Raw genomic sequence first — 108,893 nt, forward strand, 5'->3', positions numbered from 1 at the left:
TCCTCTGCCATCCCCTAACGCTATTCTCTACCTAGAAACCAGAAAGGTCTCTAAACAAACATCAAAACCAAATGGCTTTACTGGGTTGTCATTTACATGCCATAAAATCCACCCACTTCAAAGATGGACAATTCATGTTTTTTAGTATATTTACAGCGTTGTGCGAGCATCATTATAACCTAATTTTAGAACATTCTGTCACTCCAAATGAAACCCTGCACCCATTAGCAGTCACTCCTCAGCCTCCTCCTCCCCCTCTCCCACAATAGTCCCAGGCAACTGCTAATCTAGTTTCTGTCTCTCTGGATCTGTGGGTTCTGGACATTTCACTGAATGAATCACACAATCCGCAGTCTTTGTGTTTGGCATTTTCCACTCAGCCTAAGGTTTCTGAGGTTTATTATTGCCAATCGTACCTACTGAATGGATACACTGCATTGTTTATCCATTCATTGGTGGAAATGTGGGTTGTTTCTGCATCTGGGCTATCAGAAAGGTCTTTTAAAAAGTCACCAGGCCAGGCGCGGTGGCTCACGCCTGTAATCCCAGCACTTTGGGAGGCCGAGGTGGGTGGATCACGAGGTCAAGAGATCGAGACCATCCTGGTCAACAAGGTGAAACCCTGTCTCTACTAAAAATACAAAAATTAGCTGGGCATGGTGGTGTGCACCTACAGTCCCAGCTACTCGGGAGGCTGAGGCAGGAGAATTGCTTGAACCCATGAGCCGGAGGTTGCGATGAGCTGAGATTGTGCCATTGCACTCCAGTCTGGGTAACAACAGCGAAACTCCGTCTCAAAAAAAAAAAAAAAGTCACCAGGCAGGCACAGTGGCTCATGCCTGTAATCCCAGCACTTTGGGAAGCCAAGGTGGGCAGATCACCTGAGGTCAGGGGTTCCAGACCAGCCTGACGAACATGGAGAAACCCCATCTCTACTAAAAATAAAAAATTAGCCAGGCATGTAACCAGGCATGGTGGCTCATGCCTATAATCCTGGCACTTTGGGAGGCTGAGGCAGGCAGATCAAAATATCAGGAGATCGAGACCATCCTAGCCAACATGGTGAAAACACGTCTCTACTAAAATACAAAAAATTAGCCTGGCATGGTGGCAGGTGCCTGTAGTCTCAGCTATTCGGGAGGCTGAGGAAGGGGACTCACCTGAACCTGGGCGGCAGAGGTTGCAGTGAGCCGAGCGCCACTGCAGTCCAGCTGGGTGACAGAGCAAGACTCTGTCTCAAAAAAAAAAAAAAAAAAAAAATTAGCCAGGGTGTGGTGCATGCCTGTAATCCCAGCTACCGGGAAGGTTGAGGCAGGAGAATCACTTGAACCTGGGAGGCAGAGGTTGCTGTGAGCCAAGATTGCGCCATGGCACTTCAGCCTGGGCAACAAGAGCAAAACTCCATCAAAAACAAAACAAAACAACAAATCAAACCAACAAACAAAAGAAAAACTCCCTCTCAAAACAATAACAACAACAAGTCACACATTGTCACTGCTGCTTAAAGTCTTATAATGGTTTCACGTATAGCTACAATGAAGTTTGGCCAAGTGCCGTGGCTCGCACCTGTGGTCCCAGCTATTTGAGAGGCTGAGGTGGGAGGATGGCTTGAGCCCAGGAGTTCAAGGTTGCAGTAAGCTGAGATGGTGCCAATGGGCTCCAGTTTGGGTGACAGAGCGAGACCCTGTCTCAATAAATAAATAAATTGAATGAAGTTTGTTGCTATGGCCTGCAAGATTCTGAGGTCCTGCCCCAGCCCGTCACCAAGCTTTTCTCTCCCCATAGCTCACTCTGCCTTCTGTGTCTCCTGGACATGCCAAGTTTGTTCCACCCCAGGCCTTTGCACTGGCTCTCCCCTCTGCTCCGTGCCCAGGACACTCCTTCTTCCATGCCTCACATAGCTGGCTGCTTCTTCCCATTCCCGGAGCAGTGGAAATGTCACCTCCCAGTTACGCTGCTCATTCCTGCCACGGCACTGTGCCCTGTCTCACTCCCTCACACTTAACCTTTCTCTGAAATTACTTTGTGTGTCTGTCATTTCCTTCCTCCCAGTGGGATATTCAGTCCCAGTGAGGAAGTACCATGCCGTCTTCCACACTACTGTGTTCCCAGGGCTGAGAACAGTCCCTGGCACACAGAAGGTACTTAGTTTGCTGAGAGGCCCACGTGGTCTAGGCATGCTTAAGCAACTCCTGCAGTGGCATCAGAAGCCTCAGTTTCCCCCAGTTTCACCCTTTGTTCTCAAATGCTGGTCCTATTATTGGCTGCCAAGATATTAGGGTTGGGTTTGGGGAAAATTACCTGCCTCTCTAGGGTCCCAGATGAAGAGGAGAAACACAGAAAAACAGAGCCAAATGGCCCTCTCCCTGGCTCGCTGTCCCTGGTGAAACTGGAGTGGAAAATCCTAATTCGATTTGATTCCCTGGAGGGCAGCAGCGCCCCCTGGAGGAAGAAGGCCTTTCCCTGGTCTTACCAGAGAGACAGGAAGCAGAAGAGAGGATACTACTAGGAGGCAGGCAGGGGTGTGTGAGTGTGTGAGTGTGTGGGTGTGTGGGTGTGTGGGTGTGTGGGTGTGTGGGTGTAGAGAGAAGAACCATGGTTTGAGGCAGTGACCCTGCCCCTGTTTAATGTGGCTGCAAGCAGGTCAGGCTCTCTCCTCTTCCTGTGGGTGGATGGAGTGACCTGGTGTGCTTATGCCAACACCCTCTGTGCAGGTGTGGAAATCAGAGCTCTGGCGCAGGCAGAAGCGGGGACCCAGTAGGGAGTCTAAAGGGTGCTGCAACGGCTAAATGTTTGTCCCTCTCTTATGATGCCTCCACTTGGTCTCAATGGTAAAGTCCAGGCTTTGCACAAGCTGGTCAGAGCTCCAGCCCAACTTCCCTGGCTCCTCCTCCCTCTTCACACTCCCCGCCAGGTCCCTCTGCTTGAATCCACTGGCTACGTTCTTGAGACACTAGGGATACTCCATGGAGTTTCATAGCACCGAGCCTTCGCCTCTGCTCTTCCCACCCTCTGAATGCTCTTCCTGGGTGCTATGCCTGGTGATCTCCCGAAGTCAAGGTCTGCCCAGACCTCTGCTCTGGAAGCCTAATCTAAGCCATCCTGACAATCGGGGGCCCCTCGTCTGTGCACACCCCTCTCAGAGCACTTACTCCTTGACAGGAGGGTTGCAGTATCCATTGACTCGTCTGGAAGAGCAGAGACTGTTTTGTTTTCTGATGGACACCCCATCCCCAGGACACAGCATAGTGGCCCTTCAATTAAAGTGTTAGAAGGATGAATGAATGAGTGCCCTGCTAACCTCCGAGACCTTTGAGGACAGTGAGTCATTCACCTTGCTGTGGTTCCCATTGGCTGCCAGTTCCCAAATGCCACCCTCGCCCACTGGGAGGCAAAAGCAAGGTGCCAAAGAGATCCTGTAGGGCTGACCCCCAGAACCGAACACTAGGCCCCATCTCTCAAGGCCTTGCCCTGCCTGGTCTTGGTTTGGGACAAGCCTTCCTGGGAAGGGCGCCCTCCAGTGGCAAACCAGCCCCACTCCACTGCCAGTGCCCAGCGCTGACATCTCTCAGAGCTGGGCCCAAGTGATCCTTTTCCCAACGGCACTGATCTGAGCTGAGTGTCATAAACCCACCCCTCTGTGTGCCTTCCCGAGCTTCTAGAATCATCCCCCAAGTCCTGAAAGCACATTGCTTCAGCACTCGGCAGCAGAGACCAGTGGGGTATCTGTAATCTTTAAGAAAAAGCAAGTGTAATAAATAAAAGTTATCTGGGAAAGAAAACTTCCTTTGTTTATTTTCCAGAAGCCTTAGCTCATCAATCTTCCCCTCCTAACCTGCTTTGTGCTCTGCTAACTTTGCTTCCAATAGAAAGGAATTTGGTTTCTAATAGCATCTGTCGTATGCAGGGTGTCCCCAAACAGTAGCAATAATGAGTTGAACGTGGCACAGTTGGAAGCCTTCAGAAGCCAATGCCAGATGTCAGGCCCTCAGTGGGTCCCTCTAAGGACATTGGGGCCAGAGCACAGGGCAGGGTTTGGGGCAGGCTCAAATTCTGGAAGATCCCTGAAAGTCATTCTTCATTCAGCAGACACTGAGGAGAGCCCATCATGTGCCTGCCAGGCCCTGTGTGGGCACTGGGAAGGCCCCACCTGGCACTGCCATGGCTGGCTACCAAAGAAGAACAATGGGCAGTGGAGGCAGGACCCCACCCCCAACTCAGTCAGCTGGGCCATCCCCTGGGAAGCCTGGGAGGCGGGATGGCAGGAGATTTGGACCCAGGTAGACCTGCCAGAACTCAGGCTTCTTAATCTGAAAAGCAGGCAAGCGGTCTTTACTTCACTAGGCGGCTTGAGAACAGAATGAGAGAATGTGTAAATCATCCCGTCCAAGTCCAGCACATGGGCGGAGCTCAGCATCCTTTGGATCCCTCAGGCCTCTGCGGCGTGACAGGTGCCCGGGCGCTGGGGGTGGGTGGGGCTCTGCGAGGGCGGGCACTGCTCGCTTCTGGGCTCAGAGTTCTTGCCTAGAGGCTTCTGCAGCTGCCGCCCTCTCCTGAGAAAATGCAGGCAGAGCCACCCGGGGCAACTGGTGGCCTTGAAAGAATGGAAGAGAGCCCTAAGGAACCAAGGCTGCTGGAAATTGACAGGGAATTGACATCTGTCCTCAGCCCCACCCACCTCCCTTCCCAGGGCCCGCCTCCAAGCACGCCGCTTGCTGTTCTCCGGCAAAGCCAGGGCCTCTGGAAGCCCCAGCAGCTGAGGGGCTAGAGCCTCGCTTTCCCCTCACCATAACAGCCCTGTGGGGAGGGTGGGGGGCTCTTTTAACTCCCTGGTGGAGATGAGGAAATTTGGGCCCAGGAAGGTGCAGATTTCAGAGCTGCCCCGCCTGTGCCTGGAACAAGGTCATTCCCCATAACCCATGCATCTGCACCAGAGGGGATCGGAGGCTGGACTTCCCTTTTTAATTAATTTGTCTTGCTCTAGATGACAGAGGAACGTTTAGAGAACTAGTGGGATAAGGATGGACGGATGGCCCTCAGCAGCGTCTGGCCTCGTGCACGGCTGTTAGCAGAGGTGGACACAAGGCCCCGGTGGCCCCCGACGCCCCTTCTCCAGGAGAGCACGGGGTGTGTGGCTTCTCCCCAGCCTCCGGCCCCAGACCCTTTTTTGTGCCAGTCACCAGCCTGGAATCGCTCTCCGGGCTCGGCCAGGCAAGTGGGCCGCAGAGGCCTGGCTCAGCTTTGGAAAGCACAGGAAGGGACGCCGAGAGGCAGGAAGCGGCCTGGGGAAGCCGGGGTGGCCGGGACTGTGGACCCGACCGCGTAGACGCACTTAGCCCCTTTTGGCGCTCTGGGGTAGCCGACCCCGCCTTGGGCGCGGGACAGGTCCGGAAGCCCGGACTAGACGACCCCCGCCCGGCCGCCCCGCCCCCGGCCCCGCCCCGGCTGCCCCGCCCCCGGCCCGGCTCCATCGCGTAGGGGTCCGCCTGGAGCCGCTGCCAGCCGCCGCCATGGGCCGGGCCCGGCTGGGCCAGCGCGGGCCGCCCCGCCCCGGCCCCGCCGCGCCGCCTCCCGAGCCGCCGCCCCGCCGCCGCACCCGCGCCCTGGCGCTGCTAGGAGCCCTGCTGGCCGCAGCTACCGCCGCCGCCATCCGGGTCTGCGCCCGCCACGCCGAGGCCCAGGCAACCGCGCGGCAGGTCCGGGCCCTAGCGGGCCGGGGCGGGGGCGGGGGCGCGGGCGCGGGGACGGAAGGGCCGAGTCTCGAGCACGGGGGACGCGTGGGCAGGGGCGAGTCGGGAGGGGGCGAGGGGCGGAGGGGAATGAGTAGAAAGGGGGCGCGGGAGCCGGGTTGGGGGGTGCCTGGGGCCGGGCTGATGGGGAGGAGGCGAACGGAGGCCCGTATGGAGCGGGGACAAACTGGAGGGTCCCGTCCAGAGGGGTGACCTGGGCGCAGTGAAGCTGGGACCCGCAGAATCTGAAAGGGGCACTGGGGAGCCCTGGAGCAGTGAGGAGGGGACTCGGGAGAGGACAGAGGGTGCAGGAGGAACAGGGCCAGGCAGAAGGCGGGCTGGGGACAGACTGGGAGGGGCACGCAGAGGGACCAGAGGGACTGGAGGCTCTGGGGCAGTGCAGAGGTGACATTTGCACAGATGGACCAGGAGGCATTGGGAGAACTCAGGAAGATGATGGCAGGATGGGCTCCATCCGGAAGCAACGGCCTGTTGGGGACCAGGAGACCCGGCCTCCAACTGGTGATCAGACTCGTCTCTTCTCCCAATTAGGAATCAGCGCTGAAGACCTTGGGGACAGATGGCCTTTTTCTCTTTTCCTCCTTGGACACTGACGGGGACATGTACATCAGCCCCGAGGAGTTCAAGCCCATTGCTGAGAAGCTAACAGGTACCAGGAGATACTGGCGGCTGGGGAGGAGGGTGCCTTGGCCACTGTGTCTTCGCTGAGCAGGAGTGGCTGTCTGGAGTGGAGGGAAGCTCCTGGGGTCCCAGAGGCCCTGGACTTCTCCCAGTTCTGACACTCTAGCTGGTGGCTTGCTCGAGCTTCTTCAGCAACCCCTGAGCCTGTTTTTCTCAGACTGTGAACAATAATACCAGTTAACATTCTTGGGTCAGTGAGGTGGCTCACGCCTGGAATACCAACATTTTGGGAGATGGGAGGATTGCTTGAGTCCAGGAGTTCGAGACCAGCCTGGCCAACATGGCAAATCCCCATCCCTACAAAAATTAGCCAGGTGTGCTGGCACACACCTGTAGTCCCAGCTACTTGGGGAGCTGAGGTGGGAGGATCACTTGAGGCCACCAGACAAAGGTTGCAGTGAGTCAAGATCACACCACTAGACTCCAGCCTCAGTGACAGAGTGAGACCTTGTCTCAAAACAAATAAAGCAAAACCAAAAACAAACAAACAAAAAAAAACATTCCTTGGCCACCTCCTCCATGCCAGACATTTAATTACTTCATGTCCGTTCTCTCTTTAAACATCACCTGGAAGATGGACACTGCCTTGATCCCTGTGTTTGATAGTTTGAGAGACTAAGGCACAGGTAGGCAGTATCCCCAAGTAGAAAGGTGGGGAGCCAGGGCTAGAACTGGGGCTGTCTGGCTCCAGGGTCCTGCACCAACTCAGGTCTGAGGAGTAGAGAAAAGAAATGCAACGTGACAAATATGTAGTGGATTTCCAATAGACAGCAGCTATAACTTTTTTTTTTTTTTGAGACAGGGTCTTATTGTGTCACCCAGGCTGGAGGGCAGTGGTGTAATCACGGCTCACTGCAGTCTCAATTTCCCTGGCTCAATTGATCATCCTGCCTCAGTCTCCTGAGTAACAGGACTACAGGCATATGCCACCATGCCCAGCTAATTTTTCTATTTTTTTGTAGAGTGGGGTCTCACTATGTTGCCTAGGCTGGTCTCAAACTCCTGGGCTCAAATAATCCTCCTACCTTGGCCTCCCAAAATGCTGAGATTACAGGTGTGAACCACCCCACCCAGCCAGGAGCTATTATTACTAAATCTGAAACTCTGCTTAGGTGCTTTCAGATTCCTATTCCCTCCCTCCCTCCTTCTCTTCCTTTTTTCCTTCCTTCCCTCCCTCCCTCCCTCCTACCTTCCTTCCTTTCTCTTTTTTTGAGACAGAGTCTCACTCTCAGGCTGGAGTGCATAGCACGATCTCGGCTCACTGCAACCTCCGCCTCCCTGGTTCAAGCAATTCTCTTGCCTCAGCCTCCCCAAGAGCTGGAATTACAGGCACCTGCCAGCATGCCCAGCTAATTTTGTATTTTTAGTAGAGATGGGGTTTTACCATGTTAGTCAGGCTGGTCTTGAACTCCTGACCTCAAGTGATCCTCTGGTCTTGGCCTCCCAAAGTGCTGGGATTACAGGTGTCAGCCACCTCCTCTGGCCTCCTATTCCATTCTTGCTATCATTTTTGCCTAGTTGTAATCAGTGATTATTTATTTATTTTTCGGTTAAAGATGAGGGACTGAAACGGTCTAATGAATTATAAAATGCTTCTTTCGCTGCCCCTACCAACCTGTGTCCATTTTCTTCCAAATTCTTGTGACATTTCTTGAACCTAGGATGTTGGGCACATACAGCTTGCTTGGTGTACGTCAGCCATTGATGGGAAAGGTGAGAGAGACATGCTGGTGGTTTTGGTGTGTAAGCACCAAAGCCCTGTCACAGGCCTGCTGGTTTTCACGGGTGGATTGGGTAGGTTGGCTCTGTGCTGGCCTGGTGACCTGCAGTTGCTGCTAGAGGAGGAAGGTCAGATGAAAATTGCTGATGAGCTGGAGAGGGTGTGTGTCAGTGTCTCTCGGCGGCAGGCAGTTCTGTCATGAAAGCAGATGGCAGATAAACAGGTCCCCTTGTGGCCCTGCCTGTACCTCTTATTTCGCATACACTTCTGAGCATCTGTACAGCCACCTCTTTGTCCTTTTTTGTGGCCCGAGTGAGAGTTCTCTCGTAATGGCACTTTAGCAAAGCTTGCTGGGCTTGAGGGGCACTTTTAATTTGCTTGCTCAGAAATCTTTTTCTACAGGCCGGGCGCAGTGGCTCACACCTATAATCCCAGCACTTTGGGAGGCTGAGGCGGGTGGATCACGAGGTCAAGAGATCGAGACCATCCTGGTCAACAAGGTGAAACCCTGTCTCTACTAAAAATACAAAAATTAGCTGGGCATGGTGGCGCGTGCCTGTAATCCCAGCTACTCGGGAGGCTGAGGCAGGAGAATTGCTTGAACCCAGAAGGCGGAGGTTGCGGTGAGCCGAGATCGTGCCATTGCACTCCAGTCTGGGTAACAACAGCGAAACTCTGTCTCAAAAAAAAAAAAAAAAGAAATCTTTTTCTGCATCAGAGTAAAAGAATCCCTCCATTACCTCTAAACTGTGAATGTAAAAATGGACCACGTTTGGAGAAATCAAAGGGGGAAAAAAATCAAATCAAGCAGGAAGTAGAGCCAGCTAGTGCTGTTGGTGGAGTTATGCGTGTTTAACTTTCTGCCTTATCCCTCACAACTTTTGCAAATGGCCTATAATGGGCAAATGTTACTCATAAGTCAGGAAAGAAAAACTTTTTATTAGAAAGCCAAAGGGGCTGTAAAATGCTGAGTTTTATTATTATAATTAATAACGTCATTAGCAACTCCCATTTAACAAATGAGAAAGAAAAGGCTCAGAGAGGTGAAGTTGCTTCTCCAGTTCATACAGCTAGGTGGTGGAGGAGTCATTATTATTATTATTATTATTATTATTTATTTATTTATTTTTGAGACAGTCTTGCCCTGTTGCCCAGGCTGAAGTGCTTGGCTCACTACAACCTCCGCCTCCCAGGTTCAAGCAATTCTCCTATCTCAGCCTCCTGAGTAGCTGGGATTACAGGTGTGCTGCCACACCCAGCTAGTTTTGGTATTTTTAGTAGAGATGGGGTTTCATGTTGGCCAAGCTGTTCTCAAACTCCTAACCTCAGGTGATCCACCCACCTCAGCCTCCCAAAGTGCCAGGATTACAGGCGTGAGCCGCCTTGCCCAGCTGGGAATCATTATTACTAATATTTACCTGTGATATCAGTAAAAGAATTGAATAAGCAAGGCTGACTAATAACCGTGCCTCTTCCTGTTGCTCCCTTCCTCTGGGGTTTCTAGGTTGCGTTTTGGAAGGTTTCATTGCATTGACTTACAAATACGGAAATCACAGTGATTCTTCAGAATAGGCATTTGCATCCGGAGCAGCAGGGAGTGCTCGTTAAAAGCGCAGTTTCCGGACTCTCACCCTTGCAGATTCTGATTCAGTAGGTCTGAGGTGGCTGTGAGCATCTATAGCTTAAAGGCGTCCTCGGTGCTTTTGAGGACTTCTGGGTGAGAACTGCTTCTAACGCATCATTCAGCCTGCTAGCCAGTCAGCCAGCAAATGCCAGGCATCATCTCTGTACCGTGACCCTGCCCTGAGAGAGCAGACAGGGCAAGACCCCTACCCAGCTCCATTTTGTTATTGGTGTCTGTTTGTCACCCCTTTTGAAACAGGCGTCATTTCTCCCTTAGCGCTTCAAAATGACTCCTTCCACACTGGGAAGGTTACACACTTGCCAGATCTCTGAACAGGAAAAGATCCAAGAAATCAAGTCCAGCCACTGCCAGTCCAGCCCCTCCTACATCTGGGGAATGCCCCCCCGACCAAAAAAAAAAAAGCAGGGGAAAATGGGTCTCTTGGCTCCCAAACCAGTGCTCTCCCTATGACACCAAAGATAACCTGATTCTGTTTCTTCCTTTCATTCATAACTCTGGTTCCCTTGACTGAGTTCCTCTCAGTCTCAGAAGACCCAGAAAAGGGTGGTGTTTGGTCATGGGTTTAGAGTAAACAGGCCTGGGTTTCCACCCTGATTCCCCCACCATCTAACTATGTGACCTGGGGAAGTGGCTTCACCTTTCTTAGTCTCTCATTTGTCGAATGGAGTTGATCATGTTATTATCTGCCTCCGTGGGCTCTCCTGAAACTAAACTGTGATACACTGGTTGTTACTTTGGTGATTGTTAACTATTAACACCCCAGCTACCCCCGCACTCCTCACCCCTGCCTGGCTCCATTAATAACCAGCTAGTGTGGATGTCCAGGGAGAGGTGAGCCCTGCAGCATGAGGCCAGTGCCTCCAATGATCTGTGTCTCATAGGGTCAACTCCTGAGGCCAGCTACGAGGAGGAGGAGCTGCCCCCTGACCCTAGCGAGGAGACACTCACCATAGAAGCCCGATTCCAGCCTCTGCTCCCGGAGACCATGACCAAGAGTAAAGATGGCTTCCTAGGGGTGAGCTGGGGACCACAGATAGTGGGGTCATCCATGCACATCCGCCTCCTGAGGACGAGGTTCTGCTCCTTTCATCTTTCCTCCCTCTGCCCTCTGTCTGCCCACTGGAGCCAGGCCCTATGCCAGGCCCTGGGGGTCTGCATGGCTGTGATGTTGTCCCTGCTGTCCAGGCATACAGCCTGCTGGGGGAGCAGGAGAGAGAAGCATTAGCCTCCACCCCACATGGGGGAATCTGGGATAGCTTCCTAGAGGAAGTGACATCTGGTAGACTGCAGGATGGGGAGGACTCAGCACGGTGACTGAGCAAGGTGGGCGGGGTCTCGGAGGAAGCAGCAAGTGTAGTAGAGACCCTGTTAATGCGGCTGCCCCACGTATTATGATTACTTCCCGCACGTCCATCTCTTCCCCACAGGCTGTAGCACGATGCCTGGCACCTGATAGGGCCTCTGTTGAACTCTGATGATCTAGACCTGAGGTTTGGTCCCCAGCAGAGGGCTTTCCGGGGGAGGACACCTGAGAAGGTGGACAGATGCTGTCCTTGCCAGCCCCTCCCTCACCCAAGGCCCTTTGGATGGCTCTTGAGCGCATTCTAGGATGAAGCTGCCTCAGCCCCTGCCTGCCCTTCTGCTCGCTCTCCCACTCCCTCCTCCCCTCTCTGGGCTTCCTCTATTCCAACCACACCAGACATGCTTCCTTCCTTCCAAATCCTCAGGCTTTCTTCCAGTTGGGAGCCTTCTCACATGTGGTTCCCGCTGCTGGGAACATTGCCTTTCTGTGCCCAACCAACAGCAACCCAGCCCTTTCATCTCAGCCAGTGCCATTTCAGCACAGAGGCCTGAAGGCAGGAAGTGCCAGGCTGGTCACCGAGGCCAGACGGCTGGTGTGGCTGGGCCCATGGCATACAGGACCCACGAAGGGCCTCCTGGTCAGTGGGGCCTGGAGAGAAGTTGCCAGACCCCACCAAGGGCCTTGTGGCCTGACCTTAGCCTTCATTCTGTGGTGACAGAATAGCAAGCAGATTTTAAATAAGAGCTTCCACATCAGACCTGGGCTTTCCAGGCTGGGGACAGGGCCCGGGGGGCATAGGGAGAATAGGGAGAAATGGGAGGCAGACGACCAGTTCTGGACGGGAGAGGCAGAGGTGATGGAGGGTTAGGGAAGCCTGTGGGTGCTGGGGAAGGAAGAAAGGGCAGGGCGTGGCTCCTCATGGACAATGGTGGGCAGGAGTTGGATGACTCAGGCTTCTGGCTGGGGACCAGGGGCATGGTGGGCTGCTTGCCAAGACGGGGACTGGAGCGGGGCAGGGAGTGAGGAGAGAATGAGGTCAGTCTGCACATGTTGAAGTTGAGGTCCCAGCGGGTGCTGGGTGTCCACCGCCCAGCAGCAGCCGCCCCATGGCAGTGCCCAGCTCTAGAGCCTGGTGGCCACGTGGCAGAAAAAACTGGAATGACCATGAGGCTGGCACCTACAGTGGAATTACTACCTCGCCCAGCCCAGGGAAGCAGTGCTGAGAAGCCCCCCCCTTTTTTTTTTGAGATGGAGTCTTGCTCTGTCACCAGGCTGGAGTGCAGTGGCTCGATCCCGACTCACTGCAACCTATGCCTCCCGGGTTCAAGCGATTCTCCCGCCTCAGACTCCCAAGTAACTAGGACTACAGGCATGAGCCACCACGCCCAGCTAATTTTTTTGTATTTTTAGTAGAGATATGTTGGCCAGGATGGTCTTGATTTCTTGACGTCGTGATTCACCTGCCTCAGTCTTCCAGAGAGTGCTGGGATTACAGGCGTGAGCCACCGCACCTGGCTGGGAGCCCCTTTCTTAACCTCATTGCTGCAGGTTCAGGGAGGGGTGGGAATTCCAAGGAGGAGCTCAGGAAAGGGCAGTCCCCATTTTTGTTCCTGTTCACCTGCTGTCTCTTACTGTGGACTCCAGGAAGACAGGGTACGCAGTGTACCCTGATGTAAACTGTGTATATAGTAGTGCATAACATTTTGTTGAATGAACAAATGAATCAACGTGTTCTTCTCAGCCAAGGAGAGAGAGCCCAGCAGACAGACAGAGGTCTAGGCAGTGGTTAACCTCAGGTCTGCCCTTCCACAGAAGCAGCTGGGGAGCCCGTCTCTGGGTTTAGCAGTGATGGACTGGTCCGAGCGGAAGAGTTCCCCACAGATAGCAAGAACTAGGGTGGGGCAGGAGCAGCACCCCCAGCCCTGGCCCCCAAGCCGAGCTGCACCAAGCCCAGCACCCATCTCTGACACGTCCCCTGCAGGGGGTGGCCAGCCCATAAGCAGGACCCAGCAGTGTGGGCTCAGCCTGGCCCCCATGCAGAGCTGCACCAAGCCCAGCACCCATCTCTGACAGGTCCCCTGCAGGGGGTGGCCAGCCCATAAGCAGGACCCAGCAGTGTGGGCTCAGCCTGGCCCCACACAGCCGCTCTGCCTTGAGAACCGCCTGTTCAATCTCTGTCCATGGGAGCTCCGCACTGCTTTCCTTCCACCTCCCGCCAAGCCTGAGCTCCTGCTGCTATGTAGGTGGGGACAGGAAAGGGAACCCGCTGCTCCTCGAAGACTGGCCGACATGTAGGCAGCTCTGTGGCCTCTGAGTCTCCTCTCCAGGCCATCAGCCTGTCAGACAGGCAAGGCAGGTCACTGATGAGGACTCGGGCTTAGGAGAGGCCTTTGCCCAGGCTGCCCAGCCAGGGTGGGGCAGGCTGTACTTAGGGCAGGGGGCTTCTGGGGTGTCCCTCCTTCCCCTTCCCTGTGGTCTCGTTCTGCTCTTGACCCTAGAGATTTCACCTCGAACATGATTGCCCACCACCCTCATCGGACTTAGCTCCAAACCGAAACCCTGAGCTGGCCAGTGGGACATTAGTCCCTGGGAGGAGACTTGGAGAGGAGGTGGGGGACGGAGAGCAGGGCTGCTGGAGGCCCAGGAAGCCTGGGCAGGGCAGGGCACCCCAGGCTGGCCCTCGGGCTTATGCAGAGGCTGGAGGCAGGACCATGTGAGGCACAGAGCCCTACCACCCCATTCCGACCCTGCCCTTGAGTGAGCTGCTCTGGCCTGTTCTCCCCCTCGGTGTTCTGCAGAGGCGCTGGAGAGGGCAGAGGAGCCTCTCTTGGGTGGGGTATTGCCAAGCTTGTGGCCATCACTGGGGCAGGAACCTCCCTGGGGTCCATCTGCTCCCTCGGTGTGGGCTGGCTGTGGGCTTGGGGGAACCTCCACCCACATGGGACAGGAGGCCCCAGAGTCATGGTTCTCAGATTCCTAGAGCTTCGCTTTCCCCTGCGGCAGGTCTCCCGTCTCACCCTGTCTGGCCTCCGAAACTGGACGACTGCAGCCTCACCGAGGGCAGTGTTTGCCGCCCGCCACTTCCAGCCCTTCCTTCCCCCCCCAGGCCAGGAGCTGGGCAAGCCCTGGTGGATCATCCCTAGTGAGCTGAGCATCTTCACTGGCTACCTGTCCAACAACCGCTTCTATCCGCCACCGCCCAAGGGCAAGGAGGTGAGAACAGCCGGTGCCACCTGGGGCCCCGCTGCCCCAGCCCAGGAATGGGGTGCAGGCACAGGTCACCCCTCCATCTGTGCCTGCACCGCAGTGCCAGGCCTGCCCCACCTGCTCTCCTGCCTCCCTCTGGACCTGCCCCTTCCCCATGGGGCTCCTGGGCCTTTGAGTCTGGGCTGACCCCCACCCCAGCGGATCTAAGCCCAGCGGGGCCCAGCAAGCCAGAGCTCACCTTCCTCCACCCCAGGTCATCATCCACCGGCTCCTGAGCATGTTCCACCCTCGGCCCTTCGTGAAGACCCGCTTTGCCCCTCAGGGGGCCGTGGCCTGCCTGACTGCCGTCAGCGACTTCTACTACACTGTGATGTTCCGGTGAGTGGGCGACACGGGAGCTTCGGGGAGGCGAGGACAGTACAGCGCCCAGAGGGGAGGGCCCGGCTCGAGGCCCCCAGCTCTAGCTCTCCTCCCCCTGCTGTCTCAGGCTAGCAGCTTTGGCTCCCTGAGCCTCAGTTTCCTCATCTGTGGATCTGGGTGCTGATGACTTCCTCATGGGGCACATGAGGGTTCAGAAAGAAAAGCTGTGGAACTTGCTTGGCACGAGGCTGGCAGCCATGGGTGTGCCATCCACACAGAAGTAGGCAGGACACCCAGTCACGCATGCCCTCTAGAAGCTGTGGGAGTTTGGGGAGGGGATCCAGGCAGGGCTTCCAGAGGAGGGGCACGTGACCTATGAGCGGCATTTGGAGGGCCTCACTGTGGCTCCCCAGCCCACCCACCTCCACCCCCACACTCAGCCTCCTCTCCCTGATGAGTCTGGCCAAGGCTTCCCGGGCTCCTGGGGAGAAGGTGGGCAGCTCTGGCGCAGCAGGTCCCCTCCCCACAGGATCCACGCCGAGTTCCAGCTCAGTGAGCCGCCCGACTTCCCCTTCTGGTTCTCCCCTGCTCAGTTCACCGGCCACATCATCCTCTCCAAAGATGCCACCCACATCCGCGACTTCCGGCTCTTCGTGCCCAACCACAGGTGGGAGCTTGACCCTGGCCCAGCCTCAGCTCCCTCCTACAGCCTGTCCTGTTCCTCAGCTCCAGGAGCCTAGGGGCTCCTTCTGTCTCTGCCCTTCCTTGGCTCCCCAGAGCCCATCTCCTGGGCTGACGTGGGAGAAGGTGGCATGAGGCGGGCAAGGGGATGAGCCGACCGGCTCTTCCCAGGCACCCTGTGGCCTGGCCCTCCACCTCTGTGCCTGGGACCCAGCGCAGCAGCCCGCAGACCCTTCCTGAAGTTGGGCCTCCCCGCCGCACATTGTAACCACAGCCTGTGCATGCTGCCAAGGAGAAGGCCAGCAGCTAGCCAGGAAGGCTGTGGGGTGTAGGAAGGCTTCCCGGAAGAAGAAGGTCATCTCAGCAGACACCAAGAGCTCCAGGGATTTCACCAGGCAGAGGAACAGCACATGCAAAGGCCACGGGCAGGCCTTCCACTGCTGCAGAGCCCTGGAGGGGCTTCTGGGATGGGGCTGCACCAGCCACCCCCTGCCTACCTCACCTGCTCAGGGCTGGCCACCTGTCAGCAGAACAGGGGACCCAGGAGGCCTTGGCTTCAAGTTTTTCCAGATTCCTGATAGCAAGTGGCCACCTAGTGGGCCTGAGTGACCACTTTACAGGGACAAGACCTGGGCTGGGAGCCAGAAGGTCTGCAGTTGAGTCTTGGCTGTGGCACCCTTGGGCTGTGTGGCTGTGGGCAAGGCCCTGGCCCTCCGTAGGGTTAGGTGAGAGACTGATTCCTGGCCTGTTTCACCCACGGGGCAGGCGTGAGAGGACAGTTGGGTAACATGAGAAGAGAAAGTTGCCCCTAGGAGTGGGGGGTGGAATCCCTCCCTCCCCAGAGTGGGCAGGGCAGGGGCTTCCCAGTCAAAGGGAAAAGGAAGAGGAGGGCACAAACCCCCCATCTGCAGGCCTAAGGCTGGGCACACCTGCCTCCAACCCAGGGTTGTTGAGGAGGGGGACTGTGTGGGACAGAAGGAGAGAGGCAGTGACCAGCTCCAGGACCAGCTGCTCCTGGGCTCATGTCTGAGGACCAGGTGTTAGGGACTGCTGACCCCTGGGGGAGTGCCTAGCTCTGCCCCGCTGTGCCACCTGCCTGCTGCGGAGGTGGTGGTTTGTCAGTGCTGGGGCTCCCCCGTGTGGCGGATCTGGGGCAGCCTGGTGGGGAGAAGGCCTGGGCTCTGCAGCCAGAATCCCAGTGGCTCTGAGAGCAGGCGTTCACATTGAGAAGCCTCAGTGTCCTCATCTGGAAAATGGAGACAGTTGCATGTGTTATGTGAGATAAAGTCTGACACAGATAATGGGCTTTGATGATGGTGTCACTCTGCCCTGGCCATCCTCAGGTCTCTGAATGTGGACATGGAGTGGCTTTATGGGGCCAGTGAAAGCAGCAACATGGAGGTGGACATCGGCTACATACCCCAGGTGAGTGCACAGGAGGCTCCCATCCAGGTGGGCTCGGCTGCAGGAGCCTGTCCTTCCTCTGCAATGAGTGGAGCATCTTGGAGGGTCTCTCAGGGACCCCCTGAGGATTCTTGCCCATCTCTGAGCCTTCCCCCAACCACTGACCTCTGGCCCAGATGGAGCTAGAGGCCACGGGCCCCTCAGTGCCATCCATGATCCTGGATGAGGATGGCAGCGTGATCAACAGCCACCTGCCCTCGGGGGAGCCCCTGCAGTTTGTGTTTGAGGAGATCAAGTGGCAGCAGGAGCTGAGCTGGGAGGAGGCCACCCGCCGCCTGGAGGTGGCCATGTACCCCTTCAAGAAGGTGAGGCTGGGCAGGGGTGAAGGCCAGGTCAGGCTACATGGGCAGAGGCTGGGAGCTGCGGAGCAGCAGCTGGGCACACGCACTGGCGTGTGTGCAGGGCTTGCTGCTGAAGCCCTCTCACTGTCAGCCCAGCGTGTGCCAGTGGGGCCTCCCTGCTGTCATTCAGAACTTGGAGGAAGAGTCCAGGTGCAATGGCTCATGCCTGTAATTCCAAAACTTTGGGAGGCTGAGGCAGGAGAATCATTTGTGGCCAAGAGTTCAAGGCCAGTCTGGGCAACACAGCGAGACCCCATATGTACAAAAAATCTTTTTAATCACCTGGCATCTGTAATAGCAAAGCACTGGGGAGGCTGAGGCAGGAAGACTGCTTGAGCCCAGGAGTTCAAGGCGACAGTGAGCTACGATTGTTCTGCTGCACTCCAGTCTGGGCAAGAGAGTGAGACCATCTCAAAAAAAAAAAATAATAATAATAAATAAATAGAACTTGGAGGAGACATCCATCCTGACTCAGCAGCACCCCCTTCACACACACATACAGACACACACACTAACATATACACACACAAACAGATACATATACATACAAATGTACATACAGACATGTACACACACACACACATGCACACACTAAACTCACAGTGGGACCCTGGCCACTTTGATGATGGCTTCGCTCTGTCTCCTGTGACCCCAGGTCTCCTACTTGCCGTTCACTGAGGCCTTCGACCGAGCCAAGGCTGAGAACAAGCTGGTGCACTCAATCCTGCTGTGGGGGGCCCTGGACGACCAGTCCTGCTGAGGTGAGAGGAACAGTGGGAAAGGTCCATACCTTGTGGGGTACTGTAAGCTCAGAGACAATGGGACTCTCCTATTGGGTCATGAGGGGCTCAGGGACTGCCCACGGTAGGGGTGTGGGGTGAGAGCCTGGGGTTTCTGTGCTGAGTCCAGAGGGAGCGACCAGATGCTGAAGAAAGGGCCCAGGCAGACTGGCTTCAAACTCGGCCATTGCCAGCCTGGTAACCTTGACCAAGTGACCTCCCCTCCCCGAGCCTCATTTTCTCAGCAGTAAGAGGGGGTAACACACTCACCTCTCAGAGCTATGGACATGGAGGTGAAAGTGCCTTATACGCTGGGAAGTATTAAACATGTGTAAGACAGAGAATCAGGCCACAGGCTGGGCTTGCGTTCATTTATTCAGAAAATTTACCAAAGACCTCCTAGATGCAATGTTCTTTGGGTGCCTGGCAGCGGGCACAAAGATGAATAAAACAGTGCCCCACCCTCACCCCATCAACTATCAGTGTAGCAGTGGGCGGGGTGCTGGCATCCCACAGAGAGGAAGTCAGAGAGGGTCCCTGCCCTCAAAGGGGGTGAAACAGTGCAAAGGCAGACACTGAATGAATCAGTACAAGCAGGGTGAGTGTTCTACAGGGGACAGTCCAGAGTGGCACCAGAGTGTAGAACTGGGGGTCAGGGAAGGCTTTGTGAAGACAGTGTTATTTACGTGGAGACTTCGAAGTGTGAGTAGGAGTTCGTCAGGTGACCAGATGGAGTGTGCCAGGTAGAGGAACAGCCTGTGCGAAGGCCCCGGGGCACACCCTTCATTGGATTTGAGAAGCTGTTGCTGTCTGCAAGTCCCCGGGGCCAGGTAGAACCCCTCCCCCTAATCTCAGCCCAGGAGGCTGGCATGTTATTGATGTAAATTCCAATTACCATTTATTCAGCACCTATTCTGTGTCAGGCTCTTTCAATCTGTCATTTCACCTGGGTGCAGAGACTGTTCTGTAACCCGTGATGTTTCCCCAAAGCAAGATTGCACCCCAGCAAGACGTGGGAGCGCCTCACCCTTCTGTCTTCCAGCTTTTTCCTCTTTCTGAACAGGTTCGGGGCGGACTCTCCGGGAGACCGTCCTGGAAAGTTCGCCCATCCTCACCCTGCTCAACGAGAGCTTCATCAGCACCTGGTCCCTGGTGAAGGAGCTGGAAGAGCTGCAGGTGAGTGGGCAGGCAGGCAGGAGCGGGAGCCTCGGAGCAGTGGAGGGGCCGCGGCATCAGGGGTGTACAACTGTCTCCACAGAGCAACCAGGAGAACCCAGCCCACCAGAAGCTGGCTGGCCTGCACCTGGAGAAGTACAGCTTCCCCGTGGAGATGATGGTCTGCCTGCCCAATGGCACCGTGGTAGGCACTCCCACCCAGACCCCACGGGGCCCAGGGAGCAACCCGCAGGCGACATGGATGTGCACCTTCCTGGGCTTTGGGTCTGGCTCTGCCACTTCTTGGCTGCAAAGCCTCAAGCTGATCTCTTACCCAGTCTGAGCCTCTACTGTCCCCATATAGAAACAGGAACGCTGATGCAGGTGGTGCTCAATGGGGACTGCACAGCAGCGAGCACAGTCCCAGAGCAGAGTCAGCGCCCCCCAGAAACGGGCTGGAAGGGAAGGCTTGCCTTGGGGCATGGCAACCAGTCCTGGGACAGAAGGGGAGGGAAGAGCCAGGCCTTTTGACAGAGAAGACCAGGAGAGGGCCCTGAGCCAGGATTCAAGACCCCACCTCTCGCTAAGGGCCCTTACCCAGCACTCGGCACATCTCCTCACTGAGGCCTCTCAGCAGCTTTGGGAGATGAATGATCATGTATACCCATTGTACAAACAAGGAAAGAGGCCCAGAAAGGTTCAGAGACTTGACACATGCTGCAGACAGTGAAGCGCAGCTGGCCTTGAACTTGGGCCTGCCCTTAAGCCTCAGAGCTCCGGCTCTTCTGATCGAAGTGATTCCTTATCCTTTAAGTCCCAAGGCATGGCTAGTGTGGGACCCAGGCTGTAGGAGGGGGCCAGGGTTTTAGGGGAGCAGCGGCTGGCACAGGAGCAGTGTCCAGTGGGGGCTTGGTGCAGAGGAAAGGGCACCGGGCAGGTGGTGTCTGCTGTCCCAGGCACAGGGTGATGAGATGGTGTCAGGAACGGGAGGACGATAGGCTGGCCACTCATCTGCTGATTCATTCGTTTGTTCATCTACTGGGCACCTACTATGTGCCAGGCACAAAGACAAAGTCACGGCCCTGTGCTAAGGAGCTCACTTTCTGGAGCGAGAGGCCGATGGGGACGCTGGCAAGTGTGAGGGTACTGTGAGAGAAGTGGATACGGAGTTCAGGATGGAGTCTGGGGTCACAGGAACAAGGAGGGAGGTCCTTTTGGGGGGTGGGACAGAGGGCTAGTGGAAGAGGCACTGTTGGAAGGTGTTGGGTTTTCACCTGGTGGGTAAGGCAGGGAGGAGCCCCCTCGTCAGAGGGCCCCACATGTGCAGAGTGGGGCGCAGGGTCGGCAGTGGCCAGGGCTTACTGCGTCACTGCCTGCCTGCCCACCATCTGCCTCAGACAGGGACTGCCAATGCTCGAGAGTCCCTGCTTCTCCCCAAAGAGCAGAAGGTACAAGGAGCCTGGGGCCCCCTTTCCCCACTCTCCTCACCCAGCCCTCCTCCCAGGTCCACCACATCAACGCCAACTACTTCTTGGACATCACCTCCATGAAGCCTGAGGAAATTGAGAACAATCTCTTCAGCTTCTCACCCACCTTTGAAGACCCGTCCACAGCCACCTACATGCAGTTCCTGAAGGAGGGGCTCCGGCGTGGCCTGCCCCTGCTCCAGCCCTAGAGTACCTGCGGGGCGGATGGGATCTGATGCACAGGCCCCCACTCCCCAGAGCCAGAGTGGTCCTCAGCCCACTGCAGATGCCGCCCACGCCCACCCACACCTAGGCTGCCTTGGGGTACAAGATCCACTGGGGGTGCCCGTCACAGCCTTGGCTCCATGGTGGTGGGTACACAAGGGGTGCCTGGGCTGACTGGGTGGAGGAACCTCTAGCTCCGTCACCCTCTCCCTACCCACTTGGCTCTGGAAGCTGCTTGGGCCCCCCCAGATCAGGGCCTGAGGGGACTCCCTGGACCTCTCCCAGCCAGCCACACAGTCTAGGCCCTTGTGGGGTGAAGAAGAGGAGGGAGGAACAGGCTAGGAGGACAGGGCCACCATCCTCTCCTTGCTTCCTTCCCCAAGGAAATATCCAGAAGCCCCTGGCAGGAGAAGCCAGGCTGCCAAGTGGCTCTTCTGTTCATCTAGCGCCTTGGTTCCTGTCCATAACCCAGGCTGCCCTCCTGTGCCTGATGTCCCCAGCTGGGGTCGGTCTCAGTAGGACACAGCCGTCTGGAGCCTCTGGGCAGAACCCTCCATCAGAAGTGGAAACCAGACTGGACCCCCTGCAGCTCGCTCCCCCAGCTGTCTGGGGAAGCTTACTGTGAAGAGGCTTCTGCCTTTAGCAATGGGGTTCACTAAGGGGGTTCCTGAGGCCCAGGGCCAAGGCTCCCCCACTGCCCACCCCAGCACAGGGTCTCCATGGGACTGCTGGAGCCAGTGCTCCTGCCATCCCTCCCGCCCCTCAGACCTTGCATCCACGGAAGCATAGCCCAGCCAAAGAACAGCCTTCTCCAGAGCCAGCACTGTCCCAGCCGCAGGGGTGCCCCAGGCTACCTCTTCTACCATTGGGGTGCCATGGACTCCCCTTGGCCACTCTTGGGACTTTGGTCCACGTCCTGAGCCACTGACCACGGCCAGTTTCTTTTTTTAATACATGCAGAAAAGTGTTTTTACACAAACTTTATCATGGTTTGTAGGTATTTTTTTATAACCCCAGTGCTGAGGAGAAAGGAGGGGCACTGGCATCCCCGGCAGCAGCCCCATGATGGCTGGATCCGAAATCCTCGATGGGTCCAGCTTGATGTCTTTGCAGCTGCACCTATGGGAAGAAATAGTCCTCTCTTCCTTCTCTTCAGCTTTTTAAAAACAGCCCTCAGAGGATCCCTGTTCTTCCCACGCTGTCCCATCCTCCACGCAGCCCATGGGCACCCGTGCATTCTCATTCAGGCCTTGATGTCAGGCTGCCCCCTCCCGGGACCCTAATATTCTCCCCACTTGGGGCTCACTGCGGGTGAGCTAAACGTGAAGAAAGCTACGTTGCAGCCACTCCCAGGCCTTCTGTCCACCAACTTCCCCCGCTTGCCTTGAGCGTTTCCGCTGAGCCTTCCCCAGCCAGTTGTCTTCTCAATTTTGTTTTGTTTTGTTTTGAGACAGAGCCTTGTCCTGTTGCCCAGGCTGGAGTGTATTGGCACCATATCAGCTCACTGCAACCTCCGCCTCCTGGATTCAAGTGATTCTCCTGCCTCAGCCCCACTAGTAGCTGGGCTACAGGCACATACCATCATGCCTGGCTAATTTTTGTATTTTTAGTAGAGACAGGGTTTCACTATGTTAGTCAGGCTGGTCTCGAACTCCTGACCCCGTGATCCACCCACCTCAGCCTCCCAAAGTGTTGGGATTACAGGCGTGAGCCACCGCGCCCAGCCTTGTTTTCAATTTCGTATCATCCAGTCATCAGTAATATTACACACACTTTCTCACTTAATCCTCTGGACAAACCTGTGAGGCGATGCTCATTGTTCCCATCTTGAAAGTTGAGTCTCCAGGAAGTGAAGTGACTTACCCAGGGTCACTCAGCCAGGTGGAGTTTTGGGGGCGTTTTTTTGGCACTGCACCCTCACCTCCCTGCCTGTTTTCCCCGAAGTAGAAAGGAAGGCCTTTCAAACCAGAGTATCTCACTCTCCTCTGATCTCCAGACCAGAAGGAGCATGAGCCAGCCAGCTCAGCCAGGCTCTCTGTGTCCTTGGAGGAAGTGCTCCCATGCCCCATGCCCCTTAATGGGAAGGGAGGGCAACTGATGCTCTCTCCGGGTCTCCCCTATCCTGTCAGGTATAGGTGGCGGGGGTAGCTCATGCAAGCCTTTCTCCTGCTGTTCCTGGAGAGCCAACTCCACATTCCTGGTCCCATGGAAGGTGCTGATGGCCTGGGCTTTCTGAGGCTTCATCTGATGCCTCTGCAGTTCCTGCCCCCCACCAGGCCTCAAGACTCAGGGTGAGAGAGGGCCTAGGCTGCCCTCCTGCCACTCCTTTGCCACTTCCCTCCCCTGTCCCCAACATGCCCTGTAATAAAATCAGAGAAGACTGACTAGGGTGGTTCTAAGTGCTTTTCCTTTGAGTGGGATGTTGTCAGTTCTGCCGTTCCATGGGGTGGCTCCCTCCTGGGGCCGACTTGAGCTGGAATGCTCTCGAGGACTATCTTATCACCAGAGAGAGGGCTTGCGTGACTTCCCCAGAATAAGTTTGTGATAGAACAAATGGTAGGACTTACTGTTTTGAGAATCTGGTGCTTTCTGTTGAGAAAGATCCTGAAGTTAAACTCATTGTCTTAAAAACAGCCTGAGACAGGCATGAGGTGATTGATTTATTTTTTTGAGGAAGTGAACTTCCAGAAAAACCTGTAAAAGAAGGAGGGAAACAAGAGGGAAAGGAAAAATGCTGAGTAGGAACAGTCTCAGCCCAGCCTTGGCCTGACCCACACTGCAGAGTTGAACCAACCTTTTGGACCTTGTATCAGTCATTGGTTTGGGAGATGAAGGCAATTCCCAGTTTAAGGGGCTCCATCATTCCTGCAAGGGGATCTGAGTGGAGCACCAAATCAGCATCTACGCCCAGGAAAGAGCTATCGTGGACTTCCATGATCTGCCATTGCACTGGAGGGGAAGGTAATGATTAAAACACAATGTGCCATCCTGGAAGGGGAAGGCTGGTCAATCTTCAGGAAATCAGTATTTAGCATTTGAAATATGGTGGAGATCAGAATGGATGACCTCTGAGGTCTCTTGCTAGGACCAGTAACATCATTTTCTAACACTGCAGAGCACAGTTAGAAAATTAATCATTACAAGAGGACAACAGCAGAGTACTAAACCAAGTACAGAGTTCTGAGCATGGGGCTGGTTACCCATGAAACCAGCTGTCTCTGTCAGAGAGGATAGCAGGCTTTGGGACCAAGAAACTGCAGCGTGGGAGCCAGGCACAGCCTGGCGCTGTGGAAGGCAGAGGAGGAAATGTGACCCAGGAACTGAATGCCACAGACCACGACAGTGAGGGCAGGAGCACAAAGAGAGTGGGTTAGTGAGCCTGGAAGGAATGTGGCTCTTCCTACAGCGCCGCTGGGGTCTTTGAGCATGAACGTACCCATCTAATGAGCAAACTCACTGAATGTACCGTGTGGGGGTGGGGGCGGGGGGAGGCTAAAATAGAAGAAAGCTGCAAAGTGCTGGAGAGCAGGAGTCAGAGGAGAAAGAGGCCCATTCTGCCCATTCTTGCTGGAGAGGGGCTTTGCAGAGGGCCTTGCCTGGGAACGGTGAACTGGGAAGGGGCCCAGGGCTTGAACGCCAGGGTGGGGATTCTGGTTTGCCCTGGGGGTAGGAGCAGCATACACCACATATTTTAGGGGTTGAGCAACATAGCCCTCGGCTTCCAGATGTCAAGTCGGATGGGGGCTAAACGTGGGGGACGCGACGAATCGGGCCCTGGGATCTGCAAAGGCCACCAATTCTTCCCGGGGGCACAAACCTCTGCGGGGGCGTGGCCTCGAGGGAGGGGCGTGGCCTCGGGATCCGAGCGTGCGGCCTCCAGCGCCCCGCCCACTCAGGGGCTGCGCTCGCTTCGTCCCCGGGCTGGACCCGCCTCCCGAGGGTGCGCGGAGGCGCGGCTCGGTGCGCAGATGCGGAGGGAGGATCGCTTCCGGGGGGCGGATCAGCGGAAGTGAGGGTGGTTGAGGCTGGGCGGCCCACGGTGGAAGGAGGGACCGTGAGGTGAGAGTCCCGGAGCTGGAGCCTGAGGTAGGAAAGGTTCTAGGGTGGCGCGGAGGCGGGAGCGCGGCCTTCCAGCCCGTTAGTAGTCTACGTGCCAGGTGCTGTGTGGAGCCCGCGTCTCCTGTTCCCGCGCGAGTTCTCGCGGGAACCGTTGCTGTCCCCCTCACTTGGCCCCGGGGAAACTGAGTCCCTGAAGGGCAGTTGCTCGTCGGAGTCTCGCACCAAATAGTGACCGAGCCAGATCTGAGGCTTCTAGTTTCGGCCTCCCTGCTTGACGGGCCGGGCTGCCCTGCTGCTTGTTTTGAGACCTGGCCGCAGCTCAGAGGCTTCCGTGCACTCGGGTTCCGGGCCTCTGGGTCCAAGGGCCTCTGGGCAGGCGGCGAGGACTTGGCCGACCTTGGCCCAGGTCCGCGCAGCTGCCGCGGGGAGGTGGGGGAGCGGCGCGCCCTGGGCCGGGCCGCGTGGGAAGAGGGTCCGCGCCGACTCTGGCCGCTGCCGTGCGCGGCAAAGTTTCACTGAGCACGGAGGCTTCCGTGGGGACGCCCGGGACCAGGAGTGCTGAGCGGGGCCCTGCGCTGGGGGAGCTCCGGCTCTCCTGAGGGGGGCGTCTGTCCTCAGACAGCAACGGCAGCCTCAGGCGGGCTGCGGGGCACGGAGATGGCAAGACCCACCGGTGCCGGCGAACCGGGGGAAGATCTAGCCAGTGACACTTGGGGGCGGGAGTGACATCTGAGTTGGTGTTCCCCTTGATTCGTTTATTTCAGCGTGTTGAAGCGCTTGCTGTGTCCTAGGCAGACACCATGCTGTGCGCGGGGATCACAGTTATCCAGTTCCTCTTGCGAGCACTCCGAGGGACAGGCAGGGTGCTCGGGGCGCACAGGAAAGGACCTGACCCTGTCGTAGGAAAGGGACGTGATGCTTGAGCTGAGCTCTGAGGCATGATGAAGAATGAGCTCGGCGAAGCGGGGCTGGTATTTGATGCAGGGCTCAGAGGTGGGGTGTTGGGGGCTGAGCGTCATTGTGGCTGGAGAGCAAGGGGAGAGCAGGAAGGCTGGTTGCGAAGTGTGCAGGCCTTGGTGCTCAGTGAGTGTGGTCTAGAGAGGGCAGAGAAAGATGGGTTTGGGCCTGACTGTGGATTTTATCCTGTTGGCTCTAGTAAGCCAGTTTTAAACGGACTAGCCATGTGATTAACAGCGTGTTTGGGAAGGATTCCTCTGGCTGTGTGTGAGATTTAGGCCCAGCTAGGTCTTTGGAGATAAGGTCAGAGAGGAAAGTGAAAAACACAGAGACATACTGTTAGTGCAGTTTGTGGCTGGCACTGACATTCAGCACAGAGCCTGGCACACAGAGACACTCTAAAAAATTGAACTGAGCCGAGATGGAGCCCACGCAGGAGATGGCAGGACTTGGACGAGGTTTTGGGTGCTTTCCACTGGCATGACCAGAGTGACCTGAGAGAAGTGCCTTTTCCTCTCCAACTTTCTTTCCCCATATGTATCGTAAAGCGAGTGATACCTCCTCTCCCAAGGGTAGAAGACCCTCCACGGGAGGTCTCCAGAAAGAGCTGCTTTGTCAGTCTAGTCTGTCCCCCGTTCAGAGCCTGTCCAGGGTTCCCCAGTGACTTCTCCTCCAGGCCTCATGACTTGACCCCTACTTTGTAGCTTTATCATACTCTGCTCCTCTTCACATATCCTTCGCTTTCCTGTGCTGGGCCTGTGCTCTTGCTGTTTTGTCTTCTTTTCCTACTCCCTGGAAGCTCATTACAGAGCACTAGGGCGGGAGCTCTGACCTCATCTGGCTACCTGCCTAGTGATATTTAGCTTTTGCTAGAAGTATGTATTCATGTCCTATCACTCTGCTGGACAGCGAGTTCCTTGAGAGTATGACTGTGTCTTACTCCTTCCATAGTCCCTATGGTGCCCAGCACAGGGCCTGGCACAAGTGGGTACTGTTGGTGTTTGATGAACAAGTGAATGAACAAGCACACTGATTGCATCTGCTCACCATGCAAGGACTGCTGTGAAGAGCAGTCAGATGTCACCTCACCTATCTGTGAGGTGACCCCTCAGATAGGGTGTCACCCCACCGATCTGTGTTATAACAGTTCATTAAGTACTCAGAAACACCCATTTCACTCATTGACCCTTAAGGTAGCCTCCAGTGGCAGCTTTTCTTGTCCCCTTTTCCAGATAGAAAAGCCAGCGTTCAGAAAAGTTAAATAATTTGCCTGTAGCTACAAAGCCAGAATGTGGCTGAGCTAGGATAAACCTTTTTGGCTCTTTTTGTCTGTAGCTCAAGAGACTGAGATTGGCATGAGCTGCTGTTTGTTCTCCTGTTCTCTCTGATCTCTCCCCTTGCAAGGAAGGGCCCAGCAGTGCTTTTACATCTCATCTTCCAAAATGAATTGTGGGCGTGGATAGGACCTACATTTCGGCTCTATAAGCTTTGTAGCCACCAAAGGGTTCCATTTACATCTTTAGAAGTTTTGCCTCAGGAAACCTTAGATCCTAGGAAGGCTCCTGGGTTTGCCAAGCTCACTAGACAAATCTTGAACAGAACCTTTAAGAGTCTGGACTTAGAGTAAGTGTTGGGTGAGGGCAGCCTCTTGGGCTGGTTTTCTCCCCTGTGAAACATCAGAGAAGCCTTGGTGGTAGTCATGGCTCTGCAGGGCCTGGTTTTGTGGGGCTGGTGTGGTGACCATTGAGTTCCCACTGTGAGGGTTGTTTCACAAGAGGGAAATCTGGTGTTCCTCCAGATGGCCTGATATGAAGGAGTCACGCCTCCTGCCTTCCGGAGCTGCCCTGTGGCTGCCTTGTCTTTCAAGTGTAGGAGCTGCTCCAAATGTCGGGAATGGAAGCCACTGTGGTAAGGGGCATTCCTAGGGCAGGGGTATGGTGGGGAAGGTTGGGTGCTGGGCCTGCTGAAGTACTCTATAAGGTTCTGATACTCTCCAGTTAAGTCCTCCTTTCTCCAGAAGCCTGGAATTGGAACAAGGCTACCCTTTCACTCCCTCACCGTAAGAACCAGTTATGATTCTGGGGCACTTCAGGAGTCAGTGTATGTCTGCCTTTCTGTACAGAGGAAGGGAAGGAAAGCCTGGATTATCTCTACACCCAGCTATTTCCTCTCCCCTTCACTGGCCCTCCCAACATTGCCTGAGCAGCAGCAGGTATCCCCTTGGGTGGCTAGCCAGGGTTAGGCTGGCAACTGGGGAACCTGCCCTCACTATAGTTAAGAGTTGATTTACCCCCCGAGTCTGCCCTGTACCTAGGATTGTGGAATTCAGTCTCCCTGCTAGAGAGGAGAGGACAGGGACAGTAGATGGACTCAGTCTCTGAGGTTGTGGCTGTCTTTCTCTCTTTGGTCCAGACCATCCCAATCTGGCAAAACAAGCCACATGGGGCTGCTCGAAGTGTAGTGAGAAGAATTGGGACCAACCTACCCTTGAAGCCATGTCCCCGGGCATCCTTTGAGGTGAGTATGTTGGAAGGGCAGGAGAGTAGAGGCTCAGAGAGTGCTGCTTCTGTGCCCCAAACCCCTTGGTACTGCCAAAGTAGGTTGTTTCCTGGTCACTTTTCATTTTGTTATGAAATATTTAGTAAGTGCTTATAATAGATCCTGGTCACTGTGCCGTCCTGATTGCATACAAACCGGTGATCACAAGGAACCTGGCAGGTCCCCACATGGGACACTGAGTGTTATGATGTTTGAGTGAACTCTGCTTTTCTTCACCAGCCCTAATGGCTATGTAGCCAGTATTTTTATTTATTATTTTTTGAGATGAGGTCTCGCTATGTTGCCTGGGCTAGGCCTTAAACTCCTGGGCTCAAGCAGTTCTCCTGCCTCAGCCTCCCTAGTAGCAGGGATTACGGGCACAAGCCACCATGCCCAGCTCCACTATTTTTAGTGTTTCTCTGAGGCCATAATTCCTCAGCCTGCTCTTTCTGGCCAATCTGGGCATCCTTTACTGGGGTACTTCGGTCTTACCTCTGTGTCTAGAGATCCTTTAGCACCCACGCTGCAGCAGAGATTCCAGAGATTCCTGCCTAGTCTAGGAATGAGCTCCCTTCTGTGGTAGAAAGCTAAGTAGTATTTATTAGTCCCAGCTGGCTCCCTCTAGGAGGTAATGGCTAAGCACCAGCTCCAGACTGTATGGTTCAGATGTGTACATTTGGGGAGCTGGGACACAAAAGAAATACTTCTGCTTTCTACCCACACAGAGAAGATAGAAATATGTGCATAAAAGGATGTGGGGCCAGGTAGAAATAGAAATGAAGGAGCCAAATCTGTATAAAAGATGCTAAACAGCAAAGTTTTTGTAGGAACTGGATCTGGAATTAGAAGAGGTATCAGGGTTGGTATTAGGGTTAGTAATGGACGTGTGTTGGGGTTAGGGGGCAGGAAAAGCTGTCCCATTATTCAGATTGCTAGCTATCCGTAATTGCCTAAAGGTCCTGGGCAGGAAGTGTTCCTAGCTGCCTCAGAATCATTTAAAAAAAAAAAAAAAAAAAAAAAAAGCCGGGGGAGTGTGGCTGACTCCATGGAGGCTGCTCCTCCCATACTTGGCTATACCCTCATTAGTTCTTTGGCCAGATGCTGGGCAGAGACAATCAAGGGCACAGGCTCTCATAGAGCAGGAATATATGTGAGTAGTATTGGTAATACTAACATTTACTGAGCACACTGCTATGTGTCAGGCACTGGCTGAGTACTTTATATGTATTTACTCATTTAATTGCCAGGAGCAAAGGAGCATTCAGCACTAATCAGGAAAACAAATGGAGACTTCCCCTATTTTAGCACTAGTTCCTGGGTCAGTGGAAGTCCATCTCTGTGTGTGACCTTGGAGTATCACTTAACTCCTGTGAGTCCCAGGTTTCCTATCTAAATGCAGGAGCTATCAATCCTGGATCCATCTATCATACCAAATAATTTGTGGCAGAAACAGTTGAATTTTACTTGTGTGTAGATATGCATTTATTTATTTTTTATTTTTTTTGAGACGGAGTTTCACTCTTGTTACTCAGGCTGGAGTGCAATGGTGTGATCTCGGCTCACCGCAACCTCCGCCTCCTGGGTTCAGGCTATTCTCCTGCCTCAGCCTCCTGAGTAGCTGAGATTACAGGCATGCGCCACCACACCCAGCTAATTTTTTTTTGCATTTTTATAGAGACGGGGTTTTACCATGTTGACCAGGATGGTCTCGATCTCTTGACCTCATGAGCCACCACGCCCAGCCTGATATACATTTATTATTATATTACCTTAAGTATTATTTAAGGAACTCTTACCATTTTTTAAATTTAAGCATATGAAAATATTGAATTATGAAAAGGAAAATAACCTATAATTATACAGTAATAATACAATAACTATTAATGTCTTAGTGTAGTCCTCTCTTTTCCTAGATGAATGTTTTTTATTTTGTTGTAATTACAGTCAACATGATTGAATTGTAATTTTTCACTTTACACAACATCTTTATTCTCTCTTTGGTTGTTGCTCATTTGGGTTGAGGAGCTATTTTAAGAAATCCTATTATGGTTCCTTTTGTATAATTATTTCTTTGTATTTAAATCTAAATATATTCAAATTATCAGGTTTGTTTAAAACAGCATTGCTGTAACAATGTAGATCTCAATTAGCTATACAGGATTATAAAGAGCTAGTCAGGAAAAATTTTCTGTTGATATAACAGGTTGTTGATGACCTTGTATTTTCACCAGAGGGCACAATGGTTTTCGACAATAGCCATCTCTATTAAAAGGTGACTCAGGCCTATCCCATTGAAGACACAGAACTGTTTGCAATCCCACAGACTCTCCTCTCATGCATCTTACCTCTTGTTTTGAGACAGAGTCTGGTTCTGTCATCCAGGCTAGAGTGCAGTGGTAGAATCTCAGCTCAGTGTAACCTCTGCCTCCCAGGTTCAAGCCATCCTCCCACCTCAGCCTCCTGAGTAGCTGGGACTACAAGTGTACACCAACATACCCAGCCAATTTTTGTATTTTTTGGGTAGAGGTTGGGTTTTGCCATGTTGCCCAGGCTGATCTCAAACTCTTGGTCTCAAGCATTCTGCCTGCCTCAGCCTCCCAAAGTGCTGGGATTACAGGTGTGACCCATGCCTGACCAGCATCTGGCCTCTATTAAGTGCTTCTTTCTGTTCCCTCTAGGAAGCATTCTTGACACCCAGTGTTGGATTAGGTACCCCTTCTGTGTGTTGTGCAGTTTTTGATGGGCTTATGGCATCAGTAAATGTTGATAAAATTTGTTTCTCCATAGACCCTGCCCAACATCTCTGACCTGTGTTTGAGAGATGTGCCTCCAGTCCCTACCCTGGCCGACATCGCCTGGATTGCTGCGGATGAAGAGGAGACATATGCCCGGGTCAGGTAGTTGAGGCAGTAGCTGGTCTGCTGAGGAATGGGGAACGTCTTAGGAGAGGTGGCAGGCAGCAAGGAGAGAGGAATGAGAACTGTGGGCCCAGACGGGAGCAGAACCTTACTGTACTACTCTTATAGGATTGGGGGAAGGAATTTTAGGAGCACACTGGCTAGCTGTCTCTAACTGACCTACTTGGTTTTTCCTCGTCCAGGAGTGATACGCGCCCCCTGAGGCACACCTGGAAACCCAGCCCTCTGATTGTCATGCAGCGCAATGCCTCAGTGCCCAACCTGCGTGGGTCCGAGGAGAGGCTTCTGGCCCTGAAGAAGCCAGCTCTGCCAGCCCTAAGCCGTACCACTGAGCTGCAGGATGAGCTGAGCCACTTACGCAGCCAGATTGCAAAGATAGTGGCAGCTGATACAGGTAGGAACCTCTGTGCCAGGGCCAAAATATAGGCTGTTCATTTCCCCTGGCTCTTGGGCAGGATCTGGGTAAAGAAAATGGTAGTCCTTGGTTTGGCGGTACTTAGGTTCCAGGCTGTGGGGTTGTACTGACAACTGGCTAGCCTATAGTGCCTCTTAGATGGTTCTACCAGCCATTTTGGGCTGAATGGTTTGATTAGGAATAAAATCTTCACTTAATTTGTGACCCCAGGCAGAGTCCTTCCCTTAGCCACAAAAACTGACACTCTCTTCCAGGTGTCTTTAAGATCACATCTTACATAAGCCCACAGTTGCCTTTTTTTTTTTTTTTGAGACAGAGTCTTGCTTTGTTGCCAGGCTGGAGTACAGTGGCAGGATTTTGGCTCGCTACAACCTCTGCCTCCCAGGTTCAAGCAATTGTCCTGCCTCAGCCTCCTGAGTAGCTGGGACTACAGGCGCACACCACCACGCCCAGCTAATTTTTGTATTTTTAGTAGAGATGGTGTTTCCCCATGTTGGCCAGGATGGTCTTGATCTCTTGATGTCGTGATCTGCCCGCCTTGGCCTTCCAAAGTGCTGGGATTACAGGCGTGAGTCACCGTGCCCAGCCTTTTTTTTTTTTTTTTAATGTCTTGCTGTGTCACCCAGGCTGGAGTGCAGTGGCACAATCTCGGGTCACTGCAACCTTCACCTCCTGGGTTAAAGGGGTTCTCCTACCTCAGCCTCCTAAGTAGCTGGGACTATAGGGGTACACCACCAGGCCTGGCTAATTTTTGTATTTTTAGTAGAGACGGGTTTCACCATGTTGGCCAGGCTGGTCTTGTACTCCTGACCTCAGATGATCCACCCGCCTTGGCCTCTCAGAATGCTGGGATTATAGGCATGAGTCACTGAGCCCAGCCAGCTTTCCTTTTTTTGGGGACAGGATCTTGGGCCTTGCTCTGTCACCCAGGCTGGAGCAGTGTTGGCTCACTGCAACCTGTGCCTCCGAGGCTCAAGCAATTCTTGTGCCTCAGCCTCCTGAGTAGCTGGAATTACAGGCGTGCACCACCACACCTGGCCAATTTTTGTATTTTTAGTAGAGATGGGGTTTCACCATATTGGTCAGGCTGGTCTTGAACTCCTGGCCTCAAGCAATCCACCCGCCTTGGCCTTCCAAACTGCTAGGATTATAGGCATGAGCCACTGCTTCCAGCCGACTTTGTTTTTTGAAACAGAGTCTCATTCTGTCATCCAGGTTGGAGTACAGTGGTGCGATCTTGGCTCACTGCAACCCTCACCTCCTGGGTTCAAGTAATTCTCATGCCTCAGCCTCCTGAGTAGCTGGGATTACAGGCACACGCCACCACACACAGCTAATTTTTTGTATTTTTAGTAGAGATAGGGTTTCGTCATTGCCCAGGCTGGTGTCGAACTCCTGAGCTCAGGCAATCCACCTGCTTCAGCCTTCCAAAATGCTAGGATTACAAGCATAAGCCACCATGCCTGGCCTTCATTTTCAATACAAGAAATAAACATTCCTGCCACCACCACTGAGACTTACCCTTTTTAAGCACCTATCTTTCCTTTCCTTGTTTCTACCAGGGATCACAAGTGGCTTTACCACTTCAGTTCTCATACTGCTAGTGACAGTGTCCCCAAGGCCCACCCTGCAGAGTGGGGAGTTGCATGACATTATGTTTTGTTGTTATGTTTTCTTATCTCAAACTGTTGGACTTTTCTGGTGGGAGGAAAGCTTCATAAAGTTGGAGATTTCGACCTTAAAACACAGTGGTGGGGCATAGTGCCTCACGCCTGTAATCCCAACACTTTAAATGGGTGAGGCAGGTGGATCACCTGAGGTTAGGAGTCTGAAACCAGCCTGGCCAACATGGTGAAACCCTGTCTCTACAAAAAAATTAAAAAATTAGTCCCAGCTAATTGGGAGGCTGAGGCACAAGACTCACTTGAACCTGAGAGGCGGAGGTTGCAGTGAGCTGAGGTTGCACCACTGCACTCCAGCCTGGGCGAGAGTAAGACTCTGTCTCCAAAAAAAAATGGGTCCATTATGCAGACAAGCCCTGTAACCCACCCCTCCAGCTTTCTATCTGCAGTTAAGGCAGAACCACTGGAAATGAATGGGAAGCCTGCCTTGACCAGAGGCATGGACAGCCAACAGGTCAATATGTCCCAAGATGCTCAGGGCTTATCCTCATGTTCCTCCCATCCTCATTTTTTCACTCTGCATTGACTCAAAGTCATAGTTCCGAAACTTACCAATTGGTAGAACACATGAAAATCATGGTACTCTTTGAAATCTTCATTTATTTAGAAGAATTGCACTGAAACTTTCCATTTATATTTCTTGGCTACTTCTGTCATACGAGAGACAAGCAGAAGTAACTTTTTTTAGAAACAGTTTTTAGTATATTTAGTGGTTTTAAAATATTTTTAGTTTTGTAGAAATGTAGAAATTGGGAAATTCTCTTCACTGAAATTTGGGAATGTTGGGAGGTCTGTCACCATTCTAGTTTTGCTGAGAACATGTCTTCTAGTTCATAGTAAGATTCAAAGGAGCATAGTCAAAAGCACTAGCCTAGTTAGAGAAAAGGACAAATTCAGGCCTTAGCGCTGTCACTGCTGCTTTGGCCTGTAACAAGGCTACCACTCCACACCTATTGTGGAATGGGAGCTTTTAAAAGCCAAGGCCTTTAGGGCTGGGTTTTCTTGCCCTTTTGGAACACTGGAAAAGCCCAGTGCTTCTACATATTTCTGAGCCCCTGAGTGAGCAGCATAGTGGACTGACCCTCCACTGGCTACAGAGATACCATCCTGGCTCTCCCAGAATGTCATGGTGTCAGCCCAGGAAATGAATGTTCAGTAGGCAGGGCTGTGGGGAGAAGATGTTGCTACTGTGTTCTGGCCCCAATGTCCATCCATGCCTATTGTTTTCTCTTTCAGCTTCGGCTTCATTAACGCCAGATTTCTTATCTCCAGGAAGTTCAAATGTCTCTTCTCCCTTACCTTGTTTTGGATCCTCATTCCACTCTACAACTTCCTTTGTCATTAGTGACATCACCGAGGAGACAGAGGTGGAGGTTCCTGAGCTTCCATCAGTCCCCCTGCTTTGTTCTGCCAGCCCTGAATGTTGCAAACCAGAACACAAAGCTACCTGCAGTTCGTCTGAAGAGGATGACTGCATCTCTTTGTCCAAGGCCAGCAGCTTTGCAGACATGATGGGTATCCTGAAGGACTTTCACCGGATGAAACAGAGCCAAGATCTGTAAGTATCTGATGAGGAACTCTGGTGATCTATTTACTCTGAGTTACCCATGGCCAATGATCTAATGCAACATACTTAAATAGTAAGTTCTTAGTAGTACCGTATGTTATGTCATTCATAAAGCTTCCTGACTACCTGCTTGCTAGTGTCTTAGGCCCCAGTTTGAGGAAAGAGCAACACTTTACATTTATTGGGTTAGGTCACCCAAACCAAATATTTGGCTAGTAAGGATCTTACAAGAAGGCTCATCTAATCCAACTTCTGTTCTCGGTGGCTTTACCACTTCATTTCTTATACTGCTAGTGACAGTGTCTCCATGCCCCACCTTTCAAAGTGATGGGTTGCATGACATTATGTTTTGTTTTCTTATCTCAAATTAGTAGACTTTTTTGGTGGGAGGAGAATTTCATAAGTTGGAGATTTCTGCTTTAAAATACAGTGGTCCATTATGCAAGCAAATCCTGCAAATTCAATGATTTGAGAACAAGGCTTTTGAGACTCACCAGGAGTTCCTAAACCTGTCTGTGTATCAGAATTGCTTGGATTTGTTAAAAATACATCTTTAACTTACTAAAGTAGAACCCCAAGGAGTGGAGCTCTAGGTTTTTCCGATGGCGCATGAGGGACTTTGGGGAAAAGCTTCATCTGGCAGAGAAGCCTCAGGGAGTCATCCCATTGCATAGTGGGGTGCATACAATCCACAACTGAATTGTAGTTTCAACAGCTGCACAGGACCACCAGATACCAGAGGAACTTGGTTTGAATGTAAGCTCCTGAGCATTTGAGATTTAGACCTTGATAGCCAGCACCGAGCTTGTGCAGATGTATTTGACTTTTTTTTTTTTTTTTTGAGATGGAGTGCACTCTGTTGCCCAGCTGGAGTGCAGTGGCATGATTTCAGCTCACTGCAACCTCCACCTCCAGGGTTCAAGCAATTCTCCTATCTCAGCCTCCCGAGTAGCTGGGACTACACCACCATGCCTAATTTTTGTATTTTTACTAGAGATGAGGTTTCATCATGTTGGCCAGGCTGGTCTCAATCTTTTGACTTTGTGATATGCCCACTTCAGCCTCCCAAAGTGCTGGGATTACAGGTGTGAGCCACTGCACCCAGCCAGCTCTATTTGTTAATGCAGATGAAAAATTGTTTTAGGGACTGGAAGTGAGGTCTCCTGAGTTGATAAAGTTCCTGTTAAAGGGAAAGTTACTTGCCTTGGTTCCCTTTTTGTTTCCTAGGACGCATTTTCTTCTGAAAACTAGATCAGGCTAAATGACTTTCTCATTGCTTCCTGGCAGTTGACCCATTTGGGAAATCACCATTAACATTCCTTCACTGGCCCTAGTCAGGTTGGTCATACTCACCTGCTCTTTGGTCTTCTATATTCCCAAATTCAGTTGCTGCTGCTTTTGGTCTTTTCTGAGCTGTTTTCTTCTGAACACAATGCTTTATAGTTGTTGACTCTCAAAACTGTCTCTTATTTGCCTTTTGGACCAAATTAGATTCAAGACCTTTACTGCCAGCCCCCTCCTCCCACTTATGTCCTTGCATCAGGAGCTGGGTCAGTGAATAAGAATGGGAAAGTACCGAAATCAGCAAGGTTCAGAAATGTCACCAACCAAATGCAGTCTTGTTTTTGCTTTGAATGTTGAATAGTCAGTCTTGGCCTTTATATTTAGCTTAATCACCAATCAAACACCTTCATGAGGATACACGTATATAAGTTCACTAGGATTTCAAGCAACTATTTTCCAGGTATCTAGGACCCTGTTATATAATGTATCTGATAATTTGGACTTCAGTTTGGAGTTGGTTTTGTTCCCATGAGTTTCTTAAGTGAATGTTTTGCTCTAATTCTGGCTCTTATAAAAACATCATCTCCCCTGAAAGGGAGACAGGGTAGTAGGAAATCCCAAACACACCTTTTCTCCAGAACTATTAAGGGTCAGAATAGCCAAGAGTCATCAGTCACTTCCCTTGCTGACCTGGGGAAATGCTACTATGAAAACATAGGGCCAGAAGGCAGAAGCAGAAGCTTATTAGCCACCAGAGGCCAGCTCTTACAGATTGATGGTCCTTTACTTTACCCACACTTTATAGCTATTTCAGGAACTAGTAAAGCATTCTAGTTAAGAGAAGAGATCTGGAACCAGCTAGTTTGGTTTTGAACTCTGGATTCACCACTTACTTGCTGAGTGACTACTGACCTTGGGCAACTTGTATAACTTTCCTATGCTTCAATTTCTGTATCTGTGAAAGGGAATTGTAGTAGCACCTACCTCTTAAGATTGTGTGAGGATTCAATGAGATAATGTATTCAAAGATAGACAGCACTACCCAGGAAGAAGTACTCAAGCTGTTATTGTGCCTCTAGGAACCGGAGTTTATTGAAGGAGGAAGACCCTGCTGTGCTTATCTCTGAGGTCCTACGGAGGAAATTTGCTCTAAAGGAAGAAGATATCAGTAGAAAAGGAAACTGAACCCTCAGCTCTGCAAACTCAGTCTCATGCTCCTGGAATACCTTCAATAGCTGCCTTCCTCACTGCAGATTTTTCTGCCTCTCAAGGAGAAATTGTCAGCAATCTTGCTGACAAGCTAGAGCTTGGACTGAAAGAGAAGAACTGGATTGTATGTTTCCCAGACTTCAAACCCTAGCAGAAGCTAAGGCCTATGATTTGACCTGAGACATTTGTTACAGGTAATTGTGCAGAATGAAGTGTCTCAGTTTAAAGGGTAGGAGAGAAGTTGTTTCTGGTTTTTCCTTGCCCCTGTGTGAAAATAGGTCCTAAATGACTGATTTACTTCACTGCATTAGACCCTATAATTGGTCTCACAAGACACTGTGCCCAGCTGTCACTCACTCTCAGCAGCTTCCTTGCAGCAGAGCAGGGCTGAGGGTAAGGGGCTCTGTTTGTATACATTTCACAGGGCACGGAAAATCTTATGCTGCTCCATCATAAACCTACACCAATGCCCAGCAATCACCCTCCTCACTTCCTTGTCTAGATGTAGAGGTCAGGCTGCTGAACCAGCTGATACATGGTCTATTGCTGGGAAGCCTGGGCTGTTTTTTTCCTTAAAGATATTTTATATTACTGAACAACCAAGTCTACCCTCCAGGGCCCTGAGGCCTTATCAGTTCCACCGATTAAAAGCGTTCTTTTCCACTGACTTTAAGCCCAGTAGGAAAGAGAAAGGAGGGGGAACGAGCATACCATTGTCTTTCTTCGAGGCCCTTGACTGCTCCTTTGGGTTGAGCCAAGGTTTGTACCTACCACGCCATGCATGACTCAGATGCCCTCAGGTCCCTTTCTCTATGGTATGTATACTTTGTGTGTTTGGGTTGAAGTACTACCTGACATTAAAGGAAGGATTTGGAGAGAGAATGCATTTCTTGTGTCCATCTTTTGAGTTGTGGTTACCCAGTATCCTCCAGGGATATAGGATTATTGTTAATTTTAAGGTGTATGAAGTTAAACAGGCTACTGGCTTCTTCTCTTTCCTGCCCTTCTAGGGGGTTTCTTCCCCCTTTCTGTAGAGATTTTGCCCTACACTCTTTTTTTTAGAAACTGGATCTAGCTCTGTCATGCTTAGGCCAGAGTGTAGTGGTGAGATCATTAGCTAACTGCAGCCTCTAAACTCCTGGGCTCAAGCTAGCCCCCCACCTTCTGGGACTACAGGTGTGTACCTCCACACCCAGGACATTTTTAAATTTTTTTGTAGAGATGGAGTCTTGCTGTGTGGCCCAGGATGGTCTCGAACTCCTGGCCTCAAGCAAACCTCCCACCTCAGTCTCCCAGAGCATTGAGATTACAGACATGAGCCACTGCACTCAGTCCCATACAATCTTAAAAGCAGTTCTTTCAGGAAAATGACCCGAAAGATGACATACAAGATAAAAGTAGAATTCAACATTTAAATTAGGCCAGCCACAGTGGCTCATACCTCTAATCACAGCACTTTGGGAGTTCAAGATCAGCCTGGGCAACAAGACCTCAAAGTAATTTAAAATTTAGCTGGGCATGGTGACGTGTGCCTATAGTTCCAGCTGCTTGGGAGGCTGAGGTGGGACAATCACTTGCGCCTAAGAGGTTCAAGATGCAGTGAACCGTGTTCATGCCACTACACTCCAGCCTGGGCAACAGAGCGAGACCATGTCTCAAACAAACTAAAAAATTTAAGTTAAAAAAAAAAAAAAAAAGCAGGCCGGGCATGGTGGCTCACGCCTGTAATCCCAGCACTTTGGGAGGCTGAGGTGGGTGGATCATGAGGTCAAGAGATCGAGACCATCCTGGTCAACATGGTGAAGCCCTGTCTCTACTAAAAATACAAAAAATTAGCTGGGCATGGTGGCGTGTCCCTGTAATCCCAGCTACTCAGGAGGCTGAGGCAGGAGAATTGCCTGAACCCAGGAGGTGGAGGGTTGTGGTGAGCCGAGATTGCGCCGTTGCACTACAGCCTGGGTAACGAGCGAAACTCCGTCTCAAAAAAAAAGAAAAAGCAGTTCCATCTTATAACCTGCAAATTTGTCCCCTAGAGGTTGTTTAAGCCCCTTAGGTACCACATTAACAACAAAGGACAATGCCTTGGGTAGAAGACAGGTCAAACTAGACACTGGTTCAGATCAGACTCGGCAATGACAGCATATACTATTACAACACTACATTTTCAAAAATAAAATTTGTAACGGTTTCATTATCTTAAGAACCACTTTGTAAACATTTATTTGGATTCATAGTTTTACAAAGGGGATTCTGTCCCATCTTGTGGGAAAAGGATAACATTAGTCACATATAGATTGTTATATAACTGAGGCTTTTTTTTGAGACAGTCTCTTTCTGTCACCAGGCTGGAGTGCAGTAGTGCAATCTTGGCTCACAGCAACCTCCACCTCCTGGGTTCAAGCGATTCTCTTGCTTCACCTAGTAGCTGGGATAACAGGCATGTGCCACCACGCTGAGCTAATTTTTTTATTTTTAACAGAGATGGGGTTTTAACCATGTTGTCCAGGATGGTCTCTATCTCGTAACCTCATGATCCGCCCACCTCGGCCTCCCAAAGTGCTGGGATTATAGGCGTGAGCCACTGCGCCTGGCCAGCTCAGGCTTAAGAGGGATATTTAAACATAAAGTATGTAACTTTAAAGTGCTGTACAGTTACCACAAAAATAAAATAAGAAACTAGCACCCCATTCTGCCTCTCTTCTCCCCACACCTGGGTCGTGGGGAGATTTGCCTAATCACTCAAAAAAAAAAAAAAGGGTCAAGAGGTTGAAGTGGGTAAGATTACAGCCAGAGATTGAAAGCTTACAAATCCATAAGCAGGGTCCCAGTCAGGGATCTGGAAGGGCAAAGAGATGGCTCTGTGCAGGCTGAGTAAAAGGTGCTTTCATGGAGGGATAAATACACAATGTGCTGCCTCAGTGTTCATCATAGACTCATTCAGGGAATTTACCAGCTACTTTCTTCCTGAGGGAAAGCCATGATGCCAGTCCCACTGTCTTAACAATGGTACTGCCTGCTTTACTTACACAGAAGATGCTCAGTAATGACAACTTTATCCCATGCCACCTTCCCAACTAAACAAACTCACTCCTCTCTCCACCCACAACTATAGTTTCCTACATCTCTGTCATTTCAGGGTACTTTTAGAAACAAAGCTTCATAAAAACATTTAGAATTGGTGCCTGATAACTTGATTACCTTCAGAGTCCTGGGTAAAGAGCAAATCAGGCTTCAGATTTTGAGTTGGCCCATCCTCCTGGCACTGAGCCCAAGGACTGTTAGGAAATGGCCCTAAGTCCTGATTCCAGTTATTGGTTACATCTTGAAAAGGAGCTCTAGTGTTGTGGGCAATGACCCGCTGGCCTTGAGAATCTTCAGTGAAAAGTTGACTCCAGGAGTCCTTGTCATTCGTTTCATTATCCCAGGAAAACAGAGAAATAGGACAAGGGCTTTGTTTCACTAATTCTATGTTTTCTCCATTCCAGGATTCCCTGTAGGTTTGAAGGAGGACAGGGGCCTGCCTGTTTTCTGTGGCAGACACCTTCCTTTCCAATTTAGTCTTGCCTAAGGGCTGACAGCATTTTTCCTCAGATAGTTTGGTATGTTTCTCCATACCCTGATAGTTTTTCTTAGATCTATGAAGCCATTCCCTTTTCGTGGCAGAATCCCCTTTTTCTTCCTTTTGGTCCAGCAAACAAGAACTTTCCAAGTCCTCAGTGAAGGATAAAGCCAGTGGGGCATTACTCTCTCCAGCACAGTCTAGAGTATCAGGCTGGAGCAAAGACAGCTCAGTCAAAAATGGGGTTTTCATTCTGTGGTGGCCAGAAGTCTGGAGGGACTGAGGAGAAAGTCCAGCTTCCTGGATGTCTGCGGTGGTCGAAGTGGCTAACGGGGATGCCATGCAATCATGTGCTAAGCCTGGGATCAGACAGTCCAGCTGGGTAGCATTTTTCTTGGACTCTTTCTGTCCATTTGACTTTCTGTATGAGATGAACTTTCTGTACGAGATTTGACTTTCTGTATGAGATGAAACATTCTTCTGGTCACTACCATTTGTCTTTCCTAAAACAGGAATGAACAAATATTATTCTGCAGAAAAACTGCCCTAAGCTTTTTCTGAAATCAATACTAGCTACTGTTACTACCTAGTGCAGGAGTCTTAGACTCTTCACATAATTTTGTAACTAATCTTCCTGCTTTCAACCTTGCCAGTTTCTCTTTAATGATCTCTAAAACATCAGATCTTAAATTCCCTACTCAAATACATGAATGCTTCCCATCATCTACCTAATAAAGTCAAACATCAAAAAAAAAAAAAGAGAGAGAAAACAAAATAAAATCAAGTCAAACATCGCATGTAATCAGACCACAGCCTACTTTACCAGCTGAGTTTTCATTTGTGGGTTTAATATAGGGCATATCAGTTTTGCTTTTGTTTTTTTACTTAATGTGGTTTTTACTAAATGGTGATCCTGGCCAAATATACATTCCTAGATATTGGAAAACACATGCTAGTTTTGTAAGGTCTTAAAGATTACATTAACCATCCAACTCTGAGAAACTTTCTGGTGACAGTGTGAAAAACATGGGTTCTCCACTTCCCAAGCATTTCATTGGAAAGGGAGTGAAGACACGGTTAGGATGCTAAGTCAATCAGTAGGTAGAATAGTAAAATAACTACTAGTGTTTGGCCTGTTAATTTTATCGGGCATAGAGTGGATTCTGTTCTGCCTTAAGACAAATATGAAGGACATGGAATTCCCAACTTGGCACAAATTATATCAAGATCTAATTATAAAAACAAAGCAGAATAACTGACTTCCTCTTTCCTTCTCCCCTAAGAATTATACTACAGAAACTAGGTTTTGTGAGAATTCTCAGCTTTTCCTAAGAATTCAAGACTATAAAATACACCAGAATTTGTAAATAGAAAAAGGTGTTTTTTTTTGTTTTTTTGTTTTTTTTAAAATCTGTCCTTGTTACATAAAGCAAAAGAGTGTTTACATTTTTGTTTGGAGGAGGAAGAGGGCATTTTGAATGTTTACGCAAAGCAATCCTGAGACTCACACCCGGCATTAGAGCACTCTTCCTAACACCCTCCAAGTGGCAGGAGCCCTGCTGTTTAAGGCCCAGCCTACTCTGAGTCAGCTGCTCCCCAAACAGAGATCTGTAAGCAAAGAAATGCCAAAGGATAAGACACAAACCAACTTTATGTGAGCTTTTCTATGAAAAGTCATCTTTGAATCTTCATTAATCTGAAAAGCTTCACACAAAAATATCAATTATCAATTAACCTTACATAGAGGACCCACTGTGGCCCAGCCAAGATACATACCACCTAACTAATGGCAGGGCAATTCCCCAGTGCACCTCCAACTCCCAAGTACACCTCTCCTCACTGCTCTGTCAGCAAATACAAAAATTTAATATTAAGCTGAACAAAACAGAAGCAGAAAAGTATATTTGTAAAAGCATATATATATACTGCTTTTCAAAAGGCAATGACTTCTTATGTTTTATAACCTCTTCTAATAGGTCAGCTACGTTTAACACAATGCACTGGTTTCACCATTTCTCTTATATGTTCTAACATGGACAAATGAACACACTCAATTTTTTGCTCTGGATAATGAAGTATTCCCATATGGGTCACCATACCTGGCTGCAAGGTGAAGAAGGAAGCAATGCTTCTCTGGCAAATGCCTGTAGATGGAGCTCTGCTTTGATTAAAAGAAACCTTAGTCTGTCTTTCTTCAGGAAGGAGTGTTAACATTTTGGTGCCTGGTTCAATTAAATGTGTCTGAGAAAAAAGAGAAAAAGAATAATGAGCCTATTAATATTAAAAGACAGGAGAGATTCAGTACCCACCAGTGACCCTTTAAGAACCCCACTAGATCCTTTGTACTCCACTTATATAGCCTATTTGCCAGGTAGTTGGTGCTGGACATCATCTCCATTTCCTGCCATCCTGACGGTGTTTTTCTCAGGAATCATATATTCCAATGACAGCCCAATCTTTCTGCTTCTCTATGGAAATCAGTCAGGCTGTCTAAACAAACAAGATTTGTTAAAGGGATGGCAGAGATAATGCTCTTTTATATTTAAGGATAATTAATGATTCTACATCAGCAGCAGTTGATGCATTTTTCAGTAGCTTTTAAGTAGTCACACAGTGGTGGTTAAGAGCATGGCACAAGAATCAGTCCCAGTTCTGCCACTGCCACTTTGCTGTGTGACCTTCTCCAAGTTGCTTAATCTCTGTCTTATTCTCAAGTGTGAAATGGGGACAATAAGAGTACCTATCCATATGGCAGTTATGAACATTTAGTAAATTTATTCACATAAAAGGCTTACACAGTTCCTGGCACATAAAAAGCATTCAGTAACAGTTGGCTAATATTAAGAGGAGCAGCAGTGAAACAGCACCAGTCTCACTACACTTTTAACTCAGCCACTTTTATTCTTTAGAGAGTAGAGCTGGAAGATAAGGCAAGAGAGGTTTCAGAAGTGAGTTGTCAACTAACTATAAATATAACCTCATCCTTAGTGTTTGCTTTTATTTCCATTTGCTTATTACAGAACACCTGGGAAGTAGGGAGAATAGGATTATATTCAATTCAATTTTGCTGTGTCTGCCAAAGAACAAATAAGATTTGACAATATTCATGCAGCAAGTTAGAGGTAGGCCTGAAACTTGAAGCCAAGTTAGTTATTCTAACTCAAAGTTGACTTTTACATTTGGAAACTTAAGTTGTACTTTAAGTGGTTAAAAGAAGAAAGAAATCCTGAAGATAAAATTCGTATTTCAACATGTTGTATTACTGGTACAGAATCTTCTCTTCCACTGCATACAACTAGAAAACTGGATCAAAGATATATGAAAAAATTGATATAAACAGCGGACAATAGGCAGTAAAGAATTGTGATCCTTGAGAAAAGGGAAACAAATAAGGTGAGCCCTGTGATCATTCCAGCTTTCTGCCCAGAAGCACTTTGCAGACCATAATGTATCTTTCTTGATGAACTGAGTAGACTGAGATTGGAATTTGTGAAAACTGAGGTGGCTGAGCTTTGCAGTGCAGAGAAAGACCTCCGGAAGGGAGACTTCTGCATGGGGATCCCTTTAGTCCATTACTGAATACTAACCTACACGTGTTAGGTGAAACCCCACCAAGACAGGCAATGAAACTGCAAACTAAAATTGCAAGTGGAGCAATTCCCAGAGCTCATACAAGCTGGGGAACATCTGTGTTCCCACTATCCAGATAGGAGGACTTTGAATACCAGGAATATTCATTGGAGCTCTAAGGAGAATCATCCTTTAGTAGTAGAGCTACGCTAGTCCTAGAGCAAAAACTATTCCAAACACTTGCCTTAACAAAGTGTAAAAGCAAGCTTTGAAAGTATCAAGCTGACTAGTAACTACCTGCAAAAACAAATTTCAATTTTCTTTTTTTTGAGACGAAGTCTTGCTCTTGTTGCCCAGGCTGGAGTTCAATGGCACAATCACGGCTCACTGCAATCTCCGCCTCCCAGATTCAAGGGATTCTGCTGCCTTGGCCTCCCAGGAAGCTGGGATTACAGGCATCTGCCACCATGCCAGGCTAATTTTTGTATTTTTAGTAGATATGGGGTTTTACCATGTTGGCCAGGGCTGGTCTTGAACTCCTGACCTCAGGGGATCTGCCTGCCTCGGCCTCCCAAAGTGCTGGGATTACAGGTGTGAGCCACTGTGCCTGGCCAATATTCTTTAAAGACGACAATATCTAGATACTTAATGTGGCACTTGTTATGTCTAGCATACAATGAATTACTAGCTATATGAAGCAGAAAAATATCTGTAATTGTGGTGGGTGAATGTTAATAGAAACAGACCCAGAAATGTGATACATAAGAGAATTAGCAGACAAGTTAATAGTTAACTTAAAATAGTTGCAATAAATATGCTCAAGAATTTGAAGGAAAATATGAACATAACAAGGTGAGAAAATAAAAGATGTAAAAAAATTCAGCAGATGAGCTTAACAGATTGGAGACCACAGAAGAAAATAACAGTAAACCTGAAGACAATAGCAACACAAACTATACAGAATAAGGCAGAGAGAAAAAATAACTGAAAAGGAAGAAGCAAAGTCTTCATTAGTGAGATATAAAGCGTACATATAATTATAGTCTCAAAAAAAACAGTGGAGGGGGACAGAAAATACATTTGAAGAAATAAGGGCCAAACGTTTTCCAAATTTGGTGAAAATTATAAACTGTAGCATCCTTTTTCAAAGATAGTCAATACAAGATCTCCCATTTCACATGTTCTTATGTGTCTATGACGCTGTTACCATCAAGTGATGAAATCCTTATTCTCTCACCTTGAACTTGGAAAGTACTTTGTGACTACTTTGACCAATAAGATATGACATAAATAACAAATGCTATACATGATTTCCAAAACTAAGTCATTAAAATGCCATGCACTTCTGCCTTGCTCTCTTGAGATCCGCCCACCACATTATGAGGATGCCCAAGCTGGCACATGACTCTAAATTTTATAGGATCCACATCCTAGGATATGTAAAATAACACAGTTAGTATACCAACAAATATTTGAGTACCTATATGCTAAGACCAGGAAGACAGTGATGAACAAAATAGACTTTCTGTTCTGGTAAAGTTGACAGCTTAAGAGAAAATAATAGACTAATAAATAGTTATTTAAATTACTACAAGTATGTTAAGTCCTATAAAGAAGTTTTGCAGAACACTACTGATTATCAGAAAACACTAAGACCTCAATTAGCAAAGCATCTGGGAATAAAGCTTTTTGCCAAGTTGGCAGGATGTTCCTTCTTTAGGTCAGAGTGAGGTCAGAAGTGATACCGTCCCGGTTATTGCTCTCTTAGAAGACCCATGGCTTCAAGGATCGGTGTCTGTCTCAGTGGACTGTTATGACTGTGAGAAAAGGTCATTTGGAACTGAGAAAAACTGCAGGAACAAAATCCTTCAGCTGATTTTTCCTACTTCAAAATAAAGGCAGCTGTTTGTACTTTATACATTATAGGCACACCTTATTTTTTATTTATTTTTTGAGATGGAGTCTTGCTCTGTTGCCCAGGCTACTCGGCTCACTGCAACCTCTGCCTCCAGGGTTCAAACGATTCTCCTGCCTCAGCCTCCCGAGTAACTGGGATTACAGGCACTTGCCACCATGCCCAACTAATTTTTTTATTTTTAGTAGAGACAAGGTTTCACCATGTTGGTCAGGCTGGTCTCGAAATCCTGACCTCGTGATCTGCCCACCTTGGCCTCCCAAAGTGCTAGGATTACAGGCATGAGCCACTGTGCCTGGCCAGGCTTACCTTATTTTCTTGCACTTTGCTTTATTGCACTTTGCAGATTTTTTTTTTTTAAATAAATTGAAGGTCTGTGGCAACCCTGTATTAAGCAAGTCTATCAGTGCCATTGTGCTCATGTCATGTCCGTCACTTCATGTCTCTGTGTCACATTTTGGTAATTCTTGCAATATTCCAAACTTTTTCATTATTATTATATCTGTGATCAGTGATCTTTAATGTTACTATTGTTAATTGTTTTGGGGCACCATGAACCATATCTATTTATGATGGCAAATTTAATCAATAAATGTAAATGTTTTGACTGCTTTACTGACTGGCCACTGCCTCAACTCTCTCCCTCTCCTTGGGCCGCCTGATTTAATATTGAAATTAGGTTAATTAAGAACTCTAAAATGGCCTCTAAGTATTCAAGTGAAAGGAAGAGTCACAGGTCTCTCACTTTAAATCAAAAGCTAGAAATGATAATGCTCAGTGAGGAAGACATGTCCCAAGAGGTCAAAAGCTGAGCCTCTTACACCAAACAGCCAAGTTATGAATGCAAAGGAAAAGTTCTTTAAGAAAATTAAAAGTGCTACTCCAGTGAACACACAAATAAGAAAGCAAAACAGCCTTATTGCTGATACAGAGAAAGTCTGAGTGGTCTGGATAAATGATCAAATGAGCTACAACATTCCCTTAAGTCAAAGCCTAATCCAGAGAGCAAGGCCCTAACTGGAATTCAATTCTATGAAGGCTGAGAGAGGTGAGGAATGCCACAGAAGAAAAGTTTGAAGCAAGCAGAGGTTGGTTCATGAGTTTGAAGGAAAGAAACTGTCTCTAATATAAAAGTACAGGTGAAGTAGCTAGTGCTGATGTAGAAGCTGCAGCAAGTTATCTAAAAGATCTAGCTAAGATCATTGATGAAGGTGGCTACACGAAACAGTCTTACATAGGAAAAAGATGCCATCTAGGACTTTCATAGCGACAGAGAAGTCAATGCCTGGCTTCAAAGCTGACTCTCTTGTTAGGGGATAATGCAGCTAGTGATTTAAAGCCAGTGCTTACCTAACATTCTGAAAATTCTTAGGCCTTAAGAATTATGCTACATCTACTCTGCCTATGGTCTATAAATGAAACAACAAAGCCTGGATGACAGCATATCTATTTACAGCATCGTTTACTATTTTAAGCCCACTCTTGAGACCTACTGCTAAGACGATTCTTTTCAAAATATTACTGTTCATTGGCTGCGCACAGTGGTTCACGCCTGGGTAATCCCAGTATTTTGGGAGGCTGAGGCATGCAGATTGCTTGAGCCTAGGAGTTTGAGACCAGCCTGGGCAACATGGTGAGACTTTGTCTCTACAAAAACTTCAAAAATTAGGTATGGTGACACACACCTGTAGTCCCAGATACTTGAGAGGCCAAAGTGGGAGGATCTCTTGAGCCCATGCTGAAGTGTAATGAGCCATGATGGTGCCACAGCATTCCAGCCTGGGTGACAGAGACCCTGTCTCAAAATATATATGTATATCTACTCACTGGCAATGTTCCTAGCCACTCAAGAGCTCTGATGGAGATGTATAAGAAGATTAATGTTTTCATGCTTGCTAACACAGTATTCATTCTGTACCCCATGGATCAAGGAGTAATTTCAATTTCTATGTCTTATTATTTAAGAAATACATTTCAGCTTCCAGCCGCAGTGGCTCAAGCCTGTAATCCGAGCACTTTGGGAGGCTGAGGCGGGAGGATCACCTGAGATCAGGAGTTCAAGACCAGTCTGGACAACATGGCGAAATCCTGTCTCTACTAAAACTACGAAAATTAGCCGAGTGTGGTGGCATGCACCTATAGTCCCAGATACTTGGGAGGCTGAGGCAGGAGACTCGCTTGAACCCAGGAGGCAGAGGTTGCAGTGAGCCAAAATCATACCACTGCACTCTAGCCTGGGCAACAGAGCAAGAGTCCGTCTCAAAAAAAAAAAAAGAAAAAAGAAATATATTTCATAAGGTTACAGGTGCCATAGATGATTCCTGGGATGGATCTGGGTAAAGTAAATTGAAAATCTTCTGAAAAGGATTCACCATTCTAGATGTCACTAAGAACATTTGTGATTCTCTGGTCATGGTGGTGCATACCTTATAGTCCCAGTTACTCAGGAGGACTGGCGGGAGGATCAGTTGAGCCCAGGAGTTTGAGATCAGCCTGGGCAAAATAACGAGATCCTGTGTATTTAAAAAAAAAAGGATTCATGATTCATGGGAGGAGGTCAAAATAACACCAATAAGAATTTAGGAGAATTTGATTCCAACTCTCATGGATGACTGTAGCATTTAAAAGTTCAGTGATGGAAATAACTACATGTGGTGGAAACAGCAAGAGAACTAGAATTAAAAATGGACCCTGCAGATGTGACTGAATTGATACATCTCCCATTTAATATGAGAAGTTGCTTCTAATAAATGAGCAAAAGAAGTGGTTTCGGGCCGGGCGCGGTGGCTCACGCCTGTAATCTAAGCACTTTGGGAGGCCGAGGTGGGTGGATCACGAGGTCAAGAGATCAAGACCATCCTGGTCAACATGGTGAAACTCCATCTCTACTAAAAATACAAAAATTAGCTGGGCATGGTGGCGCATGCCTATAATCCCAGCTACTCAGGAGGCTGAGGCAGGAGAAATGCCTGAACCTAGGAAGCGGAGGTTGCGGTGAGCCAAGATTGAGCCATTGCACTCCAGCCTGGGTAACAAGAGCGAAACTCCGTCTCAAAAAAAAAAAAAAAGAAATGGTTTCTTTCGATGGAGTCTACTCCTGATGAGGATGCTGTGAACATTGTTGAAATGACAACAAATAATTTAGAATATTACATAACCTTAATTGAGAAAGCAGAGGCATGGTTTGAGAAGATTGACTCCAATTTTGAAAGGAGTTTTGTGGGTAAAATGCTATCAAACAGCGACTTATGCTACAGAGAAATCTTTCATGAAAGGAAGAGTCATCAATTCAGCAAGTTTCATTGTTTTATTTTAAGAAATTGCCACAGCTGCTCTGGCCTTCAGCAACCACCATTCTAATTAATCAGCAGCCATCAACATTGAGGCAAGACCCTCCACCAGCAAAGAGATTACAACTCACTGAAGGCTCAGATGATCATTAGCGATTTTTAACAATAAAGTACTTATAAATAAAGCAATGTACTTTTTTTAGATATACTATTGCATATTTAATAGACTACAGTAGAGTAAACATACTTTTTAAAATTAAAAGAATTTTAAATAATTCATAAGCTGGGTTTCATTTTGTTTTTCAAGACAGGGTCTTACTATGTTACCAAGGCTGGTCTTGAACTCTTGGGCTCAAACGATCCTCCTGCTTTGGCCTCCCAAAATGTTGGAATTATAAGCACGAGACACTGCGCCCAGCCACAATTCTTACTGTATAGGAATGTCCCAAAAGAACCCAACTTCAAGAAACATATTCCCTCTAAAGCAAAGAATCTCTAGTCCTATGGTATATCACATTCATGGTCCTATCAAGGTTTTTTCTTTTAGTGTGGTGGAAGGAGAAGCCAATTCTGCTATTCTTGTTATCACAAGGATCCCCTGTGATATGTTTACAGTGATGTTTTTGTTGGGTTTGGAGGGCTGCAATTCACCCCAAAAGTATGACTCTTCTTTCTTTCCTTTTTATTTTTTAGAGACAGGGTCTCACTCTGTCACCCAGGCTGGAGTACACCGGCACAACGACAGCTCACTGCAGCTTCAAAACTCCTAGGCTCAAGCAATCGTCCCACCTCAGCTTCCTGAATAGCTAGGACTACAGGCATGTGCCACCACACCTGGCTAATTTTTAAAAATTATTATTTGTAGAGATGAGGTCTTGCTATGTTGCTCAAGCTGGTGTCCAACTCCTGGGCTCAAGCAATCCTCCCACCTGAGCTTCCCAAAGTGCAGGGATTACAGGCATGAACCACTGCACCCAACCAAGTGTGACCCTTTCTTATGTTCAACAACTCTATTGTCAAAAAAGAGCTGGGATCATATACATAACTCCTCTCACTATTAGAAAATGTTCTCAGCACTTAAAATTCAGTTTAGCTCTTATTTTATCTTTTATCTCTTCTGATAATTTACCTACAAGTTTGTCTTAAAGTTTTTTTTCATGGTTCACTATGACCTTCAACTCTAGTACATAATTTGATCCAACTTCTTTTTTTCTTTTTGAGACAGAGTCTTGCCCTGTCACCCAGGCTGGACTTCAATGGCTTGATCTTGGCTCACCGCAACCTCGGCCTCCCAGGTTTAAGCGATTCTCCTGCCTCAGCCTCCCAAGTAGCTGGGATTACAGGTGCCCACCATCTCGCCCAGCTAATTTTTTGTATCTTTAGTAGAGACAGGGTTTCACCATGTTAGCCAGGTTGGTCTCAAACTCCTGACTTCATGATCTACCTGCCTTGGCCTCCCAAAGTGCTGGGATTACAGGGGTAAGCCACCGCACCTGGACCCAATTTCCTTTTTTCCTAAGGGTAACTCTGGTCTTAAATTTCCATATGAAGTCTCATTTTCCACACACTGACATACATGAAAGTATTATTCCTTTCTGCCATGCTCATCCTTCCATTATGCTTACCAGGGCCCCCTACTCTTTCTTTTCTCACTTTCAGAGTCACTGAGAGCATCATCACCAAGTCCTTTCTTTTTAGTCTTTCCAGCATTAATTTGATGACATTTAGGATGAAAATCTTTCTAGTCAGCACTGTCATGCCTCACTGAGTTAGGGTGAAAGCATGATGCTACCTCATAAGCATGCCCTAAGGAGGATTGTTTAAGAAGTGTTACCAAGAAAAGCTGTCAGGATTCTCATCATATGCATCTCCAACAATTAAGTTAGCTCTTTTGAATTAGTAACAAAGTATTAATTCAAAGCTTACTTCAAACCTCTCCTAGTTCTTCCAGACCTGCAGCACTAAAAACACACTACCTTAGTTTAGGCTCTCATAAACTCTTGCCTAGCCCTAGACAATGACAATCGTCTCTTAGCTGGTCAGGCCTCCATTCACCACCAATTTCAATTCATTCCCTACATAACTTCTAGATTAATCTTTTTTTTGAGACGGAGTCTTGCTCTGTCACCCAGGCTGGAGTGTGACGGCGCGACCTCAGCTCACTGCAACCTCCGCCTCCTGAGTTCAAGCAATTCTCCTGCCTCAACCTCCTGAGTAGGTGGGATTACAGGTACCTGCAACCACGCCCAGCTAATTTTTTTGTCTTTTTAGGAGAGACAGGGTTTCACTGTTGTTAGCCAGGATGGTCTCAATCTCCTGACCTCATGATCTGCCCGCCTCAGCCTCCAAAAGTTCTGGGATTACAGGCATGAGCCACCGTACCTGGCCTCTAGATTAATCTTAAAGTACAGCTGTCATCACATCATCTTGCTCAAAATCTGTCCATAGTTTCTTTACTACCTGTAGCATAAAGCGTAGACTCACACTGCACACATTGATGATTCCAGTTTACCTTTTTCTCTTCTACCAAAACCCCTCGGTGCATTCTGTAATGATACTCAACTACATGCCAGTCCCTGTTCTTGGACTCCACCCTCTTCATTTGTATGTCTCACAGAGAAAGGCATTTTTCACACCAACTCTGAAATGCTACGTACTCTTCAGCTTAACAAGCATTCCTGATTCCCCCAGCCACGTGTGGTCTCTTCCTCTTCTGAACTGGCCATTTACCCCTTGGAGTCTCAAAACTTACCATCCTACAAAATCCTGGCATCAGCATGTGATTCATATACCTTTTTCCTATCCTGCACAGAACTCAATATAGCTTAATATACATAATAGGTACTTGATTCAGTAAATACTTTAGGAATGTGGATATGCAGGAAGGATTTCCCATTTTCATTTTATTTATAGCTACTCATTATATTTTTAGCACAACAGCAACAGAGCTGTCAGAAAAAACTAAGGCTTTTCTAGCTGTGATCCAGATGAGCTCCTGTCACTATAATTGATGTCACATATAAGGTCCAGAACACAGACGGGACAGAAGCAAACACCCACTGAGAACTGTGAAAAGTAATTTAACAATACAAAATTATTGCAGGAATCTTCTAAAGAACCACCTGTATTGGTTTTTCATCTAAACCTCATTGAAAACGGAAAAGAGAAAAGCAAATTTCTCCTATCACAATTCCTAATTGGAGACCTAATATGGCTATATCCACTGGCATTACTAAGTCTCATTAAATGATGCTCCCAGGCTGGGCACAGTGGCTCACACCTGTAATCCCAGCACTTTGGGAGGCCAAGGCAGGCAGATCACTTGAGGTCAGGAGTTTGAGACCAGCCATGGCCAACATGGTGAAACCCCGTGTCTACTAAAAATACAAAAAAAACTTAGCCAGTCATGGTGGCACGCGCCTGTAGTCCCAGCCACTTGGGAGGCTGAGACAGAAAAATCACTTGAACCCAGGAGGTGGAGGCTTCAGTGAGCAGAGATTGTGCCACTGTACTCCAGCTTAGGCAACAGAGCAAAACTCCATCTCAAAAAAAAAAAAAAAGTCCAGGTCAGGTGCAGTGGTTCATGCCTATAATTGTAGTCCTAGCACTTTGGGAGGCTGAAGTGGGCGGATCACCTGAGGTCAGGAGTTCAAGACCAGCCTGGCCAACATGATAAAACTCCCATCTCTACTAAAATACAAAAATTAGCCAGTCATGATGCCTGTAATTCCAGCTACTTGGGAGGCTGAGATGGGAGAATTGCTTGAACCCAGGAGACAGTGGTTGCAGTGAGCTGAGATCATGCCAGTGCACTGTAGCCTGGGTACCTGAGCGAGACTCTGTCTCAAAAAAAAAAAAAAAAAAAACTTCAGCAGCATCCTCCAAATTCCTCTAGCCTACCAGTCAGGATACTACACACTCTCAAATAACCACTATTGAGTAAATCTTCTTAAGAGATAGCTCCCATGACAACAAATGCCTTCCATCAATTTCTAATAAGATAGCACTAATTCACTCTCCTAAGCTCAGCTTCAACTCCAGAGAACAGTCTATACTTTAGCCAAATTGAATTACTCCCTATGTAGTAAAGAATGTTGGCCAGGCATGGTGGCTCACGCCTGTAATCCCAACACTTTGGGAGGCTGAGGCGGGCAGATCCCGCAGTCAGGAGTTCGAGACCAGCCTGACCAACATGGTGAAACCCCGTCTCTACTAAAAATATAAAAAATTAGCTGAGCTTGGTGCTGCATGTTAGGCTTCCGAGTCCAGGCCTGGCCATTTTAGCCTTGGTGACCTGCATGTACACCTCTGGAAAGTTCCCAGGAGCCAGAAGGTCTAAAGTAACTACATGTGATCAGGCGGCCAGAGAAAGAAAGTAAAACAACTTGTTCCTGCCTCAACTAATTGCTCTGCACACCTGTACCCATTGTTCCTGTTTAGCCTTGCAAAAACTTCCCCCTGAAACTGGGTTTCTCAAGACCCCCACCCCTGTGACTATGTCATCTACCGCACCCTCCCTTCTGACTGCAACTGACACTCCCCACCCTGTGATCATGTCTGTTTTCCTCCACCCTTGTGATCATGCATCCCATGATGCCTTCCCCGTTCCCAAGACAGATAACCATCTTTAGCTGACCATTTGCCCCAACCTATATAATCAATCCCCTCTCCTACACCCTTTGCCTAACTCCTTTCTTAGACTTGGCCTGCTTGCACCCAAGCGTGAAATAAATGGCCTTGTTGCCCACATACAGCCTGTCTGGTGGTCTCTTTACATGAGCGACAATCGTTGACAATTGGTGCTGAAACCCAGGGCAAGGGAACTCCCACAGGAGACCAAACCCCCTGTCCCTACCCCTTGTGCTCCCTCCATGAAGAGACCTACCTATGACCTAGACGCATCAGACCAGCCAGTGAATCCACTCACCATCCTCAGATCAGATAAGCGGTTTGCCTTAGTTCTTTTGCCTTTCTCATTATCAGCTTCCTTTTCCTTTCTGTTTCATTTTCCTCTCCCTTTCAGCAGAGACAAGAAAGACAGGACTTTCCATGAGGTTCATGACCGGAAAAAAATCCTACATAGGTCACAGAACCGGGAAGACAGTCTCCCCTTGGTGACGATCATTGCGGAGACGTCTGCTTTGATAACTCACTCGCACTCCTTCGGTGACTGATCACTGCAGAAGCATCTGCTCTGGTCACTCACTCACACTTGTAGGGTGACAGATAATGCAGGGGATGCCCCCTTTGACAGATTCACCCCAGGTTCAGATAAACATTTAGTGTAGGAAGTCTGCTAAACTGCTTGGTCGCGCATTCACTTTTCTTGTCTCCACCGCTCTTCTTACACTATGGGCAACCTCCCGCCCTCCATTCCTCTATCCTGCCCCTTAGCCTGCGTTCTAAAAAAAAAACCTCAAATGTCTCCAGCTATCATCTGACCTAAAAACTTAATCATCTTATTTTCTTTTGCAATACCGTTTGGCCATAATATATATTGGACAATGGCTCTAAATGGCCAGAAAGCAGCACCTTTGATTTTTCTATCTTGCAGGATCTAGACAACTTTCGTCGTAAAATGGGCAAGTGGTCTGAAATCCCCTATGGGCAGGCATTTTTCACACTTTGCTCCTTTCCTAGCTTCTGCTCCCAATGGGATTCCTTCTCAAATTCTCTTTCTTTCTCTTCCACCGCACCCCATCCCTATGGCCACCGCAGATTCTTCAATCTCAATAGACCCTTCTGACCTTTTCCTTCCCCCTCAAGCTGCCCCTCATCAGGCCAAACCAAACCCTAATCTCCCCTCTGCCCCTCACATCTGACCAGAGCAGACATCTCCGCAATGATCAGTCACCCTCCCTCTTATACTTCCTCTGTCACTTCTCCATTGCACGCCCACTCCGGGACACAATTCAGACTTAAAAGTAGCTCTCCCTCCCCCACCCAACAGTTTCCCCTTCCAGAGGTGGCTGGAGCTGAGGGCATAGGCAGGGTGCATGTTCCTTTTTCTCTGTCCAATTTGTCCCAAATTGGTCAGCACTTAAAAGCTTTCTCATCAGATTCCACTAAATAGATCCAGGAGTTCCAATCTAACTCAGTCCTGCAATTTAACTCGGAAAGACTTAAATGTCATTCTAACCTCTATTCTTTCTCCAGGTGAACGAAATAGGGTTTATATTCTGGCTCAATCTTATGCTGACACCTGCAGATGCCATGAGCCAGCCCTCCAAGAGGGCATCAGGGCAGTACCTAGGAAAGAACCCAATTGGCAATACCAGGTGGGCTCACCCGACATCGCCAAGTGAGACTATATGGTCTCTTGCTTGGTTGAGGGACTTAAGCAGGCAGCTTACAAAGCCGTTAATTAGGACAAGCTTAAGGAAACAACCCAGGGCAAACATGAAAATCTTGCCCAATTCATGCCCACCTGGCAGAAACTCTCAAACACTTCACAGCGCTAAACCCAGAGAGGCCACAGGGTCGCCTTATTCTCGATATGCATTTTATTACCCAATCTACCCCAGACATTAAGAAAAAAACTTCAAAAACTAGACTCAGGCCCTCAAACCCCGCAACAGGAATTAATCAACCTGGCTTTCAAGGTGTTTAACAATAGGGAGGAGGCACCAAGCACAGCAACAACCCATTTCAGAGCTGCAATTGCTTACCTCCATGGTAAGGCAAACCCCAGCCACTATTTCAACAACAAGGAACCTCCAGGCACCAAGGCGGGTGCTCCATCAAGCCATCCTCCTCTAGGGCCTTGCTTCAAATGCCAGAAAACTGGCCACTGGGCTAGGGAGTACCCACAGCCTGGGACTCCATCCTGCCTTAAATGCCAAAAGCATTGACACTGGGCTAATGAATGCTCACAGCTGAAGCCCCTGTCTAAGCCATGTCGTGTCTGTGGGGGACCCCACTGGAAATTGGACTGTCTGGCTCACATTATAGACACTCCCAAGGCTCCTGGAGTTCAAGCCCAATATTCTCCAGCCGACTGCTTTCCAGAACTTCTCAGGTTAGCAACTGAAGATTGTCGCTGCCCAACTGCTTTGGAAGCCCCCAGATGATCACGGATGCCAAGCTTTGAGTAACTCTTACCGTGGAGGGTAAGTCCATCCCCTTTTTAGTCGATACAGGGGCTACCCACTCCACATTACCTTCTTTTCAATGACCTTTTCCTTAGCCACTTGAACTGTTGTGGGAATTGATGACCAGGCTTCAAAACCTCTCAAAACCCCTCAACTCTGGTGTCAGCTTGGGCAACACTCCTTTACTCACTCCTTCCTAGTCATCCCCATATGCCCTGTTCCCTTATTAGGGCCAGATATTTTAACCAAACTATCTGCTACCCTGACTATTCCAGGACTACGGCCACATCTCATAGCTGCCCTCTTACCTGACCCAAAGCCTACCACACAGCCTCCTATCACGTCTCCTCACCTTAACCCTCAGGTCTGGGACACCTCTACTCCGTCCTTAGCAACCAAACGTGCACCTGTCACCATCCCCTCTAAAACCCAATCACCCCTACCCTGCCCAACAGCAATACCCATTCCCCAACAAGCTCTAAAGGGACTACAACCTGTCATCACCCGCCTATTACAACATGGTCTCCTAAAGCCTATTAACTCTCCTATCTTCCCTGTCCAGAAACCAGACAAATCCTACTGGCTAGTTCAAGATCTTAGCCTTATCAAATTGTCCTTCCTATCCATCTTGTAGTGCCAAACCCATATACTCTCCTATCTTCAATTCCTCCCTCCACAACTCATTATTCTGTACTCCATCTCAAAGATGCCTTTTTTTTTTTTTTTTTACCATCCCCTTACACCCCTCCTCCGAACCTCTATTTACCTTCACTTGGACTGACCCTGGCACCCACCAATCACAACAACTCACCTGGACTGTCTTGTCTCAGGGCTTCAGGGACAGCCCACACTACTTCAGTCAGGCCCTCACTCACACTCACAACCTGCTCTCTTTCCGTCCTTCAACTTCCCACCTTATTCAATATATGGACGACCTCCTCCTGTGCAGCCCCTCTTATGAAACTTCTCAGCAAGATACTCTCCTGCTTCTTCAGTACTTATTCTTAAAGGGATATCACATGTCCCCTTCTAAGGCCTAGATTTCTTCTCCATCTGTCACTTATCTGGGCATCAACATCCAACAAAATACCCGTGCTCTCCCCACCAACTGTATCCAGTTAATCTCCTCAACCCCAACTCCCTCTACCAAAGAGCAGCTCCTTTCCTTCCTGGGTGTAGTTGGATATTTTCGCCTTTGGATACCAGGTTTTGCCATTTTTACCAAAACACTATATAAGCTCACCAAGGGAAACTTAACCCCAGTGATCCTAAATCCTCTCCTCACTCTTCTTTTTGCTCTTTAAAACAGCTCTAAAAATAGCTCTAGAAACTGCGCTTGCACTGGCTCTTCCCAACTCTTCTCCTTACACACTGCTGAAATTCAGGGTTGTGAAGTTAGAGTTCTTACACAAGAGCCAGGTCCATGTCCTGTTACCTTCCTCTCTAAACAACTTGATCTCACTGTCCTAGGTTGGCCCTCATGCCTGTGTACAGCAGCTGCCTCTGCTCTGCTCCTTCTTGAGGCTTTCAAAATCACAGGCTATGCCTCACTCACTCTATACAGCTCTCACAACCTTCAGGCTTTAGTATCTTCCTCGCATCTCCCACATCTGTTATCTGCCCACGTCTTAGCCAACTGTATTCACTCTTTATACAAACTCCCAGTGTGACTATTGCACATGGCCCCGATTTTAATCTGGCCTCTCATCTAACACCAAACATAAACACAAGCCCCAAACCCCATGACTGTATATCCTTAATTCATAATTCATCCTCCCCCTTTCCATATATTTCTCTCTTTTCCATTCCAGACCCAGATCACACATGATTTACTGATGGCAGTTCTTCAAAGCTCAGTTAGCACCGACTAAAGCTGGTTATGAGGCTGTATCCCATTCATCTATCATTGAGGCTGCTACACTTCCTCCCTCTACCACTTCTCAGCAAGCTGAACTAATTGCTTTAACCCGTGCTCTTACTCTTGCTAAGGGACTATGTGTAAATATCTATACTGACTCTAAATATGCCTTCCACATCCTACACCACCATGCTGCTATATGGGCAGAAAGAGGCTTTCTCACTACACAGGGATCTTCTATTATCAATGCTCCCTTAATACAGGCCCTCCTTCAGGCTGCTGTTCTCCCAGCCAAGGCTAGAGTTGTTCACTGTAAAGGGCACCAAAAAACTTTAGATCCCATTGCCCAAGGAAATGCTTTTGCCAATGAAACAGCTAAAAAGGCAGCAAACCACCAGTATCCCCTCCTAGCGGACAATATTTTTCTTTCTCATCAAGTACCCCTATTGTCCTGAATCCTTAACCTATCAGTCACTTCCCACTCAAGGAAACTGGTTTTTGGATCAAGGAATATTCCTTCTTCCTGACTCATAAGCCCATCTGTCCTCTCTTCCTTCCATAACCATTTTCATGTGGGATATAAGCCTTTGGCCCATCTCTTAGAACCTCTTGTCTCCTTCCCTTCATGGAAGTCCATACTTAAAACAATTACATGCCAGAGCTCCACCTGCCACTCCACCAACTCCCAGGGATTTTCAAAATCTCCCTTCCCCACTCACCAAGCGCCAGGATTTACCCCCACGTAAGATTGGCAGATTCACTTTACTCATATGCCCCATGTCAAGAAATTTAAGTATCTTCTTGTATGGGTAGACCTTTACAGGGTGGGTTAAGGCCTTCCCTACTGGAACAGAAAAGGCCACTGCTGTTATTTCTTGTTTGTTAAGTGATATCCTTCCCTTATTTAGCCTGCCTACTTCCATCCAATCTGAAAATGGCCCTGCTTTTGTTAGCCAAATCACTCAAGCAGTCTCTCAGGCCCTTAGCATTCAATGGAATCTTCACACCCCTTACCACCCTTAGTCATCAGAGAAAGCTAACGGCCTCCTAAAAACACATCTTACCAAGCTCACCCTTCAACTAAAGAAAGACTGGGTATCCCTTCTACCTGTTGCTCTTCTCCCAATTCATGGCACTCCCTGGGAACCCACAGGATATGGCCCCTTTGAACTCTTATATGACCGCACCTTTCTGTTTGGGCCTAACCTTCTCCTAGACACTAGTCCTCTTGAAGACTATCTTCCAGTTCTCCAACAAACTAGACAGGAAATTCATCAAGCTGCTAACACCGCTATTCCTGCCCTGCCAGCCAACTGGGCTACTTCTGTCTCCCTACACCTACACATCTCTTTTAACAGTCCCCATCTCTACCCTCCCATAGAGCTTCTCTATTTCTTAGATAAGTTTAGCAAAACTTCCTCAGACATTTCATACCAACAAGCTGCTGTACTTCTCCAGAACTATTTACAGCAACTCTCACCTCATATTAACTCCACTCTGCCCATATTAGGACCCCTTACTACACAGGCAACTATTCCCACTCCTGCTCCTCTATGCATTTCCCACCAACAAACCACCGGAATTCCTTTGGGAAATCTTCCAACTTCCAAGTGCTCCTTTACTTTTCATCTCCAAAGCCCTGACACACATGTTAATATGCCTTTAGGAGCATACCTACTTCGCTTCACTGACAAACACTCTATCACTACTAATAACCTAAAAATACTAACAGTCATTATTGTCTAGGTCGACACCTTCCCTGTCTCTCACTCCATCCCTGGCTACCCTCTCCCTGTTCCTCAGAGTCTCCTCTTAGCCCCTCTTCATGCTTACTCATACCTGGCCCTACAAATGTTAGTGACAGACTATTTGTTGATACTACTCATACATCATGAAAATCAAACCGCCCCCACCACATAGTTACCTCATCAATCTCCCTTTCAACCCCTAACTGCTGCTGTTCTTGCTGAATCTTTAGGATTTTGGGTATCTGACTCCCCTTTCAAGGATCCCTCCCACCTTTTCACCCTTTCCCACTTTTCCCACTTTCACATTTTCAATTCTGCCTTCCCCCAGGCCTCCTCCTCTTATGTGGCTCTTCCACTTACATCTGTCTACCCACTAACTGACAGGAACCTGTGCCTTAGTCTTCCTTATTCCTAAAATTCAATTTGCGAATGGTAATGAGCAACTGCCTGTCCCCCTAATAATACCTACTCGACAAAAAAGAGTTGTCCAGCTAATTCCATTACTTGTGGGAATAGGGCTTGCAGCCTCAACTGTAGGCCTCAGAACTGGCATAGTGGGGGTCAACACCTCTGCCACAACATTCCGCAGTCTGTCTGTTGATCTCTCTACCAGCATTACAGACATATATAATACCTTGTCTGTCCTTCAAGCTCAATTCGGCTCTTTAGTTGCAACTGTCCTCCAAAACTGTCATGGTCTTGACTGACTCACTGCAGAAAAGGGAGAACTCTGTATATTTCTAAATGAGGAATGCTGTTTTTACCTAAATCAATCTGGCCTAGTTTATGATAATATCAAAAGGCTTAAAGACAAGGCCCAAAAATTTGCTAATCAGGCAAGTAACTATGTTGACCCCACCTGGCCATTTTCTAACTGGATGTCATGGCTTTTTCCAGTCCGTACTCCCCTAATACCCATCTTCCTCCTCTTTTTATTCAGACCTTGCATTTTTCGATTAGTCTCTCAATTCCTACAAAACCGTATCCAGGCCATCACTAATCACTCCATTCAGCAAATGCTACTTTTAACAGCCTCACAATATCACCCTGTCCCAGGACCTCTCAGCCGCTTAAACCAAATGCTTTGCCAACCCTCCCTGTTCATCCACCTGTCTTATCCTCAGCCCTATTTCACAGCCTTCACCCTCCTACTATCAACAGAAACACCAATCCATTGCTCATAGGCTCCAGACAGCGCCCAGCTGAGGTCAAGATGCAGCATGACACCTCTCCAGAACCCGCACATCCCCCTTTCCATCCAAATCTTCTAAGATCACCCCCACTATAATAACAGTTTTTTAAAGCCCTGTCCTCAAAGATCTTCCCTACCCCTGAATTAAAAGGCCTCTGGGAAAAAAGTCTAAGACATATGGGGTGGCAGCCATCAGACTCTTGCCCATGGTGCCCCCAGGGCTATTCTGATGAGGATAAACTACAATACAAGTATACAGGGTCTGTATCCCATATTTGGCAGCCAAACCAACATCCAGGTCACCATAAAGTATGCCAATGGCTACTAGAAGGCTTAGGACACTTTTCCTTTTGCCAGCCTCAGCTCAATTCGGGAGATAAAGACTACTGTACTTATTACCTCTCTTGCATAGGGTCGGCAATCAGAACTATTAAGCTTCCCCACTCAAAACACATCTTACACATATGGGAAAAGGGTGATATAGTAGATTACTGGCTCAACAGGCAGTCTTATTCATATGATGAAAAACGGGGACAAAATGCATTGGTACACTGGATGCTGTTCCAACCTTGGCCCAAGGCATTATCACTACCCACCTTAAAGTTATTATGTTTAAAGGCTATTTTTAGGGAGTTCACCCTATTAGGACAATTTCAAGCTCAAAAGTATGCTAACTGGAACCTTGCTAAGTACATAAAGTGGCACCCTAAGCCAAGGACTTAACCACACACTTACTAAACTACAAAAATCACAAACTTTTCTTTTAGGTGTCCACACAGCCCCTTGTCATGCTTGAAGTAGCCATGAAAAACATCTCCCCTACTCCCTTAACTTTTTTCTTTTATACATATATAAAAAGATGGAATGTTAGGCCTCCAAGTCCAGGCCTGGGCATTTTAGCCTTGGTGACCCGCATGTATACCTCTGGAAAGTCCCCAGGAGCCAGATGGTCTAAAGTAACCACAAGTGATCAGGTGGCCACAGAAAGAAGTAAAACAACTTGTTCCTGCCTCGACTAATTGCTCTGCAAACCGGTACCCATTGTTCCTGTTTAGCCTTGCAAAAATTTCCCCCTGAAGCTCGATTCTCAAGACCCCCACCCCTGTGACTATGTCATCTACCGCACCCTCCCTTCTGACTGCAACTGACACTCCCCACCCTGTGATCATGCATCCTGTGATGCCCTCCCCTTCCCCCCAGCCCCCCCAAGACAGATAACCATCTTTAGCTGACCATTTGCCCCAACCTATATAATCAATCCCCTCTCCTACACCCATTGCCTAACTTTTTTCTTAGACTTGGCCTGCTTACACCCAAGCGTGAAATAAACGGCCTTGTTGCCCACACACAGCCTGTCTGGTGGTCTCTTTATGTGAGTGACACCTGTGACAGTGTGCACCTGTAATCCCAGCTACTTGAGAGGCTGATGCAGTAGAATCACTTGAACCCAGGAGGCGGAGGTTGCAGTGAACTGAGATCATGCCATTGCACTCCAGCCTGGGCAAGAAGAGCGAAACTCCATCTCAAAAAAAAAAAAAAAGAATCTTACCCAAGGAGAGACAGCTCCTGCAAGATAATCTCTAAATCCTTGGAGTGTTTGGTTTTGTTTTAACCTGGGAGCCTTGGGCCACACCAGATAATCTGTGCTAACAATGTGATTTATGAAGGGGTCCTTAGGCCATGCATTAGCAGCATGACCTGAAACCTAAGGTCAGCCAGGAAGGTAAGTCAACCACATGCATGTGACCAAGCCCTTAAACCAACTGTTCATCAAGGCTCAGGTAAGCCTCCATGACTGATTGGGAGTACTCCGTGTATACTGTTACCTCTCACTGCTGAGAGCAGTTGACATTGTCTAATTCTTCTCTGGGAGAGGACACTGGAAGATTCAGGCTTGGATTCTCCTAGACTTGGCTCTCTATGCCCCCTGCCATTGGCTGATTTTCATTTATGTCTCCTCACTGCAATAAACGGTAACCATAACAGCATTTAATGAGTTCTGTGAGTACATATAGCGAATTATGAAATTAAGAATGGTTTTGGAACCCCAAACCTGCTGTTGGTGTTGAAAATTATGGTGGTCTTTGATATTCCTTAACTTTCATTTCACGTTTCACAAACATCGCTTGTATTTCCTGCTTCTGTGGGACTATTCATATTGTCCCATTGCACTCCCATTGCTTTCCAAAAAAACCTGGCGCTTTAAGGTCTAACTCTTCCACAAAGAGCCTTTCTTTTTAAAACAGCTTTATTGAAATACAATTCACATACCATAAAATTTGCCCATTTAAGTATACAGTTAAGTTTTAGTATACTAAAGAAGTTGTGTAATTATCACCTAATCTAATTTTAGAACAGTTCTCATTTCCCCCAAAAGAAATCCTCTAGCCTTAGTAGTCATTCCTCATTCCCATCCCACCCAGGCCCAGGAAATCACTGACTTTCTACAGATTTGTCTATTCTGGGCCTTTTATGTATCATATAATATCTGGTCTTTTGTGACTGGCTTCTTTCACTGAGCCTAATGTTTGGAGGTCCATCCATGTTGTAGCATGTATCACTACTTGATTCCTTTATATTGCCAAATAATATTCCATTGTATAGATATACCACTTTGTGTTATTTTGTTTGAGACAGGGTCTCACTGTCGCCCAGGCCGGAGTGCAGTGGTGGGATCTCAGCTCACCGTATCCTCTACCTCCCGGGTTCAAGTAATTCTCCTGCCTCAATCTCCTGAGTAGCTGGGACTACAGGTGCATGCCACTATGCCCAGCTAATTTTCAGTAGAGACAAGGTTTCACCATGTTAGCTAGGATGTTCTCAATCTCCTGACCTCTCCACCTGCCTCAGCCTCCCAAAGTGCTGGGATTACAGGCATAAGCCACGGTGCCCGGCCAAGACCCTGATTCTCAAAAAAAAAAAAAAAATTCAACTGACTATAAATGTAAGAGTTTATTCCTGGACTTTCAGTTCCTTTGGTCTATAATATGTCTATCTTTATGACAGTAACAAACCATCTTAAGTACTGTAACTATATAGTAATTTTGAAATCAGTACACATGATTCCTCCAACTTTGTTACTCTTCAAGCTTGTTTTGGCTTTTCTGGATCCCTTGGATGTCATGAATTTCTGGATCAGACTGTCAATATCTGGATATTGTCAAAAAGGATAACTGAGATGTTGATAAGGATTGCACTGATTCATTGTGTAGATCAATTGGGAAGTACTCCTGTCTTAATAATATGAAGTCTTCTGATCAAGGAACATGTAATATCTTTCCATTATTTAGATTTGTAATTTCTTTCAACAAGTTTTATAGTTTCCAGTGTATGTCTTGTAATTTTTTGTTAAATTTATGCCTAAGTATTTTATTCTCTTGAAAATGAAATTATTTCATTAGTTTCATTTTTGGATAAGATCCTACTATATAAAAGTACAATTGATTTTTGTATCCTGTCGTATTGCTGAACTCATTTTTTTCTAATTTTTAAGTGGATTCCTTAGGATTTTCTATCTATAAGATATTGTCTGCAAAAAGAGATAATTTTAACTTCTTCCTTTTCAATCTGGATATTTTTTATTTCTTTTTCTTGCTAAATTTCCCTGGATAAAATCTCTATACAATGGTAAACAGATCGGCAAGATCTTTGTCTTGTTGCTGATCTTAGGGATGGAAACATTCAGTCTTCTTCCATTATGTATAATATTGACTATGGGTATTCATAGATGCCCTTTATGTGGCTGAGAAAATTCCTTTCTATTCCTAGTTTGTTGAGTATTGTAATCACAAAATGATGTCAGTCAAATGCTTTCTCTGTGTCTACTGAGATGATTATGTAGTTTTTGTCTTTTATGCAATTAGTATATTAATTGGTTTTTAAATTTAAACCAACCTTGCATTCCTGAGACAAATTCCTCTTGGTCATGATGTATAATCCTTTTTATGTGTTGCTAGCTTTGGTTTGCTAGTATTTTGTTGTTGAGTATTTTTATATCTGTATTCATAAAGGATATTGGCCCATAATTTTCTTTTCTTGTGATATCTTGGTCTAGTTTTAGTATCAGAGTAATACTGGTCTCAAAATGAGTTGGAAAGTGTTTTCTTCTATTTTTTTTGGGAGAGCCTGAAGGATTGGTGTAATTCTTTAAATGGTTTGGTAGAATTCACCAGTGAAACTGTCTGGACCTAGACTTTTCTTTGCAAGAAGATTTTAAATTTCTTTTTTTTTGAGACGGAGTTTCACTCTTATTACCCAGGCTGGAGTGCAATGGCACGATCTCGGCTCACCGCAACCTCCGCCTCCTGGGTTCAGGCAATTCTCCTGCCTCAGCCTCCCGAGTAGCTGGGATTGCAGGCACGCGCCACCATGCCCAGCTAATTTTTTGTATCTTTAGTAGAGACGGGGTTTCACCTTGTTGACCAGGATGGTCTCGATCTCATAACCTCGTGATCCACCCGCCTCGGCCTCCCAAAGTGCTGGGATTACAGGCTTAAGCCACCGCACCCGGCCTAGATTTTAAATTTCTAATTCAATCTCTTTGTTGTAGGTCTACAGACCAAAGGAATTGAACTGAAAGTCCAGAAGTAAACCTTTACATTTACAGTCAGTTAATTTTTATCTATTTCTTGAGACAAGTTTGGTAGTCGGTGACTTCCTAGGAATTTGTCCGTTTCATCTAAGTTATCTAAATATGTTCACATACAATTGTTTATAGTATTCTCTTGTAATTCTTTTTGTTTTTTGAGATGGAGCCTCACTCTGTGGCCCAGGCTGGAGTGCAGTGGCATGATCTCAGCTCACTGCAACCTCTGCCTCCTGGATTCAAGCAATTCTCCTGCCTAGGCCTCCCAAGTACCTGGGACTACAGGCACGCACCACCATGCCCAACTAATTTTGGTATTTTTGGTAGAGATGGGGTTTTTTGAGCCACCTCACCTGGCCTCTTACTGACTGATTGAGACCGGGTCTCACTTTGTTACCCAGGCTGGAGTACAGTGGCTTAATCACAACCCACTGCAGCCTCAACTTCCCTGGGTTCAATGATCCTTACACCTCAGCCCCCTGAGTAGCTGCAACTACTGGCATGCACCACCACACCAGGCTAATTTTTATAGTTTTTTGTAGAGACAGGGTTTCCCTATGTTGCCCAGGCTGGTCTTAAGGGATCCTCCTACCTCAGCCTCCTAAAATGCCAGGATTATAGGTGCAAGCCACTGTGCTCTCTTATTCTTCATCAGTCTAGCTAAAGATGTGTTGAGTCTGTTGATCTTTGCAAAGAACCAACTTTTGATCTTGATTTTTTTCTTTACTATTTATTTTCACTCTAAATTGTATTATTTCTTTCCTTCTACTCACTCTGGATTTAGTGTGTGTTTCTTTCTTTTTTTTTTTTGAGATAGAGTTTCGCTCTTATTACCCAGGCTGGAGAGCAATGGCTCGATCTCGGCTCACCACAACCTCCGCCTCCTGGGTTCAAGCAATTCTCCTGCCTCAGCCTCCCGAGTAGCTGGGATTACAGGCGCACACCACCATGCCCAGCTAATTTTTGTATTTTTAGTAGAGACGGGATTTCACCATGTTGACCAGGATGGTCTCGGTCTCTTGACTCGTGATCCAGCCACCTCAGCCTCCCAAAGTGCTGGGATTATAGGCGTGAGCCACTGTGCCCGGCCTTGTGTTTCTTTTTCTAGTTTCTTAAGGTAGAAAATTACGCTGTTTTTTTTTTTTGTTTTTGTTTTTTGAGACAGAGTGTCACTCTTGTTGTCCAGGCTGGAGTACAATGGCACGATCTGTGCTCATTGCAACCTCTGCCGCGTGGGTTCAAGCCATTCTCCTGCCTTAGCCTCCTGAGTAGCTGGGATGACAAGCACCCACCACCACGCCTGGCTAATTTTAGTATTTTTAGTAGAGACAGGATTTCACCGTGTTGGGCAGTCTGGTCTGGAACTCCTGACCTCAGGTGATCCACCCCCCTCAGCCTCCCAAAGTGTTAGGATTACAGGCATAAGCCACTGTGCCTGGCAGAGATTCTTTTTCAGGAAAGCACTCACAGCTATGAATATCCCTCTAAGCATAGTCTTATTCGCATCCCATAAATCTTGGTGCATTGTATTTTTGTTTTGATTTATCTCAAAGTGTACTTTCTATTATAATTTTCCTTTTGATTTCTTCTTTGACCCTTGGCTATTTAGAAATGTGCTATTTAGTTTCAACCTATTTGTGAATTTTCTACTTTTTCTTCTGTTACTGATTTCTACTTTCATTCCATTATGGATGGAGAATATAGTTTGTATGATTTCCATCTTTCTAAATTTATTGAGATTTGTTTTGTGACCTAGTATTTGTAGAGAATGTTCCATGTGTCATGAAGAAGACTGTATTCTGCTGTTGTTGCATAGACTGTTCTATAATTTTGTCTGTTAGGTCTACTTGGTTTATAGTATTGTTCAAGCCCTTTTTCTTTGTTGATATTCACAATTAAAAGCGGGTATTATAGTCTCCAAATATTGTTCACAAAATATTTCTGAACATTAGCTGTATTCATGTTGTATTGCTGTGTAATAAATTACCACAAAACTTAGAAGCTTAAACAATAAACATTTAGCCAGGTGCGGTGACTCACTCCTGTAATCCCAGTACTTTGGGTGACTGAGGCAGGTGGATCACCTGAGGTCAGGAGTTCGAGACAAGCATGGCTAACATGGTGAAATCCCGTCTCTACTAAAAATACCAAAATTAGCCGGGTGTGGTGGCGGATGCCTGTAATCCCAGCTACTCAGGAGGCTGAGGCAGGAGACTCATTTGAACCTGGTGGGCAGAGGTTGCAGTAAGCCAAGATCGTGCCATTGCACTTTAGCCTGGGTGACAGAGTACCACTCCATCTCAAAAAACGAACAAAAACAAAACAAAACCAAAAACACAATAAACACTCATCTCACAGTTTCTCAGGTTGGTTAGCTTGGTGGTTCTGGCTCAGGGTCTCTCATAAGGTTGCATTCATGATGTTGGCTCAGGCTACAATCATCTGAAGCCTTAACTGGGGCTGACGGATCCACTTCCAAGATGTTAGCAGGCTTCATGTAGCAATATGGAAGCTAGCTTTTCACAGAGTGAGTAATCAAAAGAGGTCACAATGCCATTTATGGCCCAATCTGAAAAAAATTACATACGATCTGTTCCCGCAATAGTCTATTCATTAGAAGCAAGTTAACGCCAGGTGCAGTAGCTCACGCCTGTGATCCCAGCACTTTGGGAGCCCAAGGCAAGTGGATCACCTGAGGTTAGGAGTTTGAGACCAGCCTGGCCAACATGGTGAAACCCTGTCTCTATTAAAAATACAAAAATTGGAGAACGATCCAAGATGGCTGATCGCTAACATCTCAGGATTGCAGCTCCCAGTGAAAGCGCAGAGAATGAGAGGACGCCACACTTTCAGACAAATTCTGGTCGCTCACGGAGCAGAAGATTCCCAGTGGAGGAGCCGCAGGGGTCGCCTGCGACTCTTGTGGCTGGTGCAGCAGTTTTGCCGGCACCTCAGCGCAGCAGCTCTTGGTGCAGAGTAAACGGGACTGGTTCCCCTTCTGACCGAGGTTTGGAGGAGCCGCAGGGGTCGCCAGCATGACTTGTGGCTGGCGCAGTGGTTTTGCCGGCACCTCGGCGCAGCAGCTCTTGGTGCAGAGTAAACGGGACCGGTTCCCCTTCTTTTTTTTTTTTTTTTTTTGAGACAGAGTTTCGCTCTTGTTACCCAGGCTGGAGTGCAATGGCGCGATCTCGGCTCACCGCAACCTCCGCCTCCTGGGTTCAGACAATTCTCCTGCCTCAGCCTCCTGAGTAGCTGGGATTACAGGCACGCGCCACCATGCCCAGCTAATTTTTTTGTATCTTTAGTAGAGACAGGGTTTCACCATGTTGACCAGGATGGTCTCAATCTCTTGACCTCGTGATCCACCCGCCTCAGCCTCCCAAAGTGCTGGGATTACAGGCTTGAGCCACCGCGCCCGGCCTGGTTCCCCTTCTGACGGAGGTTTGGAGCTCTGGGAAGGCAGAGTCGCCTATTACGAACTCAAGAAGGAAGCCAGACTGGGGATTCCCGGGCAGAGAAACACCATCAGTCTTAATGCCGCTGTTTTGGCCGGGGCAGTGAGTTGCTCATATTTCGGCCCTGGGAATTAACGACTTGGATGTCCACTCAGAGACCTAATTTGAAAGTTGGTAATTACAAAGACGACAGGTGGATAAATTTACAATGATGGGAAGAAACCAGCATAAAAAGGCTGAGAATACTCAAAATCAGAATGCCTCTCCCTCTAAAGAGGATCACAGTTCCTCATCAACAAGGGAACCAGGCTTGATGGAGAACGAGTGCATCCCATTAACAGAATCAGGCTTCAGAAGATGGATAATAAGAAACTTCTGTGAGTTAAAAGAACATGTTGTATCCCAATGTAAAGAAACTAAGGAACTTTGAAAAAAGGTTTGACGAAATCCTAATGAGAATAGACAACTTAGAGAGGAATATGAGTGAATTAATGGAACTGAAGAATACAATACGGGAACTCCGAGAAGTATGCACAGGTTTAAACACTCAAATTGTTCAAGCAGAAGAAAGGATATCAGAGGTCGAAGTCCAACTTAATGAAATAAAATGAGAAGACAAGATTAGAGAAAAAAGGATAAAAAGGAATGAGCAAAGTCTCCAAGAATTGTGAGACTATGTGAAAAGACCTAATTTACGTTTGATAGGTGTACCTGAATGCGACGGAGAGAATGAATCCAAGCTGGAAAATATTCTTCAGGAAAACTTTCCTAAATTAGCAAAGCAGGACAATATTCAACCCCAGGTAATACAGAGGCCACCACAAAGGCATTCCTCAAGAAGCACAACCCCAAGGCACATAATCGTTAGATTCACCAGGGTTGAAACGAAGGAGAAAATACTAAGGGCAGCCAGAGAGAAAGGTCAGGTTACCCACAAAGGGAAGGCTATCAGACTTACAGCAGATCTCTCAGCAAAAACTCTACAAGCCAGAAGAGAGTGGGGGCCAATATTCAACATCCTTAAAGAACAGAACTTTCAGCCCAGAATTTCATATCCAGCCAAACTAAGCTTCACAACTGAAGGAAAAATAAAATCTTTTATGAACAAGCAAGTACTCAAGAGATTTTATTACCACCAGGCCTGCTTTACAAGAGCTTCTGAAAGAAGCATTTCACATAGAAAGAAACAACCAGTATTAGCCTTTCTAAAAATATACCAAAAAGAGCATCAACATAAAGAAGAATTTACATCAATGAATGGATAAAACAGCCAGTTAACATCAAATGGCAGTAATCCTAAATTTAAATAGACTAAATCCCCCAATCAAAAGATACAGCCAAAACCCAATGGTATGCTACATCCAGACCCATTTCACATGCAAGGATACACAAAGACTCAAAACAAAGGGATGGAGAAAGATTTACCAACCAAATGGAGAACAAAAATAAATAAATAAATAAAAAGCAGGAGTTGCAATTCTCGTATCTGATAAAATAGATTTTAAAGCAACAAAGATATAGTGGTAAAAGCATCAATGCAACAATAAGAGCTAACGATCCTAATACCCAGATATATAGAGACTTAGACTCAATGAGACAGAAAATTAATAAGGATATCAAGGACTCGAACTCAGATCCGGAACAAGTAAACTTAATAAATATTTATAGAGCTCTCCACTTCAAATACACAAAATATACATTCTTGTCAATACCACATCACACCTACTCATAGGTTTAAATGAAATATTGATTGGCCATTATTAATACCCATTTTTTTTTTTTAGAATAAAGCAACATTTCCATTTCTCTCCCTCTTTTTCTTCCTCTTTCTTCCTCTCCTTCGCTTTTTTTTTTTCTTTCCTTCTCTCAAAAAAAAAAAAAAAATACAAAAATTAGCTGGGCACAGTGGTGCACGCCTATAATCCCAGCTACTCGGAAGGCTGAGGCAGGAGAATTGCTTGGATCTGGGAAGCGGAGATTGCAGTGAACCAAGATTGTGCAATTGCACTCCAGTCTGGGCAACAGAGCAAGCTCCATCTCAAAAAAGAGAAAACAAAACAAAAGAACAGCAAGTTAGCAAGTTACCAAGTCCAATCCAAACATAAGGGCAGGAAAATGAAGCTCCACCTCTTGAAGGAAAGTGTGTGGACATATTTTAAAACCATCACAGTCCACCTTCTGGCCCCAAATTGCTTACCTTCTTCCTTACATGGAAAATATACTTCCTCCCTCCCAAAACTCTATAAAAGTCTCATCTCTTTATAGCATTAGCTCAATATCAAAGATACTAGCATCTAAAACAGGTACATGTGAAGTCCAAAAGTGTAGTTTAAGTACAGTTCCTTTAGATCTGTAGGCCTGTGAAATGAAGACAAATTATCTTCCCTCATACATCTAACATACAATTTGGAACAGGCATACTGTTATAGACGTTTTGTTCAAAAAGGGGGACATATAAGAGGTACAAGTGGGTCATCAGTCAATGGTAATTCTGAAATCCAACCAGGCATTTATTATCTTACAACTTCTGTGCATGAGGAATCTGGGTTAAGTCTAGATGGCTGTTTGTCTCACAATCAGCCATTCAAGGTATCAACCAGAGGTGTAGTATCCATTTTCAAGATGACTCCCTCACGCATACAACTGTTGGCAAAAGGCCTCAGCTCCTCACTGTGTGAAACTCTCCACAGAGCTGCTTGAGTGTCCTTGCAACATGACAGCTGGCCTCTCCCAAAGAGACAATGAAGTTATAGCTGCAATGTCATTTATGACCCAGACTCAGAATTCTTTTTTTGAGATGAGAGTCTCACTGTCACCCAGTCTAGAGTGAAGTGGCACAACCTTGGCTCACTGCAACCTCCACCCTCCAACTTCAAGTAGTTCTCCTGCCTCACCCTCCTGAGTAGCCAGGGATTACAGGCACCCACCACCCAAGCCTGGCTAATTTTTGTGTTTTTAGTAGAGATGGGGTTTACCATGTTGGCCAGGCTTAGACTCAGATTCTAACACTAACCTACCACATTCTATTCACTGGAGTCAAGAAATACTGTCTATGCTTAAAGAAAGAGGAATTAAGTTCTATCTTTTAAAGGGAAAAGTACTGAAGAATTTGTAGACAGATATTAAAATTCCCACACTTCTTCACCCATGATAAACATTTTTTATTTTTTGTAGAGTTGGGCTCTCACTATGTTGCCCAGGCTGGTCTCAAATTCCTGGCCTCAAGTGATCCTCCTGTCTCAGCTTCCCAAAGTGCTGGGATTATAGGCATGAGCCATGGCCCTGTTTATTTTATTTTATTTTTTTTGAGACAGAGTTTCGCTCTTGTTACCCAGGTTGGAGTGCAATGGTGCCATCTCGGCTCACCGCAACCTCCGCCTCCTGGGTTCAGGCAATTCTGCCTCAGCCTCCCGAGTAGCTGGGATTACGGGCACATGCCACCATGCCCAGCTAATTTTTTGTATTTTTAGTAGAGACGGGGTTTCACCATGTTGACCTGGATGGTCTCGATCTCTTGACCTTGTGATCCACCCGCCTCGGCCTCCCAAAGTGCTGGGTTTAATTTTTTTTAAACAAATATATATTACTTTCATAATATAAAAACAAAATGAGAGCTGGGCGTGGTGGCTCATGCCTGTAATCTCAGCACTTTGGGAGGCTGAGGTGGGCAGATCACCTGAGGTCAGGAGTTCAAGACCAGCCTGACAAACATGGAGAAATCCCATTTCTATTAAAAATACAAAAAATTAGCCGGGCGTGGTGGCGCATGCCTATAATCCCAGCTACTCGGGAGACTGAGGCAGGAGAATCGCCTGAATTCAGGAGGCAGAGGTTGCAGTAAGCCAAGATCACGCCATTGTACTCCAGCCTGGGCGACAGAGCAAGACTCCATCTCCAAAAAAAAAAAAAAAAAAAAGAGTATTCTAAGGGAGGTACAAACGGCTTATCCCTAATTCAAGGAGTAATAGCCATTGCACATTTTGATTTTATTTTTGGGATGAAGTCTTGCTCTGTCACCCAGGCTGGAGTGCAGTGACATGATCTCAGCTTACTGCAATTTCTGCCTCCTGGTTCAAGCGATTCTTCTGCCTCAGCCTCCCAAGTAGCTGGGACTACAGGCGCCCACCACCACGCCCAGCTAATTTTGTATTTTTAGTAGAGACAGGGTTTCACCATATTGGCCAGGCTGGTCTCGAACACCTGACTTTGTGATCCACTCACCTCGGTCTTCCAAAGTGCTGGGATTACAGTGAGCCACTGTGCCCAGCCTGATCATTTTTAAAAAAATAAAACAATGAAATTTTTCATCTATAAAACCAGGATAACGACAGAATCTACTTTATTGAATTTTGGTGAGTACCTGCCATTGATAAGGTGTATAAAGTCCCAGCAAAGTGCCTGACACTTAGAAAGCACTCAATAAAGATTGGGTAATATTATTATTTATATACCTCTTTTCTTCCCTATAAGACTGTGAGCAACTTGAGAGCAAGAATCCTGCCCCTGGTGTCTATTTTGAGCCTGTTTTCTACACAGAAAATGGATATCCTTAAATTATCTACCACATAGAATTGTACCAAACAAGATAACATATCTAAAATACTTAGCACCAGCATAAAATGTTCAATAAACAGGAACGATTATTATCTCACACCTCTGTTTCTTTATAATGACTGAAGAGCATCCTGCCTAGGTGACAGACCTGACTGTGACTGTCAGCTCCTAGTTGGGCAGGCCTAGGTTAGTTACTCAACCTCAGTTTCCTTATTCCCAGAAAGAATGAGGATACATATAACCCAAACTCAGTATCTAATGCAGTATCCGGCACCCAGTGACTGCTCAATAGATAGGAGGCCAGCTCCGCTTCCCATAGCTTCTACTTTTCCCCTCAAAGTTACCGGTTCTGGGCAGGTAGATGGCCTGCAACCTGGCAAATTGGGTGGAAACAGACCCTGGGGTGAGAATTTCCCAAATTTGCATTCGCATCCATCTCCCAATCCTCCAGCCTCTACTAGGACGTCGTGCAGGGACTCTGGGCTCCTGGGGAGCGTGCTCAGAACGAACTTTCCCTCCGCCTCTCCCACACCTGAACCTCGCCGCCCGGCCACGCACCGCTCCTCCCCGCCCCTCCACAGCACGCGCTTCCTTCCGCCCCCCACCCCTCCCTGTAAGGTTAGCCGAGAAAAAGAAGAGACCCAAAGTCAGGCAAGCAAGTTCAGTTAACCCCATAACAATCAAACGAGGGGTTTATATGGGGTGAGAGGGGCATAAGGGAGTTTCAGGACTGAGATAATCTATCAGCTTGTGACAGGCACAGAGATAGTTTGCTACCCTTGTGACAGACGTGGAATACCTTATCCTGTGACTTTTGTGGGGGCAGTTTTTAAAAAAACAAAAACAAAAACAGGATTTTACAGGTATGTGTAAAACAGGAATTTACAAGTATGGATAACAAACACTTGTTTTCCCTGTCCTCCCCCCGAGCTGCCCAGATGGCTGTAATCAGGCTTCGCTTAAATGTAGCACCCTAGATCGGCGTTCAGGAAAGCAGCTGCAGAGCAATCAGTGAGGGGAGTCAGCTGGCGCGGAGGGGGTTTTCCGAGGCAGCTCCTAACACTCTCCAAACCCCATTTTCCAACCTTCTTCAGACCCCAATCCCTCTCGCCTGTGAATCCCCAACACTGTTCCCTTCTCTGTCCCCGACTTCGCCTCCATCACCTCCAGGTGTCCCCCAAACTCCTCCCGTCTTACGCCTCCAGGCCCTGCCGGTCCCCCCCGACGCCCTCTCATCCCCCAGCGTCCCACCTGCACTTTCCGCCTCTTCAACGCCGCCGCGTCCAGCCAGACACCGCAGGCCTCCTCTTCGGGGCCTGTCCGCCTCATGGTCGCCGAGGAGAGTAAGCCAGCAAGATACCAGCGCGGGATCCCGACGCCTCAGGGAACCACAGAATCGCTGCCGGCGACGTTCGGATCTCGCGCCAACGCTGGGGGCGGGACTACGCCGCTGCCGTCCAGGTCGCTAGCCCGGCCCCGGAAAGGTCCCGCCCCCTTCTCTTTGCCCCGCCCACCGCTAACTTCTGCCTCGGGTCCTAGAGTGCGTGCTGTGTCTTTCCCTGCGCCAAGGAGTGGGTGTTATTTCTGATCTGCTCATTCAAGACCGGATTCCGGAAGCTGCTGTGTCTTTCCCTGCGCCAAGGAGTGCGTGTTCTTTCTGATCTGCTCATTCAAGACCGGATTCCGGAAGCTGCTATGTGAACGGTTCTCAACAGCCTCAGAAATTTGCATTTTCTTTTTGCTGCATTGAAAATTTCTTACAGTAAATATAATAACTACCCCGGGTTTAGGGCTTTGCTTGTGTCATCCCTGAATCTTCGCAATCACCCCAAGAAGGAAGCTGCGGAGCGGAGATCAGGCCCGCCGACCCCACACCGGGGGTCCTTTACCTAAATGGTTACAGACACTCGAGGGTACGAACTACTTAGGTAATTTTTTTTTAAATGTAAGCGTTAACTACGAGGCCACATGGAAGAGGATTTTGAAGAAGTTAAAATTTGGGGTCAAGAGGCATTCAGTCCTGCTTTCACCGTTTATTGTGTCGGATTTTAAAGAGGGGTCAAATGAGTTTTGTGAATTTAGAATTTAGAAAACCCCTTGTGAATTTAGAAAACCCCTTGGAAATGCAAAAATGCTGGCACCCCACCCATCCTTCCGTTCCTAACCACAATCTCCATAGATGAAATATGTATATATTGTATGTGATTTTTACATATTGTATATTTTAATATATCAAAAACATAAAAAAAATTTTTTTGAAAGGGTCAGAAACTCAGCCACCTCCTGCCCAATCTACCGCAGATGGGCCAGGAGCCTGAGCCATCTCTGCAGCCAGAGCCTGTCTTCACCACGGACGGAGCCCTCTCGCTCCGTCACCCAGGCTGGAGTAACAGTGGCACAATCTCAACTCACTACAACCTCAGCCTCCTCGGCTCACAAGATCCTCCCACCTCAGCCTCCCAAGTAGCTGGGACTACAGGTGTGTGCCACCACGCCCAGCTAGTTTTTGTATTTTTAGTAGAAATGGGTTTTTGCCATGTTGGTCAGGCTGGTCTCAAACTCCTGCCCTCAAGTGATCCACCTGCCTCAGCCTCCCAAAGTGCTGGGATTACAGGCATAAGCCACCACACCCGGCCTATATCAAAATATTTATTTATATACACATGTTTTACGTGTGTGTATGTCTCATAAGGTCCTCCATGATATTTTAGCAGTGAAATGATATTTCTAATTAATGTGGGTCTTCTTCTTATCTTCCTAATTTTCCTTCATTGTATATATATTGCTGTGTACTATGGAAAAAGCAGTATTAGAAGAGTTAACATAAAATACTCCTTTGGAGTGCATGTGAGGGGCCTCAATATGTGTGATAGAGTGTGCACACTCTTGCCCCCTCCATTAAAAAACAAACAAACCCTCCTTAATTGAAGGAAAAAAAAATCTTTGCAGATTATAAAGTGAGATTATGTATATTTTAAACACATTAACGACTTCTAAAACTTTAGTAATAAAACTGCCCCCTACGCTCTTGCCAAACAAATTTCGTATATATAGATATGGTATATAAGGCCCCAATCCCGTCCCCCAGCAAAGATAAACAAGAACTGCTCCCTCCACCCTGTGTCCACTCCCAGGAGCCCCAGCTTCCTCTGGAAAACTTCCTCCAGTAGTGTGAGCAGGGACCCCTCCCTGAAACAGGAGACAAAAAACAGGGGCAGCTACTGTCACAGTCACTTTATTGCATCTAAGCCATAATCCACCCCAGCCCCACTTTTCCTTCCACAGCTCTGGGTCTCTGCACAGGTTTCCCTCTGCCTGGAATGCCCTCCTGTTCTCCATCTGCAAACACCTATTCACACTCCCCAACCCAAGACCCTGAGGTCTGGTTATTCCTTCCTCAGCGCTTCCCTTGACAGTTCATTCTGATATCAAAGCCTTTGTCTGCCTGGCGCAGTGGCTCACGCCTGTAATCCCAGCACTTTGAGAGGCCTAGACAGGCAGATCACCTGAGGTCAGGAGTCTGAGACCAGCCTGACCAACATGGAGAAAGCCCATCTCTACTAAAAATACAAAAAATTAGCTGGGCGTGGTGATGCATGCCTGTAATCCCAGTTACTCAGGAGACTCAGGCAGGAGAATCACTTGAACCTAGGAGGTGGAAATTCTGTGAGCCGGTATCACACCATTGCACTCCAGCCTGTGCAACAAGAGGGAAACTCCATCTCAAAAAAAAAAAAGCCTTTGTCATCTTGCATTGATCCACAGGGTCCAGCAGTCACCTGCCTCTGAGCAGAGGCCCAGGAAACACCAAATGGATAAAGGAATTCTTAAAAATGGAACTAGGAGAGAAGCTGGGAACAGGCTGTGTAGGACACAGAAGCCAGAGCTAGAAGATCTGGGACTCACTGTCTGGAATGGTGACTGAAGCGGTATAAGCACTGGAGGGACCCATTTGTATCTGGCACAATCTACTACCTTGGGGTCTCTCTGCAGCTCCAATACCTGTAGCTGGGCTTCAAGGGGCAGTAAGATCCTGCATCTATTTTGGGCCTGCCCCGTCTGCATCCAGCAATGAAATCTGAGTAGAGGTGGGTTGCCAAGGCCTCCTCTGCCTCAGCTCAAATCTGACTCTGGCCTAAGTTTTACCTCCTGCCCAGACAATCTAGAAGCCCCAGTCCTCACTAAGTAATCCCAGTGAGTGGCAGTTGAGGGGCAAGCTGGAGTGGCCCACACTTTTAACTTTTTCCTTCTCCCAGGACAAGGGGCTGGGCAGGCCCAGGAGTGGACCCCAGCAGCTCCCAGCCAATCCCTAAATCCAAGAATTGGTCAGTGATGCCCTTGGCATTGAGTCGTGCATAGAGTCACCATGGGCCAGACATAAACAACTTTACTAGGACTTGTTTCCACCTGGAGCCAAGTGCAGACCCCTGTCCCCCCACTCTACCTCCCTCCCTACCAGATGCCATCCCCCTTCACTTGGTCTTCTGATCAAGTTTACGCTGTACCAGCTGGCTCAAGAGGAATGCAGTGAGGATGCTGCTGCCCACCGTGAGCAGGAAGAGGCCAGAGAAGTTCTGAGGCCAATGCATGTGCAGAGGCTCATAGATGGGCCGTCGGGCCTGATAGTCCAGTGCCACAGCCTCCAGCTGAGCCAACGTGCACAGCACCAAGAAGATGTGGAAAAGTTGGTGGCCCTGCCCAAAGACATGGCAGCTGCCGGGGAACCAGCGCTCGGGCATGAAGGTAGAGAAGAAAGCAGCAGCCAGCAGAAAGAAGACCACCTGGCACTTGTGGTAGAGAAGAGCTGGGTCATCCGTGGCAGGGTTGGAGGACACCAAGATACGATGCACCACAGGACTGATGTCCAGCGCGTAGGCCAGCACTGAGGGCACCTCCTGGCATGTGCGGCCCAGCAGGCCTGGTTTCTGGATGTACTTGTTATAGCAGGAGCCAATGCAGGAAAGCCAGGCGAGAAAGGCAGCCATGGGCAGAAAAATGGCCTGTACCCGGGCATGCCAGGCGGGCTCGATAGCATAGTAGAAGTGTGCCAAGGCGCTGCCAAACTGGTAGATGGCCACCCCCACATAGTCCAGGAAGAAGAAGCTGTAATGCCAGAACTCAGACTTGGCTTGCAGGAGGTGAGCCAAGGCACTGAAGGAGAGGTAGGTGAAAGAGGCGAGGACAATGATGAAGAGGGGCAGGGCGTGTGGGTCTCCCCAGAAGTCCACGGTCCCCACAAAGAGAGCCAGCCGCAACAGCAGCACCAGGGCCGCCAGCAGGTGGGTCCAGACATTCACAGCCTCGTTGTGCTGCTGGAACAGCGTGCGGAAGTAGAAGCGCCAGGTCTGATGCAGTGGCCGGTAACCCACGTAGATGTATGGCTTCCAGAAGAGTGGCGGCACTTCGGCCTGGTTCACTGTGAAGACAGGCTCTGGCTGCAGAGATGGCTGAGGCTCTTGGATGACCTGCCGCAGACTGGGCAGGAGGTGGCTGAGCTTCTGGGCCATGGCCATGGCTGTGGGCCTGGGCAGGGAGCTGGGAGAGAGGCCAGAGCAAAGTCAGGGGCCTGGTGTTCTCACCCCCACAAGCAGCAGCTGGGGACTCTGATGCCCAGATCTTTCTCCCTCCTCCCTGATACCCTTATCCTTACACTGGGTTTAAGAACAGAAGACTCATCCTATGGAATTCCTCATCTCTGACCTCATGAGAGCAAGGATCCCTGACGTATCCCAGGTACCTAGAACTGTGTCTGACACATAGTAGGTGCTCAATAAATGTTTGAGGAATGTATAATTAATTAATAAGGCTCCCTGCCTCATTAATTTTCTTTTCGGTCCATGCTATACCCAGTGACACTAACTGTTTTCTCTCCTAAAGAACAGATCTGGCCATGTGAAACACAGGGGAGGGGTCAGGCTCTTTGAGCCCCTGTGTTCATGCCACCATTAGTGTTCATCTGATAGCAAGAATGACCTTGCTAACAGACCCACTGCCTATCTAGCTCCTTGAGAGTGGCTACTGACCCTCCCTCCATTTAGGTCATTTGCCCCTACTGGCCGTCTATTATCTGGCATGACCTGGTCGCTGCTACCTTCTCGAGTCTTGTTGCACAGTTGCACAACCACAGGGCACTTCAAATCCAGTTCTGGCCCCACCAACCCCTGGACTGCTTTTTCACATGTCTGTAGCTTTGCACAAGCCGTTCCCTCTGCCTGAGACATTTTCCTCATCTTCCTACCACGGCAAAACCCTATTCATCCCTCAAAAGCTCATTTCTTGGCTATGCATGAGGCCTTACTCCTGTAATCCCAGAGCTTTGAGAGGCCAAAGTAGGAGGATTGCTTGAGGCCAGGAGTTCAAGACCAGCTGGAGCAACATAGTGAGGTGTGGTGTCATGTGCCTGCAGTCCTAGCTGTTGGGGAGGCTGAGGCAGAAGGATCACTTGAGCCCAGGAATTCGACGTACAGTGAGCTATGATCACACTACTGCACTCAAGCCTGATCTCAAGGGAGAGCCCATCTCTTAAAAAAACAAACAGGCTGGGCGTGGTGGCTCACGCCTGTAATCCAAGCACTTTGGAGGCCAAGGCAGGCAGATCACCTGAGGTCGGGAGTTCAAGACCAGCCTGACCAACATGGTGAAACCCCGTCTTAAACAATAATAATAAATAAATAAATAAAAACACATTTCTTCTATGATGCTTTCCCTGGCCTCCTGAACCTCCTATGATGACCCCTCCACTTGAGTGCCTATCAGGCCATCATTTGATGGTCTGATTACAACACTTCTCATGATTGTTCATGTGAGCTCATCAAGGGTAGGCAGTTTGTCTCATTATTTAGTGAATCCTTGGTGCTTAGCACCCAGGACGTAGCAAATGGCAGAGGCATGCTCTGAACTCAAGTCTGTTTTTTTTTTTGAGGTGGAGTTTTGCTCTCATTACACAGGCTGGAGTGCAATGGCACAATCTCGGCTCACTGCAACCTCCACCTCCTGGATTCAAGCAACTCTCTTGTCTCTTCCTCCTGAGTAGCTGGGATTACAGGTGCCTGCCACCACACCCCGCTAATTTTTGTATTTTTAGTAGAGATGGGGTTTCACCACATTGACCAGGCTGGTCTCAAACTCCTGACTTCAGGTGATCCACACGCCTTGGCTTCCCAAAGTGCTGGGATTACAGACATGAGCCCAGCATTGTTTTGTTTTTAGATGGGGTCTTGTTCTGTCCCCAGGCTGGAGTACAGTGGTATAATCACAGCTCACTGCAGCCTTGACCTCATGGACTCAAGCAATCTTCCTATCAGCCTCCCAAGTGGCTGAAGCTACAGGTACATGTTACCATGCCCAGCTGATTTTTAAAATTTATTTTTACTTTATTGTCGAGTCAGGGTCTCACTTTGCCGCCCAGGCTGGTCTTGAAACTCCTGGCCTCAAGCGATCCTCCCACTCGACCTTCCAAAATGCTGGGATGACAGGTGTGAGCCACTGTGCTCTTAACCACTACCGTCAACTGTACTTTGCAACACAAGGTGGCAAGGGCTATTTATCATTTCATAATTATATGCTGTTTTACCTGGCATCAATTATATAATTCAGGCTTACCATCATTCATTGAGTCATTCATTAACTCAAATATTTATTGAAAACCTGCCAGACAATCTCTCCCTGCCTGCCAAATAAATTCCCTCCAAGCTTATTTATTGGACTCCGTGTTCAGGTGTTTTATTTGTTGGATTCATTTGTTCATCAGATATCTATTGTGACTATCTTTGCACCAGTCACTGGACAAGGAAAAGAGATTCAGGCAGAATAAAGCATTCATATTCTCTGCCACCAGTGGCACTGAGACCACTCAAATAAGGCACACACAATCCACCACACTGATCACCCCTGAGACCACTCAAGTAAGGCACACACAATCCACCACACTGATCACGCCTGAGACCACTCAAGTCACACACAATCCACCACACTGATCACGCCTGAGACCACTCAAGTAAGTCACACACAATCCACCACACTGATCACCCCTGAGACCACTCAAGTAAGTCACACACAATCCACCACACTGATCACCCCTGAGACCACTCAAGTAAGTCACACACAATCCACCACACTGATCACCCCTGAGACCACTCAAGTAAGTCACACACAATCCACCACACTGATCACCCCTGAGACCACTCAAGTAAGTCACACACAATCCACCACACTGATCACCCCTGAGACCACTCAAGTAAGTCACACACAGTCCAAGTAAATGCACGGTGCTTGCTGTGCAAGGGTAGCATCAAGACGACCCCATCCCCCAAGCCCACATCTCCCAAGTCTGATTTGCATCCCTAAGCTCCTCGTGCATTAGGATTCTGGCATCAGCCCTGCTCCCCAGCCTTTCCTAGGGGAAGCAGGAGTCGTGACACTGCCGCCTAGAGGCTGCTACTCAGGACAACAGGGGTGTGCAGGATGCTTCTATTCCCCAGCAAGCCTGGCACAGGGCAGATTTAGGAAGCAGACATCGCTGCTACAATAATTCATGGGGCCACTTCCATCCAGAGCACAAGGAACCCCTAGCCAGCCTTGCTGGTTGGGAGCCAGTACTGGATTTCTCCATTTCCCCAAGAGACTGGGCTTCAACCTCAACAATCTGGCCCCTACTCCTGTCCACAATTTTGTCTTCCCAACTCAGAACCTTGGAGAGCCAGAAAAGACCTCTGGAAGCACCTTGTGGGGCTCTCTTGTTTTACACTTAGGAAAGCAGAGCCCAGACACTGGAAGGCTTTCCCCAACAGTCCTCCCACCAGCAAGGTTTCTATTCCACTATGGCGGCAAAGACCAGGGAATGAAGACGATGGATGTGCCCTGTGGACACCTGGTTCCTGAGTCCTCGTGATCTGATAAGTCTAGTCCTATGCTCCATATCCCACTCTTGGAACTTCCCAAGGTATAACAGCACATTAAAGACTCTAAAAAGGGCTGGACATGATGGCTCATGCCTGTAATCCCAGCACTTTGGGAGGCTGAGGCAGGCAGATCACCTGAGACCAGGAGTTCGAGACCAGCTTGGGCAACATGGTGAAACCCTGTCTCTATGAAAAAATACAAAAATTAGCCAGGTGTGGCGATATGCACCTGCAGTCTCAGCTACTTGGGAAGCTGAGGCAGGAGGGACCCTTAAGCCTCGGATATGGAGGCTGCCAGGAGCCAAGACTGCACCACTGTACTCCAGCCTGGGTGACAGAGCGAGACCCTGTCTCAAAAAAGGCTCTAAGAAGTCCTGCAGCAAAGAAGTCGGCTTAGCTTTGTTCAATCAACATTTGCCAAGCTTATGTGACCATGGATTCCTTCCCTAGTAATAATTACATTATAAAGCCAGTTGAGGCCAGGTGCGGTGGCTCACGCCTGTAATCCCAGCACTTTGAGAGGCCAAGGTGGGCAGATCACGAGGTCAAGAGATCGAGACCATCCTGGCCAACATGGTGAAACCCTGTCTCTACTAAAACTATAAAAATTAGCCAGGCGTGGTGACACTCACCTGTATTTGCAGCTACTTGGGAGGCTGAGACAGGAGAATCGCTTGAACCCAGGAAGCAGAGGTGGCAGTGAGCCGAGATCGTGCCACTGCGCTCAGCCTAACAGAGTTAGATTCCGTCTCAAAAAAAAAAAAAAAAAAGCCTGTTGAAATGTAGTAATCATTTACTATATGCCCACTCTTTAAAGTCCTGTTGCAATTAACCCTCATAACTTGTCTGTGAGGTAGGTATTATTCTGCCCATTTTGTTGTGGATAGTAAAATTCAGAGAAGTTAAAAGCTCCCAGCTGGGTGCAGTGGCTCACGCCTATAATCCCAGCATACAGGGAGGCCAAGGTGGGCAGATCACCTGAGGTCAGGAGTTTGAGCCTGGACAACACGGTGAAACCCTGTGTCTACTAAAAATACAAAAATTAGTCGGGCATGGTGATGCATGCTTCTAATCCTAGCTACTCAGGAGGCTGAGGCAGGAGAATTGATTGAGCCCGGGGAGCTGAGATTGCAGTGAGCTGAGATCACACGACCGCACTCCAGCCTGGGTGACAGAGTGAGACTCTGTCTCATACACACACACACACACACACACACACACACACACACACACACAAAAGCTCCTTATCCAAGGTTGGAGGGTGGGGAGGAAGTAGATGGGGAGTGAGGGAGGTGGAGCCAGGACTGGGTTGCAGATGCTTGCAGACACTCTGCTGCTACCCTGCTCCAGGCACTCTTGACTACACCCCACAGAACAACTTTGCAAAATCCTGGTCTAAAGCAGGCAACCAGGCCCTTTCTTGTAAATTACTTTCTTAGGCTTCTAGCAATTGAGTCTCCCTCAGTTGCTGGCTACCTGCTTGCTCCTGATCTTCTCCCAGGGAGGCCCACACAGCTACCTCCTCAGGTGAGTGACAGCGCTTGCTTCCGCCTCCCTTCCACAGACATAATGGGCCCTAAGGACAGAACCCAGAGGCAACATGCTAGGATGACAGAGGCCCCGCCTCCCTATTTTCTTTAGACAGCAGCTAAAGGCCTCACTCCATCTAAATAGGTCTATTTTCAGAATTAAAATAGACAGAATTAAAATCCACCACCTGACTCCATGGAAAGGGACTCTGATCCAGGGGAAAGGAAAAAGCAGGGGCAAGGGTCAAGCCTGAGCCAGGGGGATGAGGATGGGTATCCAGAGGTCACTATTAGGACATCCTCTGAGTGATTGGCCTGCCCTGTCTATTCAGGCAGCCCAGCCCAGCCCACCTCCATGGGCCCCCTCCAAGTCTGGCAAATTGCACTGGGTACCTGGGAGTTTTCTCGAGTCTGGGGGCTGGTAACCTCTACTGTGGGACTGGGCAAATTCACCAGATGCTGAGCACTGGATGCACTTTCACAGATGAGGGGCACTGGGGCGGGGCCTCTGGGGACTGGCGGTGTCTTATGTGATGTCACCAGAGGGTGGGGCTAAAGACAACCTCCCATATCTCTCCTCCCCCACTTCACCACTCCCATAGTGGTGAAATCTATGCTAAACTGTGTGCCTTCCTAGCCAGGCCTCTGCTGCAGAAAGCAGCTCACCATTCACCTCTGGGTGACATATAAGGAGGGAAACTGAGGGCTAGATGAAAAGTTTGACTTACCTAAGATCACACAGCAAGGCAAAGGCAAAGCCAGGTGACTAGGGCCTGGACATCAGGGAAACTTCGGTGGCTTCTGTCTACTACTCAGTGGGAATCAGAATGGAAGGAAATTAGGAATAAAGGAAAAAGCAGACACTATAAAAGCACACAGAGGAGATGGACTTCAGATTCAGACAAACCAGGTTTGACTCCTGATTCCACAATATGCTAGCTGTGTGACCTTAGATAAGTGACTCACCTTCTCTGATCCTTAGCTCCCTCATGGGAATTACAATATTATCTACCTCATAGGTTGCTGCAAAGATTAAGTTTATTCGAACAAAGTTTTATCTTCATTTAGGGACTCAACGAATGCTCACAATTATTATTAATAATAATAGTAGTAGTCTTTGCAATATCCCCAGCCTGAGAGATCTGCTTGGAGTTTTCTTAAAAACTGTCCTCTCTTAGCCCTCAATAGCTAGTTCCATTGGATTTGGGGGCCTCAGGAAGTTTGCTGTGTTCTTAAATATTTACCTTATCCCTAGGGGTGTAGACCACGGAAATTTGGCTAGAGTGTGGACTTCTGAGGACACTGACCTTACTTAATCATTACATTGTTTTCAGCAAAGACCATTCAGAGTAACTGTTCTGAATTCACAGAGCCCTTGGCTGGGCATGGTGGCTCACCTCTGTAATCCAAGCACTTTGGAGGCCAAGGCAGGTGGATAACCTGAGGTCAGGAGTTCAAGACCAGCCTGACCAACATGGTGAAACCCCGTTTTTAAAAAAAAAAAAAAAAAAAAAAAAGAATTCACAGAGCCCTGAAAATTGGTGCTTACTCACAGGCCCAAGAGATGTGGCTGAGAAGTAACAGGCCCAGGGGAAGGGGCCTCAACTCCAGCAGCCCCAGCAGCCCCATTGGAGAGCAGGAGGGCACAAGAGGGTGAGCCAAATTGGCCGGTAATCCAAAAGGCATGTGGCGTAGCCTGGGTATGTCTTGCAGGAGGTTTGGGAGGCTCTGGGTTGGCAGAACCTCAGAAGTGAAATCTCCAGGGTTCCAGTGGGAGTGCCCTGTCAGCCTGAGCCGCTCCTTCCTCCCTCCCCCTCCCCTCCCCACCCCTCTACTTTCCCACCTCTCCCAATTCATATTCCTCAACTCAAGGTCAGCACTCCTCACCTCCCTCCTCAACTGGAGGCTGCAAGCCCTAGCCTGCTCTCCAAGGATACACACTGTCAAAGGCTCCCATAACACCCCTGGGGCAAACAGACCAGGCTGTGGGGAGGTGGTGGAAAATGGGCTATGAAGAGGGAGAGCCCTGGCTTACCCCCATCCCACAGATTTCACTCAGTGTTTACTATATGCCAGCCTCAATGCCATCCAGGCATTCTGTGTGCTGGGGCACCCAGAAAATGAAGCAGACAGGCTCCCTGCCCTGATGGGCTCACCCATACAAATGCCCATGGGGCCTAGGAAGATCCAGCCTGGAGGGAAGCCAGCCAGGTGGTGACCCTGGAGAATTGGAGAAGGCTGCTGCCCTGCAGGTGGGCATCCTCCACTAATCTCCGGCAGGCTGTTTCAAGAGAAGCCAGAAGTCTCATTTTTATTCGAGTATGAAATTTTGGTTCTGGAATTCACCTGCTGTGTGACTTTTCAAGAGTCCCTCAACCTCTCTGATCTTGTTTCCTCATTAGAGTCAGAGGATTAAAATAGCTGCCTCTTGGGGTCTTGTGGAAGCAAAACAAAGCCACAGATGCCAGGTGTTGACTCTAGCACAGTGCTAGCTCTGCTATTTCTGTGGGATTCTCGTCCTGACTCAGCCGCTAAATCCCTGTGTAACCTTTGACAAGTCCCTTCCCCTCTTGGCCCTGTTTCTCCAAATGTGGAAGGAGAGACTAAATTCACCAGTGACTTGCAAGGGCCCTCAGGCCCTGGGACAGTCCAAGAATATTTACTTTAGGGCTCTGATGTGCCAGGCGCTGGAGTTTCCTCAGATACAGAGCCATTTAAACCACTGCCCTCATAGAAAAGTCCAGGGAATTCATACCCAATGGTAATACCTCAGGAATTTTTTTTTTTTTTTTTTTTTTTTTTTGCGACAGGGTCATGCTCTGTTGCCCAGGCTGGAGTGCAGAGGTACAAACACAGCTCACTTCAGCCTCCACCTCTGGGCTCCAGTGATCCTTCTGCCTCAGCCTCTTGAGTAGTTGGAATCACACATGCACACCACTATGCTTATTTTTTTTAATTATGTGTAGAGACAAGGTCTTGCTACATCACCCAGGCTGGTCTCGAGCTCCTGATCTCAAAGGATCCTCCCACCTCGGCCTCCCAAAGATTTGGGATTACAGGCGTGAGCCACGGTGCCCAACCAACACCTCAATATATTAATACCCTGCCCTCCTGGAGCTTATAGCTCAGCTAAATAACACCTATTATAAGCATTATTTGGTTACAACTCCACTTCCTCTTTTGCCTTCTTCTTGGCATGCAAAACATTGTTGTCTTTCTGTGCCCTGATTGTTCCGGCACATTCTCTTAAAGACAACTTTTTCTCAACACGGAAGGCAAGGTCTAACCCCATTAGACACAAATAATAAGGCCAGACCAATGTTAATACTAGGGCTGTCAGAGGAAAACTCTCTTGAAGAGTCTTTAGTGAAGATGACCCAATATGGCACCTGAAATATCATTAATGAGATTAGGTGATTCCATTCATAATATATAGTGGCTGGCTATTTACCAAGAACTTTCACACACATTTCACCTCTCCCTCACAACCCTCTGGATCCACAGCCAACCTGGTGGCCCAGCCCCGAGGCAGGAGGGCAGAGCACATCTATCTGACTCCAAAACCAGTGTCGTTGCCCTTTTTCCATCATGGGCAACTCCCAGGCACCCAGTGGCAACCACAGATTACACAGGCAAAGTTTTCATCCCTGGCTGGCTCCCAGTCTCTTAGCAACTGGGTCACCTCCCTCACTGCAAGCTAACTCCCCTACTTGGTCCAATGTGTTTAAAGAAAAAGTCTCTACATGTCTTCCAAAACAACAGAAACTGTTTTTGTTTTTTTTTGTAACTTTGGCTCTTTGGGCCTCCATGTATTTATACTGAAAAATGTGATCAGAATGAAGTAAATAATTCTTTTCTTGAGATAAGGTCTCACTCTGTCACCAGGCTGGAGTGCAATGCAGCGATCACTGCAGCCTCAACTGCCCAGGCTCAAGTGATCCTCCCACCTCAGCCTCCTGAGTAGCCCTGACCACAGGCTCACAATACCATACCTGGCTAATTTTTAAAAATTATGTGTAGAGATGGGGTCTCTATGTTGCCCAGGCTGGTCTTTAATTTCTGGGCTCAAGCAATCCTCCTGCCTTGGCCTCTCAAAGTGCTGGGGTTACAGGCATGAGCCACCGTGCCTGTGCCTAGCCTAATTCTTAATTCTTTTTTTTTTTTTTTTTTTTTTGAGAATACAGTGGCACCATCTTAGCTCACTGCAGCCTTGAACTCTGGGCTTAAACCATCCTCTCACTGTAGCCTCCCAAAGTGCTGGGATTACAAGTGTGAGCTACCACGCCTGGCCTGAAAAAAAAAAACATTTTATTTTTAAAGATGGAGTGTCACTCTGTCACCAGGCTGGAGTGCAGTGGTGCAACCTCGGCTCACTGCAACCTCCGACTCCCTGGTTCAAGTGATTCTTCTGCCTCAGCCTCCTGAGTAGCTGGGATTACAGGCACATGCCACCATGCCCAGCTAATTTTTGTATTTTTAGTAGTGATGGGGTTTCACCATGTTGGCCAGGATAGTCTTGATCTCCTGACCCCATGATCTACTTGTCTCGGCCTCCCAAAGTGCTGGGATTTTCGCCTGGCTGAGAAGATAATTCTTAAAGAAATTCTTAAAAAAGGAAGAAAGAAAGAAAGAAATTCTTCTATGGAGCTCAGATTCACAATAGCTCTGAGGAGGGGGAGTCTCTCAGGCCCAGAGAGGTTGGGTGAGCTAGCTATAGTCACCCAGCACAAGGCACAGAAAAAGGACCTGAGCATCACTGCTGACAAGCAAGGAACTCTGGGCAGAGAAACTAAGGCTGGAGAGGGGCAGGTTCTCAACAAGGGGACCCAGAGGTGGCACAGGCTACATGACCAGATGCTGGGTCCCTCTTTCTGGTAGGAGCTCAGACATGGGGTCCTGGGTGATCCACCCAGGAGCAGCCAGGCTCAGAATCCATCAGACTGTTCAGACTCGAGGCCTTGGCTTGACCGAGCCCCACAGGCCTCCTCCAGGGGCTGCCACAGGGAAATGTCTGGTGTCTTCAAAGCCTGCAGCCTTGAGGCAAGTGCTGCAGCCGTCCCCTTCCCTCATGTGTGTGGGGAACCCCCAGGTTCTCCTGACACCAGGGGAGGCTCCCCCCTCCCCCAAGGTGTCTAGGCTGCTGGGGCCCTTGGAGCAAGCCCCCCCTTGACCCCTAGCAGTGCTATTCCCACTGTTCTTGGGTCCCTAAGTGGGACTCCCTCACATCAGCCGGTTCTGGTCACCCACACCCCTCCCGGTCTCACTTAGTTTCCTCTTCCAGAAAGCAGTGAGCTCCCTGGCTGTCCTCCTCCAGAAAGACAGCGGCCTTGCCCAGAACAGACGCCCCTCTGGCCTCCATCCTTCACTCTGCCCCAGCAGTGCTCCCCTTCCCTGCTCACTGGACAAACAGGTTCTCAGGCCCCCCATCGGAATTCTCCCCAGCCGTGCTCCTTCTGCTCCTCCCATCCTTCCCAAGACGCCTCCTTCCAGCGTCTTCAGCCAGCTGCTTGCCCAGGTGCTCCCTTCTGGCTCCGCGTCCTGCGAGTCCTCCCGGGGTCCCCACGTCCGCCCCTGTGCAGCGGAGCCCTGCTCTTTCCACGCCCAGCCCCACAGCCCGCCGCGCCCCGTGGGGAGCACCCCAGTCTGCGGCCATCCCTGCCTCCCCGTCTCGGCAGCCTCGTACCTGAGCCGAAGCCGAGCTGAAAGGGTCTCAGCGGCCGAGCAACGGCCCCGCCCCGACCGGGGAAGAGCCGGCGACCTCTGGCGCTCCGGGAGCTCCGGGTGCAGCCGCCTACCCCTGCCCAGGGAACGGCGAGCGCCCTGCACCCCGCCCGCTGGGCCCAAGGAGCGCTGCCCGGCAGGGCCCACGTGTTGCAGGCGCGTGAGAGGGTCGGCCGCGCAGAGGCGGCGTCTGGGGACTTCCTGTGGCGTCGCACAGATGGGGAGACCAAGGCCCGGGAGTGGACTCCCGGGGCTCCTCGGCGCGGGGCTGCGGCCGCGCTTCTCGCACTTCGGGACGACGGGAAGCGCAGGCTCCGGCTTCTGTGCCGGGCTGACGGGGGAGGGTGGGGACAGCGGCCGCAGGAGAGGGGATGAGTTTCCCAACCAGAGCCGGGCCGGCCTCTACGCTCACTCAGCCCACCCCGGCCACCCCTTCCGAGGCCACTCTGCTGGAGATACGCCCCAGCGTTCGCACCTTCATTTCTCTGCTTGGGGAGCTTCACCCCCACCTCAGGCACCCCTGGCATCTTCAAGTTCCCACCCGAAACCCGCCCCTCGGGCAGCGTGCCCTGCTCTGCTCAGCCAAGTGCACCCTGCCTGGACCTGTATTCGAACACCCACTCTCTACCCCCTAGTGCCACACCTTCCCAGTCCTGTGAGCACCTGAAGGGTGAGGAATCCCAGGCCCTCCATAAATACTGGCTCAACAGTGCCACAGATTGCTTGTCCCTCTGGTATGCAAAGACCTGGAACAGGCTGGGTGAGGAGACCCCCACTCCCATGGCTCTTGGGAGCATACAGCCTGCCGAATAGGAGGCCAAGAGGAGACAGCCTAGAAGGAGGTGCCACTCTGACCTTAGGGAGTTCTGAGACCACTGGGAGAGGCAGTTGTGTCTAAGCACGATGCCAAGATCTCAGTCCTAACTCACCATGGGACCTTGGGACAGTCTCCTTGTTCTCTCTGAGCCTCAGGATTATTATCTGCAAAATAGAGATAATACCACCAACCTGCCAGCACTGTCAGAAGAATGAAATAAAACAATGGGCATGAAGGATCTTTGTCCACTGCAAAGTCTTAGAGGAACATACATTTCTCTATTACATTTGAAATTTATGTAGTCAGGCCAGGCAAGGTGGCCCATGCCTGTAATCCCAGCACTTTGAAAGGCCAAGATGGGAGGACTGCTTGAGCCCAGGAGTTCCAGGTTACAGAGAGCTATGATTGTAGCACTACACTCCAGCCTGGGTGACAGAGTGAGACTCTGTTGAAAGAAAAGAAAGGAAAAAGAGAAGAAAAGAGAAAGAAGGAAGGCAGGAAGGGAGAAAGAGAAAGAAAAGAAAGTAAGGAAGGAAAAAGTAAAGAGAAGGAAGGAAAGAAGGAAAGGAAGTGGAAGAAGGAAGGGAGGGAAAGATGGAAGGAAGGAAAAAGGAAGGGAAGGAAAGGAGGGAAGGAGAGAAAGAGAGAAAAGGAAGGAAGGAAGGAAACTTATGTAACTGTAATGCAATAGCATGAAACTGGTCTCTCCTTCAACAGGTTCAGACAAATCCATAAGAATTACTTAAATCTGATGGGGCATGGTGGCTAACACCTGTAATCCCAGCACTTTGCAAAGCTGAGGTTGGTGGATCACGAGGCCAACAGATCGAGACTATCCTGGCCAACATGGTGAAACCCGGTTTCTACTAAAAATACAAAAATTAGCTGGGCATGGTAGCGTGTGCCTGTAGTCCCAGCTACTCAGGAGACTGAGGCAGAAGAATCGCTTGAACTCCGGAGGTAGAGGTTGCAGTGAGCTGAGGTCCCACCACTGCACTCCAGCCTGGCGACAGAGCAAGACAATGTCTTTAAAAAAAAAAAAAAAAAAAAAAAGGAATTAGTTAAATCTGTTACCTGCATGAATAGGAAAAGTAGCATAGAAAATTTTCATTTAAAACTGATAGAGAACAGGCAATGAAAACAAGTAAGGACATTATGGAGAAGATATTCTGCATAATAGAATATATTCTGTTATCATGAATAGAAATTAAAAACTTGGAAGGTGACTTGGATTCAGCCTTCCTTTTTGGAACACCTGCTCCATTCTGGGCTCTTGTCAAAAGCTACAGTTTGTTAAGCTCTTGCCATGTGCCAAGCAGTGCACTAAACGGTGTGTTAACTACCTCCTTTGATCCAGACAACCCTATGAAGCACACACTATAATTAACCCATTTTACAAATTGGAAAACTGAGGCTCAAAGAGGTGACAAGAGATTTCCTGTTATCTCATTTAACCTCATGCATTCCTTTGAGGTGACTGTGATAATTCTCTGGGGGCTCAGAAGGTAATACACCAAAGTCCCCAAACTGAGGGCCTAAGTTCAAAAGTAGTGAGTTATCTCAATTTGATTATTCAGTTACAGATGAAACTCCTTGTTCGACTCTTTACCGCTTCTCACTGCTGCACTTGATGGATGGAAGAAAAGAAAGAAGAAAAGGGAGGGAGGGAGGGACGGGAAGGAAAAAGAAGACAAGAAAAGGAATAAAAGCAAACTCCTGTAATCCCAGAGGCTGAGGCAGAGTCTGATCACTTGAGGCCAGGAGTTCAAGATCAGCTTGGCCAATATGGTGAAACACCGTTCTGCTAAAAATACAAAAATTAGCCAGGCATGGTGGTGCACACCTGTAATTCAAGCTACTCAGGAGGCTGAGGCAGGAGAATGCTTGAACCTGGGAGGTGGAGGTTGGAGTGAGCCGAAATAGCGCCACTGCACTGCAGCCTGGGTGAGAAATCAAGATTCTGTCACAAAAAAAAAAAAAAAAAGGCAGATTCAAAAGCAGTCTCTCTCCTGCCCTCCTGTCTGTAGCCCCTAAGCCATAGAAACTAGAATCTCTTCCCCAATGCAGGTCATAGAAACTAGAACGCTTTTCTCCCAAAGTCAGGCATAACAAATGAAAATATTGCTCTTGGGCCACATAGTGGCTCACACCTGTAATCCCAACACTTTGGGAGGCTGAGGCGGGTGGATCACAAGGTCAGAAGTTCAAGACCAGCCTGGCCAAGATGATGAAACCCCATCTTTACTAAAAATACAAAAAATTAGCCAGGCACGGTGGCAGGTACCTGTAATCCCAGCTACTCGGGAGATGAGGCAGGCAAATTGCTTAAACCCTGGGCAGCAGATGTTGCAGTGAGCTGAGATCGTGCCACTGCACTCCAGCCTGGATGATAGAGTCAGACTCTGTCTCAAAAAAATAAAAATAAAAAAATTTTGCTCTCACTTTCCTGCCTCCCATCCTACCTCCCACCATCTTTTCGTGTAACAGGTAGCCATAAAGAAGTTAAGACCCTTGGCCAGGTGCGGTGGCTCACGCTTGTAATCCCAGCACTTTGGGAGGCCAAGGCGGGTGGATCACAAGGTCGGGAGTTCGAGACCAGCCTGGCCAACACAGTGAAACCCCATCTCTACTAAAAATACAAAAATTAGCTGGGTGTGGTGGTGGGCACCTGTAATCCCAGCTACTCAGGAGAATCGCTTGAAACCTGGAGGCAGAGGTTGCAGTGAGATGAGTCACGGCACTTTAACGTGGGCGGCAGAGCAAGATTCCATCTCAAAAAAAAAAAGGGGGGGGGAAGAAAAAAAAGAAAAGAAATTAAGACCCTTATTTCTTAATAAGGGTCCTGCCCCATACCCAGGAGGGAAGAATGCTGCACAGAGAGGCCAAGAAGAATCTGGACAGACAGGCCTTACTGAGCTTCCTCACTCTGTCTCTTATTAGCATTAGAACATCCCCTTTTCGTCCAGTCATATTTCGCCACAGCTGCCCATAGTCCGTTAAACCTAAGCATAAAAACGGACAGTTTCCCTCATGTCTTTGGGTCCTCATTCTGAAGGCTCTGTGCTACATAAAACTATAATGAAATAAATTTGTTATGCTTTTCTCTTGTTAACTTGTCTTTGTTATAGGAGGGTTAGCAATGACCCTTATGATAGAGAGGAAAGAGATTACCCTTTTTGCCCCTACAATCCCCATTTTATGGATAGAAAAACTGAGGCCCAGAAAGGAAGAATTTCGTGTCCCAGGTCACATAGCTCCAGAGAAGTGGATCTTCTTGGAAGTGGATGTGGAGGTGTGCTTTGAGAGCTGAATGATAAAATAGTAAAAGTAAAGACAGGGAACAGTTATGGCCGGATGCAAATCCCCTGGTATGTGCTGTAGGTCCCTGAGGCTGTTCTGCCAGTATGTTCGCCTGTGGATGAGGAGACAGGCCTGGGAGAATGCTACTTGGCCAAGGCCACCCAGTTGGCCAGTGGTGGACCTGGATTCAAGCCTGCTCTTATCTGTGCCACAGTGCTGATATCAAGCAGGGAAGTTGCAGGCAGGGACACTTCTTTCTCTGTCCTGCTCTGCTCAACTCCTTTCACCACCCTGGGTGCCTCCCCACCCTGCCCTCCCCAGCCCAGTCTGGGCAGTCTGACATTCTGGCCAGGGTAAGGCTGATGGTGCTTGGCTCCAGGAGCTCAGACCCCTATAACTGTGTGAGCTCTGAACTCTGGAAGGGAGCTTACTGGGTAGCCTGTGCATTATCTGGCTGTTCTTCCAGCCACCAGGTTCAGCCCCAAGTAGATCGAGGTCTCCGGCAAGACTGGATTCCTGGGCAAACCTAAGTCCAGTACCGGAAAGGACTCAAAAGGCTCTGAGCTGGGAGAGCATCAGTAAGGGTGTCAGCAGACCTAAAGTAAGAGAAACAACAAATGTGTGGGGCCTGAGCTGTCCCCAACACCTTCTTTTCTTTTCTCCTAAAACAAGGCCACCATTCACTAGAGGCAGCAAAGCTGCAAAGCACATGGGTGTATTCTGCCCGGGTTCACCCTTGAGCTCTACTGTGTACCAGGTCTTTGTGACCTAGGCAAGCTTTGTAACACTGCCCGACGTTGGTCTCCTCAACTCAAAAGCAGGGTCAAGATATCCACTGCAGATTGCTGGCAGGAGGAGTGAATGAAATCATACAAAGGAAAGGGCTTACAGTGCTTGGCATACAGTAACTGCTCAAGAAATGCCAAGTACTACTCTATTTCTATTCTTTACTCCACAGCAGGAGTACAGGACATCAGGAGCATGATGCAGGGGGAGCACCAGGCAATGGGAGCACAGGGCAGTGGGAGCACAGGGCAGCGGGAGCACAGTGCAGCAGGAGCATGGTGTAGCGGGAGCACAGGATGATGGGATCACAGGACAGTGGAGCATGGTGCAGTGGGAGCACGGTGGAGCAGGACTGATTTCCAAGACAGATTCACTGCTTTATGGTCTCCTGGGATGAGTTTCACAGAATGAGGAGGAGTTCACCAAGCCTTGAGGAGAGGAAAGGACTTTTCAGGGAAAGGGAACAGCATGTCCAGGGCGCAGAGGTGTGAGGGGAGAGGTAAGCTTAGGGAATGAGCTGTCATCATGCTCTGGGGCTGGAGCACAGGGGACCTGGTGGCGGTAGATGACACTAGGAAAGCAGGGGTAGAAAGTTGGGTGGGAGGGGGTTGTTTCCCTCTCACTTCAAGCACAGGGAGGGGACTTCCAGGAGACAGTCGGTGTGTGCCCTGAGACCCTGTGATCTGGTGTGTGACTTTTTCCTGAGAACCCCAAAGAGAAAGGACTGGCTGAAGCCCCCTGATGCAGTGGAGTAGAGGGCTACAGCAGGAGGACACACACAGGATGCCACAGGAGAGAGTTCTCCTGGGGCGGCCTCGGATCCAGATCCCAGGAAGGTCTCCTTCGGGGCATAAGGCCTCAGCAGGAAGAAGCTGGAGGCATCTGGGATGTCCTGGGATTGAGGAAGTCATCATGAGCACCTGGCTGGTGGAGACCCATCCACTTTCCACAAGGGTGCAGCTGGGAGACCCCGTAGCCACCACCCGCAGGGGTGCAGGCATACAAGTGTGCCAGGTCACACCTTCTCCGTCTACCTCAAGTCAGCCTCTGCAGTGGGGATAGTGCTATGCATGCTGACCCTAACCCCAGCCCACTTGCCCACCTGGCATTCCTCCACTTTCTGCCTTAGGGCTCCCTCTGAAGCTGGGAGGGATGCTCAGCCACTAGCTTGGAGGCAGACTAGAGGCGCAGGCAGCTGACACTGTGGGATGCGGGAGCAGTTGAGAAAACCCCGGATTCTGGTTCACAAGAAGACAACTCATTCTGTCTGCGCATTGGGTTTCCTGGAGTTAGGGATCCATTACCTAAAGTAGCAATCTCCTTCCTGTCTCACTAGACCTCCAGGGATCACCTCCCATACAAACTCTGGCATCTAAGTCTCTGTCCCAGGCTTTGTGCGGGAAGCCAGACCAGGACTTCCATGAAAGTGCCCCTCCCATCCCTCAAACAAGAAAGAGCATCAGCTGTTTGTTTGTGACAGAGTCTCACTTTGTCGCCCAGGCTGGAGTGCAGTGGTGCAGTCTTGGCTCACTGCAACTTCTGCCCCTCTGGGTTCAAGTGATTCTCCCACCTCAGCCTCCCAAGTAACTGGAATTACAGTCACACGCCACTGTGCTGGTTAATTTTTGTACTTTTAGTAGAGATGAGGTTTCACCATGTTGGCCAGGTTGGTCTCGAAATCCTGATCTCAGGTGATCCACCTGCCTCAGCCTCCCAAAGTGCTAGGATTACAGGCATGAGCCACCGCACCAGGCTGAGTATCAGCTTTAAACCCCTGCCAAGCCCAGAGAACGTCAACGCTCACTCAAGACAGTATCCAGGAGTCAGACCCTTCCTGACTCTGGAACCTCTCCCTTCTTTCTCCTGCATCAGCCCTGGAGGTGCCAGAACCACAGTGGGCAGCTGGGAAGGAGATGAAAGGGCAAAGGCAGAAAAAGAGGAGAGGCCAACCATGGCCTCCTTTCCTATCCAGCCTCCAAGATGTCAACACCTGCCCACTGCGTGAGCTTTGCAGTTGGTGTTCCTTCTGCCTGGAACTCATCTGGCCTCATCAGGACTGGCCGCATACCCTGTACACAATGAAAATGTACATACAAATTAAGATCTTCAAGATAGGGACAGAAGAGCTGACACCCAGCATAGGGCCCTCCTAAGTGCAGGGCCCTGTGCCTGGCTCAGGTCACACAACTCCAAACAGCAAGAGGCCTGGCCTCCTTACTTCCCTCAGGTCTATTGAAATGTCACCTTAAGTACCCGGGTGTGGTAGTGCATGCCTGAAGTGGGACTTGAGGCGGGAGGATTGCTTAAGCCCAGTAGTTCAAGGCTGCAGTGAGCTATGATTGCACCACTGTGCTCCAGCCTGGATGACAAAGCCAGATGCTGTCTCTAAGAAAAAATAATAAATAAATAAACAAACAAACACGCAAATGTCACCTATTACAGAGGCTTCCTCTGAATACCTATATAAACTAGCACTGGCCAAGTGTGGTAGCTTACTCCTGTAATCCAAGCACTTTGGGAGGCGGAGGCAGAAGGATCACTTTAGCCCAGGAGTTCGAGACCAGCCTGGGTAACACAGACCCTCATCTCTGCAAAAATTAAAAAATAAACAAACAAAAACTTTCTAGCCACTCAGGAGGTTGAGGCAGGAGGATCATTTGAGCCCAAGAGATCAAGGCTGCAGTAAGCTATGATTTCGCCACCAAACTCCAGCCTGGGCGACAGAATAAGATCTTGTCTCTATAAAAATAACAGTAATAAAAATAAAAATTAAGAAATAAACTAATTCTGACTTCCTCCACTCACCCTCCAGTTACCCTCTAATAACCCTTCCCAGTCTCATCTCCCTTCAGGGCACGCAGGATCCCTGGCTGTACTGTCTCAAATTATCCCACCAGATTGTAAGCCCCAGAGGTCATCTGTTGTGCCTGGCCACTGCTGTATCTCAGAACCAGAACAGTTCGTGACACCCAGTAGGTGCTCAATAGAGATGGATGGATGGAAGGAAGGAAGGGAGGGAGGGAGGGAGGGAGGGAAGGAGGGAAGGAAAAGTGGGAAAGAAGGGAGAGCGGGAGAAAAGGAAGGGGTGGGGGGAAGGCAGAAGGGAGGGAAGGAAAGAAGCTGTCCTCCTACCTGGGGCAGGCCTGGGCTGGGAGAGAGGAAATCTTTGACTGCATAGTCTGAAGTTTTGACTATCTTTGCTCTTCTAAATTATTAAAATCAAATTGTTTCATAACTTAAGGTGATTGGAAACATTTTCTTTTTTTAAATCTGAGAGTATCAACTCATGGGAACTGCTCATATTTCACCCAAGGCACCAGAAGCACCAGCCCAGGAAAGTCACAGACAGCAGGGACAAAAGACAAAACTGTTTTTTTGGGTACACCATGAGTCCTGCCTCGTTCAGTGTGCTGGCTCCACAGGTATGGGTGCAACTCCACCTTTATTATACAAGTCACAGCACACTGTCCACCGTCCACTGTGTTTGCTACCTTTCTTTCCTACCTAACATTCTTGGAGCTCATTCTCTGTATGTACACAGATGCTTCCTCATTCCTGTTTTTTTGTTTTATTTTGAGACAGAGTCTCACTCTGTACCCCAGGCTGGAGTGCAGTGGCACAATCATAGCTCACTACAGCTTGGGCTCCCAAGCTCAAGCCATCCTCCTGGCTCAGCCTCCTGAGTAGCTGGGACGACTCACATGCCGTCATGCCCAGCCAATTTTTTATAGACATGAGGTCTCACTACATGGCCCAGGCTAGTCTTGAACTCCTGAGCTCAAGTGATCCTCCTGCCATGTCCCCAAAGTGCTGGGATTACAGGCGTGAGCCACTGGGCCCTGTCCCTCATTCCTATTTATGGCTGAACAGTTTCTACTGTATGTATGGATCCTAATATACTTAACCAATCTCCTATTTATGGACATTTAAATTATTTCCAGTCTTTGTTCATAAACAATGCTGCAGTGAACAACCTTTTTCTTATGTCATTGTGTGCCAGGATATTTGTAAGACAAAGCCCTAGCAGCAGAATTATTGCATCAAAGGGGATTTTGATAGTGATCATCAAACTCCCCCAAGCAATATACAAAAATGCCTGTATCCCTCACCAACTGAGTATGGTATCAGACCTTTCAATCTCTGCCAATCTGCTAGGTAAAAATGGAATCTCAGTTTCTTTTTAGTCCCCATTTCTCCTATTATGAGTGGGGCTGAAAATCCATTAAAATACATTTAAAAGAGAAGCAATTCACCCACAATCCCCCTCCAGCTGGCTTTAATTTCCTCATTCTCTTAGGTTTACTGCTCATATTCAAGCATTTTTCATTTTAATCAGAAAAGGCATAGTTTTCATCAGCAAAGACAGAGAAGTTAATGTTCTGCTCTTTCATTTAGTTCCTTTCTCCAGCAAACATTTGCACAACTACTAGTCAGGATGAGCTGGTTATAATGCAGTAACAAACCACACCAATAGCTCAGTGACTCCTGTCAGGCTGTATTTCTTGTTTCTGCTGCATGTCCCTTGGCTGTATCTCTCTCCATGTCACCCGGCTCCAGGGCCCAGACTGGAGCCCCCTCTGCAGAGGTTAAGAGTATAAGCTTTGTGCTGGTGCAGCTGTTAGTTTCCACTCAGGAGTGACATATATCACATTCGTTCCCATTTCGTTTAGATACAGCAAGTATCTAAATGATAAAGTTAGTTTAAAGATAAAGTTAGTTTATGGCCACAACTAACTTTAAGACCTGGGAGAGTAGCCTGGTGTCGTGGCTTGCGCCTGTAATCCCCGTATTTTGGGAGCTGAGGTGGGCGGATCACCTGAGGTCAGGAGTTCGAGACCAGCCTGGCCAAAGTGATGAAGCCCCGTCTCTACTAAAAATACAAAAAATTAGCTGGGCGTGGTGGCTCATGCCTATAATTCCAGCTATGTGGGAGGCTGAGGCAGGAGCATCACTTGATCACACTACGGCACCCCAGCCTGGGCGACAGAGTGAGACTCCATCTCCTTTTTTGTTTTTTTGAGACCAAGTTTTGCTCTTGTTGCCCAAGCCAGAGTGCGATGGCGTGATCTCGGCTCACTGCAACCTCTGCCTCCCGGGTTCAAGCGATTCTCCTGCTTCAGCCTCCTGAGTAGCTGGGATTACAGGCATGCGCCACCACATTTGGCTCATTTTTTGTATCTATGTAGAAATGGGGTTTCACCATGTTAGCCAGGCTGGTCTCGAACTCCTGACTTCAGATGATCTGCCTGCCTCGGCCTCCCAAAGTGCTGGGATTACAGTCCTGGCCACCATGCCCAGCCAGACTCCATCTCAAAAAAAAAAAAAAAAAAAAAGAGTTGGGGAATTGGGGAAATGCAACAAGAGAAGAAGCAAATATTTCTTGGCCAGTACCAGTGGCTGGCATATTGAGCATTAAGTCTGTGCCAGGCTCTCTCGGCTCAGTCCTGTGAAGAGAGCGATGAATTAGATGTGGTCCCTACCTTTAACATTTGCCATGATCAGGGGGATCTTCCTGAAGGAAGCACAGAACAGTCACTTTTAATGGCTCCAGAATATCCTCTCAATATAACAGGCCATAATTTGCTTAATAATTTCCCAAATATTGTATATTCTGGATAATTTTACTTTTTCTTTTTCTCTTTCTTTCAATAATAAAACAACATTGCACATCATCACATCAAAAAGAAATAAACATTGAGGACTAAATTTAACAAAAGTAGTGCACGGCTTGCACAATGAAATCTACAAAATGTATCATAGATCTGTGTGTTCTGCTCAATCCTGAGCAAACTCCCAGCAGATCGTATTTTACAGAAATTAACAAGCTGATCCTAAAATGTACATGAAAATGCAAAGTACCCTAAATAACCAAAGAAATTCTATTCCTTAAAAAGTTAAACAGAGTTACCATATGACCCAGCATTTTCACTTCTAGGAATCTACCCCAGAGATCTGAAAATATATATCCACACAAAGATTGAACACAAATGTCCAGTGCAGCATTTTTCATAATGGCCCACAATGCAAACAACCCACACATCCATCAACTTATGAATAAAGAAATAAAATGTGGTATACATGTCTAATATTGTTTGGTCATAAAAGGAATGAAGTATTGATACATACTACATCATGGGTGAACCTCAGAAATATTATACTCAGTGAAAAGATTCAGATGCAAAAAAACACATATTATAAGATTTCATTCATAGAATATGTCCAGAAGAGGCAAGTCTATAAGACACAGAGTAGATTAGTGGTTGCCCCAAGATGGTGGAGGTAGGGGTGGGAATGGCATGAGGGAATCTCTACGGGATGACTGAAGATTCTAAAATCAGATTGTGGGCCAGGCATGGCTCACATCTAGAATTCCAACACTTTGGAATGTTGAGGCCGGTGGATCACCTGAGGTCAGGAGTTCAAGACCAGCCTGGTCAACATGGTGAAACCCCATCTCTACTAAAAGAATAAAAAATTAGCTGGGTGTGGTGGCAGGCACCTGTAATCCCAGCTACTCCAAGAGGCTGAGACAAGAGAATCGCTTGAACCCAGGAGACAGAGGTTGCAGTGAGCCGAGACCATGCCATTGCACTCCGACTGGAACAAAAAGAGCAAAACTCCATCACAATAAATAAACGAATAAATAAATAAATAAAATTAGATTGTGGTAATGGTTGCACAACTCTGTAAATTTACTAAAAGTCATCACAATATACCCTTTTAAAAGAGGTGAACTTTATGGTATGTAAGTTGTGCTCTAAAGAAACTGTTTAAACAAGAATATGGGAGGCTGAGGCAAGAGGATTGCTTAAGCCAGAAATTGGAGACCAGCCTGGGCAAGATGGTGAGACACAGTCTCTACAAAAAAATATTAGCCGTGCATGGTATTATGTGCCTTTAGTCCCAGCTGCTGAGGTTGAGGTGGGAGGTTCACTTGCACCCGGGAATTCAAGACAGCGTGAGTTTATAGTAGCACCACTACACTCCAGCCTGGGCAACAAAGCGAGACCCCTGTCTCTAACAAATAAGTAAATAAATAAAGATAACATAGCATCTCATTACCAGGAAATGAAAAAAATAATAATATAAAAATTAACATGGCAATTGACATCATCAAACTACAAATTTTAAAACTTTTATTTCCTCACTATACAAAAGAGATCATTGTTTGGACTTCACTGCCTGACTTCCTGAAGCTGCCCAGAGTTTGTTACAGGCTTTGGGCTCAGGATTGTTCAATTTTCCTGCTTGGAACTGAGAGGAGAACTCAGGTCTTCTTACAGACTGCCGAAGGCCGGCAGGGCTCTTTTAGAACAGTCATTTCACAGCTAGAGAAACCAAGGCCCAGAGAAACAAAAGGCCTTGCCAAGGCCACACAGGCATTTGGCAGCAATTTCACTGGCACCCAGCACACATGGGAGCCAGTTCTTGAACCAGCCTCTTGAGTTTTTTGCCAGAGCCCCTTGAACTCCTCTGGACACTCCTGTCCCCAGCTTGAGATGCTACTATAGCTTTTCTTGCTCAGGGGAGAAATAAAATGTGATCCTAAAATCCCTTTGGTATCTACAAGACTCTCCTCTTGTAGATACCAAAAATTCCCATCCTGTTTGCTATCAAAACATTCATCTTCTATGCAGCCTGAAGCTTCACCTGCTTCGCTCTGAAGTAACTGTGGGGAGAAGGTTGTGAAGTCTATAATGCTTGAATTCCAGCTTCATGATTTCCCCACCATGCTGGTTCCCCAGCGTTGGTACCATGAAGGAGGAAGAGTCAGAGATCTTTGCAGAGAAGAACTTCTTCCAGTGTGGTTGTAGTTGGCATTGCTGCCTCTGGGTACTGAAGGTACCCAAACGTTGATTCTGTCTTCATGGGATGCTTCTCTGGCTTCCCAGGAAAACTCCCACCAGGGACCTTGCCCTGTATTCCCCAGGCAGGGTGGCGGCATTCTCTGGCCGATCCCTGTGACCCCTGCCCATAGACTTTTACCACCTTCTCCATTCACCTGCCCTGGGAGGAAACCCCCTTGTGTAGGGTCCTTTTCAGAAGGCTCACAGTTGCCTTCCTTCCTGATGTCCCACTTGCCATGCCCAAAAGCAGTTTTCTTTTCTTTTTTTTTTTTCTTTTGAGACGGAGTTTTGCTCTTGTTACCCAGACTGGAGTGCAATGGAGCGATCTCGGCTCACCGCAACCTCTGCCTCCTGGGTTCAGGCAATTCTCCTGCCTCAGCCTCCTGAATAGCTGGGACTACAGGCATGAGCCACCATGCCCAGCTAATTTTTTATATTTTTAGTAGAGACGGGGTTTCACCATGTTGACCAGGATGGTCTCGATCTCTTGACCTCGTGATCTACCTGCCTCGGCCTCCCAAAGTGCTGGGATTATAGGCGTGAGCCACCGCGCCTGGCCCCAAAAACAGTTTTCTATCATCAAGGTAAGAGCGGTCTACTCCCAGAGCAACTGGTCTGTGAGCTGCTGGGCCCTCTACATAGCCAGTGTCTCTGTCCTTACAACAAACAGCAAGGTAGGCATTTTCATTCCTGCTACCTCCTCTTCACAGACGAGTAAACTGAGGCTCAGACACAGCAAGCAGAATTGGCTGGTATTCGAATCCAAGTCTGCCTGACCCTAAAGCCTTTTTCTATCTCCCACATCAAGGATCCTCTTGGCCAGACTCTGCATCAATCTCAAGGTCTTGCCATCATCAACAGCTAATATTTATTTATTTATTTTGAGACAGAGTCTCATTCTGTCGCCAGGGCTGGAGTGCAGTGGTGCAATCTCAGCTCACTGTAACCTCTGCCTCCCGGGTTCAAGCAATTCTCCTGCCTCAGCCTCCAGAGTAGCTGGGACTACAGATGTGCACTACCACAACCGGCTAATTTTTGTATTTTTAGTAGAGATGGGGTTTCATCATGTTGGCCAAGATGTTCTCTATCTCCTGACCTTGTGATCCAACTGCCTCAGCCTCCCAAAGTGATGGGATTACAGGCATGAGCCATCACGCCCAGCCCCCAACAGCAAATATTTATTAAGTACCTAGTGATTGTGAGATAGGTCAGACGAGGTAATCAAGGCAGACTGGAGGCCCAGGGCTAGGCAAAGGTCAGGAACAAAGTGGAGACAAGATTGCTCAGCAGAAATTTGTACTGGGACCCAGGCCCATGAGTCCAGGAAGTAAATCTGGAAGAAAAAAAAAATCACCAGGTCATCTGCAACCCAGGGCCTAAGGGACAGGAGGTGAATGGGTGCTTCATCAAGGCTAAAACAGTGGTTCTCAAACTTTGCTGAAAATGGAATCATCCAGGGATATTTAAAAAACACCAACATCCGGCCCCTGCCCCCAGACATTCTGATCTTGTTGGTATGGGAAGCAACACAGGCATCTGGATTTTTAAATGTGTAGGAAAGCTCAGGCAGGAACAGGGTGTGGGGAGGAGGTCTGATAGGAGGAGGTAGTGATGACCTGGCCTCTGGAAGCCTGAGGCTCTAGGGCAGGGAGGTCAGGGTACTGGGCTGGTGTAAAGTACCCTGATATGAATTGGGTAAGGATGGGGAAAGGGCAAAAGGTACAAGAAGGGAGATATGAATTGGAGGACAGTTCTTATCTGGACAGTCCTGGAGGGGGTTCCCAGGAAGGACTCCTTAGTGGGAGATAAGCCCCCTACCATCCACAGTCCAGCCATGCGCACATGCTGCCATGTCGCCTCTCCACACTCCATGTGCTGCTCTCTTTGTCTGGAACATCCCCACTGCTTTTATTTACCTGCTCAACTCCTGCTTCTCATCTGGGACTCAGCTCAGGTGTCAACTCCCCCAGGCAGCCCTCCTTGACTGGTTCCCACCACACTGGTCTAACTTGGATGCTCTTTCCTGTACTTCTGTTGGTCCCTCCGATTATCCTACCAGACCCATTACACTGTGACACCTGTTACTTGCCTGTCTCCCTTGAGAGGTGTGTGTCTTGTTCTATGACTTGTCTATATTCCCAGCACTCAGCATAGAGAAAGCTTCTTAAAAAGTGGGATTGAGGAGCGCAGTGGCTCATGCCTGTAATCTCAGCACTTTGAGAGGGCAAGGCAGGCAGATCATCTGAGCTCAGGAGTTAGAGACCAGCCTGACCAACATGGAGAAACCCCTAAAAATACAAAATTATCCAGGCGTGGCACTGCGCATGCCTGTAATCCCAGCTACTTGAGAGGCTGACGCAGGATAATTGCTTAAACCCAGGAGGTGGAGGTTGTGCTGAGCTGAGATCACGCCATTAAACTCCAGCCTGGGCAACAAGGGCAAAACTCCGTTTCAGAAAAAAAAGAAAGAAAGAAAAAAAGGTAGGATGGAGAAATGAAGGGTGGTAGGCATTCATCTTCATTCGGGTACCTAGACCACAGGAATGAACAAGACACTTTGTCCCTGTCTAAAGAAAGGAGAAAGGGGAAATCAGGAAATGGTTTCAATGACATAACAAAAATGGGTACAGGAATGGGGCCAAGAGGTTGTCCAGGAGCCTGCACATTCACCCGTAGTTACGAGAAGTTTACCCCTCAATCCCGAAGCTGTCCTCTGTGGCTTAACAGGCAAATCGGTGATGGTGAAACAAAGTAGGAAATGGAGTACAAGGGCTACCTGGCATCTTAGATAGCTATATGAACATGCAGCTTACAAATAAGAGGAATACATAGGTGGGGAGCTGTCTGGACACCTCAGTAAAGTTTTAATACGGTATAATAATGTTCTCCATAGGTGAGGCGTGGTTGCTCACGCCTGTAATCCCAGCACTTCAGGAGGCCAAGGTGGGTGGATCATGAGGTCAGGAATTCGGGACCAGCCTGGCCAGCATGGTGAAACCCCATCTCTACTAAAAATACAAAAAATCATCCAGGCGTGGCGGTGGGCACCTGTAATCCCAGCTACTTGGGAGGCTGAGACAGAAGAATCACTTGAACCTGGGAGGTGGAGGTTGCAGTGAGCTGAGATCACAGCATTGCACTCCAGCCCAGACAACAGTGTGAGACTCTGTCTCAAAAAATACAAATAATGTCCTTTATATCAGAGGTACGGAAGAAAAGGAAGAAAATGGGGAAAATGAGAACGTAGCATCTTTGTGGGGGATTTTGAAAAAATCTAGACAATAAAGATTTTTTTTTTTTAAAGAGGTTGCCTGGGGATGGAAGGGGGTCAGTTAATTTCTGGAGTCAGAAAGCCCTGGGTTTAAATCTAGCACAACCACTGGTTAATTGTATGACTAGGACTGCTTTCTTAACCTTCCTGTAACATGAGGATAATAACACCACCTCCCTCAGAGGTAGAACACAGCACAGCGCTTGGCTCATAGAAAACACTGGAGAGATATGTTGACCATTTTGATTTGCTAAGATCATGAGTGGGTGAGGAGGGCAGTGGGAATAGACATGTCACATGTGACCACTATCACCTGTTCATGCCTCAAACCCCACCACTCTTGGGATTAAATGAAATGCAGATGCCCAGAAGTCGGGGCTGGCTTCCTGATGATAGCAGAAGGCAAACTCCTCAAGGGCAGGGACCTTTACTTTATTTGCTGCTAAAATCGCGGCACCTAGGATAGTGCCTGGTGCATAGTAGGTTCCCAGTAAATATTTCTTGAATGAATAAATGACTGAAATCTGGTTTGGCTAGCTCGGTGTATAGGGGTAACCTCCCTCTCCTTCTCTAGACCTAGGTCCCTCCTCCAAAAATCTTGAACTCAACATAATTCCATTAGCTATAACTTCATTCAGCAGCAAGCAATGAAAAGCCACAATGGGCCAGGTGTGGTGGCTCAAAAACAGTAGCTTAAACAAGTAAAATGATTAACTTGCCCAGACTGGTATATCAGCTCAATGATATTGTCAAGGACCCAGGATCTACGCATCTCCCTGTCCCAGCCATCATGTGACTTTTACCCTCAGCATAACAAGATAGCTGCTGTACTTCTATGTATCACATCTCTGTTTCAGGAAAAAGAAGGATGGGATAAGAGCAAAAGGTACAAGAAGGAGCCAGACAGGTGAGTACTTAACAACAACAACACCATACTTTTCAGGTTCTGTTATAAGGGAGGAGAGACTCAGTCCTGGGAGAGCAGCCAGCAAGATCTGCCATGACGGCTAAATGAAACCACTGTTCCCCCACACCTACTCTTTCTCTAGGCTTCTTTGTTTGAGTAGATGGCACCTCCCTTCACTCAGCTCCCCAAGTGAAAAGCCCAGGAGTCATCCCTCACTCCGTGCCCATATCCAGTCCATCAGCTCCTGTTAGCTTCACCATGACCTAGATCCTGAATCTGACCATGACCCTCCACCTTACCATCTAAGCCATTCTCATCTCTCTCCCTTCTGCACTCCAGCTCTCCTTACCATCCATTCTCCTCCTGGTGGCTGAAGAATTCTTTGCATACCTAATCTGATCACATCACTCTCCCCATAAAGCCCTTCAAAGCTTTGCATCATGTAGACTATAACCAAATCCTCACCCTGGCCCCAGGCTGCACAGCTGGACCCTGAGCACCTCCTTGCGTGGGGTCCCCCTTGCCCACCCCATCCTCCAGCCTTGGCATTAGCAGTTCCCTTTGCCAGGAACACACTGCCTAGTAGTCATTGTCTGTTATGTCACATTTTTCATCTTCACAGCATCCATCCTAATCCCTTTTATAGTCTGTCTCCTCTTCCAAGATGTCAACAAGGGAAGAGACCTTGTCTGCCTTGTTCACTGATGTATCCTCAGGCTCTAACACTGCCTGGCAAGTAGGAGGACTGAATGCATATTTAGTCAATGAATAAATGAATGGACAGGCTTGTTTTGCGTGGTCTCTTAGGGAACCTTCTAGCTGTTGGAGATCTAAAGAGAAAGGAGAAGAAGGAGATTGGGTTAGGGAAGGCAATACCTGAGGTATGTCAGAAACTGGAACCAACATCCCAACCTTCTTCCCTGATTGCCCAAGAAATCCTGCTAGGTGAGCATATCTGGGGGCCAAGTCAGAGACCATTTGATAAAAACTAGAAGGAAGAAGTGAGCACAGGCACCACCATAATGATTCCCATGAATTCAGGCCAGAATGGGACACAGCTATCTGGAAAATAGCATTGAGAGAGCAGACTGCTGGGTCTGCCTCTAATTAGCAATGGATAAGTAACCTAACCCTCTCTGAACCTCAGTTTCCTCATCTATAAAAATGGGATAAAAAGAAGAGTATTTACTTCACAAGGTTGTTTTAAGGATTCAGTAAGGGCCGGGCATGGTGGCTCATGCTTGCAATCCCAGCACTTTGAGAGGCCGAGGTAGCTGGATCACCTGAGGTCAGGAGTTCGAGATTAACCTGACCAACATGGTGAAGGTCCATCTCTACTAAAATACAAAAATTAGCCAGGCGTGGTGGCAGGCTCCTGTAATCCCAGCTACTCAGGAGCCTGAGGCAGAAGAATCACTTGAATCCAGGAGGTGGAGATTGCGGTGAACCAAGATCATGCCACTGCACTCCAGCATGGACAACAAGAGCAAAACTCCATTCCCCCACAAAAAAGGAATTTAATAAGATGCATTATTTAAAATACCTATACAATGCACAGCAAATCGTAAGACCTCAAACAACTTCAGTCATGT

The 108,893-nt window shown here is 48.3% G+C and overlaps 4 protein-coding genes, 1 long non-coding RNA gene and 1 pseudogene across 18 annotated transcripts; 2 read left to right on the forward strand and 4 right to left on the reverse strand.

The window, feature by feature from the left end:
* The first annotated feature begins 4,989 nt into the window (after positions 1 to 4,989).
* SELENON (selenoprotein N) lies at positions 4,990 to 23,162 on the forward strand. Of its 5 annotated transcripts, none has more exons than XM_078330767.1 (12): positions 4,990 to 5,127; positions 6,282 to 6,399; positions 10,678 to 10,811; positions 14,103 to 14,312; positions 14,560 to 14,684; positions 15,196 to 15,333; positions 16,691 to 16,772; positions 16,928 to 17,116; positions 17,808 to 17,913; positions 18,995 to 19,107; positions 19,190 to 19,291; positions 20,579 to 23,162. In XM_078330767.1, exons 2-12 carry the CDS (start codon positions 6,351 to 6,353, stop codon positions 20,759 to 20,761), a joined length of 1,431 nt encoding a protein of 476 aa, XP_078186893.1. In that variant the 5' UTR covers positions 4,990 to 5,127; positions 6,282 to 6,350; the 3' UTR covers positions 20,762 to 23,162. The 5 variants fall into 5 exon arrangements, with proteins under 5 accessions (XP_078186893.1, XP_035164083.1, XP_035164084.1 ...); XM_035308192.3 differs by lacking the exon at positions 4,990 to 5,127 and adding an exon at positions 5,470 to 5,696; XM_035308193.3 differs by lacking the exon at positions 4,990 to 5,127 and adding an exon at positions 5,470 to 5,696 and having other exon boundaries at positions 20,591 to 23,162.
* LOC144576956 (uncharacterized) lies at positions 17,411 to 17,892 on the reverse strand. Its single transcript, XR_013519880.1, has 2 exons — positions 17,754 to 17,892; positions 17,411 to 17,562 (listed from the first exon to the last, which is right to left on the reverse strand). It is a non-coding gene; the product is annotated as an uncharacterized LOC144576956 (long non-coding RNA).
* A 1,617-nt stretch (positions 23,163 to 24,779) lies between the features above and the next one.
* Positions 24,780 to 38,288, forward strand: MTFR1L (mitochondrial fission regulator 1 like). Of its 4 annotated transcripts, none has more exons than XM_002750452.7 (7): positions 24,780 to 24,863; positions 27,592 to 27,701; positions 28,206 to 28,310; positions 31,119 to 31,228; positions 31,432 to 31,643; positions 34,583 to 34,904; positions 37,277 to 38,288. In XM_002750452.7, the coding sequence occupies exons 2-7, from the start codon at positions 27,678 to 27,680 to the stop codon at positions 37,380 to 37,382; spliced, it is 879 nt and encodes a 292-aa protein (XP_002750498.1). In that variant the 5' UTR covers positions 24,780 to 24,863; positions 27,592 to 27,677; the 3' UTR covers positions 37,383 to 38,288. The 4 variants fall into 4 exon arrangements, with proteins under 4 accessions (XP_002750498.1, XP_008998918.1, XP_008998915.1 ...); XM_009000670.5 differs by having other exon boundaries at positions 34,692 to 34,904; XM_009000667.4 differs by having other exon boundaries at positions 24,780 to 24,836.
* On the reverse strand, positions 24,799 to 25,855 carry LOC144577189 (uncharacterized; annotated as a pseudogene). Its single transcript, XR_013520602.1, has 2 exons — positions 25,730 to 25,855; positions 24,799 to 25,581 (listed from the first exon to the last, which is right to left on the reverse strand). The product of XR_013520602.1 is annotated as an uncharacterized LOC144577189 (transcript).
* A 2,145-nt stretch (positions 38,289 to 40,433) lies between the features above and the next one.
* Positions 40,434 to 75,655, reverse strand: AUNIP (aurora kinase A and ninein interacting protein). Its single transcript, XM_009000673.4, has 3 exons — positions 75,475 to 75,655; positions 43,065 to 43,206; positions 40,434 to 41,468 (listed from the first exon to the last, which is right to left on the reverse strand). The coding sequence occupies exons 1-3, from the start codon at positions 75,550 to 75,552 to the stop codon at positions 40,576 to 40,578; spliced, it is 1,113 nt and encodes a 370-aa protein (XP_008998921.1). The 5' UTR covers positions 75,553 to 75,655; the 3' UTR covers positions 40,434 to 40,575.
* A 1,787-nt stretch (positions 75,656 to 77,442) lies between these two features.
* PAQR7 (progestin and adipoQ receptor family member 7) lies at positions 77,443 to 90,511 on the reverse strand. 6 transcript variants are annotated; one of them, XM_035308196.3, is made up of 5 exons: positions 90,336 to 90,511; positions 85,381 to 85,460; positions 84,600 to 84,699; positions 83,756 to 83,872; positions 77,443 to 79,758 (listed from the first exon to the last, which is right to left on the reverse strand). In XM_035308196.3, the coding sequence occupies exon 5, from the start codon at positions 79,734 to 79,736 to the stop codon at positions 78,696 to 78,698; it is 1,041 nt and encodes a 346-aa protein (XP_035164087.1). In that variant the 5' UTR covers positions 79,737 to 79,758; positions 83,756 to 83,872; positions 84,600 to 84,699; positions 85,381 to 85,460; positions 90,336 to 90,511; the 3' UTR covers positions 77,443 to 78,695. The 6 variants fall into 6 exon arrangements, with proteins under 6 accessions (XP_035164087.1, XP_054114920.1, XP_078186899.1 ...); XM_054258945.2 differs by lacking the exon at positions 84,600 to 84,699; XM_078330773.1 differs by lacking the exons at positions 85,381 to 85,460; positions 90,336 to 90,511 and adding an exon at positions 85,046 to 85,072.
* Between the last annotated feature and the right edge of the window lie 18,382 nt (positions 90,512 to 108,893).

Source organism: Callithrix jacchus, chromosome 7 (genome assembly GCF_049354715.1).
Source record: "Callithrix jacchus isolate 240 chromosome 7, calJac240_pri, whole genome shotgun sequence".
Lineage (NCBI taxonomy): Eukaryota > Metazoa > Chordata > Mammalia > Primates > Cebidae > Callithrix > Callithrix jacchus.

What these genes read in the sequence shown, in the direction of transcription:
- MTFR1L (XM_002750452.7), top strand. Translation starts at nt 27,678, where the DNA reads ATGTCGGGAATGGAAGCCACTGTG. An exon ending in GAGACATATGCCCGGGTCAG is followed by an intron (nt 31,229 to 31,431) that starts GTAGTTGAGGCA and finishes TTCCTCGTCCAG; the next exon opens with GAGTGATACGCGCCCCCTGA. An exon ending in ATGAAACAGAGCCAAGATCT is followed by an intron (nt 34,905 to 37,276) that starts GTAAGTATCTGA and finishes TTGTGCCTCTAG; the next exon opens with GAACCGGAGTTTATTGAAGG.
- AUNIP (XM_009000673.4), bottom strand. Translation starts at nt 75,552, where the DNA reads ATGAGGCGGACAGGCCCCGAAGAGGAGGCCTGCGGTGTCTGGCTGGAC. An exon ending in TGAAGAGGCGGAAAGTGCAG is followed by an intron (nt 43,207 to 75,474) that starts GTGGGACGCTGG and finishes CTTTTTTCTCAG; the next exon opens with ACACATTTAATTGAACCAGG. An exon ending in CTTCTTCACCTTGCAGCCAG is followed by an intron (nt 41,469 to 43,064) that starts GTATGGTGACCC and finishes TTCCTGTTTTAG; the next exon opens with GAAAGACAAATGGTAGTGAC.
- PAQR7 (XM_035308197.3), bottom strand. Translation starts at nt 79,736, where the DNA reads ATGGCCATGGCCCAGAAGCTCAGCCACCTCCTGCCCAGTCTGCGGCAG.